The 115,902-nt window shown below is 36.8% G+C and overlaps 12 protein-coding genes, 1 long non-coding RNA gene, 1 other non-coding gene and 2 pseudogenes across 20 annotated transcripts; 10 read left to right on the top strand and 6 right to left on the bottom strand.

Moving 5' to 3' along the window:
* Positions 1–22,438: 22,438 nt before the first annotated feature.
* Positions 22,439–25,053, bottom strand: TBL33 (TRICHOME BIREFRINGENCE-LIKE 33). The gene is made up of 6 exons (XM_086654953.1): positions 24,744–25,053; positions 24,375–24,585; positions 23,920–24,091; positions 23,357–23,556; positions 23,114–23,272; positions 22,439–22,979 (listed from the first exon to the last, which is right to left on the bottom strand). The coding sequence occupies exons 1-6, from the start codon at positions 24,982–24,984 to the stop codon at positions 22,640–22,642; spliced, it is 1,323 nt and encodes a 440-aa protein (XP_086511079.1). The 5' UTR covers positions 24,985–25,053; the 3' UTR covers positions 22,439–22,639.
* Positions 25,054–29,499: 4,446 nt separating this feature from the next.
* LOC147568534 (uncharacterized) lies at positions 29,500–31,059 on the top strand. The gene is made up of 2 exons (XR_015238295.1): positions 29,500–29,686; positions 30,483–31,059. It is a non-coding gene; the product is annotated as an uncharacterized LOC147568534 (long non-coding RNA).
* A 216-nt stretch (positions 31,060–31,275) lies between these two features.
* On the top strand, positions 31,276–34,897 carry LOC147568533 (uncharacterized; annotated as a pseudogene). The gene is made up of 7 exons (XR_015234373.1): positions 31,276–31,715; positions 31,759–31,808; positions 31,857–32,095; positions 32,126–32,316; positions 32,410–32,535; positions 32,683–33,161; positions 33,803–34,897. The product of XR_015234373.1 is annotated as an uncharacterized LOC147568533 (transcript).
* A 122-nt stretch (positions 34,898–35,019) lies between these two features.
* LOC147568532 (glucan endo-1,3-beta-glucosidase 9 pseudogene) lies at positions 35,020–36,498 on the top strand (annotated as a pseudogene).
* A 1,366-nt stretch (positions 36,499–37,864) lies between these two features.
* On the top strand, positions 37,865–40,104 carry LOC147568531 (protein DOUBLE-STRAND BREAK FORMATION). Its single transcript, XM_086654950.1, has 5 exons — positions 37,865–37,966; positions 38,075–38,282; positions 38,478–38,621; positions 39,081–39,219; positions 39,900–40,104. Exons 1-5 carry the CDS (start codon positions 37,908–37,910, stop codon positions 40,079–40,081), a joined length of 732 nt encoding a protein of 243 aa, XP_086511076.1. The 5' UTR covers positions 37,865–37,907; the 3' UTR covers positions 40,082–40,104.
* LOC147568530 (LOB domain-containing protein 12-like) lies at positions 39,900–44,725 on the top strand. Of its 2 annotated transcripts, XM_086654952.1 has the most exons (3): positions 39,900–40,104; positions 43,636–43,798; positions 44,146–44,725. In XM_086654952.1, the coding sequence occupies exons 2-3, from the start codon at positions 43,643–43,645 to the stop codon at positions 44,506–44,508; spliced, it is 519 nt and encodes a 172-aa protein (XP_086511078.1). In that variant the 5' UTR covers positions 39,900–40,104; positions 43,636–43,642; the 3' UTR covers positions 44,509–44,725. The 2 variants fall into 2 exon arrangements, with proteins under 2 accessions (XP_086511078.1, XP_086511077.1); XM_086654951.1 differs by lacking the exon at positions 39,900–40,104 and having other exon boundaries at positions 42,306–43,798.
* A 2,581-nt stretch (positions 44,726–47,306) lies between these two features.
* Positions 47,307–48,969, top strand: LOC147568529 (CCT motif family protein). The gene is made up of 3 exons (XM_086671078.1): positions 47,307–47,930; positions 48,284–48,430; positions 48,580–48,969. The coding sequence occupies exons 1-3, from the start codon at positions 47,454–47,456 to the stop codon at positions 48,598–48,600; spliced, it is 645 nt and encodes a 214-aa protein (XP_086527204.1). The 5' UTR covers positions 47,307–47,453; the 3' UTR covers positions 48,601–48,969.
* Positions 48,970–52,978: 4,009 nt separating this feature from the next.
* Positions 52,979–59,915, bottom strand: LOC147568528 (DEAD-box ATP-dependent RNA helicase 18-like). Of its 3 annotated transcripts, none has more exons than XR_015231053.1 (13): positions 59,512–59,899; positions 58,644–58,880; positions 57,947–58,207; positions 57,319–57,398; positions 57,130–57,235; positions 56,923–57,036; positions 55,743–55,841; positions 55,530–55,619; positions 55,158–55,264; positions 54,945–55,088; positions 54,026–54,589; positions 53,748–53,920; positions 52,979–53,066 (listed from the first exon to the last, which is right to left on the bottom strand). XR_015231053.1 is itself a non-coding variant. In XM_086654949.1 (11 exons), the coding sequence occupies exons 1-11, from the start codon at positions 59,791–59,793 to the stop codon at positions 54,325–54,327; spliced, it is 1,785 nt and encodes a 594-aa protein (XP_086511075.1). In that variant the 5' UTR covers positions 59,794–59,915; the 3' UTR covers positions 53,904–54,324. The 3 variants fall into 3 exon arrangements, 1 of the variants encoding a protein (XP_086511075.1); XR_015231054.1 differs by having other exon boundaries at positions 53,748–53,902; XM_086654949.1 differs by lacking the exon at positions 52,979–53,066 and having other exon boundaries at positions 53,904–54,589; positions 59,512–59,915.
* Positions 59,916–60,642: 727 nt separating this feature from the next.
* On the top strand, positions 60,643–65,722 carry LOC147568527 (autophagy-like protein). Of its 2 annotated transcripts, none has more exons than XM_086654948.1 (11): positions 60,643–60,921; positions 61,361–61,403; positions 61,816–61,869; positions 62,559–62,622; positions 63,424–63,480; positions 64,160–64,266; positions 64,369–64,407; positions 64,556–64,644; positions 64,762–64,840; positions 65,088–65,135; positions 65,261–65,722. In XM_086654948.1, exons 1-11 carry the CDS (start codon positions 60,743–60,745, stop codon positions 65,339–65,341), a joined length of 840 nt encoding a protein of 279 aa, XP_086511074.1. In that variant the 5' UTR covers positions 60,643–60,742; the 3' UTR covers positions 65,342–65,722. The 2 variants fall into 2 exon arrangements, with proteins under 2 accessions (XP_086511074.1, XP_086511073.1); XM_086654947.1 differs by having other exon boundaries at positions 65,249–65,722.
* Positions 65,723–67,856: 2,134 nt separating this feature from the next.
* LOC147568526 (uncharacterized) lies at positions 67,857–71,172 on the top strand. The gene is made up of 2 exons (XM_086654946.1): positions 67,857–69,158; positions 70,688–71,172. Exons 1-2 carry the CDS (start codon positions 68,367–68,369, stop codon positions 70,880–70,882), a joined length of 987 nt encoding a protein of 328 aa, XP_086511072.1. The 5' UTR covers positions 67,857–68,366; the 3' UTR covers positions 70,883–71,172.
* A 1,113-nt stretch (positions 71,173–72,285) lies between these two features.
* LOC147568525 (B3 domain-containing protein Os01g0234100-like) lies at positions 72,286–75,817 on the bottom strand. 2 transcript variants are annotated; one of them, XM_086671066.1, is made up of 6 exons: positions 75,652–75,817; positions 74,168–74,199; positions 73,923–74,073; positions 73,614–73,820; positions 73,386–73,470; positions 72,286–73,260 (listed from the first exon to the last, which is right to left on the bottom strand). In XM_086671066.1, the coding sequence occupies exons 1-6, from the start codon at positions 75,685–75,687 to the stop codon at positions 72,671–72,673; spliced, it is 1,101 nt and encodes a 366-aa protein (XP_086527192.1). In that variant the 5' UTR covers positions 75,688–75,817; the 3' UTR covers positions 72,286–72,670. The 2 variants fall into 2 exon arrangements, with proteins under 2 accessions (XP_086527192.1, XP_086527186.1); XM_086671060.1 differs by having other exon boundaries at positions 72,286–73,269; positions 75,652–75,727.
* Positions 75,818–75,825: 8 nt separating this feature from the next.
* On the top strand, positions 75,826–75,896 carry TRNAG-GCC (transfer RNA glycine (anticodon GCC)). Its single transcript has one exon. It is a non-coding gene; the product is annotated as a tRNA-Gly (tRNA).
* Positions 75,897–81,007: 5,111 nt separating this feature from the next.
* Positions 81,008–84,547, top strand: LOC147568523 (uncharacterized). The gene is made up of 4 exons (XM_086654943.1): positions 81,008–81,555; positions 82,112–82,860; positions 83,087–83,489; positions 83,660–84,547. Exons 2-4 carry the CDS (start codon positions 82,113–82,115, stop codon positions 84,294–84,296), a joined length of 1,788 nt encoding a protein of 595 aa, XP_086511069.1. The 5' UTR covers positions 81,008–81,555; position 82,112; the 3' UTR covers positions 84,297–84,547.
* A 1,617-nt stretch (positions 84,548–86,164) lies between these two features.
* Positions 86,165–91,113, bottom strand: LOC147568522 (uncharacterized). Its single transcript, XM_086671054.1, has 5 exons — positions 90,558–91,113; positions 89,475–89,647; positions 88,313–89,074; positions 87,947–88,087; positions 86,165–87,762 (listed from the first exon to the last, which is right to left on the bottom strand). The coding sequence occupies exons 2-5, from the start codon at positions 89,625–89,627 to the stop codon at positions 87,148–87,150; spliced, it is 1,671 nt and encodes a 556-aa protein (XP_086527180.1). The 5' UTR covers positions 89,628–89,647; positions 90,558–91,113; the 3' UTR covers positions 86,165–87,147.
* Positions 91,114–91,888: 775 nt separating this feature from the next.
* On the bottom strand, positions 91,889–94,928 carry LOC147568521 (uncharacterized protein At5g01610-like). Its single transcript, XM_086654945.1, has 3 exons — positions 94,187–94,928; positions 93,238–93,292; positions 91,889–92,393 (listed from the first exon to the last, which is right to left on the bottom strand). The coding sequence occupies exons 1-3, from the start codon at positions 94,271–94,273 to the stop codon at positions 92,023–92,025; spliced, it is 513 nt and encodes a 170-aa protein (XP_086511071.1). The 5' UTR covers positions 94,274–94,928; the 3' UTR covers positions 91,889–92,022.
* A 582-nt stretch (positions 94,929–95,510) lies between these two features.
* On the bottom strand, positions 95,511–99,250 carry EMB3147 (Acyl-carrier-protein S-malonyltransferase). The gene is made up of 11 exons (XM_086654944.1): positions 98,778–99,250; positions 98,099–98,184; positions 97,867–97,933; positions 97,390–97,532; positions 97,027–97,075; positions 96,790–96,927; positions 96,596–96,676; positions 96,309–96,485; positions 96,133–96,219; positions 95,839–95,928; positions 95,511–95,752 (listed from the first exon to the last, which is right to left on the bottom strand). The coding sequence occupies exons 1-10, from the start codon at positions 99,138–99,140 to the stop codon at positions 95,866–95,868; spliced, it is 1,254 nt and encodes a 417-aa protein (XP_086511070.1). The 5' UTR covers positions 99,141–99,250; the 3' UTR covers positions 95,511–95,752; positions 95,839–95,865.
* Positions 99,251–115,902: the final 16,652 nt, after the last annotated feature.

Raw genomic sequence — 115,902 nt, 5'->3', positions numbered from 1 at the left:
TTCTGGTGACTTGTACCGAGTCCACCAAAGAAGAGGAGAACCACTACGTGACTACGTGGGAAGATTTAACAGGGAGAAAGTATCTATCCCTTATTGTAACCAGGAAACTGCTGTAGACGCCTTCAGAAAAGGTCTTCTACCAGATGGAGAGCTTTACAAAGAACTCACAAAGTTCAACTGCACTACGATGGAAGACGTGTTGGCAAGGGCGTGGGTAGAAATTCGTTGGGAAGAAGACGAAGCCCACCGGAACAGGTCATACTCGTATGAAGGAAGAAACAGTGATCGACGTTCTAGACAGTCCGACAGAAGGACCGATCGTCGACATGCAGAACCATATCCAACATCCAGAGGACCCCTGTCCCGAGAGAACAGGAAACCATTCAACACCCCCTCTGGACGTCCAAGTGATAAGAATCAAGCGCCTGTTCGCTCCAAACTTCCGGAATACAATCTCAACATTGAACCTGTCGAAGTAGTCGCTGTAATGAAAGGAATGGGCAATGTAGTAAGATGGCCCGCCAAGACAAAAACTCCTAGTGATAAGAGAGACAATACCAAGTGGTGTGAGTTCCACGCTGACCACGGGCACATGACCGCTGATTGCATAGCCCTTCGACTAGAAGTAGCTGAACTCTTGAAGAGAGGTCACCTCACTGACCTATTGACAGATAAAGGGAAAAATACTATAGCCCAAAGAGATGTTCATCCAAAGGAACCAGAGGAACCAACTCCAACAAAAACATGTTTGGTTATCACAGGATGATCAGAAGTAAGCGGAGTCAGTCATTCAGCCGCCAAAAGAAGTGCACGTGTAGCAGCCAACCCAGACGCTCACTCATCTAAAATATCTTCACCTGTCTTCACAGACCAAGTTCTCAGCTTCCCAGACAATGAAGCATCAGGGCTCGTCAACCCTCATCATGACGCTCTCGTTATCTCACTTACTATTTCTAATGTTCTTGTTAAAAGAATACTTGTCGATAATGGTTCGTCTACTAACGTGTTGTTTTTACATGCATTGCGAGGAATAGGACTGGAAGAAACGAGTATATGTCGCCGACCCACCATTCTCATCGGTTTCAGCGGCGAGCAAAAGTACACGCTCGGCGAAATTTCTTTACCTGTTTTTGCAGGTGGAATCAACATGAGTACAACTTTCGTAGTACTCGACAGTCCCTCTGCCTACAACATCATACTTGGACGTCCTTGGATCCACAACATGAGGGCAGTCCCATCAACCTTCCACCAAGTTATAAGGTTCCCTACTCCGTGGGGGGTGCGTGAAGTTAAAGGCGAACAGAGCACGTCTCGAAACTGCTACAAAAACACCTTGAAGACGCCAAAGCTCCTTTATAGCAATTACAGACAGAACAACTACTCCATAGTGACCCAGACAAGCCAACTATGGAGGAGTTGGACGAAGTACAGATTCACCCAGAGCTACCGGATCATAAAATACAGATCGGTTCAAGACTAAATCCTACGCTCAGAGAAAAGCTAGTAGAATTCCTCACGCTTCACCATGACTGCTTCGCATGGTCACACGCTGACATGACAGGTATTGATCCTCAAATCATAGTTCACAAATTGCAGGTCGACCCAAGTTTTTCTCCTGTCAGGCAAAAAAGGAGGAAGTTTGCTCCAGAGAGAAATAGAGTTATCAATGAAGAAGTTCAGAAATTGATCGATATCGGATCAGTACGCGAAGTCAACTATCCTGACTGGCTCGCTAATGTAGTAGTGGTAAGAAAGAAGAATGGTAAGTGGAGAGTCTGCATCGATTTCACCGACCTCAACAAAGCATGTCCGAAAGATTCTTTTCCATTGCCACATATTGACATGCTGGTCGACGCTACCTCTGGCCATGAACTTTTGAGTTTTATGGACGCCTTCTCCGGATACAACCAAATCTTGATGCATCCTGAAGATCAAGAGAAGACGGCTTTTGTGACGGAACGAGGTATCTTCTGTTATAAGGTGATGCCCTTTGGGTTAAAGAATGCAGGAGCCACTTATCAAAGACTCGTCAACAGAATGTTTGCCGAAATGCTAGGTGATACCATGGAAGTATATATTGACGACATGTTAGTCAAGTCTTTGGAGGCCGAACAACATTTGGATCATCTCCGCCAGGCCTTCGACGTCCTTAAAAGGTATAACATGAAACTAAACCCTGCTAAATGTTCATTTGGTGTTTCCTCTGGAAAATTCTTAGGTTACATGGTGACACAAAGAGGAATCGAAGCCAATCCAGAACAGATACAAGCAGTCATGAACATTCCATCTCCCACTTGCATAAAGGACGTACAGAAGTTAGCAGGGAGAGTCGCCGCACTTAGTCGCTTCATATCAAAATCTTCTGAAAAGTGCTACCTTTTCTTCGCCACCTTACGCAAGTCAAAAAACTTTGAGTGGACGCCAGCATGCGAAGACGCACTTCAACAACTCAAAGCGTACCTGACCTCTCCACCTCTACTCTCAAAACCCAAAGAAGGTGAGAAACTTTATGTTTACTTGGCTGTTGCAGAAACGGCAGTAAGCGCCGTGCTAGTACGAGAGGAAGATAAAAAACAACTTCCAGTTTACTATGTGAGCAAGTCGCTTCTAGACGCAGAGACGCGTTATAGCCAGTTGGAGAAGCTTGCACTTGCACTGGTCCACGCTGCTCGTAAACTCAGACCTTACTTCTAATGTCACTCGATGGTAGTGGTTACAGAATTCCCGCTGAAGAACATTCTCCATAAACCAGAACTCTCTGGACGCCTTACCAAATGGGCAGTGGAGCTGAGTGAGTATGACATTTCATACCGACCAAGGACCGCCATCAAATCACAGGTATTAGCGGATTTCCTTGTTGATTTTTCACCTAACATACTAATGCAGGCAGAGAAAGAGTTGTTGTGTTTAACCGACAAAAGCGAACAGAAGTGGAACCTATCAGTAGATGGTTCAAGCAACATGAATGGTGTAGGGTTGGGGATAGCTCTGACTTCTCCCGAAGGAGATCTAATACAACGGGCTATCCGTTGTGCGTTCAAAGCAACAAACAATGAAGCTGAGTACGAGGCACTTATAGCTGGACTTACACTTGCAAAAGAAATGGGAGTCCAGAGAGTAGACGTTAAGTCAGACTCCCAACTCATTGTCAACCAATTACAGGGAACATATCAAGCACGTGACGCCAAAATGACCGCATACCTTGCTCATGTAAAAGAGTTACAAACTTCCTTCAAAGAAATGAACATAACACAAATACCTCGTCTAGAGAATGGACACGCTGATGCGCTCGCTAACCTCGGTTCTTCAATTCAAACAAAGGTAACTCAAAATATTCCTCTAGTTTTGCTCGAGTGGCCAGCAGTATGGAAAAATCCTACTTCAGAGGTAGCCGCTACGGATCAAACCGATAGCTGGATGAATCCCTTGATTCAATACTTGGAGAATGACGAGTTACCAGAAGACAAAGGAGAAGCGAGAAAGATTCGTGCTAAAGCTGCCCGATACACCATCCTAGATGGACAACTACTCAAGAGGTCATATTCAGGACCTTATCTCAAGTGTATCACCCCACAAGAAGCCAGGTACGTCCTCACTGAATTACATGCAGGAGAATGTGGGAATCATTCCGGAGGACGCAGTCTAACAGCTAGAGTACTCACTGCCGGGTACTATTGGCCAACTATGAGGTCAGATTGCATTGACTTCGTAAAAAAGTGTGATAGTTGTCAGCGCTTCGCACCCACATCTCATCTCCCGCCAGAACGTCTCAACTCAATACTATCTCCTTGGCCATTCATGAAATGGGGGATGGACATAGTAGGAAAACTTCCTACAGCACCTGGACAACGGGTGTACATGTTAGCTGTGACGGACTACTTCACCAAATGGATTGAAGCAGAAGCATTCCACCAAGTCCGTGATAGAGAGGTAAAAAGTTTTATTTGGAAGAATGTCATTTGCAGGTTTGGCGTTCCAAAAAAAATTGTGACCGACAACGGTTCGCAATTCATTAGTTTCGACTTTCAAGATTTTTGCAAAGAATGGGGGATCAAACTAAACTTCTCAACTCCGAGATACCCCCAAGCAAATGGACAAGCTGAATCTTCCAACAAAACAATCATGAACACAATAAAGAAACGATTGAAGAAAGCCAAAGGCGCCTGGGCAGATGAACTACCAGGAGTCTTATGGGCGTACAGAACCACTGTTCGAACTCCAACAGGAGAAACTCCTTTCTCACTCGCTTATGGCTCAGAAGCCGTCATACCAGCAGAAGCAGGACTTCCTTCTACCCGTTACCAATGGACAGAAGAAGAAAGTAACTGGCAACAACTCAATCACAATCTCGACACGCTCGATGAAATTCGTGATATGGCAGCCATTAGAAATGCGGCTTACCAACATAAAGTAGCACGTCATTACAACAGAAACATACGAGCTCGAACGTTTAAGGTAGGAGATTGGGTACTTCGAAAGGTGTTCCAGAACACCAAAGAAAGCGGCGCTGGAAAACTTGCACCTACTTGGGAGGGCCCGTATCAGATCACTAAAGTGGTAGGACAAGGCGCGTATAAAATTCAAGCACAAGATGGACGTGACATAAACAACAGTTGGAATGCCGTGCATCTCAAACTGTATCATTTCTAAACTCTATTGTTACTTCTTTGTTTTCTCTCCTACTTGTACATGTACTGACTTAGGCATCGGAGAGTCGGTGGGATTTCCACCGACTATAGCCCATCAACGGAAATTGTGCAGGTAAAAACATCTTCACACCAGTACACGTTTCACGCTCACAAGAACATGTCGAGAGGAAATGGGAAGTAGTTTTCGCACTCTAAACTCAAATATTCCATCTTTCGCTTCTCTTTTAGTACTTGACTAACTTGAGCGTCGGAGGGTCAATGGCTATGCCATTGACTACTTGTTTCTTCCCCCACAGGAAATCGAAGACACCTCTTGCCGAAGGTTAACACAGCCTAAGTCCAGCACAAAGTTCAGTACTACACTTAGGCTGGGGGGAGCACACTCATGATGTATTTTCACAGGACAAAGAGATGTAGGAAAAAACAAGCATGAACGAAGAAGCAATAAAGTGCACGTAAAGACGAATGAAGAAGCAACGTTTGAAGAAGCAATAAAATGCACATACAGACATGAGAAGAAGCAACATTGCACGTAAAGACGTATGAAGAAGCAACAGTTGAAGAAGCAATAAAATTCACATACAGACATGTGAAGAAGCAACATTGCACGTAAAGACATATGAAGAAGCAACAGATGAAGAACCAATAAAACGCATGAAAAGACGACACAAACCAGGTGTGAATGTACAACAAACTCAACTACAAGACAATCCGTTTGTCTACATTCGCAAGCATCGACAAAGTGGCAACCCGATTGCTCATTTTCTTTACATGTACTTAGCAACCCGATTGCTCATCTGTTTTACATGTACTCGGCAACCCGATTGCCACCCTTCCTATAAAAGGGTTACATACGACAACCCGATTGTCTTGTACTCGTACTAACGCACGAAATTTTCACATGTATCAATAAAGAATTTCCTGAGGTATTATTCACTTAAAATCTAAGTCTTTTACTTCTGCTTGTCTTTTTACATGCACAAAATACTTGCACAAGATTCGGCATGCTCCACATCTATAAAACATAAGTCAATATGACTCATAAAAGGCAACCCGTTTGCTCATACAAAGAACGTTCACACCTTGTGTGCACAGTATAAACGTAAACAAAATACTTCATTCATAACATAACAAGTGAGAATCAACGTCTCACCAAGTTCGAGTTGAAATACTTAAAAAGAATGGGGCAAAAACACACCCATTCACGAAGTTTATCAAACTAGTACTGAAACAAAAACAGACAAGCAAAGAAGAAAATAGAGTCCACGACTCGAAAGACATCTCTAGTCAGAGCAAGGATCCAAGCTGTAATCAAAATCCTTCAGGGCCTCACAACGCTCAATCTCTCCTTCGAGGTCCCATCCTGCATGCTCGTTTGCGACGTACTGCTTCATCATCTCGCCTCGAGCTACTGCCACAGTATTGTAAGTCATCTCTTTAAGCACTCCCGCACACTTCTTATGCGAGATCTTCAGCTTGGAATACTTGGCCTCTAACTCCTCATAGCGCCCTTGCATGGATCTCTCCGACTCTGCGTGGCGACTACTCTCCGCTTCGATCTGCGCGTTCAAAGAACTAATATGTTCCTGGGCGTAGTTCGCACTCATCATCGCCTACAACAAAGAGTATGGACGTTAACACATACAAGTCGGGAAGCCGATGATGTAACAGACGTCTGTTCTAACACTTTTTGAACTACAAACCTGGTAACCACTAAGCGCAGTCTGCTCCAACGCCTTCTGAACACCTATCTTCTTAAGATAAGCTTTATCACTCTCAGAAGTTAAGGAGCTAGAAACACGTCGGAGGGAGGATGGGTCTTCGAACACCGACATCGAGGAGGAAAAATCCGCATGCATCGCTCCAGAGTCTGCCTCATGCGTATTAACTCTCGAGGAAGAGGGCCCAATACCAGAAGAAGGGGGATGAACGAACACACACTCGGGAGACGTTTCGACTCTCGGCTTCTTCGTTGGAATTTTCTTCTTGGAGGCCACCTCCTTAGCTGATGGTACCTTAAAACTCTGTCTTGGAGCCATGTTCCCACCTGTAAGAAACAAAGGAAACAGCTGAAGAGAACATCTACGCGCACGAAGGAAACAGGTAAAAGTCAAACGCCTGGAGAAAGCTGAAAGCAGAACACGTACCCTGTGCGCGTCTAGACTCAGTCTCTCCGAAAACCAATCTTTTCCAACTCCTCCTCAATGCGGGCTCCTCCCAGAATTTCTGAAGCCTGACTATCTGATCGTCACGAGAAAATCCGTGCAAATTCCCGTCTGCTAATTCTACGTTACACAGAACAGATGTCAGAGTAAAACACGTGAAACAAAACACGTGGAACAAAACATGTGAAACAAAACATGTGAAACAAAACACGTGGAACAAAACATGTGAAACAAAACACGTGGAGCAAAACATGTGAAACAAAACACGTGGAGCAGAACATATGAAACAAATCACGTGGAACAAAACATGTGAAACAAAACACGTGGAACAAAACACGTGAAACAAAACACGTGGAGCAAAACATGTGAAACAAAACGTGTGAAACAAAACATGTGAAACAAGACATGCGAAACAAAACATGTGAAAACCAAACGCGTAAGAACAATGCGTGTGAAAGCGTAATCAACAATATGGACGACACTCACGAGCACTTCTCCATTTGAACGAGACATTCCCGCTCTCGCGCGGGGTAAACACGCCGTCCCTCTTAACAAAGAAGAACCGGCGCTGCCAATTCTTTTCAGAACGTGGCAAACCGACTATAATCTTTGCCATCTTCGGACGGACTTTGAGTTGGTATTGCCTTGATCCATGATCATTTGCTTTCATGAAATAATGGGCAGTTACATCTTGCGCTGTTAGAGGATCATTCAGATTCTCCCCAAGCTTCTCCAAGGCCATCAACAACCTCCACGCGTTCGGCATGAGTTGAGTGGGGGCTATCCCAAACCTAATCAACACATCCCTCACTAGACAAGAAATGGGGAATCGTATGCCCGCTTCCAGAAAGTTCTCATACAAGGCATAATATCCAGGCCGACGCGACTCGACTACAGTTTCACCAAGTTCAGGCGCTCTCATCTTTAGAGTTGCTGGAATTTGATAGTTCACCCTGAGGTTTTCTACGCACTCCTCAGTCAGCACCGAGAGTTGTTGTTCCACATCGATCTCGTCATCAGAAGACGAGTCGACATGAGGCCCTCCACCTAAATGCGGAGAAAGCTCAGCACTACTTTGTTCACGGTTGTATGGGAAAGTCCTGGCCATCCTACGTATCAAAGGGAAAACACACTCAGGAATGCCTCACACGAGTACAAGACAGACTAACTGAAGATCGCGTGCAAAATGGAGGCATGTACGAAATAAAGACACTTACGAATCAAGAACGCATGTAGCCGAGTCACGTTAAATTGAGGTATTTTCCGCACTACTTACAGGATTGAGTAATTTTTTCTCTTGTGAATAGATACATGTCAAAGATTTCGCACGCATCCTCCTCATGAGTACGCGTACACACCTCCACCTCACAAGTTTACATGTACAACTACGCATATCATAAAGCTTTACATGTACTCCCACACGCGCTACTAATTTACGTGTACTCCTACATGCTTCACCGGTTCACTCGTGCGCCAATACGAATTACAAGTTTACTTGTACTACAACTACTAACAGTTTGCATGCACATTTACAACTACTCCTAGTTTACACAACAGCTACAGGTTTCCATGTATCCCTGTAACTACTACGAGTGAATGCATACGCCTACTACAAGTTCACATGCATACGGGAAGTTTCATACGAGCACTAATATGGAAGAACATGCTAATCGGTAAGACAAACGGAAAATAACAAGTTCCATACGACGAGAACAGATCGAAGGATCGAAATTTCAAAAAATGAAAAAATGACTTACTTGTTGAGAATTGGTATGAAGATCACGAAGAACGCGAAGAACAGGAGAAAACCGCTTCTAGGAATCCAGAGCTCTGAAAAAGTTTTCACAACAATGAAATTCAAAGGCCTAAGGATCCCTTTTATAGGACTCCCAACCCCTGATCAAAGGGCCACATCGACTCATGGGTCACATCGCCACATGGCAAGATCCTGATGACCCATGACATAAACGCCACCTGGGCGTCCACATGGCACTACTCCGCCAAGTCACCAAACTCGGTCTCCCCGAAAAAAGAACTCCCAGCGTCGTACCTCGACAACAGTGAAGCCTCCGCGCTGCCCCGGCAACGTGGGAAGCCTCCGCGCTGCCCCGGCAGCGTGGAGCAAGAGCTCCCGCTGGCCCCACGCCGCCCAGCAGCGTGGAGCAAGAGCTCCCGCTGGCCCCACGCCGCCCAGCAGCGTGGGAAGCTCCACGCTGCCAGGCAGCGTAGGAAGCTCCACGCTGCCCAGCAGCGTGGAGATCCTGCTCCACACTGCCCAGGCAGCGTGGGGACCTTGCTTCACGCTGGAAACCTGCCCGACGAACCTTCGACGTGTTCCGCTAACACGAGGGACATCTCGAAACGTGCCCGACGACGGGGAAGGTCTCCCGGACTTCTCCTCCCAAGCAGGGCTGCAACGTTGTTATCTGGTTCACACGCCTGACACAGAAATCATCTAACCAACGGGACCGCCCTCGTTCCTTCCTTCTCATCTACTCTCCAAGGAAATAGACTATTTACTTAGAGAGTGGGGGACAAACTGTGTTGACCAAAAACTACACCTGGGCCCTCGACGATAAAATGCCCATCGGGACGTCAAGCCCAACCCAGCTCGCTTGTCCTTGTTCGGGCCCAGCCCAAAAGTCTCTTAATGGGTACTCGTCAACTAGACCCTAAAACTCGTGTCAAGGCCCAATCACGTGCAAAGAGTTCCCACGTGCACAAAGCCCCACACGCCCGAATCTCCACACGTCTGGCGCTCGACACGTCTATATCTCCACGTACCACGTGTAAGAGATTATTTAATGAAGAGATACTCCACATGTCAAATATATCCATAATGACAAAGATATCTGACTTGGTCAACGTAACTTCAGAGACAATTATCCCCCATCAATGACATGCATAACATGGTAACGTCTCACATAAATGTGAGACCATGCGCATGCACAATCAGAGTAGTTGCCAGAGAACATGCACAACCGTTGTGCATGTACAGCCAGCGTACACGTCACCATATCCCAGGTATCTTGACATGCATTTACTCCGTAACGGTCAGCCTTTACTCCTCCCAACGGATCACTCCTCAAGCCTATATAAAGAGGAGCACTTTCATTTCTCAGATCATCGAATACAGAGCAAAGCAACCCATACAACTTCTTCTTCTCCACTCGCCCTCTGTTCTTCGATTATCCTCGAGACGTTTGCATACAAGTTCACCTGGTTCTGGTCCTCGACTCTACTAGACGTCTCAAGGGTGTTAAAGCTTATCTTGCTCGACGCTTCCTGCTCGACGCTTCCGGCTCGACGCTTCCTGCTCGACGCTTCCGGCTCGACGCTTCCTGCTCGACGCTTCCGGCTCGACGCTTCCTGCTCGACGCTTCCAGACGTCTTCGAGGAGATCACAACTTTCTTCTTGCTCGACGCTACTGGTAACATCTACTCTCATACTTCTGATCATTTCACTCCTGTAGATTCGAACTCCGGTCATTCTACGAGCCTAGCCACTCTCCGATAACACATCAACGGTTATACCCTCGACTTTTCATTTATTATCCACTGTAATACTTTGCTGACTTGACCGTCGGAGGGCCCTTGGCAGGCACCATCCCGGTGTCCCCCCAAGCCTTCACGGGTTTGTTTGTGTCTGTTCACCTTCTTTTGCAGGTTTCTTTCACACGTTGCTGTTGCCCATCAATCAATAACTCGACGTTTGGAATTTCAGAAGACGTTTCAGCTACCGGCCTTCTGACTTCCGACCCGTAGACTTCTCACCGTCCACATGTCCTAATAATTTCTTTGTTCCCAAATTACGAATGATCACATACATTATAAACTTTTGATTGTTCATTTGTCTTAAGTTTTTGCTGTTTAAACTATTAATGAAATTTTCACATGAATCTTATTTAGTTTTGGAATCACTTGGTTTTTATCGAAACGAGTAATATATATATATATATATATATATATAATAGTCGAGAAAATATCGTATGCGGCAAATAATTTGCTTTTGAAATACTACTTATTAGTGCATATACATCGGAAATGAAAATTTTGCTCTCTTAGTAGTTTTAGGCTGGTTCGAGTTGACACAAAATCCTAGATCCGCCCTTGGATGGAAGTGGTGGTGGTTGCGATGTGCTTGAGGTGTGATGGTGATGGTGGTCGTGGAGGTACAGTGGTAGGGATATGGTGGTGGTAGTGGAGGTATGGTGGTGGTGGTCGAGGTAAGGGATGATGGGGTGGATGTATGGGGATGGTGTTGGTGGAGGTACGACGTGGTGGAGGTACGACAGTGATGGAGGTATGGTGGTGGTGGTGGAGGTAAGGTGGAGGTATAAGATAGTGATGGTGGATGTATAATGGTGATGGTGGAGGTTCGGTGGTGATGGTGGTGGAGGTTCGGTGGTGATGGTGGCGGAGGTTCGGTAGTGGTGGAGTGGTGGTGGTGGTTGAGATACAATGGTGGTGGTGGTGGAGGTTTGAGGTGTGGTGGTGGAGCGGAAATAAACAATGAAAAATTTTTGGTCAAGTAAAATTCGTGCATATATTGAAGAAAAGTTGCTTAACTTTAAAATCAAAAGCAAAAAATATGAACTTTAAAATAAAGTCAAATTTTAGCTTAAGTGAAGTCGAAAATTTTCACGTTACCAAATCGGGAGATGTGTTTTAAGTCCAAAATCGCATGATCAATGAGTCTAGAGACCAAAGATAATCTGAAATAGAAAATAAATCCACTCAAAGTAAATTACATGTCTATCCTCTCATTCTCTTTTACTGCCTAACCTATCCTAAGTTAAAAAAAATAACCTAAAATAATATATACCATAATATGTAGAGATTCATTAAATGATTTCCTCAAAAATAAACTTTCCTTCCGGAAAAATAGTTGCCTTTACCGTTTAGCAGAATACTTTCTTTTATATTTCTATTAGAATTGGGCAAAAGCAAACCGAAGAGAGAGAGAGAGAGAGCATCGTCACTTTCTAATATATGAGCTAGGTTTTGATTTCATTCATCATCGACGCCCAAATTAAACCGAGTGAAAAAGGTGAAAGCATCGAGTGGGAGAGAGAGAGAATCGATTGATGGTTTCATTCATCATCTACAGTAGTGAAGAGTAAGAAAAAACAAACGTTAAAATAAAATGTTAAAAATGTTGTTAGACTCGATAAGATTCTACCAGTATAAAATTTTATTAGAATCAACCTATTGTAACAAATTCATATCAGATGGTAACAGAATCAAGAAAATGCTAGTAAAATATTGAAAATGTAACAAAAACAATTTCACATAATATATTTTAATTACTAAAAAGTATTTGTTAACCTATTGTAACAAATTCATAAGATGCTAGCAAAATATTCTTGTTTTTTAAACTACTGTATTCAAATTTATTTAACCGATGCTAATAGAATGTAAAAGTTGCTATTAGAATCAATAAGATGCTAGCTAAATAATATTTGCTTTTTAAACTACTTTATCAAATTCATTCATCAGATGCTAGTAGAATCAGTAAGATGCTAGCAAAATAGTTTGCTTTTTAACCTCACAAAAGAATTTGTAGATGTTTAATTGGATCGAGGTAGAGATAAAAAACAAATCACAAATTCATACTTTCTTGAAGTTCAAAGAACATAGAGTTACAAAGAGAGAAAATCGTTTTTGGGAGAGAGCATCTCGTTTTAGGTAAATATTGGTTGAATTGGTAGGTTAATTTAGACAAATATCAGTTTTGGAAATAATATATTTTCTTGAATTCAAAGAACATATAGTTACAGAAAGAGAAACTCGTGTTTGGGAGAGAGAGAACTAGTTTTAAGTAAATATCCATTGATTTGGTAGGTTACTTTAGAAAAATATAAGTTTTGGAAATAAAGATTAACATTAAATATCCACCATAAATATTTTTTCATGAAATTACTAAAAAGTATTTGTTAACCTATTGTAACAAATTCATAAGATGCTAGCAAAATATTCTTGTTTTTTAAACTACTGTATTCAAATTTATTCAACCGATGCTAATAGCATGTAAAAATTGCTATTAGAATTAATAAGATGGTAGCTAAATAGTATTTGCTTTTTAAACTACTTGGTCCAATGCATTCATCAGATGCTAGTAGAATGTAAAATATGCTAGTAGAATCAGTAAGATGCTAGCAAAATAGTTTGCTTTTTAACCTCACAAAAGAATTTGTAGATATTTAATTGGATCGAGGTAGAGATAAAAAACAAATCACAAATTCATACTTTCTTGAAGTTCAAAGAACATAGAGTTACAGAGAGAGAAAATCGTTTTTGGGAGAGAGCATCTCGTTTTAGGTAAATATTCATTGAATTGGTAGGTTAATTTAGACAAATATCAGTTTTGAAAATAATATATTTTCTTGAATTCAAAGAACATATAGTTACAGAAAGAGAAACTCGTGTTTGGGGGAGAGAAACTAGTTTTAGGTAAATATACATTGATTTGTTAGGTTACTTTATAAAAATATAAGTTTTGGAAATAAAGAATAACATTAAATATCCACCATAAATATTCTTTCATAAAATTTATGGAAAGAATAATTGTATTAACTCAACCATTATAAACCTTTGGTTTACCAATGGTTAAAAAATATTTATGAAAGGGCAAAATTGAGAGAAAATTAAAGGATTGTTGCATGGGGCCCACCAAATAGTGAATTTTTGGACTTATTTTACATTTTCGGTTTATTTTGGTTTTATTTTATTTATTGATTTAGGAGTGGATATATGACTAATTACCCCCCCTATTTTTGGACCTTAAACTCAAAAATCCTTACCAAATTAACTTTTTTACTTTTGTTCTTAAATAAGCAAAAAAGTAACTTACTTTAATGTTGCCAAACGACACCTAAAACTAAAGTTCTTGAGAAAACTAACATGGCATCAATTTCATTTTTGATTAGATTACATGGTATCAGTTTCAGGTTAGGTCCAAACCAGGGTTTTCTTTAGAGAATTAAAATCAAAGTTCTTGAGAAAACTACCATGGTATCAGTTTCCTTTTGGATTAGATAACATGGTATCAGTTACAGTCTAGGTCGAAACTTACATAGTATCAGTTTCAATTTAGATTAGATTGATTGAAAGAAAACTAAAGGTTATTTCCTAAATAGCCCCCAACTTTATGACCAGCTTCTTGCCCAGCCCCCTACTTTATTGAAAATAACCAGATGACCCCCTTTTTCAGTTACCGTTATATGTCCATTAACTAGTCATCACCTCTCACTCCTCCATCTCATCACCTCTCTTTGCCACCTCATCCTCTCGTCATTTCATCGTATTCACCGATGAAGGTCGTTGGCCGGCTAATTTTTCGGCTGGCGACATTCAAACATAAAAAATCTTCTCTCTGCTGTTCTCTCTCTAACTAATCTCTCACTCAGGTTCAACTTTTCACCCAACCCAAATAGCAACTCCGAGAAGTTCTGAAAAACAAAACAAAAAGAGAAGGCACAAAAGAGAATTCCAGAGAGATTATCATCAATGGTTATGGCTACCCACGATTAATCAGTAGACCTAAAAGAGGTGGGTGAAACTGGTACTATCTGAAGATTCCGCGATGCTTGGGGTATTGTGTGGACGCCTTAAATCTTGAATATTTGTTGCGACTTTATCCCACTACGTTGGTGGTGTTTATCATAGAATATCTGTAAATCTGGTTTCATTGATTAGGGTTAGTACTATTTGTGATGAACGAAAAAGGGTTCGTTCAAGTTCATGTAGAACTGGTAGTATTGGAGTTGGGGCTGCTTCAATATGGCACGCAATCTTACCATCAGGTAGTGGTGTTCATCATAGAATATCTCCAATCTTTTTTTCTTCTCTCTCTCGCTCTCTCCAGTCTCTCCCTCTCTCTCTCTCTACAAACCTTGCCCTTCCTTCCACCTTGGCCGCCCTCTCTTAAAAGGGTGAGAGAAAACTCCCATTTCTTCTCTTTCTCTCTCTAAACTCTATTTTTCCTAACTACAAAGGGAGCGCAGCAAACCCTAATCCCCCAACCAGAGATACCTTTATCATTAAAACCCTAAAAAGATAAGAATCTTTTGATTCAAAAAAGTAGGATTACCCTTTTCGATTTACAACAAGTATCAAAGAATTATGACTCAAACCCAAATCCCCTTTTATCTCAAATTTCAATTCATCATCATCGTCGACCTGTTTCATGTCTGAGGAAGTTAAGGAAGGAATTCATTATCAAGTCTTCTTCAGCTTTAGCTGATGATTCCATTGCTTCATTGGAAAGTTGTTTCAGTATATCTACAGATTCTGATACTTCTTCGTCGTCATCTTCCTTTTCTTCATCTACTATGAGTGCTCTTATTTATGAAAGGTATATACTTGGTGCATTTGGAGTTGTCACACTAGAGAAGGGTAAGCTTGATATGACAAAGTCAGAAACCAAGTTTTCTCCTGAGGTTAGATCTTTTACTGGACTTTTGATCTTTCGTTAGAGAGAAGATCTTTAGTTAGAGAAGAAATGGGGGTTTGTTGCGCTCTCTTTTTAGTTAGAGAGAGGGATTGGAGAGATTAGTTAAAGAGAGAGAACATGAGAGAGAGAAGAAGAAGGAGAGAGAGAAAAAGTTTTTTTTAATTTTTGAATGTCGCCGGACGGAAAATTGGTTGGACGACGACATTCGCCGGTGAAGACGATGAGGTGGCAGAGAGAGGTGATGACTAGTTAACGGACATATAACGGTAACTGGAAAAGGGGGTCATCTCGGTATTTTCAATAAAGTTGGGGGTTAGCCTGAAGCTGGTCATAAAGTTGAGGGTTATTTGGAAAATAACCCTAAAACTAAAGTTCTTGAGAAGACTTACATGGTATCAGTTTCAGGCTAGGTCCAAACTAGGATTTTCTCTGGAGAACTTAACATTAATGACACTATTGAACATCTCGTAAAATCAAACATACAACAAGATCAAGATTAAAATCAAAGCAACAATTGATAATTTGTAACAAGAATCTTATCAAGATCAAGATAAGAAGTATTAGTTCTGAAAAACTTTATGTTTTTAATGAGTATCACCAACAGCAATCATCAACCATGGCTTCTTCATATTCGGGTAACGTTCCTCCAATTTCTGTTAGTAGCTAGTTTTATTACTGAAAAACTAGATGATTCCAATTACTTGATGTGGAGAGATCAAGTGGAAACATTACTTAGCACCTATGAACTGATAGGTGATGAGACATGAAAATATCCCATTTAGATCTCTTAACTCGGGCTAGTTAGTCAATTTCGAGCAGTTACTCTGATGAATTGTGTGTTTCTCTTGTCCAGGTGTCTTCTACGGAATTGAACTCGAAAAATATATAAAAGAGGGGCATTTTGATCATTTTTGTAGTAAGGATATTCAGCGATTTGTGGCCAATTTTGATGCTCAGATGAAAGTAGAGTCCAAGACGAATCCATCGACGAAAACGGAAGTCGAATCGGAGTCCGGATGAGAAATTTATAGGGGGTCAAAGTTTGGAATCTAAGACGTTAACCAAATCGACTAGAGACACGTGGCGCGTAAGTGGAGGAGGATCTAACGGCTATGATTAATTTCGGGCTATCTTCGGGCTCATGAGGATGTACCTCGGGTTGTCCAGTGGCGAGCGATCTCCATACATCGGAGTGCATCATATTACAGTGCACCCTAGTTTGTCTATACAATCCAACCGTTGGCAGTGATTCCGCACACATGTCTTTGTTAGAGATTTGTGTTGCAACCTTCTTCTAGAGAAAGAGAAGAGTATAGATAGAACTTTATAGAGAAACAGGGAGTGAGAAAAAGAAAGCAGAGTAGAGAGAGAGAGAGAGAGAGTATTTGTAAAGAGAACAAGAGTGAGAGTGAATTAGAAAAAGAAAGCAGAGTAGAGAGAGAGAGAGTATTTGTAAAGAGAAACAAGAGTGAGAGTGAATTAGAAAAAGAGAGAAAATTGTTTTATCATTCTCCATTTAATATAATCTTCATTCAATTGTTCAATTCTTTTCTTTGTGAGAGAGATAGAGAGTTGAGCAGCGGGAATCATCACAATTTTCATTCTCTGGATTGAAATAAAAGAAAACAGTAGAGAGAGATAAAGTGGAGAAGAAGACACTGTTTGGATCAAAATCTTTGCTGAAAATTATTTTCTCCAGGGGAGTGTTTTGGTTCACAGAAGGAAAATAATTTCGTACGAGAAAAAGTTTAGTTGTTCTTCCCTTTTCCTTTCTTATTTGTCATATTTGTCTTAATCTCGTATTATGATTAGATAAAACTCGTTGTCTAGGGTTTATGATGAAATTCTAACATATGGTATTGATATCATTTTCATGTCTATTATCTTAATGTGCTTTAATCGTAGTAATATTAAATTCTAGGTTTTGGTATACGAAGATTGCTTCATTAACTATGCTTTTGATTTGATGGTTCATGTTTAGATTGAATTCTTTAATGAATCATGCTTATAGATTGATAGTTAATAGTTGCAACTTTAATATTTCGATACTTTGAATTTAGACTTTAGGGTTATTTGGTTTCAATTCGACTATTTTCCGAGGTTTGGTATGATCGGTTACCAAAATTTGAGTGATAAGAATATATAAGCATGTTTAGTTCATCACTAATATTTGTTAAAACGGATTCTAAAATCCTAGACTTCTCCTCCCCATTTGAGTTCATCTTTTTATTCGTTCTAATATTTTATTCATTTTATTTTATCACCAAAACCACTTTCGAAAACAAAAACGTTTACTTTCAAGTCCAAGAACGAGTTTCACTTAGTCCCTGCGGATCGACCCGGTCTTACCGGAATTATCACTTGACGCCCGTATACTTGCGGGTGGTGACCTATTTAGGAAATTTTTAGGCCCATCAATAAGTTTTGTAACTAGTTCAATAGAAGAACCACAACAATGGAGAAGGAAGGAAAGCTTTGTTAGATCAAAACTTAAAAGTACTCTGTCCAAATCAATCTACTGTGACACTTATGAGATAAAATCAACAAAGGAAATTTGGGATTATCTTCATCTTACCAACAAGGAAGGTCTTGAATCAAAGAGAAACCAACTAAGAAAGAAATTACAAACTATTAAGAAAGGTAGTTCATCAATAACAGAATAGTTAAGAGAACTAAAGCATATATCAGACTCTTTGTTATCTGTTCATGATAGAATTAGCGAATCAAAATTAATTAGACTTGCTATACAAGGGAGGAACTCAGACTATGATCAGTTCACAATAGCTCTTAGAGCAAATAATGAGCATACTTCATTAGCTCAACTGAAATCTAGATTGATTCAACATGAGCAATGGCTTCTAACAAAAAAGATGGATCAAGAAGCATTCTATGTCAAAAGTTTCAATCACAGACAATATCAAAGGAACAATATTAAACCTCCCCCACTTACTACAAGAATCAGGTTTATATCAAGAAAGAAAGTTTCTCTTCAAGTAATTCAAATCAGTCTGCTTAGTTCAAGAATCAAAGGGCTAGTGATTTTGATTTCTCATCAGTCCCATGTGGAATTTGTAGAAGATGGGGGCCACTCAGCTGGTGTATGCTATTTTAAATATAAGCCAAACAAGTCACATAATGTTTATCATACAATGGCTCAAACCCAGCAACAATATCACAATATTGATGAAGAACAATAAGAACAAAGTTCTATTCATACGAAGATCAGTCTCTTCCTGAATGTAACAATAGAGTGTGATCTATGAACGTCAAAGTGATGGGGATGATATTTTTCAAGAATGTCACAGTTTTATAATTCTAGAAGAACAAAATGATGTATATCTAGATTGTTATTCAGATGCATTTGAGGGTATTATTTCACAGGAAGAATGCTTTGTTACCAGCAATAATTCTGAAAAAGTGAAAATGCAGTGGTAAACGACAAGGCTTGGCTAGCAGACAGTAGCCACAGGTGCCAACAACCATATGACACATACTAAAACAAATTTAACATGTTCACAACCATATAGTGGTACAGAGGCACTAATGGTAGGCAGTGGTAAGTTTCTGCCTATTACAAGTACAGGTAACTCAACCTTGGTAACTTCATCATGCTCTTTTGACCTTAGTAAAGTTTTTTGTGTTCCTAGTTTCAAAAGAAATTTATTGTCTATTTACAAATTTACCAAAGATAGTTCATGCTCAGTTGAATTCATGCAATGTGGTTTAGTATAAAGGATATTTGGTCTAAAAAGGTATTAGTTGAAGGGTCAGTAAAGGACGACTTATATTTTATAGAAGTAGAAAGTGATATGCTTGAACATAGACCAGTAGCAGTTCATGTAGCTCAAGTAGCTACTTCTTATGATACATGGCATGTAAGACTTGGACATTCTCATCATGAAGTTCTTGAACAACTTCAACAAGAAAGTAAATTTCTTTATCTACTGCATATGATAAGCCTTGTTGCAAATCATGTGAGATGGGAAAGAGTAAGTGTTTACCTTTTGAAGCCTCGCCAACTATAACTATTACACCACTTCATTTGGTACTATAATGTTTGGGGACCATCCCCTGTCACCACACCAAATGGAGCAAAGTATTACATCTTATTGTTAGATGATTTCAACAAATACAGTTGGATATATCCTATGAAGGCAAGGTCTGACAGTATCAGATGTTGCATTCATTTCAAAATACAAATGAGAATCTTCTCAAAGAAAAAGTCATGTATTTTCAAACTGATGGGGCACCGGAGTAGAAGCAAGGAGAATTCAGGAAGTTTTTAGATACCGATGACATTATTTTTAAATCATCTTGCCCTTATACTCCTCAGCAAAATGACAAAGCTGAGAGAAAACATAAACATATTATCGAGTTGGGTAACACTCTATCTTTTCATTCTTCTCTGCCTAAATTTCTGTGCTTTGATGCTTTTAGTACTGCAGTCTATATCATTAATAGGCTTCTCACAAAAACATTCCGAGGTTCTACACCTTTTGAGGTCTTATTTCATGTTACTCTTGAGTATACCCATTTTAAAGTTTTTGGGTGTGCTTGTTATCCTCATTTAGGAGTACTCAGATAGGATAAACTCAGTCTAAAGAGCATACAATGTGTCTTTTAAGGTTATAGTAGTGAGCACAAAGGGTGTAGATGCTATGAGCCTAACACAAAAAGAATTTGCATTTCTAGACATGTTGTTTTTTTATGAAATCCATTTTCCTTATGCCAACATCACTCAAACACAGTCCAGGTGCGACAGAATTGAACAACCAAAATTTCATTAACTCTGCCATCTTTTACCTCAAATTCAAACTTCAACCTATGAACTGGGTACATCTAGTATTAGTACTAGCACACCAACCAGATTAGGCCCGAGGTGTTTGTCATCTCATGAATTAGTTACACCTAGTTTACCAACTAATACACTAGCTAATTCCCAAGTACCCTACACAATCAACAGACTGAACAGATGGTTACTAGAGGCAGAAATGGTATAATCAAAAGTAAGCAATTGCCTACTGATTTTGTGGCTCATTATTCCTCCCCCCACACTCTAAATATAATATTTATATCTATACTTCAATTACCCACGAACCTACTACATATAAAAGAGGCAACAAAGCATGATGAATGGTGCAAGGCAATGAATAATGATTACTTAGCACTTCAACAAAATCAAACTTGGTCACTTGTTCCATTATAAAGTAATATGAATATACTAGGATGCAAGTAGGTTTTTAAATTGAAGCAAAAGAGTGATGGGTCTATTGAAAGATACAATGCTAGACTTGTGGCAAAAGGGTTTCATCAACAAGAGGGAATTGACTATGATGAAACATTCAGTACTGTCCTTAAGGCAAATATTATCAAATTAGTGCTCATTATTGCAGCCACAAGATCATGGCATATCAAGCAATTAGATGTGTCTAATGATTTCTTACATGGCACATCAGATGAGACAGTGTATATGATTCAACCACCTGGTTTTGAGCAAAAGGGAAAGGAAAACTGTGTGTGGCATCTACAAAAAGCTCTCTATGGTCTCCGACAAACTTCTAGAGCTTGGTATAACAAATTTGCCACATTTCTGTATGGTTATGGTTTTCATAAAAGTAGACAGATCATTCAATGTTTGTTCATCGCTCTGAGACAAATATGATGGCCATTTTCTAATATGTTGATGACATAATTCTGACAGGGAGCTCAGTTACTCAAATATCAAAGCTTATTTTTGATTTGAGTATTGCATGCAAAATGAAAGGTTTTGGTCCATTGTTATATTTTTTGGTATAAAAGTTCAACATGATGAAATTCATTCTGGTATATTACTTACTCAAAACAAATATACTTACAATTACTACAAAAGGCCAGTTTATTAGATTGCAAACCTTCAAAGCTTCCTGTTGTAAGTGGGCAGAGAGTTTCTCTAACAGATGATCAGGAACTTTCCAATCCCAACAGAGTACAAAAGTACAGCAAGAGCACTTCAGTACCTTACTCTTACTCGCCCAGATTTATCATTTGCAGTGAATTATACAACACATTTCATGCATAAACCAACATCAATACACATGGTTATTGTCAAGAAGATATTAAGATACTTGAAGGGGTCTATGGGTTCAGAGGTTAGACTATCTCATGGTGACATTTCTAGTCTAATGGCTTACTCAGATTCAGACTGGGTTGGCTGTCCTGATTTCAGAAAATCAACTGGTGGTTACTATATCTTTCTTGGCTCGAGTCTTATCTCATGGAGTTCAAAGAAGCAGGCCACAGTGGCCAAATCATCCACAAAAGCTGAATACAAAGCATTATCTACTATGACTACTGAGTTAGTTTGGTTGTCATACCTAATGGATGACCTTCGATGTCCTCTGAAGCGACCTTTTCTCCTCTTTTGTGACAACATCTTGCTTCAGACCCCATCATTCATGCTCAAACAAAGCATATCGAAGTTGATTTTCACTATGTTCGTGATCTAGTAACCAACGGCTCTCTTTGAGATTCAACATGTTCCCACTCAAAAGCAACTTGTTGACCTCTTCACTAATGGTTTATCTCTTGATTTATTCTCAAACATTCGGGACAAACAGCTGGTTTATCGATCATTGCCACCATCGGTTTTTAGGGGGATGCATATAAACTAGAGTTTTGAAGAAGGTAAAAGAGGAATAGGGTTCTGGTAAAAGAAGAATAGGTTTTTGAAAGAGTCTTATATATCAAAGGCTAAAGGATTAAAGTCAAGCCCAAGCCCAACAGTCTAGCTCAAGTCTCCGATTGCTACAGACAACCCCTTGAGTGTATTTGTTTCAATAACCAAAAGTTAGTTAGTAACTAACTTTTGTATTCTGTTATTTTTCAGTTGTTCTCTCTCTATAACATATCTTTCTCTCTCTCTCTAAAACTTTATATATTAGAATTTGTAAAATGAGTTTAAATTGATTGAAATAAAATTAAAGTTCTTGAGAAAACTTACACTTATGATTATATAACGATCATATATATGGTACATTTCTACAACATGAAACTTCCAAAGTTGGTATTCCTTTTGAAACTGGTTGGATTTGTGAAAATTCGTAGTGTAAGCGAAGAAAAGATAAGTATCATTGTCAAAGTTAAGAATGTCAAAACATAAAAACAATGAATACAAGCAAATTTTCTATGAATTTGAAACAACGGGGTATAAATTTCCATTCACCCATTAAAAACAATCTTATCAAGAGTAAATGACGTAACAATTTTACAGACAACCACAAACTTTCACGAAAGCCAAAAGTTGAATCTGCTCTCTGCAGTAGCGAGACAAATATATTTCCGTCCGACCAATGCATATATTTGAAGAGAAGCACATCGAAATTTGATGTTTGTTAAGGAAAGAAAAGTTTGGTATATAAGAGTTCATTCCAAGTATCTTGGAGACCAGGCAAACACCAATGAACACAATCAGAGTAACTAACTGGATTTGCTAATTGTTCTTGTGTTGGTGGACTCCAAAATTTCTTGTAAATTGATGTATGAGCATCCTTTCTGTACTCAGACAGTTGAGTAATGTTTACAAATGTAATTGGTATTTTTGATGTACTAAATACTTGTTTGATTATTTCCATTATTCCTTTGCGAGACCCACTTCCCCAAAATGTTGGATCTTCAATTGGAGATGTTTGATTATAGCAATTCCCATTTGGTTCTCCTCCCCACTCAATGCTCCTACCAAACATTCAAAGTAGTTATATAGTGGATTTTGAGTCAAGAGCAAGTCTAGTTGGTACAACAAATTTTCTAGGTATGGGGATTGGAGGCCCAAAATGCAAAAAAGTGTAGCAATTGAATTTAGTACATACTTCTCATGGTAAGGTGACATGCTAGTGAACAAAACCCTATTTTTCTTAGGATTTGTGTTTCTTTCAACCCATTTCACCATACATTCCAATGTCATTCGATAAGCCTCTTCCGTTCCCATTTCTATGATTTCTTTTTCTTCGTCATCAAATGATCCTTGTCTATCAGTCATAACTCGAATTAATAGTATTTTCAAAGTAAGATAAACAATTTGAGTAGTTAATATCTAAGAGTGGAGAAATTACAAGATTTTCATTTTCATGCCCGTCATCCACCAAAGGTAAGTATTGAACACGAAAATATCCGCTCCTTTCCAATATTGACCATGTTTTTCGATTGAATCCTTTCGCACAATTCTATCTCGAACCCTATGAACAACGGCATTATCGGAGTTTGATTCTAGAAGAAATGGAGCCCAATAGAACTCAATGGTTGCATTGTACTCCTAAAATCAAATTGTAATTGACCAACAATACAAATGTCATGTGAATGTCATTATTTGATTATATTTTGTAGCATACATCATATGCATTTAATGTGTGTACATAAATGACTTACATGATAATCCTAACTTGACACTTTTTTAACTTTATCTTATTTACATAATTTATTATCCTCCAATTTTTTGTGGCTCAGTAAACTAATCCATTCGAACATAAGATTTTTCAACCATAATAATATAAGTAGAGAATTTTACCACATTGCACGAATTACTGGTTCTAAGTATATGATTTCAAAGTAATTTGATATGTTATGCTATATGTTATGTTGTCAAACAATGTGTTAAGAAAGAATGTGGTTGAGTTACCTTAGCTCTGAATATGGTAAGTGAGCCTATGGTTTTCTTCGACTTCGCCTTCTTAGGGATGACTTTTTGAAGGAGACATATCATAGAGGTGAATTGACCCCGATTCAACGAGTCACCCACGAATAACATCCTTTTATTCCTTAGTTTTTCCAACATAAAAGTTGCATTGAAACTGAATTTTCACACCAAATAGACATCTATTAAGCTACACTTATATAAATATGTGTATAGATCAAAAAAGAGAAAAAGAAAAAGAAGATTCCACCACAAATATGATTATAATGGCACAACCCGAACACATACGCTTCTTCAACGAGAGGAAAGTTGGGTTGAACTAGTATGGCATAACCCGTCAGCTATCCTTTCGTGTGAGGTATGTCCGTAGAATACGAGGTATGGATTGCCCTTGGCCGATAAACTCTAAAATAAAACTATTTGTAAAAATGAAAATGAACCTGGGTAGAGAACATCCATGAGGTTGCCATCTCCAAAATTGATATCCTTTATCAGGTCTACCATGTTCTTGACAAGTGAGTTGAGGTTGTATATATGGACATTCTGACTCATCATAAAGGGGTCGATTCGACTCATCCCAAACCCACTTCCCACTAAAAATATCACATCCTTCCTCAGTTTTTCCAACAGCAAATGGCAACACCTTATTCTCTACCTCCACAAATAAAAACCCATTAAAAAAAACATACAAATTTCAACTCAGTCATATAAATTCAACTCAGTTTGACTCAGTCATATAAATTTCAACTCAGCAAATGGCAACAGCAAATGGCAACACCTTATTCTCTACGTATATGATTTGATCTCACCTGTTTTAGATCTGGGTAGATCTGTTTTTTGCAATTCTGAGTTTGGTTGTAGTTGAGGAAGAGATTGGTTGAATAAGGAACTGAAATTGGTGTTATTTTCATAGATAATAGAGAAGAAGAAAATGACAGCAACAAATGTGAAGAGATGGGGAGAGAGAGAAGAGGTTTTCCTAAGAGAAGACATATTGAGGATCAAAGAGGATGATGATGAAGATGAAGAGGAGGATATAGGAGATTTCATTTTTTGGCTTTTTCTAATGGGTTTCTTCTTTCATATTGAACCTCTTGCATACATGCATAATCTACCAACATATATATATATATATATATATATATATATATATATATATATATATGGTTCTTTAAGATCATCCTACCAACAAATAATCAAATTAATTACCTACACTAATCAAATGATTTATTTATACTATATCTTAAAAACAAGCCAATGAAGTTAATTTTGTGATGTAAGAGTAGTTCCACTTAATTAACATAGGACCACTTAATTAACATAGGACCAGCTTTCAACAAAAAAAATTAACATAGGACCAGAGTTAGGCCTACAAGAATACACATGATAGATCCAGTAGGAATAGATAGCCCCCATCCAGAATTATGTACTCATGTAATTTGTATTTTAAATATATTTACGTATATAAATAAGATATATTTTTTGGGTTCTCTAACTTCTTACTTTTCCATTCCATTATATAAATTACACTTGGACTACTTGTTTCATTATTTATCACCCATGAGAAGATATTTCAAAACAAACGTTTGAATTCCACATCAGCTCTTATTGAAAGTCTTAGACTCTTACTCCTATGAAGTGATTGATTGCCAACTCTAGCAATTGATCCGGAGCTTAGACCACCAATCTCATGTTATCATCCGAGTGATTGAGACACAATCCGTCAACACTAGTTGGTAACTTGATTTTATATTAACGATATGAAGTCAGATGATGCTTTCTCAAATTTAGTTAGGTTTGATGCTCTAACAAAAAATTGGTGGAAACAAAAAAAAATATTTCTTAGTTTATTTGCTTCTTAAATTTAAAATTTGCCAGTTACAACTTCCGTTAGCGAGAAAGTTTGTTCAACTATAAATTTGAACAAGACATACTTCTGAAATAAGATGGGTTATCCTAAGTGGTTGAGTGATAATTTAATCATCTCTATCGAAAGATTTTTTTTTAAGCAAATTGCCAACTAGTCTGTCATGACTACATTTCAAATCATAAAAAACTCGTACAGGTGATCAATCAAGTTTGTAATGCTTAATACACTAAAATTATGAAAGCACATTAACATTTTGTTTGTTTTCGTTTGTGATTTTTTGTTTGTTATTTTGATATATAATCTGGCCCGCCCATGAATGAAATCCTGGTTTCATTTTTGCTCATTAGCGATTACTTTGAATTGGATGTCCACATACTTTACATTTTGGACATCTTGATTGACTGAGAATAATCAATAAATTATGATCATTTTGATGTGTATTAAATATAATTAACTTGTTTGTTATGGTAGTAGTGATTTTTACATTAAAACCTCAAATAGGAATCATAGGATTACATGATAATTAAGCAAAGAATGAACAAAGATTTATAACTAATTGTTTCTTAGATTGAAAGTTAAGGAGTAGATACTTGGTCATATATTAGTTTCAACTTTCCATTGGAAAGAGATTGTAGGCTTTTATATCTTTTAAAGGGTTACAGAGAGAGGAGAGGTACTTGGTGATATTTCAATTTCAACTTTAGAGTTCTTGGCTTGATACTTGATAGGTACTGTAACAACTTTTGGTGATACTTCAACTTCAATTTGAACCTCCCAAATACCCATTATACACAAATATAAATATTATGAAAATTCACAATTGAAGCAACAATTTTGTTTAGTTAGGGTTAGCATTCATGGAGAGTCAACTCTACTTCCTTTTAAGCTAAAATGGCAATAATAAATATTCTATTTCATCTTTTGGTAAAATCCCCAACTTCTTTTTGTATTTGCTTCGTACTTAGTTTATAATCTAGCAATGATGTTTTCTCACAAAAGCTAAATACATGAAAGTAATGTAACTACTACCAATTTTAATTTGTTGATTAGGATGATAGTCCCAATTTCTTATGGAGCGTGGCCAGAGTCTTGAGCCAAAAGTGCAAGCTCAGACTTAGTAAAATCCGAGGATTTTTAAGTGGATTCCAGTGGATCAATACAAAACTTTGTTACATTAGTTTGCTTTGGTCTGAGTTGCAAAAAGAAGAGATAGATAGTTGGGGATGGACCATATTTTTGGGGTCGTGGATGTCGAGAACTAAGACTATTGGTGTGAACTCAAACCTAATATGTGTTGTAATCCTTTTTTCTTTTTTTTTTTATAGAACCTACTTCAAGAGCAAAAGGTTGTATTCTTTGAGCTTGGACTTATGACAAAAATAGGGATGATATGTGTAATTCTTGGAACTTAGGTGTTACATTTTTGTAGCATTCCATTCCGCTCTATAGGCACCACCATGTTTGCCAATCCCAACCAACTATGAGAAATGTTTATACACACCCACTTGGTCATATCAAACTGACCAAATCAGGTGAAAGTGGGTGGGTGCAACACTTTTGGGTGCATATAAAATTCCATATTTTAACAACTGGATTACACCACGAGTAACTAGACAAGAAAATCTTTCACCAACCGAAAAAAATAGACAAGAAAAATGTTATTTAGCCCAACAAAGAGTGATCTGAATGGTCTGAAGAAGGCAAATTGCTAACGTCATGTATAAAATCCGCCTTGTCCATTCGGGTCACTTCTTTTCAGACAATGTAGCATTGATAGTTACATCATAATGGCGGAATATGATCATAACGGTCATAAAATGTCATAATTAAAGACACTCATACACTCCAAAGACAATGTAAAGTGTCATACAAGTCCTTGTTTATACATTACTATCATACAGAGCCGTGTTTGAGGGGGGGGGGACAGGGCACCCGCCCTGAGCCCCCACCTCAGACGGGCCACTTCAGTCTTCAAATTAAATCCTATGCTGATAATTAAAACAACTTATTGGAATTTTTAAACAAACAGTACGTATGGCTCAATGGAGGCATTCTTCACTCGGTGGTTAAAGGGCGCGGGTTCGACCTTCATGTCCCACCCACCTTTCAGTGACCAAGTAGTTGGGGCGCCTTGGAGCAAAAATGGTGAGGCGCTTATAATCACAACCCGAACTCCTTTCCCCATTCGACCAGCAGCAGACCAGGAAGCAAAAAACGAAGGCTTCGGGGGGGGGGGGGAGGGGGGGGGGGGGGGGTAGTGGAGCGGGACTTTCACAGACTTTCATAGACAAAATGTCCCGTAGACATTTCAAGACATTTCGGATGAGTTATTATAGACAACATGTGTTCATAGACATTTTCAAGACATTGAGAGTTTGTAGACAAAATGTCTTTATAGACATTTCAAAACATTTGATCCATAGACAAAATGTCCTGGGGACATTTTAATCTTGAGTCCATTGACAAAATGTGTAATGCATATTATATTTGTGCTAATCAAAAATATATTTTTCGACTTTTGTAGACATCTGTGAATATTTGTGGACATTGATGGACATTTGGTAGACATTTATTATTTTAATATTATTATTATTATTTAATCACATGAAATAATATATTAATACTAACATTTCAAAAATATATTTTTCGACTTTCGTAAACATCTGTGAATATTTGTGGACATTGATGGACATTTGGTAGATATTTATTATTTTAATATTATTATTATTTTTTAATTACATGAAATAATATATTTATACTAACATTTCAAAAATATATTTTTCGACTTTCGTAGACATTTGTAAATATTGTGGACATTGATGGACATTTGGTAGACATTTACTATTTTAATATTATTATTATTGTTTAATCACATGAAATAATATGTTTATACTAACATTTCAAAAATATATTTTTCGACTTTCGTAAACATCTGTGAATATTTGTGGACATTGATGGACATTTGGTAGATATTTATTATTTTAATATTATTATTATTTTTTAATTACATGAAATAATATATTTATACTAACATTTCAAAAATATATTTTTCGACTTTCGTAGACATTTGTAAATATTGTGGACATTGATGGACATTTGGTAGACATTTACTATTTTAATATTATTATTATTGTTTAATCACATGAAATAATATGTTTATACTAACATTTCAAAAATATATTTTTCGACTTTCGTAGACATCTGTGAATATTTGTGGACATTGATGGACATTTGGTAGACATTTATTATTTTAATATTATTATTATTGTTTAATCACATGAAATAATATATTTATACTAACATTTCAAAAATATATTTTTCGACTTTCGTAAACATCTGTGAATATTTGTGGACATTGATGGATATTTGGTAGACATTTATTATTTTAATATTATTATTGTTGTTTGATCACATGATGGACTTCAAATGTCTCTTGTTTTTTGAAAGACATTTTCGCTTCCAAATTTGTCCCAAATCCTTCACAAATTCATCAAACTATGAAGTCCACCAAAGTCTGGGACATATTTTGTCTACAATCGAATGCCTCGGACTTTCATAGACTCTCAAATGTCTGGATTTGAATGCCTCAGACTTTCGTGGACTCTCAAATGTCTGGATTTGAATGCCTCAGACTTTCGCGGACTCTCAAGAGTCCGCGAATGAGAGTCCGCGAAAGTCTTGCTCCACTACCCCCCCTTCATCTCTCCTTTCAAATCCCACCATTACTAACGAAGGCTTCAAGCTCCACTCGTTAAGCTGCTTCAAACTCCCCAAATCCAGGGTTGCTGCAACTATCTCTCTCTCTCTCTAACGATTTGGAGAAGGATTTTCTGTCTCTCTAACGATTTCGAATTAAGAAGGTTTAGTTAGGGTTTTCTCCAGGTGCTGTCTCTCTCTCTCTCTCTCTCTCTATCTTTTATTGAGTTGTATCACTGTAGAAATGAATATTTTGAAGGAATTAAACATACCCATTTCTTAATTCAATAACATTAGCAGTATTTGACTTGGATCATCAGATTGCATTTTTCCCCCTTTCCTCCAGAACATAGCTCATTATACTATGCCTTTGTGGTGTTTGGTTTTTGAAATAAATTGTTACATGGGTATGTTTATCCATTTCAACTGAGCAATGATTAGTAAGGTTGATTAGTGGAGGAATAACACTATAATTATAGTTGCTGTTAAGTGGGTGAAGATGGGGTTTGAGCCATTATTTTGGTACTAAAGTAGTTCAGAATGGGTATGCTTATCCATTACAAAAGTAGTTCAGAATGGATTTTAATTTCAGATGAATGTATGAACTAAAAGTACCTTCTATTAGTCTGAAATTGATGTAATTACGAGCTAGGGTTAGTCTGAAATTTTAATTTTTTGAACTAGGGTTTATGCAAACTAGTTTTACATGCTTGAGAGTATTGCCAACTTTGATTTTACATGCTTGAGAGTATTGCCAACTAATTCTGTATTTCCAGTTGATTCAGGGTAGTTTTAGTTGATTCATGGTTGTTTTAATTGTTTTAATTTCAAAGTCATGGTTGATCAACCTCTTCTGGTGGTATTACCATCTTTTCTCTTTGTGGACACAAAAGGAAAGCTAGTGATTTTCTTGGTGTTTCACTCTTAACTGCTACTCTATGTGCATGTGTCTGAAATCACTTACTTGATTTTTTTTCCACAGAAAAAACAATGTCCACGAATGTGCATCTCAAAGCTCTGGACGCCATCGTTTCCACCAGCTCCATCGGCATTGGGTTGGTATTTATTGGCCTAGCTTATACTATGCTAGGCCAACACGGTCTAGCCAACGTCGCTGAATGCGACGCTGGTCCAGACACTATTAGTTTCATGTTATTTTCTGAAGTAGCTGCATTCGCTTTTTATTTTTCTTCTATCTTGCTCGGAAAGAGCATGATAATGATTATTGAATCAAAAGAAGACGAAAAAGTGAATGAAACTACTCGAGCTCGTTTCAGCTATCGGCTCGTCAGGTACGGGATGTACTTGACGGCCGTGCTAGCGATGATAGGATCCCTCATGATAATCCTATCAGTAGCTTATCTTATACAGCTGAAGCTAGGCAGCTTCATCTGTCAGAGCAGCACTTTCTCACTTAGAGTAGTGTCTGTTCTTATTATCATTACCATTCCATCTGTTTTCTTCTGCTTTCCTTTACTCGTGTATCTTTGTAGTCAGTAGTTGATTTATGTATTAAAAACTTTTATATTAGTAAAGATTAAAGAATTTAAATTACTCAAGTGTTTTTGTATTTCTTCCCTTTCTGCCCTATATTTTTAATCTAGACTTCATGGATTAATCTCTTTTCAGGTTTTGTTATTACATTGATAGAGAGTTTTGAACTAAACATGTTAGTTAAATATATGATATACTGGAAGAGTTGTAGACCTCAATATCCAATTCGTACGGTTTGAATGTCTAGAAAGTTTAAAAGTTGTACTCATGGATTTCCTTGAAGTTATATATGTATATGTAATAGCATTAAGTTTAAACTAGTACCAGAAGATTTTCATCATAAACCCAGGTTGACTAGGGACACTGCTGTTGGGGAGAGAAATGTCAGAACAGTCGGAAAATCTCATTCATTCAAATCTCCTACTTTATCGAAGCTGAAACTTGACACTCCTAATCTCTTCGGCAATAAAGACGAGCATGGATCGAAACTATCAAAAGAACGAGGTTTCTTTGAGAGGAAAAAATCTTTCGAAACAGGCCATTTAATGACTACTTCCCCAAAAGCTGGTTCTAGTTTAGCTAGTCCAAAAGCAGAGAAAATTGTTTCTCGTGGTGAAAGTATTTTATCTGGCCAAGCAACCAATAACCGTAACCCGAAGGGTGGTCAAGTGGATGGCAAATCATCGAAACCTGTCCAGATCTTATCCAACAGAGGATTGCAGTCCTAAATCTCTTGGTACATCCGTCATTCTGTTTGGATCTAGTAAATTTTCAGCATCTATATTTTTTTTAACATTCAATAATCTATCTATTTGTTTTTACTGTTCATTTCTCACTGAATTTATTAATTTATGATATATAGCTGGATATGGTGATCTAAAGAGGCAGTCCTCATCTTTATCTCGTGGCGTTGTGTCTCCATCTTCAAATGGAATATTGGAATCTCCTGGACGAAAGCTTAGTCAAATTAATCCCAAGGAGGAACTGTGAGCAAGCACCTCTCGTACCGCTTATAAAACTCGTGCAAACCCTGATGCAGTTCTTCAATCTCAGCAACCAGTCACTCATGCAAGGCAAACTATAGCAGCTGGAGATAGTATTGCTCAGTTGTCAAATATGTAAAGAAATCTAGACCTTGTTGATGGAATCCAAGCTCATTTATCGACTTGTGCATCACCCATAGGTCCTAATATGGTGAACAAATTGCCTCATAAAGTTCTGTTGGAGGAAGTACCTCGATTGACTACATGGCCTTTGCAGTTTCAGAATCATGCCACAGAAGCCAACATTGCTCTCTATTTCTTTGCAAAAGATACTGTGAGGTATTTGTTTGCGTATTAAATTCTCTAGAGTTATGTTTTTTCATTCATATCAACTCATTTGTATGAAATTTGCTTGGTTTTCGCATGAAACAGTTGTATAACTAACTACCAAAGCTTGTTGGAAAACATGATTGAGAATGATTTAGCTTTGAAAGCTAACTTTGATGGGATCGAACTTCTGATATTCCCTTCAAACCTAGCTACCTGAGGATATGCAGCGTAAGATCTTATCATCAAACTTCGTCATTACATATATTGTTATCTTAGTGTATGATTTGAAATATGCTATTTCCTGGAGTTGCATGCATATTTAGTTTTCATCAAAATTTCAGATCTTCGCTGAACTATATGATCTGTTATTGGCAGGATGGAACACTTCATTTTATTTATGGGGCGTATTTAAAGGAAAGAGGGCCTATTATTGTGAAACCAAATCTAGTTCTCAGGAAAAGTTTGGTGGATCCAATTTGGAAACAGTGCAGTTGGATAGAGAGTCCGCTTTTCCTTCTTTTACAAACAACAGGGAGTTGCCTATTCCTTCTAGCACAACAAATGCAGAGTCACCTTCTATTCCAACAAATGTGAAAGATATATCAGCATGTAGTGGACATCTGGATTCACAAGAAGTTATGTCTAGTTGCTCAATGGATCTCCCAAAGAAGTCCATGCCGTCTCGAATGTTAATAGATTTGAACTCTTATGAAGAAGAAGCATATCTTGACCACAAGGGTGTAAATATGAACCCTTTTAACCCTGTCGGAGGTGGACCTGACACCAACTTGGCTGGAATTTTGGAGAGAGGGAAACTTGTGAACGAAGAAATGAAACTGAATGACAACCCAATGGTATTACTTTATCTCTGTGCAAGCATATAGTATAGGAGATGGAACATGACATATTTCCTTGGTTGCTCCTACATTTTTTTGGTCTTTACTTAACTTGATCTGTGTGACTTGAACTGTTTTCCCTGCATGAAATATGTTGTGTTCTTGTTTTTTGCGTTGACTGGTTCAGTGCCCCATCTTGGCCTTTTCGCACTTGAATGACAACCCAATGAAACTGAATGACAACCAAACAGTATTACTTTATCTCTATGCAAGCATATAGTTTAGGAGATGGAACATGACATATTTCCTACATTTTTTTGGTTTCTTCTCCACTTGATCTGTGTGACGTGAACTGTTTTTCCTGCATGGAATATCTTGTGTTCCTGTTTTTTGCGTTGACTGGTTCAGTGCTCCATCTTGGCCTTTTCACACTTGAATTGGAGTATAAACTACGGAAATCCATAACTCAGTTTTTTAAACCAGTAATGTCACTTGAGTTGGTTATGAGTTCAATTGTTTCTAGTATGTTTTTAGCAAGATAGCGACGACAATATTTTTTAGTATTTATCACTTGGTTCAGCAATTAGGATGGCACATCTTCTCTCCAAGTTCATTACTGCACTTTTTTTTTATTCTAATGCATGATGCTTATATTGCAGCAGGAAGAAAATAGATATTTAGAGAAAAGAGTGGAGTTTGAATCATGCTCTCATGTAACTAGAATGATCAATGGTGGCCCTATTAATGGTAACGCATTGCAGGTAAACGTGGACAATCTAATCTGTGATCAAACAAGTCTTCCGTCAGCTTCATCAGATAGGTTGGAAACGTCGATTGATCCATTTAAGGTACTCCTAGTTGGTTTATCTCGTCCTTCTCTACTGTCAGCTTCTACTGGCGAAAGAGTTGAAGAGAAAGTTCAGAACATAAGTAGTGGGGATATTAAGGGTGAGGAAGTAGTAGCAAGAATTGCTTTGGCAGGTGACATATTGAAGAGAGATGATATCTTGGAGTGGAGGTCCAGCGGAAAACGCCTACATTCAAATACCTTGACTAGCTCTAGTCAAACCATGCCATGGAATGTGGGGAAGGTAGATCTTTTACCAGTGGACGAGGGAAGAGAACAGAAGAAGACGAAAATTATCGGCGGGAGTAGTAGTTTTACAGGTGAGAGTTCTACGAGTGAGAGATTTCGAATCACGGAACAAAATCTTGCGAGAGGCTCTTCTGGATTGGTCTCTGAAGATTTGAGAACAGATGAAAGCTTCTTCTTCCCTGGCAGTTTAGATCATTCGAACAACTGGACAATAGGAGGGGATCTTAAGCCGTTGAATATCATTTCATGCGATGCCGATCAACCGAAATTTAACGTCCCAAATCTCTATCTTGCTTTGGGGGCTGACAAGAAATCATCTAGACAAGGACTGCTCCCTTCCCTTGTCGGATCGGAGAAGAAAAAAGAGCAAAGTAAGCTTCCCAGTGACGTCAGATCAGATAACAAAGATGATGAGGCCTGGGCATCTTTGTCCCTCTCTCTAGCCTTTCCCTGGTCTGACGGCGAAAGAACCATGAAACCCTCAGTTTCGGAACCAGAGAAACTCTTATCTGAGAATCACCCGAAGGTTGATACTTCACCCTTCCTCTTTGTTATCTGACTTGGTTTAACAATATGGAATATAGTTTATAGAGAATGCACATACCACCTCATTTTTAGATGTTAGCTTGTTTACATACTTGACATATCAACCCGAAGGTGTGGCCCATTTGTCTCAATTTCCATCACATGTTCATAACTTGGTAATATGGAGTTGGGTCTTGCAACCTGATCGGAAAGCAGGATACAAGCATCTAGATATACTTTTTGGGATTAGAAAATATGACCCTAATAAGTAGATACTTGACAGCACCACTTGTTCGTTACCTAAACCGAGATTTTCTTAGCTTGAATCTTGCTTTTTTGTTCATCTGTCATGTTAATGTTACTTATTACCGAGTGCAAATCTGAGGGTTTTATGGGGTTTAGCTCCTGAAAACACATTGTTTTGCTAAATAGAATAGAACAATTATATGTTCTTGGATTATGTTGTAGTTTAGTAGCCTTGCAGGTGGATACTGTGAACTCTAAAGTCTATATCAAATCTAAGAAAATTAGTCATTTTGTTCATTTAGTGGTCAAAAAGATTTCTTATATATGCTGTAAGAAGATTCGACATCTCACAACAACTTCTTGATGAAACTGATTACAGGTGCATTGCTGTGGGAGATGAACCGTTCCTTCAAAGCTACGGTAAACAGTACCAGCCATTCATTATCGGTGCAGTTGCTAACATTCAACTAGCCCTGATTAAAGCAAAGCTAGCAAACAATGTGAAAATTGTCGTTCCTTGTCATTCCGATGCTTACCTCTCAGAATCAAACGTCCCATCCAAAGGGCATTTTAGACCTGATCTCAATAAAACCATGATCGAGCTCCTAACGTTTCTTACGAAACGCCACTCGCCTTTCTTTGTGAACATTTACCCGTTCTTAAACCTTCATCAAAATAAGAACACATCACTTGCATTTGCCCTGTTTGAACCGACCGCCCGGTCTCTCACAGACACCCATAAAACATACAAAAACAGCTTTGATCTTAGCTATGATACCTTAGTAACTTCTTTATCACAACTTGGGTTCCCCGATATGGAAATTGTTGTCACTAAGATTGGTTGGCCAACGGATGGTGCAATAAACGCTTCGTCATCGACTGCTCAGACATTCATGAAAGGTCTAGTCCGCCATCTCCAGAACAAAGAAGGTACTCCACATAGACCCAAGAAACCTCCAGTAGAGACATATATTTTCAGCTTGTTAGACGAAGATGAAAGGAGTATAACCACAGGAAATTTCGAAAGACATTGGGGAGTGTTCACTTTTGACGGTCAAGCTAAGTACCATTTTGATTTAGGGCAAGGCTTAAAAAATGCTCAAAATGTGGAGTATCTTCCGTTCTCGATGGTGTGTGGTGAACAGCAACAAGGACTTGATAAATGTCGCTGCCAAAGCTCTAGAGGCGTGTTCTGTTGCTGACTGTACTGCTTTATCTCAGGGAGGTTCTTGTTTTAATATTAGTTGGCCAGGAAACATATCGTATGCTTTTAATAATTACTATCAGCAGCACGATCAGAGAGCCGATAGTTGTGATTTTGGTGGTTTGGGTTTGATCACAACAGTTGATCCTACTGTTGGTACTTGCAGGTTTGTCGTCGAGATTCAAACTTCCGGATCCGATTCGCTACATTGTGGACTTCTTATGTGGTTCGGACTTCTAACTGTGACATTCTTTTCGCTATGTTTGCTTAGTTTTACATTGTAACAAGATCGTATTTTAGCCGAAGGACAACCTCGTAGTGATTTTAGAGCCGTTAGATCAGGATAGTTCATGATTGTTGTTATAAAAATTTCATCTTGTACAAGATTCAATTGTCCTTTCCTTTAGGAACTTTTTTTTTTGTTAGTTTAGGAAGAAACAGAAGAATTTTGGGTCTGAAGTTCTTTAAGTGTTTATTAACAGCTTATTTTTGGCCTATGATGTCTGATGATATATCTAATGGAATTTATTTTTTTATCTGTTTCTTAAAATAATTACACTTCCTTCACACTGGCTTGTGGAGTTTAAATGGGATTAGACTTTTACTGAAGAGCTTGTGTTATCTAGGTCATCTTCAGGACTTACTATCTAGGTCATTTTCAGACAAGTCATTGTGAAAGAAAAAAATCGACCAAAAATTTTCTATCCCATTTTTCGATAATTGTGCTTTTGAGACCTATCCGGTTATTGATGGTGAGACCAACAGTGTTTTAATGTTGTCCTGAAATTTCACCAGTTTTATAGTAACCACTGATGTCGATAGGGGTTCATGGTACAAGGACATAACCACAATGACTCACAGTCCCGACTCCGCCTGAATTTTCACCGGTTTTGTAACTAGTGATGTCGATGGGGTTTCCTGGTACAAGTACATAACAACCACAATGACTCAAAGTCCCGACTCCGCAGGGATGCCTAATGGGCTCCAATGGACGACCTGGTGGGATATCTCACCTGACTCAGATGGGTACTACTTGCAGGCAACTGGTGGGCATATTCTAGCATGCTTGGATGTCCCTCCTGACACAGACGGGTTACTAGGCATGGACAACGCTGTAGGCCCTCCGAATATTTCCACAGGCACGCCCTCTATTAGCACTCCATGTGGGCCTCGCACTAAGCAGGTCTAAGAGCACTTGGAGTCTTGGATTGACTGAGTCCGTCATTTTCAAATTCAAAAAGGAGGAGAGCACCTGGAGTGAACTTAGTCTGTGTTGTTCAAATCCAATACAAACTAGGTCCAACTCGAGGGCCTTTGGACTACCCAACCCGTGGAGGAACTAAGAGTGGGTGAGGGTGGTGGGCCTCTGGCAATTTTTCATAGCATCTATAGACCCTCCTATTGACAAGTGGAGGGCGTATTCTAATGACTGAGATGGACGACCGGATACCTTAACTGATTCCAAATGGGTACAAGCGGGCGGCAACTAGCCGCATACTTAATGGGCTGGGACTGTGAGACATTTCCCTTGACCCGAGATGGGGACTATCCGTCTGACTCTGTTCGGACTTGGGCACCCGGGTTGAGTACAGGGTTCGGGGTTTTTTCCCAGCCCTAGCATAACTATGCAGAAGTACTCAATTTCAAATCAAACGGGGGATGACACTATCACCCGCCATTTTCTCCCTCTAAAATGTCGAGTGTAATCTCAGATCGAATTTCCCTCTTCCGTTCTCAACTCGAGCATCGGAGGTCTCTTTGAAACCCTAGTTTCTTTGTTTCTCTATCCAATTTTTGTTTTTAGACTTGGATCCTGAAATCTTCAGTTCTTCTTCTTCTCAAATCTCTTGAATTTTGCAGATTCAGTGATGGAACTCTTCGTATCCTGGAGTCTATTTTAGTCACAAGAGATGTGAATTCATTGATGGAAATCCGGTGTATTCTGAAAGAGTTTATGCGATCAGAAGCAGTATTTGTTTTTAGAGAAATTTTAGGAAAAACCGTTGAAGAAAAGCTTTTCGTTCTTGAATTCTTCGTTCATGCTTTTGCTCTCGCAGGCGATGTTGAGGTATATTTTATTTCTTGTGTGTTCTCTCGTTTCCTATTCAATTTTCTAGGGTTTTATACTTAGGTAAGAGGAAAAAAAATTAGATCTGATAGTATTAAGATGCTAATTCACTGAGTTAGGTTAGTATATAGGTAACTGATAGTTGAATGATCTTCCTTCTCCTTTTGGCCTGTTTGAACATTTTATTATTCTCAGAGTTGCTTGGCATTGAAGTATGAGGGTTTGGTTTTACGGGAGCACAAATGTGTAAATCATGAACTTCTTCGAGTTTCATACCAGGAGTGGTTAACTTTTGGTGAAGATTCACTTAATAATGGATTCTACCCCATTGCAGTCAAGGTATAACTTTTTGCTTTTCATTGTCTTTTTGGTGGTGTTTATAAATTTCATACTCGATATTAAGAAATTAGACATTTGTTAGGAGTTTGTTAGGGTTAAAACAGTTCTCACACACTGAATCAACTTTGAGATTCATTTCAATTTTACTTTATGATTGAAAATAAGAATGAAGATGTTGTCAAATCTAGTGATTTCAATGCTAGTATGTTATCTTATCACCTAAGTACCAATGAAATTGAACTCTAGTATTATTCCTAATTGCTGCGTAATGGCTGAGGTTTTTGAATCTTAAGTATGTTTTCTTTACCAAATTTGTTTGTAAAGCTTACTCATGGCACTAAAAATGTCATTTTAGAGCTTAAATTTTTCTTGGTTTACTACTTTACTTGTATAGAAACCTTTTTTCTCAATTTAATTTCACAGCGAAGCAGTTATTATCATTGTTGGTCGTTCTTGTAGGGGTTTGAAAATGCACTTTTACTCGCTCAACCCAAGAACTTTATTGATCCAAGACCAAACCAATTTGTTCAAGCTGAAGTTATTGAAAAGATAAAGAAACTTAAAGATGTTGCAGTTGCATTGGTTGCTTCACATTCAGGTATGCCCAATTTGGTATTAGATTGTTGAAGCTAGTTTTCTTTAATTTGATAACCTATAAGGCTATAACTGATTTTTTTTTTCCTGTCAATGTAAGAAATATATCAAATAAGCGATCGAAGATTCTATCGATATTTAGTGAAGACTTTAGTACCTCGTCATTTATTTAAGTTTATATTTATGAAGCCTGACCAAATTAGCGCGTCTCTCCACACGTACCTTTATAGTATCCAAGGTTATCTGGGTGAAAGCAGGGGAAAAGAGAAGTCTATAAGTAGTGAGGCGGGGGGAGGCATGTGCAAGTGCGCCCAGAGTATATAGAAAGATATGGTTATAATTTTATTTTATATATTGTGCATAGTAATTTAGTCAGTTAAATCAACATACAACGATCTACTAGAATACTATAGAACATAGTTATTTGAATAACCAATGACCAAAGCCTACTATTATGACCAAAAAAATCGGTAAAGCAGATAGGTGGAGCAACTTATAATATGCAGCCTCTAAGAGATGGCTAGGGCCAATGCAGTTCCTCTAATAACAAAGCTAATAGCTGTAAGAATAATTAAAATTCATACAAGTCTTTCTTTTATGTAGTTTTGGCTGTAACAGTATTTATTACTTACCAGTACATGAAGTAGGCTAATGTTGTTATCTTACTTCTTGGTAATACATCAGTTCAAGCGCAAACAGCGGAACACTTGAAAAAGAAAGCAATTCAAAAGAATGGAAATTTAAGTTCGCCCTCAACTGGCGGAAAATGCTTAGCAAGTACGATGTTCAGAAACGGAATCAAGAAACGAAACCTGCAGAAGCTTCGTGAGCTTCAGCTCTTCCAGCAAAGTAACACTGAACTATAGGACAGAGTAATCCACATTTTCAGGTTTCTCCCAAATCTTTTCTCCTCACATAGCTTTTCTGTCATTAAGGCTAAAGCTTGAATCTTTTTGCCTGAATTTTTGCAACTTTCACAATCACAAAACTAGAACATGAAGCATGTTTCGCCAAACACAGAAAGAATTGCATTCTAGATCTTCAGGAGACAATATACCAATTTCTAATAACGTTAATTTTAGCAAATTGACGAAAACAAACAAATAAGCTGTTCATCTCAATGTAATTAAAACTTGTCATTATTTAGAACTCTACACATACATTCTCTCTTTGTTCACATCGACCAAAAGTCACCATTATTACTAAAAACAGGGCAACTTAATATAATATACTTAGTAGTTGAATCCATGAGTAGTTTTTAAAATTAGACCTAGTCACCTAGATATACTAACAAGGATAGAAAAATAAATCGCATGACTAACACTAATTGGAAAACTAAGTGGACTCTTACAAAGGAGAAAATAAATGAATTCTATTCAGTTCATGTTCACAGATTTAATCTGAGCTAAATCTAGAGTCACAGATTAGATCTCATATTTTTCTTTTCCATCCATAATATGGTTCAACTTTGATTTTTTGTTTGAACCCATGTAATATTACTCTCAAACCCCTATATCCCACTGTCTAAGTCATCAGTTTCGCAAGCACAGTGGTTAGCCTGTGATGTTCACCATCATTCTTTCCCTACCTTTTTGTTTCGTATCTCGATTCTCGAGGAGGATCGATGAATATGCTGCGTCATTAGTTTGGTGGACTCGATTGTCTTTTTTGATATAATATATGGTGGTTGGTGGGGAACTTCAACAAGGGATTGTCAAACAACTAGGTTCAAAAGAAACTGTCTGTGACAACAACTGATATGATAAATGAAAGCTGTTTTTCCTTGGAAGAGAAGCTGATTATTGTAAAGAACATAACTTATTAGAATCATGTGGAGGTCTTTAAATGCAAGAGGTTGTGGGGAAAAGACCTTGGGTTCTACAACTCACAGTTTTCAGTTTCGGTTTCACAGAAAACGGTTTTTTAATTTAATAATACAAATTATTACAATGCTGCTAATGTGTTAGGATGATCAGTTTACACATGATTTTGTTTCCAAGTTATCATATTTTCTTGAATCCCTACATGTGGACGAACCAAAGACTATTTCTTTCTGTTGATATTTTTCTCGTTATGGAGATAATTATCACGGTAAGTAATTTCGTTATAAATTCTTTTAGCTCCATCTATATGATGTTAAAATTGTATTGAGGACTTGTCTGGAACTCGTCCGTCTTATATTACCGGTGATTCTATACATAAATATATATATAGATGTATTATTTTTCAAATGTAAACCACCTATTTACAATTTTATAACAACTTGTTGTGATTAAAGAATAAAATAAAAAAATTAAACAAAGAAATAAAACATAACAACGCCTCGGCAGGGTTAATGAGACATCTAGTCTCGACACCTAGTGAGAGATCAATAACTGGATTAAGAACCTAGGTAGTTGAGTACAGCTAGTTTATAGGTCAAGATGGGGAATGGAGACTAGTCGGGGACTTTAGTTAGCATAGCTTCACACCCACTAGTTGCAAAGACTTAGAGATCAGTCTTTGATTGCCATTAGTAGGCGATAGGGTCCGACGTTTTAGCTTGCAATTATCTTTGGTAAGGATGATCTGCCGAACGAGAAAAGGGGCGAAATAACCTGTAACTAAAATGATTTTTACTCATCATAATAATTTGTTTAATGTTGGATTTCATTAATTGATTTACATTAATTGTTTGTTAATGGGGAGGAAGAATATATAATTTTTAAATGGTTAATGTTCTTGTAGGGTATAGGCAGAATAAATATAATGGGAACCTCCAGTAGGGGGCGGGGGAAATAGATTCATATTCAAGAATAGTCTAGGCAACTCTTTTGAAGTCTCTTTACATATTTTTGTTTTATAAATTATTTATACTATTTCTAATAGATTAACAACTTTTTACTCTAACTCTAATGATATATTAAATAAACTTAGTAGAAAATAAAGAATAAAAATAGGGGATCAAAATTATAAATTTTAAAATATGAATGCTCAATGTTATGCCTAGATATCGATGGAAGTGGTTGAAGATGGATTTAAGCAGCATATTATGAATCTTCCTTTCCTTGATTTATCTCTATTTGAATACCATCTCTTTGGTCTTATTAGGAAGAAGAGAAGACTCTGTTAAAGTATCAAATGTTGATATTGATGTACAAAATCTACTCACTTCTAATCATACCCAACTCATCATACCTTAGTTTCTACTCTCCTTCTCTTTCTCTCTAGAATAAGTTGTGTGGGCTGTGGAAGTACAAATGAAGGGTATGATATTTTAATGATTTGAGTACGAAAACGAGATATTTAAAATGTGAAGAAAGAAAGAGTCAAAGGGGTAGGCGAACGTGAAACCCAAAACAACTGCATGGGATTGGAACTGGAGAAATGGTTTCTGCCAGCCTTTCACGCGCCTCGACGGTGGTCAACTCTTTCTAACCCTATTTTATATTAAACACAAACTAGAAAACTCAAATTTGACCTAATCACCATTACAACCTTAAACTACAATCAACATCTCTCACATGACAACTTATTAGTTTCCTTATCTTTTATAATAGAGTTGATAGTGTTTGTTTTTTCTTCATTTATAAGTGTGAAAATTGATTTGTCGTTTGAATGGGTCTTAGATATTTCAATTCCTTGGCTCACAAAAATATGATACGTGATATGTTATATGTTTGACTCATAATTATTTTAGGCCTAATTTAATCGGACATATTTTAAACACGTTTGAGAGATAGATGTACATAACTTGATCTAAATAATTACAATATTTCAAAACAAATCAGATTTAGGTAATTGATATGAGTTAGGTTCATATTATGGAAATTAGATTAGGATTTAGATTTGAATATCTATTCTTCTTCGGATTTACGAATAAAGTGGTAATTTGATCACTTCTTTCGTCATATGAAAATCCACTAGAAACAGCAGTATGAAGCTTGTGTTTGCCTTTCCAATGGGTCTAGTCTAAAATCTGAATTCAGCTATATATAAGTTACTTGCATGATCTGGATTCTTCTAGAGCTGAAATAACATGTATTAGAGAGTACGAATTGTTTTAAAACACGTAAAACAACTAAAATTGTACATAAACATATTCCATTTCAGATTATTTAGAATAGAAAAACACAACAGAAGTTTGACAATCTAAATTTGCCATACTTCAGATCTAAAAAATAAAAAAGAAGATGCCCCCTAAGTCCTCTCTGTTGATCTCTATTATGATTATTAAATTAATGTTACTAAGATATATAATATTGATGGATTATATCTCTACTTCATCATGATCACTAAAGGTCACACGACCTTAAGTTTATTATAAATACATAAACCCCATCTCATCTTCTATAGATTCTACTTTCTGTTATTTAAAGTCTTCTTTCTTAGATTGTATAACCCAATAGAATTGTTTTCATCTTCGTATTCTTCATTGAAGTCAAAGAATGGGTGGAAGCTCACCTTGTGCCTCTTGCAAATTACTCCGACGTCGTTGTGCTGCTGACTGCATTTTTGCTCCTTACTTTCCTTCTGATGATCCACACAAGTTTGCTGTTGTTCACAAGGTTTTTGGAGCTAGCAATATCAGCAAAATGTTACAGGTATCATCTCGTCCTCTCTCTCTCTCTCTGATACTACTCGGTATATATAAAGAAAACCATATTGTGATTCCTGCTTCGGTTGTCTGGTAATATATGTCTTCTATTGTGGGGAGTAGGACTCAGAATATACAGAAATATCAAGGCACCACCTTAACCTTATTAGTACTCGTTCGATGTAAATGTCTTGCAGAAAAAGTCCGAATTAATTCATTCCTTGTGATTAAATGCCTACCCATTTACAAATTTCTTATGTAGACAGTCCCGCGAAAGTGATTTTCATATGAAATGGAGTGATTTGTAATGTTCTATTGATCCTTTTTCTTATTATAAATTTTGGTTTTATGCAGGAACTTCCAGTACAACATAGATCAGATGCAGTAAGTAGTCTAGTTTTTGAAGCGAATGCTCGATTTAGAGACCCAGTTTATGGATGTGTAGGTGCAATATCTTACTTACAAAAACAAGTAGCTCAATTACAAATGCAACTAGCAGTAGCTCAAGCTGAGATTCTTTGTCTTCAAATGCAACAAGAAACCGATAATCAGTCAGTAAATCATAATCAAAACCAGTTTGATCAAGTAGATGAGAAATCTATTTTTCTTCATAGTAGTAACCTAATTCATAGTCTTCCTCAGTATCTTAATTTTGCTTCTTCAACTAATGTCATTCATCATCAAGACCCTCTAAAGAGAGAATCTCTTTGGACTTAATTAACATATTTGGTTTATTATTTTCTCACCAAATTACTACTTTTCAGTCTTTGTAATAACTCTCTCTCTCTTAATTGTTCTCTCTCACTATTAATGGTTCTCTCTCTCTCTCTCTCTCTCTCTCTCTCTCTCTTTCTCTGTCTCTCACTATAATTGTCAATAAATGGGAGTTGCTCACTAAACCATTTTGATTAATGTTGATTGATTCATTTTGAGACATTTTGTGCGCTGTCTTGAGTAGGTACACCTTCATAGACATTTTGTGCACTGTCTTGAATAGGACAAGTGGTAATTTTGTCATTTTATACTATTTCAAAGAGTGAAGAAAAAAAATTACCTCGTCTTGTTAGCCATGTAGGATAGGCAATCTCAAACACACTACATAAGGTAAATCTTTCACATTTTCATTGTATCTTTACTACCTTTAGTATTTCAGAAATGAGAGGTTTACTGAACTTGTTTGTTTTCGTTTGACACATATTTCACCCAATAGTTCCAAAAAACTAGACCTAGACAAGATAATGGGTCGAATGTGCCACCGTTAAATAGCAGGGAAGTTTTATAGGGGTCTTCCGTAAGTGTTATAGGCGCCTCCTTCCTTCACAAACTCCCTCTGATCAAAATTTGCTTTGAGGGAGGCACCTATATTAAGTACTCCAGTATTTATCCATACATTTTTTAGCTTTTCTTGGCTGAACATAAATACTTCTTGTACTTGAGAATAGTCCACACTCCAACCTTTTAGTATATAGTACAAAAACAGGCAAATTTTTTTTTATCTTTATTGTTACGTATAATGGTTGAAATCAAAACCCTAATAACTGCATTATATGTTAAATTAAGAATGAGTAACATGTCTTCTAATCAAGTAATAATCTTAAATAATTGGAGTAGGTAAGGGCTAAACTTAGAAATCCATGTGACATAGAGTAAACTAGGGTTTCTTTATGTGTAATAAAACACTTCAATGTAACAATGTTGATTAGCTTGTGAAACGGTCGGTGCCGCCTATCATCTAGTATGACATGTTGTTAGAACTTAGAACAATCTCATTAAGAAACCATGTGAATACAAATTAATAAGTGACATTTAGAATGATATCTTCTCATTTTCTTAATTTTCTCCATGTTTATTTATGTTTTAGTTTAATATAATTATATTATGGTATATTTGTAAAGCAAAATCCGCCCACTTTTACTAGAAGACTTCGAATTTTTTTTGTTGTTGAAAGAAGACTCTGAACTTATTAATTTAGGTTTCACTTGACCATTAGTCATGGAGAGGCTAGACGTATAAGGAAAAATGAGAATGAACATTCGGTAAATCTTGGTCATTGCGGGTAAAACAGGGACTATACTGAATCTGCACAAGCTCACTGATAATATCCATAAATGACTTGTTTTTGGTAAGAGATGAACATTACCATATGTATATTCAAGTGCATGATACACATCGGTACTCCAATGCATTTCTCCCTCTAAGTCAGAATAAATATGTTTTCGAACCCTCTCTTTAAAACTCAAGGTGGATGCTCTCGCGGGAATCTAAACAATTACTTGTTCGGATTCTACATATTGATCATTTTGAACTAAAGTAAACTTTTTGGTGGAATATTCACATTACGACTTTCAACAAAAAAAAAATATCCACATTATGTATAATATCCTGACTCTCAATAGTTACATAGAGGTCTATATAATGTAAAAAAGCAAGATGTCCATGACGTGTACCTGTGAGATGAACCAAATCCTCACAATTGTCTAAACTAAAGATGTAATATATTACGCACTTTGTCCACCAGTCTTTGGTGCAACGGTTGGACACCTCCTATTAAGCCCATGTGGTCTTAGAATCGAGTCTCGGTGGAAGCAGTTTGCCATCAAGATTCATCATATGCAATTTAGGCAATATATAAAGTAAACAATATAATAAATTTGTCGGACTTTAGGTGCCTCTTTTACATAGAACGTAGTCGATTGCTCACAAAAAAAGTTACCCACTCTCATAAATGTACAAGTTGTATAACATCTATTAGCATAAACATATATGCTAGATACACAACTGGTGTATTAGACACATCAAATGGAAATATCTTAAATAGTATCAGTCACCTGTCGGATGATGAGAAAAAAGTGTGTTGGTGAGTAATTTTGTGGTAGTAAAGATATGAAGAAATGAACAAGTTTAGGTAGAATGGTTAAATAGGTCTAAATGTGTCTCATACATCTTTGGGTGTACCTTCTTAAGAAGTATTCATTTTTTTTCTTGTTAATCCATGAAAATGCAAGAAAGTGCTTAAAAAGGACAACATCTAAGATTGTTTTATTAGCATTTATGCATGGTTAAGTACAATGATGTGTTAGAATTAATTTTTTTGTTTTGGAGTCACTAAAACAAAAGAAACACCTGACTTCAAGATTCCCCTTTTAATTTCTTTATTTTTTGATGCATTTATTGATTTTCTTAAGTCAAAGTTTGTCACAAATAATATAAAATTAATTTTTTTAATATTATGTTGTCATCAATTCAACAGTATTCACAAAAATAAAATATCCATACATGAACTAATTAAAAATAAGATCTTAATTTCTTTTGGACAAAATTCTTTTTTTTTTTGATAAACATCTTACAAAACTTCACAATATCCCTCAAACAACATTTTTGCAGCCAATCACAAATATTGGATTAAATGGTTGATCAAACATCTGTTATTTAGGAGAGTAGGGGAACAATTAATTTCATCCAATCACTTGATAGTCTATCTTTTTTTTTTTGTTGAAACACTTGATAGTCTATCATTTGGTGAAAAGATAAGGTGCCACCTAGGACCAAAAAATAAAAGAGAAAAACAGGAAACACCCATTGCCTATTTTTACCTATTCTTGCACAAAATCATGCACAAACTTGGAAAGGTTTAGAGAGAGTAAGAGAGTGAAGAAAGAGAGATGGGGAGGCAAAATTGTGGTTTGAGAAGTCCAAAAGAAGAACAACAAGTGCCAGAATCAGTTGAAATCGAATCTTCGACAATGAAAAATATCGATATATTGGACGAATTAGAGAGTATTTTGGGAATTGAAGAGGGAGATAGTTTACTAGGAGGAGATGACCTCATTAAGTTGAACTTCATGGAGTGGGATGAGTTTTCCATTGGTGAAGAACAAATATACAAAAATGAAGAAGAAGAATATGATGAAGTTGATCAACAAGTTTATGAGATGAAGAACAGTATAAGTGCAAGTAGTGAATTTTATGAGCAAAATAATTCATACATTTGTGGTAAAAATGTTATTAAAAGAGAGAATTCATCCAAGAATTTGAACTTGAATTTGAATTATCAAGAAGTCATGGATGCTTGGTCGAACCGAGGATTTATTCAAGCTACAGAAGAGTACTATTCGAATTCAATGACTAATAACACCTTCGTAAGTTTTACAAACTATGAAAATTTATAAGAATTTCATAATTTTGGTGGACGAATCAGTGTAGGAATGTCGAAAGAGAATTATTACATAGTGATTAAATGTAGTGGGTCAGTACGTTAATGAGCCGTCCACAACCATATTGACATGAGTCAAATTCAAAAACTGCGAAAAATGAAACTAACACTAGTTAAGATTTGTCTGGCCCAATAACCCGAGCTCATTATTTGTTATAAGAATTTGCTTATTTTTGTTAATAATTAAGCTTACGTTGGTTATTAATTAACTACTTTACTAGTTACAAAAATGCTAATTATTTGGTTACTATTTTGTGGTATTTGGCTAAATTTGTTAAGATGGGAGAGGTGCCAGTAATGGAAGAAGAGAAAACAAGAAGAGAAAAAGTGCTTAGATACAAAGAAAAACGTCAAAGTAGGTTGTTTTCTAAGAGGATTAGATACCAAGTTCGCAAACTCAATGCTGAGAAAAGACCTAGACTCAAGGTAATTATTGTGTTTACCACTTTCTCTCCCTAGTCCTTGCTAGATTTTTTTTCATTTTAAATTGAGTTTGATAAAACTTTTAGGGCCAATGACTGGTAGCCCAGTTGGTAATGCATTCTAATTTCTTTCTCGTTTTTTTTTGTTTGCAGGGTAGATTTGTAAAGCAATAAATTGGTTGAAATCGATAGGGTTCACCTCACCTTTGCAGCATAGCATGTGATTCAAGTTGTACAAAAAAAACCCAACCTAAAACGAGAATAGTGTGATTGGGTTCTCTGTCGTTTTTGTGGGTCTCTAGAAAAGCCCAATAGTCAATTGATTTTGGCCCATGCATGCCCCACAAAAATGTGAAAAGTTATTGGTGTATAAAGGCATAAATGGTAGTATGTCTTTGTCAACCATGAGAGAGAAAGAGAATATATGTGATTTTTATAAAGTGGTGACCATACTAGTAGGACTAATGATAGTCAAAAAGTAATGTTAAGTTCCATGAACAAGTAAGACATGTATCTATCAATAAAGTTTCTTATTGTTATGCACTTTTTATTGTATTTTTTCTTAAATGAAACTGATTAAGGACTTAAAGATAGTTTTACACAAAAAGTGGGTTAAAGTTAAAGAATTATATAATCAAATGAATTACTATGTAAATACCACAATTTAATAGACCTAGACTTCCCTAAATAGTGAGCATTCCCCAATTTAATTTGATAGACAATTATTGTCACTAATTCTGTCACCCTGCCCAAACCGAAAGGCTTTGTTCCTATGGCAAAAAACACAAGCTTATCAAAAAGTTTTGAGATTTACTAAATTTCAATTTGAGCTTATAATCTATATTCTACGCACTCATTTAGAAAGTGTGATATTATCACGTTACAATTGATAACTTGGTGTCTCATGGTAATAATACAACTTATTAAAATTTCGACTTTAACTTTTTTAATCACTAAAGCTTAAGTTGATATTATTGAGATAGTTCCTAGACATAAAAATATCTAATTTTCGAACTGATTTTACCTTCGGAAAGAGATTTGAAATTTTGGTGGTTTCCATATTTCATATTTAGGTGGTCCTATCTATAGAAAGGACATTTTAACAAACACAAAACATCAAAGGCAGCAATCTTATGATGTGTGGGCATGTAGACAAATAGTAGTGGGTAGACTAATGGCTCTTTCTGCAGGTCCCAAGTTAGATTTGCCAAAATATAATAACCCCAAACATTAAAAGTTGATTTTCTCCTTAATCTCTGTCTTCACGGCCACTGATAAGAATGAAAATTGTGTTGTGTTTAGGCGTCCATAGGCGCATAAGGTCTCGAATGGATGTTCTGGTCGGACTCGGACCGAGCAAAACTGAAAATATTTTGAACAAAGCTCGCCATGAACACGTTAAAAAACGGTCTTATCAGGCAATAGAGTAACTGAGTAACGAATAATGAATTTTGTCGATAGAAAAACAATTTATTAACCATTTTAGTATATTTATATGTCACTTATAAGATTATTTATAAATAACCAACATAAAAACTACTTCATTTACCTCTAAAAGTAACTTGCAAGAATATTTTATAAGTAACCAGCTTAAATTTAACTAAAAACTAGTTATTGTATCAAACGGTTGATAATTGTCTACCACTCTTTGATCTACTGGTTGGACACTCTCTCTTAAGCCCATAAAGTCTTGGGATCCAGTCTCGGTTAAAGTAACTTATCATCAAAATTTATCCCTTCTAGTTTAGACAATAAATAAAGTGGAGTTAGAAATATATGGAGTCCAATTAGAAATGGTTGTTAATAATTTAAGACCATATCTAATCTCTCCTATCAGCTCCATTTATGGAACGGAACACGTCATATAATTGGGTTATATGCTCGGGTTAGTCTTCTTATGTAGGGCGACCGTGGTTGTTTATCTAATTTATTATATTGGGCAAACTTGACGCCTCTCGATTTTGGTTAGACCATTTCCCTTAATGTTTCACACGTTTCAGGACGGATAGCAGGCTCTAGGGATAACTTCCCACCCCTAACCACCGCCTCTTTTGGCCACCACCAATTTTGTCTCTATCTCTCTCTCAGGGAAGGATTTTCTTTGCCGAAACCCCTTTCGTCTATGTTAATTTTGGGGTGAGGGCCTCACCTAAAACTTCTTCAAGGCAGCCTCAATCCAGGAAACTCGTGGGACGCCATAAGACTTTTTCTTGCCGACCACAAACTTCTTTGATTGAAGGTTTTGAAATCTTATATGATGGGTCTTCTCTTTCTAAAAAGGGGGAACGCGCCTTCTTCGTTGGGGCAGTAAGAAGAGAGGGTGAAAGGGAGGTCGTAGAGGAGCATAGAGAGAATGAAAATGATAGAGATAGATATGATGGAGGCGGTAGTGAAAATGAAGCTTAGGAGGTAAAATATGAACATCTTAATTTTTATAGTTAAAAAAGTTGTCTCGAAGTTAATTGGGTCAAACTAGATTGATCAAAGTAGTTACGCCCTCAACATTTTGTGAATGCTTGGCCTAGCCTGGATTTACCATATCACTTACCCTGCATATGGATTACTTGGTATGGTTGGTACTGCAATCCATACCTGAAACACATTAAAAATGTTGGAATTGCTTCATCCAACAATATTTAATTCTTTAACTTTAACAATTGATAACTTGGTGTGTTGTTGTTTTAATACAACTTATTAAAGTCATGACTTGTTCAACAAAAAAAAAATTGAAGTTGTGACTTCTAACTTTTCAAATCAGTAAAGCTCAAGTAGATACTGTTGAGAACTTGAGATAGTTCCTGAACCTAAAAATATCTAATCTTCGAATTGATTCATCTTTGGGAAAGAGATTTGAATTTTGGCGGTTTATTTCATATTTAGTGGTCCTATCTACAGAGAGGGCATCCAAAGAGGCAATTTATGATGTGTGGGCATGTGGACAAATAGTAGTGGGTTGACTGGTGGCCCTTTCTGCAGGTCCCAAATATGTTAAGACTTCTTTTAATGTTTGGGTATAAATATTTGAGTAAATCTAGCTTTAACCTAATTGATTTAGAATGCAACTTTGTTTAGTCTAAAAAATGAAAATGGTTTATTATTTATTCATTAATCTTTATCTTCACTGCGACCAATAAGAATGAAAGTTATGCGGTGTTTCAAGCGCTCACAGGCACACTGAACGTTCTGGACTCTAAAATTTCAAAAGCTTTAGAACTTCCAAACGGATTCAGACTGAACAAAACTGAAAATATTTTAACAAGGCATGCGATGAATTCTTTAAAAAACGATCCTATCAGGCACTGGAGTAATCGGGTAACGAATAATTTTGAAATAATTTTTTCGATTGAAAAGCAACCTATTTACCATTTTCGTACTATTTATAATTTATGCGCCACTTAAGTTTATTTATAAATACCAACATAAGACTACTTCATTTACCTGTGAAAGTAACTTATAAGATTATTTTGTAAGTAACCACCTTGAACTTAACTAAAAACTAGTTATCGTATAAAATGGTTGATAATTGTCCACCACTCTTTGGTGCAGTGGTCGGACACTCCCTCTTAAACTCACGAAGTCTTGAGATCGAGTCTGTAAGACCAGATGTACTTTTAAGCCCCCTAAGAATCTTTACATAATGACTCTTAGAGTCCAATCTCAAAAAAAGACATGGTTAATAATTTAAGACCATATCCAATCACTCTTATCAAATGCACCTATGGAACGGAACACGTCATATGATTGGGTTGTATGCTCAGGTTAGTCTTTTTATGTGGGGCGCCCGTGGTAGTCTATCTAATTTATCAAACTGGGCAGACTTGACCGGTCTCGAGTTTCGAGTAGACCATTTCCCTTAATGTCTCAGTGCGTTTCAAGACGGATATGAGGCTCTAGGGATAACTTCCCACCCTTAACCACCAGCACCTCCTCTAGCCACCACCAATTTTTGTCTCTCTCTCTCAGGTAGGATTTTCTTTGCCCAAACCCTATTCATCTAAGGTTTGGGGGAGGGCTTCACTTAAAACTTCTTCTTCTTCTTCGAGGGAACCCTCGATCAAGGAGGCTCGTGGGACGCCACAAGACTTTTCTTGCTGACCACAAACTTCTTCCATTGAAGGTTCTAAAACCCTATATGCTCTTTCGTCCAAAAAGGGGGAGTGCCTTTTTCGCCAGGACAGTAATAGGAGAGGGTGAAAGGAAGGACGTAGAGGAGCACAGAGAGAATGAAAAGGACAGAGATAGGAGTACAAAGAGAAGAAAGGGGGTGGGATCAAAGTCTTTACGCCCTCAACATTTTGTGCATATGCCGAAGATACGGGTCCATATAAAGAAACTGTAAATGGTTCCATATGCTTGGCCTAGTCTGGATTTACCATTGCACATACCCTTCATATGGATTAATTGGTATGGTTGGGACTGCAATCCATACCTGAAACACATTAAAAATGTTGGAGTTGCTTCATCCAACAACATCTAATTTTTTTCCAACATGTTTTCGGGATTTAAATCAACAGTCGAACAAATTCATTGAAGGAATTAATAATACCAATAATTTAAAATAGAAAATGAGTATTTGGTCGTCAATTTAGTAAAACTTTGAGATTTAAAATTAATGTACAGTAAAATAAAGGGTTATTTCCCTAATGGCCCCTTACTTTGTGACCAGCTTCCTGCCTGGCCCCCTACTTTACAAGAAATACCCATATGGCCTCCTTCCGTTATAACACCGTTACTCTCTCTCCTCCAACATGTTTTCTCTCTCTGCCACCTCGTTAAACCAGCCACATCATCGTCTTCACCGGCAGGGTCGCCGGCCGGCCAAATTTCCGGTCGGCAACCTTCAAATTTTTTTTTTTTTCTCTCTCTCTCTAAAAAAAAAAAAATTCTGGTCTGTTCGTGATGAACAGACCTGGGTCTGTTCATCACGGACAGACCCAGATCTGGGTCTGTTCATCACGAACAGACCCTGATCTGGTCTGTTCATGATGAACAGACCTAGCTCCGGCGAAGGTTTCCCTTCGCCGGAGTTAGAGAGAGAGAGGTGAGAGAATTTTTATAAAAAAAAAATTTTTTTTTTTTTTTAGAGAGAGAGAGAAGAGAGGAAAAAAAAAAAGTTTGAAGATCGCCGGCCGGAAATTGACCGGCCGGCAACCCTGCCGGTGAAGACGTTGATCTGGCTAGTTTAACGAGGTGGCAGAGAGAGAAAACATGTTGGAGGAGAGAGAAAAGAAATGGAAGAGAGAGAGTAACGGTGTTATAACAGAAGGAGGCCATATGGGTATTTCTTGTAAAGTAGGGGGGCCAGGCAGGAAGCTGGTCACAAAGTAGAGGCCCATCAGGGAAATAACCCTAAAATAAAACAAGAATTGATGTCAAAAAAGATAGGGATAAATCCAGGCACCCCATAGATCAAGAAAAAAATCGATGTTTAATGTTCACCTAGAACCCGGACAAACTGTACCCAAGAGTCTTATTGCTGCAAAAGAAAAACAAGCTATATATATATTCTGTAAGCAACTTAGAATTTCAACAATCCACTACCAAAAAATAGTCAAAAAATTGGTATAGGTTCAGTCAATCAAAACTTAATCTAACTTACGATACTCATCTAGATACAGCTTTTTTCGACGGAACCTACAAAACTTTGGTTGTTGATAACTTATAAGGCCTAAACTCATTTTTCTCGGCAACACTGATTCACCTTCCATTTTGTTAATCTTGGTTTCCAAGAACTCACCATACTAGATACTTTCATTGTCTCCTCTACTTCCCTTGAAACTCCTTTTTGCATCCATGAAGTAGTAGTCTTTTATTAGTTGAGAACCTCACTTCATGCCGCTTAGAGTGACCGAGATTCCTATCATCGAATTTCCTACTTCACAATCGGAGTAATGGTGTTCAAAGTAAATCTTCTGTTCCTGTCAGCTTTGCAAACTCAGTTTCATCAATAGATCCTTTTTTAAGCTTCTTTAATGCTCGGTAATCTCTGTCCAACTCATCTGCATCTTCCACTGTTTGAGCAGATCTCCGCTGCTTAGCAGTTTTTTTCCTCGTTGCTGCAGCTTTCTGATTCGGCTTACGCTTGAGGGGTTTTGGATCTTTCTCCTCTGCTGCTTTCTTTGCTTTCAGGTTCCTCTGCCTTTGTTTCTCACGAGATTTATCTCTGAGAAAAATTTAACAAATATCAATCCGTTAACAGACCCCCATAAGATCAGACGCAAAACGTAAGTACCAAACTTAAGACCTTCACTTTAGTTATGGTACTGGACACAGTGGTGGCGGTGGTCGGTGGTTGTATAGCTAGTCAGCCGTGGCCGGTCAGCCACGGGTGGGTCCGTTCATCGGCTGTGGTGGTTCCTGTGGCAGCCCGTCACACGGCACCAATGTGCCGGTATGATGGAGGACTGGTGTGGCCAGTCCCCAGCCCGTGCAATGGTAACAGGTTGAGTGAAAGCCATCTCTTTTTTGGGCTGACCCACACGTTGTGGATCCCTATATAAACTGATAACTTTTCTTACTTGTACTTGACCCCTGTAACATCAACATCTTCAACCGCAACAAAGCCATCACTCGAAACCGAATTATTCTTCACCTCAGACATTGAAGGAAGCTGCAACAGACCGAATCCCATGGCCAGCTTCCCCATCTCCAGTTCCTTCCACCTGAAGAAAATCCAGATTTAGGACATCGAAAGATTTGCAAAATTGGAAAATAGGGATTTGAAGTAAAACCTGAATATGTAAGAGCAGTGATGCTCCTTATAAGCACGGAGGAATGAGACGAATGCCTTAAGTCCCTTTTCCATGACATCTCGATCCTTCTTTGCAGCAGTTCGTATCTGAAATAATCAGTTATAACCAGATGAGAGATTGATTGTTAAATACTTCGAAACCGACAAACTTTATGCTAGGTAACATTACCAATAAAAAAGCTTAAACACAAGTAGGGTTATTTTACAAAATCTTTCGACTGTATCAATCATTTACTTTGTCAAATTTGTATGTTGATTACATTTCCTTTAGGTTTCATTACTTTTAAATTCCACCCAAGAATTTTTCATTTATCAATCAACAATAAAAATTTGGATGTTATTTGTAACTTGCCTGAGGAACAATATCTGGAATATCATCAGAACACTTTCTTTCTTCAAGCGGTATCCTTCTTATCTGCAGGAACTGCACATACGCTTCTTCCTGTAATGAAGAAGACGATACAATTAGCTTTTCAAGCAATTGACGTATGGCATAAGTATCAGTTAGTAGGAAAAGATGACATAAAGGAAGTAAACAAGCAGAGATTACATGAAAGAAGCAAACCTTTGGTAAGAGACAGACAATGGCCCGACCTCTCCTTCCTAGACGTCCAGTTCGACCAACTCTGTGCACAAACACATTTGGATCTTGAGGGGGATCATACTGCATTGTACAAAAAAACTAACCAAGTCAAAAATCCTCCATAGTTCAATCTTTGAATTTTGTTACAAGGTGAAATGTAAGGAAGCAGAATTTAGAAGATACTTCATATATCAATATATCATACTCCCCCTATGTTGAAAAAGTCGGCAAGGGGGACTAGTTGGCGGACTCGGGACTATGCTTAGTCGCTACTAGTCGTATTTACACAGGAGTACGGGACTAGTGGTAGAATATAAATATATAGTCTATTTTGTATATATAACTATATATAGGTATGAATATAAGTATTTAGGCTTAATGAAGTATAAACACTAAAAATTTATCCCTAAGAAGTACACATCTGATTATCAACAAGTTCTACAACATTAATGAAGTATAAAACACTAAAAACTTAAATTTATTTTAGTTTTTAGAGAAAAATAGTAGAATCTGGGTTCTAGAAAGGAAGAGTAGTAAAAAAGAATTGAGAAGATAAGAGAGAAACTTGGAATCTTGTTTGGAGAGGAAGAAAACTTCAAAATTACTTCAATCTAGTTAGAATGATGTTTGGAGGGGAGAGGAAGGGTGAAGAAGCCGAATGAGCAAATCCTAAACCACCTCTGTTGATTTGAGCAAAAGAAAAAAAAGGGTCAGCTAAATAATCCCGACTGGCCCAACTAGTCGACTAGGTCCTAGTCGGGGATTTAGTCGGAATTCCACGGGACTAGGGTTTTGGTCCCTAGTCGAGTCGGCAAGATGGGGACTGAGGAGTAGTCGGGGATTAATCCCGACTTTTTCTTCATAGTATTCCCCCTCTCTCATTTACTACACATTTATGATCATCAAATCATGTATATCTACTTTTGCTACGATAAATAAAAATCAAAGCTTTCTCATCCACTCGTCCGTGACTTCAAGACAATACATTCTTACAGATTTCAATACAAGATGCTCGAAAAAGTTATTTGATAAACAACACTTCTAACCTGAATGAGTTCAGAGCGAGGAATATATATATATATAATATATTTATGCACAAAATATGGGTCCACACTTTCATCAAAATAAAAACTGCATGCCAACTAGGCGGAACCAACCATACCTGCACAACCCAATCAACGCCTGGAATGTCAAGTCCTCGTGCTGCAACATCAGTGCATAGAAGAATACCACTTGAAAGTGTCGTAAAAGATGCCAGTGCTTTTTCTCTTGCAGTCTATAAGAGGAATCTTAAAGTATTCATAACATATTAACATCATATGTACACTAAGTCATTTTTCCAATGCTTTATGATGATATTAAGATTTACCTGCTTCATTTTTCCATGAAGGGGAATAATGGAGAAACCTTTGAGAGCAGTAAGCTGTGGAAGAACAACTCCCCAATAATCAACGCATGCACATGTCATGAAATAACTGCATTAATGAATATATTAGACTGCTGAATTGTCTAACTGAAATTATATACCAAGATTTTAGATGAAGTAAAAGTAACCTACATGATCATTTTTGCGTTCTTATTCTTTGTTATAAAATCAACAAGCTGAGAAGACTTCTTCTCTGCTTCACATTTCATGTACTGCAAGATAATAGATGCACCAAGAAGTGCTTGAAAGTTGAAACAAAATGCCAGACCAAGAAAGACAGGACGACACAGGAAAAACAATTCATAGAACTAGGAAGAGAAAGTAACCAATATAATGCCAAAAGTTAAGAACCAAAAGAAGTTAACATACAAATTATCTACAAATGTTACAATGAAACAACCACGTAAAAAGTCATAAGTAGAAGCATATTATTACATCTTCAATTCGTTGTACGCTTGCTTAGCGTTGGTCATTTCTATTTCATTATCTTCGCAAACATCAAATCGCAAACACCAGACATGTCTATAAAATGCTAAATTAGTTCCATTAAAAAATCATGCAAAACTTATACCCTTCACTTCATGTAGTTCCATAAAACTTCTTTAGGCGAATACCATAATTAACTGTAATAGTTTATCGCCAAATTCTCCACAATTTGTTACCTTGTTGCAAGAGTATACCTCTAGGTATCGGAGTAGCAAGAGAGCTGCTAGAAGAGAAAGAGAGTAGAGAGAATTATCCTGCACTAATCGATATATACCTCAATATCAAGTTTCAGTGGCGTTATGGGACAAATTGGCGGCAGCTCTGAGGGTGGTAAGTCGTCCATTTTTGGTTTTGTACGAACTGCAACCCTGATAGGATTTCTTAGCCCTGCTTTGGCTAGCTCTTCAACTGCTTCAGTTTGAGTGGCTGAGAAAAGCCCAGTTCTACGGAGTTTTGGCAAGCGAGGAATAATGGAATTAATCTGCTTTTGAAATCCCAAATCCAAGAGCCGGTCAGCCTCATCTAGGATCAGAATCTGCCCCAATCAGAAATAGGACATAAGATATTTTATAATTCAAGCTCTGGTACCAAAAGCATATGCCCTACATCTAATGATCAACACAAAAGTCAACAGCAAATTCTGTGTACTCAAGATGCATTCTCTGTTGAAAGCCCCCAACGTCATTCTATTCATGTTTCAATTTTCTGGCAGTTCCAATGAATGATTTGAACATCCCAGCAAGACAAGAAAATAAACGAACAAACTTCTACTCGAGGAAAAAATCTATAAGTTAATCCCAATGTATCAATTACTTTTCTCAATCAAATACATGACATCTTTTTTATATACAAATATGCAGATGTGTTATTATAGTCATGTTTACTAATAAATCGTGAACACGAAATCCAAAGAACCCTCTGTTGTTAAGTGGTTCGGGGTAGAAGACCAAAGCTTGAGTATTGATTAATACCTCAAAGTTCCGGAAATCTAAGATATCCATGCGGTCCATTATGTCATAAACCCTCCCAGGTGTGCCAATTAGTACGTTTACTCCTTCCTCCTCTATTTTCCTCATGTCAGCTTTTACGCCCACACCACCGACAAGAAGCATAGCTTTTACATTAGATAATGTTGAAATGAAAGTTTGCGCAACATGATATATCTGTGATGCTAACTCTCTTGTTGGAGAGAGAATTATCCCCACAACCTGCAGGAATTGCAACAGTGCAACACAATTGCTTATAGAGATTAAGATACCATAACAAATGCTTCTCAAAAGAATGTTAAATTAAATTATTCAACTCAAGTTACTCAAGAACAAATAAAACATTGAATGAAGCTAGAACTGTACGCGAAAAGAATACCCCATTACAGTTACAACACGCTAATTTTGTACGCAATAACTTGTGTCAAGCACTACGCATCTTTGAATTGAAAGATGACCATTGATAAAAAAAAAATCCATAGCAACAAAAACCGCCTCACGATATACATCGAGAAAGTGAGAAACTTAGACGGTGGGCGTAGTGGTCATAGTGTGTACCCGAAGAAATAATAGGCACATGATTCAACTAGAGACTAGACACAAAATTTCACTTGAAAAGAAAATGAAGTGATTATAGCAATTAATATGAGCTTATATTATAATTCTCTTCAGATTGCAATCAAAATCCTAACTTGAGTGTTGAGGAACTTTCTACTCAACAACCCTATCTTCTTAACCATCACTAAGTTTAGTTTCAGTTAAGGCAAGAAAGTAAAACTAAAGTTACCAACAACAATTCTAACCCTAAATTCATTTTTAATAATCTGAAAACGGAAGTGGAACTCAATATTACCTGGTGAGGTTTAGGTGATTCAGAAGAACGTCGAAGAATCTCAACGAGTGGGATAACAAAAGCTAGGGTTTTTCCGGAACCAGTAGCAGCATCAACGGCAACATCTTTGAAGGTGCAAAGAAGAGGTATTGTGCTTTCTTGAACTGGTGTGCAGAAATTGAAACCAGCTTCAGTTAGGGCATCTAGAATCTGTGGAGATAGAGCAGGTTTGAGATCAGAGAATCGAGTCCTCGTCAAAGCACTGTTATTAGTTTCTTCTTTTGATTCCTCCTCCATCGTCATTATTCTTCTTTTCGTCTAGGGTTTCCTGTTTTCAGGGTTTATCAGTAGGGCAACGAAGTAGACTTTCGCTCAGGTAGGGTATTTTGACATAGCGGTTGCTACGGGCACCAACATTTCGCTTCGGGGAGATAATTTTGAGGGATAACGTCGGCAAGGGTCCGCTCGTTAGAGAAGTAGAAATTCGTTTTTTTGTTGTTTGATTTGTATCTCAAAAGTTATTTGGATGACATCTTAATGACATAACGCCGTTTTAGTACATCACCTCTACATATTTATTACCGATATTGTTTTTTTTTTTTGAATTACTGATATTGCACAGATACATCTCTTGATTTTATTACTACTATTACGACGGAGTAAAATCTTAAGACTATAATATAATGAGCTCAAAAATCTTGTCAAAGCTAAATACCATAGATTATAACTAAACAGATCTCAAACTATGTTGTACGAGCTCGAATTTAACAAACCATGACTCACAGAAACAATGTTATTGTGTTCTATTAAAGTGAATAAACAACTATTATAGTTATCGCGCCTTCACAAGAGGAAATTTCTTACCGCATTACTGGTCCAAAGAACACATTAGTAGGATTGTAAGGGGCTTCTACTAATTCTAAGTTAAAAGAGGTACTAAATTTTGATTATTGTCAAGTACTCCATGAAGAAGAACCAGTATATTCTAATTTGGTTCCAATCTGGCTCTCTCTTTCTCTCTCTACTTCAATCTCCAGGCACACATCCGTGTTGGAAAATTGATGACTATCTTGACCGAAGTACCCTTAACGAGCTAACCAGTATCACGTGACAAAAGAGCAAATATATGGGTAAAAATGGAAAATAAAAAGTTCCCGAAACTTAAGCGGTGAACTGGTTTTTCTTCTTCATCATCATCACCTCATTTCTCCCCCCCTCGAACGATCTCCGCAACCGCCGAGGTCGTTCGGACATGGCGATTCAAAACGAATTTATGAAATTACTTGTGATATTCATGATTCTAATCAGAGTTGAATCGAACCCAATCTCTGGCATTTGTGACCTTAGTGTTCTTCATGATAACAAGCTTTACAACTTCAGTTTGGATTCGCCCATTTCAAATTACCCTCATGGAGTTCTCAGCGAAGATGGGTACTTCTATTTCGCCCTAATTTCACCATTTTCTGATCTGGGTATTTGTTTGTTTTTGTTAGTTTACTTGTTTAATGTTCAATTTGATTAGTTGGAGATTCATGTTGTTATTGATTTGGAACTGGTCATCTCACACTAGGATAATAAAATCATCTCATTTCTTCTATATATTTAATGACTCATATGTGTAAAACAATTCTGATTCTGAAGTAAGCATTCTATTTCTACCCTAGGTAATTCTATGTTAAATGTGTTTTTAAGTGTTTAAACATTTCTGGATCCTCACTATGTTGTTGAAGCAAACTTTGAGATTCATTGAAATATTTTCGTTATCGGCATTTGGAAATGGATTTGTATTTTCATTTTGTTCTCAACTTTGAGAGTCTCATTATATCACATGCTTTTCTGATCCAAGAATCTTTGTTGTTGTTTTTTGCAGATTTTACAAGATAGAAGCAAATAAGACTATACTTTGGTTTCAGGTTAGCTCTACCAGGTTACACTTGTCTTTGCTTTTCGAGTTGCTTATGTGGGATATTACATAATTATGCACCTGTAGATGAATATGAATTACTTGGAATTGGGTTGACCCTAAGTTGTAACCTCATAGTAGTTATCAAATAATTTGCAAGCTACCTTGGTTAGCTAACCTCATGGGTTCACTCCGGCATGCATAATGCTGGAACTTGGGGATGACCCGAGTTTTTTGAGTAGTTTTTCATAATCTTGGTTGTGCAATTATGTTCATGGCTTCGTGCATGGAATCTCAACTCTCAAATTAACTTATCTTTTCTTCTCTTTGTATGTCTTTATACGATGCTTGTGTGCTAGAACCACTTTTTTGCTTCATGTCGTATTCTTACTGACAAGCTTTTCTTGGGTTATGTGAAACAGCTTTGTACTGGAATGCTATTTAACCACAACCCACCCAGATGTCTTGACTGCACGGTAAAGGATTTGATTCAATGTACTTATTTCTGCTGTGGAAGTTGTCCTCTTTCCCTTTTTGTTTTATTTTATTTTAGAATATACTTTTTATGGCCTTAAATGCTCCCTGGTCTTGAACATAAGAGGCATTGTCACTCCCAGCTTCTTAAGTTATCCTTTTTTGTGGGAAATTGTATATAATTTCATGTAGGAAGATAGAAAACTTACGATATAATGCAGTTACCCACTGTCACTATTAAGAAGATTATTGTGTAGATTCTTTTGTATTGGCTCCTTCGACTTAAAGATTCAACTTCGAGCCATGGACTTATGTTTAGCAATGCCACAAGTCATTGTTCATAGTTTAGCAAAATTATAGTTCTACAGAAGAATTACTAGTTCTCAAATTGTCGTGGAATCCTTTTCAGCTGTTGTGAATGGCCGACTTTTTCATTTCTCTAAACCTTCGCTTGATAGAAGCAAGTCTGAAAAATCGAACACTAGATCCATTTGACGGATTTTATGTTTGCTTTTGGGTAAACCAAGTTTACCAGTTTGTTTGTCCATCAATTGGTTTTAGTTTCTAGTTTACTCTATTCTCTTTTATTTTAACAAAGTTTCTGCCTTGGGTAGAGAAAGGAAGCAAGTTAACTTATTCTAATATTCGTACTTGTTTTCTCTTTTGCTGAATAGTCTTGGTTGGTATGTAGGACTGCGGGGGGCCGTCACGCTGCGGCATGGGATGCAGTGCACTGGTGTCCAACTATTTAGGAGGTAGTTCATTTCTTATAGCAGTACTTTTCTTGCTCATCAGTTCTTTTATTATATTGTCGGTTTATCTGGTTTGGAGAATGTGGAAATTTGCTTAGGTCCAGTCATGAGTATGTGTGACTCAACAAATGGGAAAATAAAAAATTATTCCTCTTATTTCTGGTATAGATCTCCAACGTTAAAAATAGTAACTGATAACATTTTTGTTATTAGTGAGTTAATCTTGTCTTCACATGGAAAATAAGTATATGGGTATAAATGTATGATATATTCATGAATGCCAAATTGCCAAGTGAAGAGTAAGCTATAGTTCTTTTTTAAATTCAGAAGAGACACTCAAGTAAGGAACTCTTACAATATATTTGTTTTATTTTTAAACAACATACGTATTCTGAGAGTAGAATGTGTTGTAGTTAAAATTCTGAGGAGAAGCCATTAAGTATGGAATTCCTAGACGAATCTTGATTTTGCAATCTCTCCTTTCCTTATATGCCAAAACTTTTCTTCTCGAATTGCAGTTAACGAATTCCCCACAGCCACCAACTTCTCAGAATTAGTCTTTCCAAACTCCGCCGTTAACTTATATTCCTTATTTGTTTCTTCACTACTTAATATTTGTCTCAATAAGTGAAGTCCGTTTCATTTACGAACTATAATTAGTTTTCTTGATTGCATTCTAATAAATCATTCCATGTTATAGATATCTAGATTCTAGACTAATATTTAATATCTTCAAGGTGCATAGTTTCGGTCAACTGTAACCATTATCTCGTTCGAAAATTTAAATAATTTGGTGGGATGCAGGGTATTATGTATGCACGAATGTTGGACGCGCCTCAAGCACTCAACTCAGTCTAATTGGTGAAGTTTTCTTTTCCTTCAAAGTTATAACTGGAAGTGCATTAATTTCTTGTTACTTTTATACCTTACATAGAGGGAAACGTACAAGGTTTCATGCACAAAAAATATTTTACAAGGTTTTTTTGGTCTTTTTATACATGTTGATTTTGAAATTGTATCCCTGCATTCAGCACGTTGTCTCTTGTTCTTACCTTTTGTCAATTGTTTCTTAGTGTATTCTGTAGATTCACATACATGAGGGCATGTTCCATATGTATGGACTCAGAAGTCCTGACCAGACATTTACCAATTCACTTGATCTGCCCAAATGCAAATATATTTCTCTTTGGGTACATTAAAGTGTTATTATTCCGTTTATTAAGATTGATATTATTAGAATTTGGCTATCTGGGAATAACTAATGGAAAATAACTTTTGCTCGTGTCATATACTTAAGAAAGAAGATAGAAACTAGGTGTAAAATTAGACACGGACATCCCCTTGGCATATTAAAGCCAGGTGGGAGTATATGAAGCATTCAAGCTAACACAGGAAGATGAAAAAAAATATCCATAGAATCTTTTCTTCAATTATCCATTCTTTATGGCTTATTTAATGTTGTGATGTGATGTTTACTGTCTTATATCTGCATAAAATAAGTTTATTAAAGTAAATCTTCGTTTTGAATCATATTTGACAGATAACGAGAAGCCAAATATGGGTGTTGTAGTTAAGATGTCAAGTAATGCCGCAAAGACTAATTGTTCATTGTCTGTATCTGTTCAGTGTGATGCAAATGGAGTTCAAGTGAGTGTTTTTCTTCCTAATTTATTCTCGATGTTAGAACATATAGTTCGTTAGGTTTGTGGTTACTGATATAGGATTTTTTTTCGCGTTTTTCTTTTACAGGGACCAAATTCATTAGAAAATAAGGGCATCTGTGAATATGTAAGTCGATGAAAATATTTGTCTTTCTTTCAAAGTTCAAGTGTTCAACTAAGACTACTTTATAAGATGTTTGTCGTCATTTGATTCTTTACGACTTTACCTAGTAGAAGGTGGCTGAAAACTGAACCATAGTTGTGGTATCTCATAGTCTGCAGTTTTGAAGCACCCTTCTGGTTGTGCAAAGATCATCTCTGTGCATGGAAGCGGCTGGGGTTGGGTGGCTACTTTTGCATTAGTGTAACCCTCTTATGGCCTTTTTTAATATCTTCCCTTATCGAGCTTTAATAATCTCAAATTGTATATTTTACTTGGTAAAGGGTCCTTATAAAATTGAATGTTTGCTCTTATTTTCAGTCTTTTGTGCCTATTTGGTGGGTATTTATTGGCTGGTGCAGCATATCGGTTTTTTGCTCTTGGGATCCGTGGTATAGAAGTACGCTTTCTTCCTCACTACTACTTTCTTGTTATTTTTTTCCATTCATATTGCTTTTAATTGTTGAAGCCGGAATCTCCTTAGGGCGGCACATCTTAGTTGGGAGCTCACTTGCATTCTCGAAATTCTTATTCTTGACCTTTTGCCGATAACTTATCTATTCCTAATCTTTTTCGTTCGGTTCAAACTGTGATTTGCCAGATAAGTAATACCCGTTTGACTCTTAAGTTTAATTTTGAATTTTCAGGTTATCCCGAATTTGGAGTTTTGGCTTAGTTTACCACAAAGAGCTCAGGTATTCCCCCTAACCAATTTAGACCATATAAAACTGTTAGTAGATCACCTGCCAAAATAAGATCATATGTTTTTTCTATATGACTATCCATCAAACTTGATTTAAAACTTCAGCTTCTGTTTCAGATTTTAGTTGGATCTGTAGTTAGAAGATTCAGAGGACCAACCGAAGGCTACCGAAGTTCCTATTCTCCCGTCAACTTCTGATCACCACTTTCCGACAACTTATTACGTTGCTGGCTAACATCATTTTCTTGTTCAAGAAAAAGAAGAACAAATTCGGGTCTGATTCTCTTAGATATCATCAAGTGTCTCACCCAACTCACTTAGCCGATAGCACCATTCTTGTTTCTTATATCGTCTGTTCCGGAGGAAATTATTCATTCTTTCCCGTTACAGCTTGTATTCAATTGATTCCACTTTTGTTTTCTTCTCCTTTTGTTGACATTCTACATTAATACGAACTCAACACTAATACCGATTGTATTTTATTCTTTCTTCATGGATGTTATTGTAGAAACATTAGTACGATTTAGTGCTGAATTTTGAAGGTTAAATGGTTGTTGTGAAGTTCACTACTGCTTTTTACATCTTGTCTTTTCTTGTTGAAAAATATTTAGCTACCCTAGAATTACGCTCTTGGGCTTTCCATTCAAATTCTTTAATAAACAGATGATTTTGTCATGCTTGGTCTGGCCCTGCTTTACCCTCCCCTGGGCTGGGCTGAGTCGAGGGTTTCCAAGTTCGTGGGCCAAATGAACTCTATTTTCTTCTGTTTGTATTATTTGGGATAGTGCTTTTAGTTAGATGCATTACTTTTCTGTTCTATTATACAGTTGTAACCGGATCTCTCAGTTTTGGGTTGCTAGTTGTAGGGTTGATTTTGGTTTTCGTTTTGATCTGTAACTCTGTAACGTGTGGTGAGAACGTATAACAACGAACTATTTTGATCAATTTTAGCGAAGCCATTGATTCATGTTCTCAAGTCTTACACTTAAGTTTCTATTTTATCCTGGAACAGTAATAGGGTATATGATTGTGATTTATCTGGCTTCCAGACAAGAATTGTTATGGGTTGTGGTTCATTTGTATGGAGAGGGTGTTTGATTGCTCCAATCTTATCGAGTACCCACTTAATATTTGAAAGTTACATTTATGAGAGATATTCCATGTGAAGACATAAACCCATTGTTTTCGAACGACAGAGACAAGTTCTTTAATCGATAAAGAATAATAGAAAAACGACGAATACTGAGAAGATAGAAAGAAGGTTGATATGGAGAGGATCGTGGATAACACGCGTTTTATAGCTACCTTGTGTTATTCAAGTGGTTATGCATCCTTTCCAGTTTACATGATATCTGAATTTAGAATCTAATATTGTATTTCATTAATTAAAATTACAGAAATCTTCATTAATTAAAATTACAGAAATAGATGATTTGACTAAAAAGATCACGAATCAAACGAAGAAATTGCAATTAATGGAGAGAGACGGTTATGAGAAAAAACATATTGTTGTACTTGTGTAGATTTCTCGTTAGAGAACACAATTTTAAAACTCATAAGCTACATCTAATTCAAAAAATGTATATAAAATCTGGTTGACTTGTTTGTAACTACTTTTTTCCAACATAATTGAATTTAGGAAAAATTAGGAGTGAAAGATTTAATACCGAATCTCAAATTGGCAGTCTAGAGAAAATCTAACGAAGCAACCGTTGACAATTATTTTCTATATTTTTCATTTTGTATAATTGGGGATTTCTTTTGATAAAATCATAATTCCATTCATAACAAATATATCAATCCACGACATTACATGGTTGAGAGATTAACTCTTCTCTTCAAACAATATAAGAGTTACGTAAGTGAAATACAAAACTTCCAAATGTGAAACACCTTACGAAGAGAAAGAAGTTGCAAGACATAAACTAAAAGAAAGGACCCTAAAAGTCATAAAATAAGAAGATCCTCAAGATCACGAATGAAAAGATCTTATAGATCTCCAAATATAAACGAACTAAAACATAAGAAGAAATTATAAACCAAACAGAGATGTAAAACTTTTTACACAACTTTTTACCAGCAAGTCGAAACAAAACTTGTGACTATGTTAAATGAAAAAATAATGTATCTAATCACTCGTTATTTATAGTTCACGAGAATTTACTCTTCCTATATATCAATGGCTATTTCATGATAAACGCATTAGTTCACAGAAAAATGTTATTTGACTTGCAAAAACTGATCTAATATGATAAAATCAAATAACTGACATTACGTGTTCATTTAGCCTATTAGAATATATGTATATATATGTATGAACTCAAGAGCCATTACGTCGTTAGATGTTATTGATGTATTACGAACATATTTCATCGTGGACACAATAATTACCGCTTCAAAAACATGTCTAAGACCAAATAGAAATTCTTAAATGACCATCCTACAAAATATCACACAATCCTATTTACCACAAAGATATATTTATGTAAAAACATGCCATATCTCTAGGGGAGGTGTCTCTCCTTAGTTCTTGGAATTACAAACACGTGCTTTAATTTCTGAACAATTCTGATATTTTGTCCGTTGGCCATTATCATCCGTCGGATCTAATGACCTTATACACCATCCTTTGTTTTAGATTTGATCCTCCACGCAAATCTAAGAGATTCACATCAAAATTTTGATGTATATAATTATACTTAATATTTAGGAAGGAGAAAAAAAGGTAACAAGATCTGAGGAGATTAATCTTTTATTAACGAAAAGAAGAAAAGATCTTACTGAAGGAGGTTAAACTGTCAATTCCTCTCTCTCTAAAAACCCTAGAAAAACTGTAAGTTTGATTTGATCCTGTTCTTTGTGATTTTCACTTTCAAACTTCATTTTTCACTTCTCTCTCTTGTTTACTGTTTATCTCTCTCTCTCTCTCTCTCTAACTTCAATTCTATTCCTTTCGTTAGAACTTTGAACCTCTCAATTCTCAATTGTCTTCTTCTCTCCATCAATCATCATCATCTCTGTTTCTCTCTCTCTCTCTAAAACCCTTTTCCTCTCTAGTCACCTTCTATAAAGGGTATCTCTCCAAAGTAATAGATTTGCATGGAGATAACTTAAATTAGACCAATACAAAATCAAAGTCCAGATTTTTATTAAGTACCCATTGAAGAAGCCATTAATTCAGATTCAATCTCTCTTTCTCTCTCTCTCTCTAGAATCAATCTAGATGGCTACCACCACTGAAGCATCTGCCAAATTCCAAAACCCAGATTTCCGTTCAATCCCACAACAACAACCACCATTAGATTTTCATCCTGAGATAAAAATTTCATCATCTCATGATGGACTTGAATACTGGCAATTCATGGTAGCAGGATCAATTGCTGGTTGTGTTGAACACACAGCAATGTTTCCTGTTGATACCCTAAAAACCCGAATGCAAGCCCTAGTTTCATGTCCAGTTCAACCTATTGGACTTCGTCAAGCTTTTCAATCAATTGTTAAAACAGATGGTTTTGCTGGACTTTATCGTGGAATTGGAGCAATGAGTCTTGGTGCTGGTCCTGCTCATGCTGTTTATTTCTCTGTTTATGAATTCTGTAAAGAATATTTCTCAAACGGAAACCCTAATAATTCAATTGTTCATGCTGGTTCTGGTGTTTGTGCTACTATTGCTAGTGATGCTGTTTTTACACCTATGGATATGGTGAAACAAAGATTACAATTGAGTAGTAGTCATTATAAGGGTTTATTAGATTGTACAAAAAGGGTTTTTAAAGAAGAAGGATTTAGGGCTTTTTATGCTTCTTATAGGACTACTGTTTTAATGAATGCCCCTTTTACTGCTGTTCATTTTGCTACTTATGAAGCTTCAAAAACTGGATTAATGGAAGTTTCACCTGATCATGCTAATGATGAAAGGTTAATTGTTCATGCTACTGCTGGTGCTGCTGCTGGAGCTTTGGCTGCCGCTTTTACAACCCCGCTCGATGTTGTCAAGACTCAGTTGCAGTGCCAGGTAAAATTCCATTTACTCATTAAACTCTTTTCTGATTATTTTGATCTTATCTTGGCTTATCCTGATTTTTATGGGTATTTTGCTATTATTTGGTATGTTTAAAATTGGGAAGTTCAAGTTTAGGGTGTAATCAGTTGAGATTCATATTCGCAGTAATTCGTTCCGAACGTCCGATTCTTTCGGCTTGTTAGGTTGCTGTCTCCTTTTTTATGGTTTGCATGGACTTTTCAATTGATGATCTTTTAATGTCTGACCCCTGTTTATTTTGATTCCATAACAAAGCTGAAATATCTGCTCGAATTTAGCACAATCGCGTAATTAATTAAGCATGTTGGATTGCCATAGAAACAAGGAGTGTTGTCTTACCAAATTATCTATCGATCTCTGAAAGGGTTCCATAAAAGACAAATAAATATACTTTGTACTTTGTGTCAAGCGGCAGTCCACCACATGAATTACTGATATTGCAACAAAACTGTTTCTGTTATCTCTGTGATTGTTTGGTCTACTTGGCTTTCTTTTTGGATGGTAATACTGAAAGCTTGTGAACTTGCAAAAGCTGAAGCTGTCTTAATGGATGCTGTAATACTTCTAGGATTCTGGAATCTATCCTTTTTTTGTTTCTGTCCCGAAAGTTTTTGAATAACGAACTTGTCTAGCAACTTATTTTGTTCCACGCTCATTTATTTCGATCTTCTTAACTTGTTTCCGGTTGGCAACTTAATCTCCACCCTTCACTTTCCTTTGGTCTGCTGACATACTTACTGGCAAGGTGCAATGAAAATATCTTATCAATAAAACAGATGGGTTTCTTGCTATATATATTAGATGCTTATGCAGTTGGATAAGTTGTGTTGTTCGTTTATGACGCTGACCTGGTTTATGCCGAATAGAGTTGCTTGTGTTACTGGTCTCTTGAATATCTAGTCTTGTTATCTGAAATTTTTAGGAATTTAGTTTGATTTTTATACTAATTTTGTACGTGTCCATACTTAATAACAAGCAAGGTGAGAATAACCACTGGAGGTCCTCTCCACGGGGTGGGAGAGAGAAAGCAAAGACTACTTATATGAAAACTGTTCTTTGGATCTTTGCGGAAAGATAATATTGAGAAAAATGATTTCCTTTTAGAAATGTATCTGTCAGCTCTACGAGTTAACAACAATTACCCGTGTTACAGGTTTAGAGCTTATTAAACCAAGACTCCCTTGGCATAATGACACTTGATCTTTTTCATATCTCAGCCTCATCTGTCTTTCTTAGACTTTGGGTAGTTTCTTCTTGCCTGAGATGATTCAGATTGAAATTTAGAAAAGAAGAGTGAGATATTTCATCTCTCTCATATGCTCTGTCAGGCCGTCAAGTTTCGCTGTCAGGCCTTTAAAGTCGACCAGTCCTTGGAGTGCATTTGGCTGAGTCCCCTTGCTTGGCAGCTCTCTTCTGTTTGTGATGCGCATTTCCATTTGCTTGAATCTAGACCTGTTAATTACAGTCCATTCTTTATTAATCTCTCTTAATTTGTTATACAGGGTGTATGTGGTTGCGACAGATTTACTAATAGCTCAATCAGGGACGTAATCCGGACCATAATTCGAAAAGACGGGTATGCAGGACTAATGAGGGGATGGAAGCCTAGGATGCTCTTCCACGCTCCTGCTGCCGCTATCTGCTGGTCTACCTATGAAGCTGCAAAAACTTTCTTTCACGAATTGAATAACAAGTGAGAATACAGAGTGAAGAGAAATATTTTGCAGTCTTTTTCTGTTGTAGAAACAGATAACTTATACTTCATCTCAGTTTGATTAAGCGAACTCATGGTACACACATAACTATTGAACCTGAGATTGTTTATGATAATGTTAAAAATTTGATTAAAACCGGGGGTTGGGATTTATTTGTACCGTTAAAAGTCAGATCTTTAAGTTTAATAAATGTTAAAGATGGTTGAATACATTTGTACTTCGAGATTGTATTATGATTCGGGATAGTTAACATATAAATGAAGTTTTATTTTCTTCGGCACATGTCGTAAATGTGACTTGCTCTTAAGCTTGTCTGATGCGGAAGGATATCATAAATTACTATGTATGGTATTTGAATCCATCATTCAAGTTCTTCCAAACACTAAGGTCTGGTATTAAGAGTTACCATAAAAGAACATGCATTAGGAACTGGGTTTTGTTGGAGTTTTTAGACAAACTCATAGAAGTGGGTTCACATTTAATAAGGATGAAACTTAAGTAGTCGAGTTCTCAAGAAGCAATATTGTTAAATGACTCGTGGCTTGTGCTTTCGTTGGATGGTAATATGTGTGTCTTTCTAGTAACAGAGTTCGACCGTGGTCATCAAAGCTTATGATCTCCACATAACTACTTTGGCAGGATTAAATATCTATATAATAAAACAGAAGGGAAAACGATGACTGGGACAAACATCCTTTTTTTAATAAAGGATATTGTCTAGAAACCCTTCTTAAAATTTAAAATATAGTCTAGAAGTAAAGTTACCTATTTAAAAAACAATAATCTTTTCCTTCTTAGAAATAAAATAACTAATTTAAGAAAAAAATAAACAAAATAAATTTCAAGGGTTAAAAAAAGAAATTAAAATCTCTTCTTTCAATAAAATAATAACTAATTTCAGAGAAAAGAAACAAAAAAATAATAACTAATAAAAATCTCTCTTTTTCTCAATAAAATATAACATTAAATTTCGTAACATTTGATTGATACAAGTCTCCGTGCCCTAGGGCACAGAATATACCCTAGTAGACAATAACAAAGGAAAAGATACCAGCCTTACATACATGCCCAGATTAGACACAGGCACGGCTCATCGGCTAGTTGACTACCACAGTTCCGAAGTGCACAAATCTACTAGAAGAGCAGCTATCACCTAAAGAACAAACAATAGCACCAGTGGTCTAGTGGTAGAATAGTACCCTGCCACGGTACAGACCCGTGTTCGATTCCCGGCTGGTGCACTTCTTTCTTTCTTTCTTTTTTTGTTGTTTATGATTTTACCTGTGATATTTCATGAAGCATCCACCAACTTTTCTTTGATATTCATTTATAAGAGAAAACTGAGAGTGTTTTTTTTTCGATTGTTGATAAAAAGAACTACATTATTTTGTAAACGAAAGTATTAGTATTGATAATAATCATATAAATGTGTTCATACATTATCTTCTGTTTCTTTCTTGAGAAAATAGACTCGACCTTCGTCTCTCCAGTGGAGAGACATACATACATGTTCCCCCTCAACCAAAGTGAGTTTCACAAGTTTCATACACTTCCAATGACTAACAATATAAATATACTGAGAAGGCAAAAAGAAAAAAAAATCACATATTATACTGACATTGTGTGTTTGTCGACTTTTTTAGCAGCTAGACAACAGAAAAGGGAAGCAGAGCCTTAGCCTCACCCTGGAATGTCTGAAGGTTGTTATCCTCTACTTTCACATTCACACGTTCGACCCTTTTGTCACAGTTTTTCAATTCATCTGTCCGTTCACAGAGTTCCTTTTCGAGAGTTTTTTTCTGGTTCAGTTCTTCCCGTTGTATCTTCAGTTTTCTCCTTCGAATCAACTGTTTCATCTGATTTAAGAAGAGGTTCCAGCCGAGAAATCAAGAAATCAACGTTCATACCGAGTTCCTTAAATGCTAACAAACTCTTCTTCCATATTGAGAACTCATCCTTCCTCGAGGGGTTCGGTTTGCTAGCTTTAATGGCATCAGCTATGTTTACAGTTTCAGATACGATTCCTGCTACTAACTTATAATTCAGACCTTGAAGAAGTTGTTCATGAAGAAAACCATTCTGACTGCAGCAAAGCTCATAGTATTTAATCCGGACATATTCCGATATCTCAGAATCTATAACCAAATTGTTCGCTATCAAGTTGAAACTCTCCACATTTTTGATGTCTTGAAACTCAACAATGGAGTCTGAAAGTCTTATACCATCTAAAACTTCAGAATCAACCGCTTCTTCAGATAATGGAGGACTAATATTTTGATCATCTCCTTCAAGAACAACCAGAGGAAGAAACTTTTGCCGTTTTTCTGCAGGTTCTAGTGTAGTAGTATTGCCTGCAATATCTGCTTCAACTAAAACATTCAGGGTAACACAATCAATGGTGAAGCCACTCAAAATTACACTTAAAATAGTAATAAAGTCTATTCAAACAAGGTATTGAACGGTCAGGAATGGATTAGAATAATACCCAATTGTTTTCTTTTTGCAGAAGTATCCAATTTGGGAAGGACACCGTCAACTTTGGACGAATTGCACGACCTTACGATGTAAACCTATAAAACAGAGATGGGAAATTATCGACAAGAATCCATGCTGAATGCTCATTGGCGACGAGAAAATATGAATGTTTAGCTGTAAAAATAAAATATCAACCGTTACTAAAACTTCATTGCAAGAGGACGGGCGAAAAAATCACCTTGAATTTCGTAGCATTGACTAACTGAAAAACCAATGCATCACTATCGGCTAACTTGTGTGCAAGGGAGAAACCTCTCCATCCACCACTCAGTCCCCACTTTCTAGGAAGATACTTAACTGTGGATTCTACCCCATCCTCATCCAGCAAAGTCATTTTAGCATCCTCGCTTGGTAGATACAGATCACAAAATGGTTTGGGAAGTGGCTGTTAACAAACATATTGATATAAAATTCCACTACGCAACATTATAATTTGATTCTAAATTCTAGATCTTAAATTCCATAGCAGATAGAAAGTGGACATTACCATGCAAAAGCAACCAGCTACATGTGAAGGACGCATGACTTTTACGAAGCTAGGAAACTTAGGGTCCAAACTTGATTGAATTCCATGAGCTCGTGCTTCAGCAGAGATATTAGCATTAGTGTTTTCGGACGAAGAGCTCTCTTGCTTGCAGCTTTATATCAATTGGAAAGAAAATAGTTCTCATAAGATTATACTACTAACAAACACAATCTGCAACAGAAACAAATTCTACTACAAGAGGTTACCTTATATGCTCTTCTATAGGATTCACAACTACCTGTTCAAATAGTCATGAAGTTAGCTTCTTATCCTAGAACTCATACTACAAGCATAGATTTAATGAACTAGAAAAAACAAATTTTAAAGCAACGTTCACTTTGAAATCACTCTTACCCTTGTAAAACATTCACTCCCTAACAAAGCTTGAATTCCTATAAAGTTTCATATTTTCTATTTATGCAGGTATGCGATTTTCTTCTTTAACATCTCTACAATTTAATTTGGGTTTCCTTTTATTTCCTCTTTCCTCTAAGCATAGGACTTGCACCCTTGGCCTATTTAGATCTTCTACTTTCATACCAATTCCCATATCAAGTGATCTATCTTTTAAGCACGCATAATCTCAACATCTCTCGGTAAGTTCAACTTTTCATCTTGATATTAAATTCCCATCTTACTGATTAAAACATAAGAAACAGAAAAAGAAGGAAGCTACCCAAATATGACAAAAGCAAAGCCCCATTAAAGAAGAGGGAAACAATTGTTTCGTATGCGTTACGATCCTAAAGATTTAAGTAATAAAACCCACCGCTTCAATAACCAGCTTTTTTAAGAGTACGTATGGTATTAAAGTAAGTACGAAGTAGTTCCAAAATGATTATTAAAGAACGACGCTTGGGAATCTGTAACAAAACTAAATTCACTAATGTTCGCGTATCCAGATACAATAATAAATTCACGATTATGGAATCGGTATGAAGATCACTATGGAGAAAATGGCATAAAGGCTACACATATTACCCACCGCAATAACGCAATTATTGCATCGATACCTTAAAGTGAATATCTTGTTTACTAGGATTTAGCTCGAAAAGTACATTTCATATATAACTTCAATTACTAGAATAAACACAAGGAATCCTAATTATCTTAAATAACTCAAGCAATCTACTACTAATCTTTGAGACTTGGATATACTAAATTATTAGATCTGGATCACTAACTTGTAATACCCAATGAAATTGGAATGAGGGATTTTTTTGTGAAGTCCCATAATGCTTCTTTCACTTAGGGTTTACTAGAAGATTTGGTCAGCTAAGGAGAAAAAGCAAAGACAATTGGTGGATATGATTGATATGTGTTACGTAAAGTAATTAAAGATTGGAAGAAAACCCATTGAAAAAAAGTAGATAAAACCCTAATTCCCCTTCTATAAGATTAACCCTAAATTACCCAAAGATGTTGAAATTTAAGATACACTTCATAATGGGATAAATAAAGAAAACAAAGAACAATATGTAGAAGAATAAAGAGTAGGCTTATTCAAAAAAAAAACTAAACCTAATAGGTTAGGGTTTGAAAACAGAACTCTCAGGAGATATTAAAAGTAGTAAAAGAGGTAAAGATCAACATAATACTACTATAAGAAAATCAGAAAATTGAATCCAAGACTGCAGATGGTAGAAAAAAAGAGGATGAATTCTATAGAGAGAGAGAGAGAAGTAGAAACCATGGCGAGAGAGTCAGAGGAGAATTGCGTCGCCATAGTCGATGAGAAATGAGAATGTTGATGCGTCGCTTTCTTCGACTCCGATTATTTAAAACTTTGACATTTCCTTTTATTGCCGCCAAATTTCCCATTTTAAATTTTAGGTTACCTTATGCCTAAAAGGTTCATCAACAAGCACCAGTGGTCTAGTGGTAGAATAGTACCCTGCCACGGTACAGACCCGGGTTCGATTCCCGGCTGGTGCATTTCTTTTTGTATTTTTTTTTAACAAAAATTATTACGTATTATTATTATTTTTTTTAAATCCAAAGATAACAGTTGTACCATTCTTTACATAAGCTATTAAATTCAAAACATAAAGCTCTGTTTCAGTTTACTCCTTCAATTACGGAGACATTTCCTCAAAAGGCAGTAGAACCAAAGATAAGCAAGATCTAAACCCTCTGCAACACAACTTGTCCTAGACCATTATATTCAGGATATGCAGCCTACTCTAGACAACTTGTGAATATGTTAACCCGAATGTGTTTTAAAAACCACGACAAACATAACATATCTCAGGTAAGATGAAAAAGGAAATTGAAACGAAGGCTCTGAACCCGGGTTTTGTCCCGGGCCCGGCTGGCCCTCTATTCTAGGCCCGGCCCGATAAAAGCCCTGATTGAGTCCGACACCTTTTTTTTTTTTTGCTTTTTATTTTTTTTGTTTTTTTCCTTCCTTTCTTTAAATAATTATATTCCTATTAATGTTGTATATCTTATCTAGCTAGAAAATATAAAAAACTGAAATTAGAAAAGTATTTTTTGTAAGTTGTAGAAAATCTTATGTAAAAATAAATTTAGGTAAGTTCTTAAGTTAGAGAAAAAATATTCCTCTAAAGATTTATATCTAATGCAAAATTAGGTAATCTTTTCCTTTTAAGTTAAAGAATATAAAAAAAATTAGGTAAGTTCTATAAACACTATTTTTGTGTAAGTTCAACAAAATCTTTTCTTTTTAAATTAGGGAAGAAATTTTAGGTAAATACTATAGAATCTTTTAGGTAAGTTCTATTTTGTTTTATTTTGCTTTTAGTATTAGCTAAGTAATATTTTCTTTCAAGTAAATAATCATTAATTTATTTCCTAAGATCTGATATTTTTTAAAAAGTAAAATTTCTAATGTTTTGATTTGTTATCTTATAGTTTCATATTTGTAATTTTTTCTTTCAATTTCCTTTTAAGATTAGATACTATTTTAATTTAATTTTATATCTTATAATAATATAAAAAAAACAAGATGGCCCGGTCAAACCCGAGTTTAGCCCCGCCCGGGTCAAATCCTGGTCCCGGGCTGCTGGGCCATGGGTTTAGCTAACCCGGGACTGGCGCGGTCGGGGACTATTTTAGCCCGGGTTGCTTGGCACCGCCCCGCAACTCGGCCTGGCCTGTTTTATTTCGGGCCGGTCCGGCCCGCCTTTTAAACACCACTACATTATCTTTTGGGGATTTTGGTAAAATGCCCCGATCCAAGGGTGTCTTCCTTTTTTTGCCCCACCTCAAGAAAAATTTGGTAAAATGCGCTCTTTCCACTTTTTCATATTTTTGTTTCCCACCTTACCCTCCTATATATAACATATCTAGAATTTCTAGATATGTTGATTTTATCTTCAAAAGCGGAGAAACTCCAAGTTCTTCATCTCTCTTCTCTTCAATCTCACTAAGCACTCGATTTCTTTCAACCTAAGCTCCAAATTTGTTAGCGGTGGTGGTCGTGGTGTTGGAGGAGGAAGATCAGTTGTGATTAATAATACTAACAATGACTTTTTACTAATTAGGTTTTGGGATGATGGTTAGTTGTAGAACCCATTAGAAATTTGAGATTCAATAATTAGGTTTTATGGATTGTAGCTTCAGTTGAAACAAAAAGAGAGATTGAGAAATCAAACCAGCTTGATGTGTTTGTCAATGGATTGGTAGCTTTAGGGGAAGGAAGAAGATGAAGATATGGATCTTTTAAGTTGTCAATTAAGTGTTTGATGAAATTCCGAAGAGAGATACATTATTACATGTGTTCTTTGGAGGTCCAAGAACAGTTACTAGATTAACATAGTCCCATTTTTTTGTTGTTTTCCAATCCATATGGCTACTATCAATTTTGCAATCATGTATAGACGAATGTGTTTGTACTCTTGTTGTTTTATGTAAATTTTGAATACCAAATTTGTAAAATTAGTTTTTGTTCAAGTAAGAATCTGTTAAAAGTAAGATTAGATGTACAAGGTTATCCGATTTGATGTTCAATGAATTTTTTGATTCTCTAAAAGTATTATTTGCCATAAGTTATTCAGTTGCAGTGCTTTGTGTTCTCTAACTTCTCTTTCATGTTCATGTGATTTGCTTATCAATGGCTTTAACTCTTCCCTCCAGAAAGGTGGGCCAACCACGAAGTTCAAGATAAAGAAAAAGAAACAAGTGCCGCAAAAAGACGATGATGACGTTTAACTCATGATTCACTATACCTTGATAATGCATTATCCTAGATCTCTTATCACAAGAATTAACATAACCTGTTGAGTCTTCTACAGATCCATTATCATAAACCTCTATACATATATCTTCTTTTGCCAAAAGCATACCAAGTCTTGAATATGTATTACCAAACTGTGTATATACATCATTCATCAAGCTGGATGGTAATGTATTGTCAAAAGCATACCAAACTGTGTCCACCTAAGCTTGGCCAAGAGCCAAATAAGATTCTCCTAGCAGAAGAACGAGTTTGCACAGCTTATGGTCCATTTTAGATGTTGGAAGCCATTCTCGTAAATCACATACTGCAATACTCTCGGAATCGCCACACATGCATGTAGAAAAATGAACAACGGAACTCCTATCCTGGGTCTTCTTCATATAATCAGTAGACTCTACTTCAATTTTTTGTAGTTGGCGCTTCCAGCTTAGGGACTTGATAGCTTGAGAGACATGGTGAACCGCATATGAGAATCCATTATCATGTGTAGTGCGTAGTGAGACTGTGACAGATGGTTTGGTGAACTGGTCTTAGTTGGTTTGGTGTTTGTCATTTATATGTGGTGCATAGTTGAAATCGATGAATTCAACTCGAACTCCTTCGTAGACAATCGGTGGCTTCGTGTCGATTCCAGTTTAGCGAATTCGACATGGACCGACCGATTTGAATTCCAGTAGCTTGGCAAAGCTGTTGGAGTTCAAATCGGTAGCTCAATGTCGAATCCCTATCAAATCGGTGGCTTCATGCCGATTTCCTGTTCGAAAATTCGACACGCAGCCACCGATATTTACTACTACCTAAATCATTGTATGAATTAAAATAGGTAGCTCCATGTCGATTCCCTTTTAGCAGATTCGACATGAACCCAGCGAAATTGCTCCAATCTTTATGAATTACAACGGCTGAAAAAGTTGAGCACACATTCATGGGAAAGGGTTCAAGCTGAGATATATAAAGACGAACACTCTTATTCATTGTTCATAAAAATGAATTCTTGTATAAATAATTGAAAATAAAATACAAATCAATTAAAGTAACAATAATATTCTCATATTTTGTAGAAGTTGTGTCAACACTGCCAACCACAAACCACCACAACAACAACTTCTAAGGTACAAAGAAGATAGGATTTCCATTCTTCAGTACTCTCGCTCAATTCATGCAGTCTGCTTTGCACTTCAATTTGCATCTGTAGTGTCTCACTTATCTGGAAGTTTCTGAAATTTAGAACTGACTGTTAGTTTAAATATTTGTAAGGAGAAAAGTCGTAAGCAAAGAAATATAAACAAATTTAGTTCTTTTACTAATTTGTATGAGGCCTAAGGGAATTTTTGCTCATAATTGTTGCTGTAACAACACACATCCTATCTCCTGTCATTACATCTTTTATAGATGTAAAATAAATCAGTCTCTTAAACAATTAGTATTTATATTTTTTTCAAGAAGAGAATCGATATAAACCACCGATGTGAACTCCGCTGCTTAAGCATGTTAGTGAAGATGAATTCGGTGGCTTCGTGTCGATTTCTTAAGAAGAGAATCGACATGAAACCACCGATGTGAACTCCGCTGCTTAAGCATGTCAGTGAAGATGAATTCGGTGGCTTCGTGTCTTAAACTCCAGTAACTTAGGCATACTACTATGATTGAGTTCGGTTGCTTTATGTCGATTCTATTAATGGGAGTTCGACCTGGTGCCACCGATAACAGAAACAAAATGTTGTAATCTGACAAAATCTCTCTAGTACAGATGGCTATTAAGAAAGATATAGATATAGATATAGATTATAGGGTCTCTAGGAATAAAGTAATAGCCAGGAGGTAATACTAACCGATAAAGCATGTGTAATGTGCACACAGAACTCAACAAGAATCCATATTGCCATTACAAGGTTCACAACCGAGATTGCAAAAGTTGCATTTCCAGAAATGCCATCACGCCCTGCAGAATTCAATCTTATTATGAGTCCATTTAGGAACTTGACCAGAATGATTTGAAGAACACATTATTCACAGGGTTATTGTGAAAATGGAGTTCAATAAAAGCATATAAACTACTATAACTGAAAATGGAGTCCAGTTAAAGAAATACATGGAATGCAAATCAATAGCTATAACATATTTCTTTTGGATCACCATAGTTGGTGGAGCCACAATGGCTATAAAAGAATCAAGATTACTGCTGCTAATTAACAATTTTGGCAAGAATTGGCTAATACACTAGCAAGCTTCTTCACAAAGGTTGAAAACACAATCAACTAGCTATAGTCAGATGAAGAAGATTGAACACACAATCAACTAGTAATCTCGATTTGATTTTGTTTCATATTATAAGCCCTAAGACTGACAAAAATCCAAATCACTTTGTTGTACAAAAAGCTTTAAGATCCCTAAGATTTAAGTATTTAACAAAAAGTACACATGGATCGAACAATACTAAGTTTCTACCTTGAAACTCAAGCAACCACCGAAAATTTCAAGAGGATTTAGGGTTTTTCGAAGAAGAGCGAAATCTGGAAGAGGAAAGAGACACCTAAGGGAGATGAAGATGGAGAGCTTTAAGCCTGAACAAGATAAGGGAGATATTGACGAGCAAGATAAAGAGGGAGAAGAAGAGAGACAAGTCGGCTGAGGTTTGGGGATAAAGTCAACATATCTAGAATTTCTATGTTATATATAGGAGGGTAAGGACGGAAACGAAAAAAACGGTAAGTTTGAAAGAGGACATTTTACCAAACATTCTTTGAGGTGGGGCAAAAAAAGGAAGTGTCCCTAAGATCGAGGCATTTCACCAGAAAACCCTTATCCTTTACAATAGAAAACATAACAAGCACCATATAATCATAATAAAGAATTTTTTGATGAAAGGCCCAAATTTTGGGCCCAAATACAAAAAAAAACCCAACAAGGTTTAATATCTCACCCAAAACCCAATAATCAAATAATAACTCATATCAAACCCAAATACACATCCCAATGTGCAATCCGGGCCCAACTCTTATCTCTAGGATTTCCTATTTTCTTTTAAACCCTCTTTTGCCCTCCTATATATATCCCTCAACTCTAACAACTCATATCTTTCTCTCTCCAAAATCTGATTTAGTTTCTCTCTCCAAAATCTTTTTCACTTTATCTCTCTACCTAAACCGATTTTGGAAACCCTTTTTTTCCACCTTCATCTATCTACAGTCTTCATCTCTTCCATCATCATCTTCGTTTTCACGTTTCTCTCTCTAATATTGTCATCATCTTCATTCAGTCATCACCTACATCTCCAAACCGAGTTACAAAACCCTTTATTCCTTCAGTCATCATAGAGATAAGCCATCAACTTGTTTGTTTCTAGACTCATCAACTTGTTCGAATCACCACATTCTTGTCCTATAAATCCAGGTAACTGTTGATGTTGAATCTATTTTTTATGATTTTTATGCTCTTGTTCTTCCTTCTCGTCTACTGTTCTATCTGTTGATGTTCGTTTCTGGATTGTCCGTACAGTTCTACCGCTGTCCGTACAATCTGCTTGTTTCTGTTTCAACTTTAACGTTTGTTTTAACATTTTCTAAAATGTCTAAACACATGGTACATGTTAAAAGAAGTTTTTCATGTGTTAACACATTTGTTTCATAGCTATTGAACTAGCAGTTAGACCAACATTTGATAGAATGATTAGACATTGCTTCAACATTTTATAGAATGATCAGACATTGCTTCTTGGACCACCTGATTATACCACATATTCGAAACAATCAGTATAATGTTATCTATCATTTTCACATAAACTCACACATTACGTATAATTCTACGACATTCTCCATGATAACCAAACATTCCTACGCATGTCAAAACATTATGCTCGGTGTTTAGACATTACACTAGATGTTCACACATTTGTTAACATTTTAATACAGTTTATGATACTTTCATAACATTCTATTCAATTTTGCAGTATGGAAACTGAAAGGTCACTTTCTACATCTCAAAATAATGAGAAGAAGTTAGTATGTGACTCATGGGGCGACGTATTTACGGAGATTGGGCAAATATTCCCCGGTGGTGTCAAAGCTTTTCGAGACGCTCTTGGTCGATATACCATTGCAACCAAGAACAACTACAAATATATCAAGAATGAACCAGGTCGTGTTACTGCCGTTTGTTCCAAACCCGGATGTAATTGGAGAGTGCACGGGGTTGCACCATTGGGCTGTAAATCCGTTTTTTTGTTGAAAGAGTACGAACCGAATCACGATTGTCTCGATGTTGTTCTCAAACCTGCGGATCCCAAGTTGTCTAGTAAACTTGTTGGCAGCCTAATGAATGAAGACATCAGAAGACACCCAAATTGGAGTACTGCTGAAGTTAAAGAAAAGTTTCAAGACGATTACGGTGTTGAGTTGACCTATTATTTTTCTTACGGTGGTAAGAAGGTAGCCATGGACAAAGTATTTGGGCAGGAGGGTGATTCCTACGCAAAGTTGAAGTGGTACGTAGATGCTTTGGAGAGTACTAATCCCAATAGCATAATTGATTTGCAAATCGAACCCACTACCAACCGATTTGTCCGAGTTTTTATTGCCCTTCACGCATCTATCCTTGGGTTTCAACACTGTCGCCCTGTGATCTATATTGATGGAACATTCGCCAAAACTCGTTTTAATGGCTGCATTTTGGCTGCGGTTACCAAGGATGGAAACGACGGTATGTTTTCATTTTCACATCACATGTTAACATTATAGCGTTCCTGCTAACACGTGACAAAATGTTAGATCATGATCATTATTGACGCGACATAGATAAAGATGCGGCGTAATTTACTGAAGTCATACCTCATTCCCAAATATGGGTTTACATTTCCAAAAATGCTTATACACTTTTGATTCATGCATCAACAGAACTAATTTTGTATTTCATTTTTTTTGGTTAGGTCTTTTCCCCATTGCTTACGCAGTTGTGGACATTGAGAATGATCAGAATTGGGATTGGTTTTTGCAAAATTTGAAATTAGCAGTAGATCCGATCAAACGTTACACCTTTATTTCGGACAGACATGCTGGAATTCTAAAAGGCGTGAAGAACGTTTTTCCCACCGCTCATCACTCATTCTGTGCTTGGCACTTACGATGTAATCTGAACTTGAGGATACGTAACGGGGCGCGCCAGTCACGTTATTTTCAGAGTCTTATGTTTACGGCGGCACGTGCATTACCCGAGAGCGAGTATCACGCAACCATTGAACAAATGGTTGAGATGGGTGGAACCAATGTCGAGAGGTTTTTCCAATCCCTTAATCCGGAATCATGGGCAGATTCCTTTTTCCCAGGGGATAGGTATTTTGTTTTCTCTTTTTCAGTTATTTTTTAACATTAATCATATCTTTCTGTTATGAATGGCCATTTGTTCATGTGTTCCGTCAGGCATATACATGTTTATACATTTCGCGCAATGTTTTAACACGACACGATGTTTTACAAGCATCCCATTTAATGTTTTTTCACAGGTATGGCGCCATCACTTCCCAACTGTCTGAGAGCTTCAACAACATGGTCAAGAAAGCCCGCGTGCTCCCTATTACAGCATTGTTGGATGCCATAAGACAGAAGATTATGAACAAGATGCGAAAGCATAGAGACGCTTCTATTGGATGGAATACATTTCTTTGCCCATCCATTAACTTGGAGCAACAAGCGAAATACAAAGTTGCGGAGACTTGGAGATACGTCGAGGCAGCCCCACTTGTTTATGAAGTATATTCTACTCCACGCCATTCCGTAAATCTTGGTACTCTCACATGCTCTTGTCGGCGTTGGCAAGTAGATTCGCTTCCGTGTCAACATGCAATGTTATGCATCAACAAGACTCGTGGTGATAGTACATGTTTTTTCGATCCGGTCTGGACCGTGGAGGCTTACAGGAACACATACCAACATTGTGTTTACCCCGTTCCAAATTTTGACGAACCATATACTTTTGATCCATTAACCAAGACTCTTCCTCCACTAGTTAGAAGGGCACCAGGCAGACCACGTACAACAAGGTTGCAGAGTTCCGGAGATGTTACCAGGAGGAAAAGAATATGTCGCAGGTGCAACCAACCCGCTTATCACAACAGTGCGACATGTCGAGCCCAACTGTAGTCTCATTTCCCTAAATGTTATAACATTCACCGATATGTCTCAACATGTAACAGAGTGTTGTTACATTGTGCTCAATGTTTAGTAAAATCTTTTTGTCTTTAGTATATATATTTTTTGTCTAGTGAATATGTGATAACATTCTATAAAATGTTCAGTGAATGAATCCTTACATGTCTTACTATTATTTACCATGTGTGAATATTATGGATTTTTTGAATACATTCGTATTAATGAAGGAACATTATTACATATTTCTGAAACATTTATCAATTTGTCTCAGCATTGAAAGGAATGTTCTAACATATCTGTGTATGTTCTTCCCTGAAACAAACTCTAAGGGGACAATGCATGTCACACATGTTGTTGAAGAAAAATAATAATATATTCAAATTTACTTCATATTGTTTTAACATAAACATCCCATCCAAAATCATTGTATGTTGTTAACATCCCAAAATAAGAGAATTTACAAACCATATTTGTTTGTAATCTAATCAAGAATGAAGTCGTTTCGGGTTTAGTGATATGAACATAACCCGTTAGCTGAACAACTACTTCATTTTTGATTAAAAAAGATCCTTTACAAAAAAAACATACACAGGGGAAACTACTTCAAGCTCGGGCCATCCTCCAAGATATCGTATTCTCTTTCAAAATGTTGTGGGTTAGCTTGGCCCTCTTCCTTTGTGCCAGGGATACCCAATCTGGGTTTTCTGTACGCTGTTTGGGTCCTATTGTCTTGCAGTCTGCCACGAGCTCTTCAATTTTCAAAATGACAAACAGACCGCAATCCGGGCTGTTCAAGACACAAACGAAATGTTAAAGCATAACCCATAATGTGTCTACAGTCACAGACAATTCTGAAACATAATGTTAAATGAGACTAAATTATTAATAACTACGTGTGTTTTTATCAAATTTCTAAAAACATATAAGTTTTTGTTCCAACATTTCCAGGAATGTTGGAACAATTTCAAACTAATTAAAACATGCATCATAATGTTGGATCAAATAAAGAGTGAGAACACTTACTTTTCTCCCTGAGTAGGGAATTCTGGCTCCCCAACGACATCTGCATATTTTTGTTGGGTTCCAAACATTGTGAACCCAACTTCTTCCATTACATCCTCCACATATGCCGCGTACTCCCTGGCATTTTCGTAACAGTCCTTGGCCTTCTTCTTGTCAAATGACATTGAGTCATAATGGGTCCACCTATGGAGAAATACATTGTATATCAATAGTGTCCAGTGACCCCCCCTTGCTGCGTCCCCCGTTGTTGGGTGGCAGATTGGTGCACACACAAACAAGATCTCCGGTTTCCCAGCATTATTACTCAACGTGCGATTGAGCATTCTTTCGATTGAAGCTAGGTTGACCTCCGACTTGATCATCGTCTGTAGAACAGACACAAAGTTATTAAAATGTTCACTCATATAAAAGATGATGATAGGAAAACATTCTAATCACTAAACTCACATAAATTTCTGATGGTAGACATAGGACACTCTTTTCTTTCAAATCCTCGTGATTAGTGACGAAGGAACTAGCCCAGTTAATAACTTGTGAGTCGCACTCCAGATTCATCATCAACATATCTAGCTGCTTCCCACAAATGTCGTTGATCCCATTACTGAACCAGACTTTTGTGCTGCAACATTTGAAAAAACATGTGTCACAGTTCCTAATGTCATGACATTTGTGATAATGCATGGACATTACAGTAAGCAAATAAAAATGCATAAACACAAACTGCAATGTGCAAACATAACTGTAGATGCATGAACATTACAGTAACTCTCTCGTACCTTTTGTTACTTTTCCTGATGAATTCTTCCAACAGGCCCTTTTCTTCTTCCTTCAACTTCTTCCACACCGGGCTTCTTTTCCAGTTACCTAGCTTCTGGCCTTCCTCCTCTGCTGCTGACCTTCCACCTCCCAACTCTACAATTTCATCTACATTAATTGGTTTTTTCTTCTCGAGTTGCTTTCCTTTCTCGGTCATGGTTCGGGTTCTTGGCTGTGTTTTAACCCTCTTAACCAAAGAGTTTGGTTTGTTTTTATCTTTCTTTTCCACAACTTCAGCCGTTTCAACCTTTGGCTTATCTACAAAATCGTCTTCAGAAGAACTTTCGTTCTCCACGATCTCATAGTTCTCATATACTTTTGCCACTTCGCAAACCTCTGAAAAGAAAGCTGAAGGCCAAGTCAGCTGAAAGTTTTCTTCTTCCGTCTCATTTTCACCTACATTCAAAAAACTTGGAAAATGCTTTTCACCTGTCCCACCACCACACGTTTAACTAGTCAACATTCGATAGAAAACCAAATCTTAACATAAATTATTATCCAATTCTCGATCAATATATATAAACGTTAGCACGTATGTTCAAACATTTTACGTATTTATGTGGGAGAAGAACACTTACTTGTTTGTTTCTTATTTATTACTTAGCCGACCAGTCTATTGTCGTTCGTTCGTGGTAAAAGAAAGTCTTCAATTGTCGTGGTAAAAGACATCGTGGGAGTACGATAGAACTCTTTTACTTACCGTTTATCAAAAAACTTGTAACGATGGCGGAACAATTTATGTTCATACCAATCATCTGACAAGTAAGTAAGAATTTCAGAGAAGATAGATAGATTGCACACAAGTTAATACGTTGCTTCAAAAAAATAAACTAGAAATAAAACCAACTTTAATCAAGCAAAGAAAGGAATGTCAGACAATATTCATTACTTTGTTATAACATTATCTCAAATGTTGAAGCATTCTGGTATTTGCTCCAACATTTCCAAATTCTAATCAAGCAAAGACAGGAATGTCAACAGAAGTAAAGATTTGCGTGAGCATTTACTCACTTGACCCAGCACCTTGGCTCACTTTCTGCTCCTGCTTTTGGCCCTCTCCGGAAGCTTGACCCCTTACCGACTCATCAGAAATTGCCTTCTTACCCTTATTGTCGTCTATTTTTGCTCCTTCAGTTTGGGCTTCGGCATCACTTTCTTTTTCGATGCTGGGTTCTGCGTTTACTTCTTCCGGATTTTCTGGGGCTACTTCCTGCTCCACTATCTCCTCTCCACCATCTCCACTCTCCACCTCTTGTCTAACCTCCTCTCCAACATTCACCTCATCTCTACCAACAGTCACCTCCTCTCCAACAGTCACCTCATCTCTACCAACCTCTTCTCTAACATCCACCTCCCCTCCTACACCAAAATCAAACTCCAATACATCATCTTTCTCTCCTCTCTCTCTCTTCATCCTCTCCAACTCCTCTTTTAATACTTCTCTCTCTCTCTTCACCATCTCACACTCTCTCTTAACCAACAAATTTTCTTCTCTCAACCTCTCATTTTCCTCCTTCAACTTCTCCACTTCCTCCTCATTCATCTCCTCCACCACCCTCTCCGTGAACTTTAACAACTGTTCCTCTTCCTCAGACTCTGCCACCAACTCCACCTTCACCTACAAGAAGGTATACATAATGTTATTATCTCAACATCTCTAAAAAAAACACATGCACATAATTAAATGTTCCAACATTCTTGCAAATGTTCCAACATTTTCCTCAATGTCACTCAGACATCAGTTATGTTAGAACATTTTATAAAATCACAAAGACATTTTAAGAAATGTTGAAACAAATTACCTGCTCCTCTGTGATGCTTTCCAACTCTTCTTCCAGTCCTTTAAGGAAGAATGGCTCGATCACCCATCGAGCTATTCTAGGACTGACCCCTACTTCTCCAACCAGGTCCTCATGGATCCTGGTGTGCATGCAGTACCAGTACTGCAAATAAATTAAACACAAATAGGTCAGAAGTGTTTTTCTGTATCATCACAAGAAATGGAAACACATTTCTTACATTGCCCAAACATTCTAAACAATGTATCAGCATTACAGAAGCCCCAACAGAATGATGAAACATTTTGAAGAATGTCAGAGCAAACTAACTTGATTTTTATCACTATAAGAAATTATGAAACATTTAAGTGCATTGTAATGAATACTTACGGGGAGAAGAGTCAGGCATCCTGAAGCTTTTGCCGGGTCTTCTGAGTGCTTGTTTATTCTCTCCATCATGTAGGAGTGAATAGCTCTAGCCCAGGAAACTCTTTTCATCATTCTCTCCGTTTGGAGATTGTGATAAAAACTCCCCACAACAGAGGAGCCGGCAGCTGAAGCGAACAGGAAGGTGGCTGCCATGTACATGATCCATAGTTTCAAGAACTCAATGGCCGGAGCCTTTGTTCTTGCAGCCACATGCAACGCCTTTTCTATGCTGGGACCCCCAAAAGATAAAGCCTTTCCCTCAACAACACAGTCTTTGAAATACTTGGTCAAAAACTCGTCTTTAGCCACATCTATGGTGACATTGGTTGGGAATGCTTCGTAAATTTGTCCTTCCATGGGGACTCCCAACAGCAAAGCAACATCTCCGGGAGTGAACTGAATCAACTTCCCTCCGATGTTGAAGGCTTGGCTCTGTTTGTCATAGCAGTACAGAAGATCATAGATGGCTTTGTTCGGCTTCTCCGACACATTCTCTGTTCGGAAACTAAAACTGGTCACTGCCTTAAATAAGGCCCCGAATGGTGAAGAAAGCAACATCTTCCTTTGCTCTTCAGTAATAAATGACATCAATTCCCGCGCCACCTTGAAAACTGCTTTGAAGTTACATTTGTAATTGAAAGCAGTTTTCTTCTTCTGCTCCACAGGCTCTTTTGGTTGAGGCTCCACCATGGGCTCTCTCTTCTTGGAAGTATATCCTCGGTGCTTCACACAAAAAGTAACAGATATGTCAGCACATTCTACAAAATATACAATACTACACTGAATGCTACATCACTTAAAATAAAGTCAGATCATTTTGGATAGTGTCCACACAATAAAGCAGATGCCAATGCTGGTCTACACAAGAATAAAGGATCACTAATTGAAACAACATTTTCAAAGAATGTCATCACACTAACAAATATGTCAGATCATTTTGGATAGTGTCCACACAATAGAGCATATGCCAATGCTGGTCTACACAAGAATGAAGGATCACTAATTGAAACAACATTTCAAAGAATGTCATCACACTAACAAATATGCCAAAACATTATATGAAATGTCAACCCACAAACTTTAAATACAGGACATGGTAAAAGATGTGTATACAATAAGATACCTTGGCTTGTTTTGGACTTGATACTTTTTTGCCTTTCTTGGAGGGCCCAGCAGAGGTTGCCTCTTCAGCAGCCCTCTTCCTAGGGCTAGCACGAAGGGGTGTCTGTTGTTTTTGCACAGGTGCGTCTCCTTTTTTTGTGTTTTGTTTCACCATCTTTTTGTAATCTGCAAAAGCTGTTATGTTTTGTATTAGACACCCACATGTTCAAAACAAAACACAGAATGTATATACACAGTCAAAAATGTCTAAACATATACTAATTTTTTTTACACAACTATAAATGTTAAAACAAACACCTATGTTTTGTATTAGACACCCACACGTATCAAACAAACACAGAATGTATATACACAATCAAAATGTCTAAACATATAATAATTTCTATTTCACAACCATGAATGTTTAAAAAAAATCATTCTGTTAATCAACAACCACAGACACCCATTAATCTAGATCAAATGACTAAATTTCTCCACAGAAACCTAAATGTTTAAACAACCCTAACCTAGAAACTTGATGTAGTATCATATACACCCAAATGACCTTTCTGTGTAGATGCATGCTTTCGAAATGACAAACAACTATCAAAATGTTTAAACATAATCCAAAATTTCCTCAACACAACCCAGAATGATAAACCAAATCATGCACTTCATAAACAAAGACACCCAAAAAACAAAGACAAAGTACTAAATGTCTCCACAGAACCTAACTTTCGGTTCACAACCCTAAATGTTAAAACAAAACTAACCTAGAAGCTTGATGAAGAACCATAAACACCCAAATGCTTCCGAAATCACAAAACAACAACCAAAATGTTTTATCACAAACTTTGTAGCAACTTAACCCTAAAACTTTTTCGAAAAACAACCCAAAATGATTTATCACAGACTATAGATCAGACTACTAAACTTGAAATCATAAACCCTAATTGTTTGAAAACTCCCCCAAATTTTCAAAAACCCCTAAATCTGTACCGAAAACCACAGATCTGAAACAAAAACCCCAAAAATGTTCCAACAATCCTAATAATTACCAACAACAGAGAGAGGATCAAGAGATAGATGAAGAACAGAGACATACCTGTTTTGAAAGAGAGAGAAATCGAGAAAGAAGCTTGAGATTCGTTGAAACAGAGAGAAATAGAGAGAAAGATGAGTAGATCCGAAAGCTTAAATAGGTTTGTGTGAGTGATAATCGGTGGTAACGTTTCGAATGCAAGAGGCGTTAATGGCTGGAGATTGTTTCGCTTGAAAAAGAGAAAGAGAGAGAGACGGAGAGGCAGCTTTGAATCGTTTGATCGAGGTAGAGAGGAGAGATAGAGAGGAGAGATAGAGAGGAGAGATAGAGAGAAATCGTTTGAATGAAGAGAGAGAGATGGAGTGGGTTTGTGTCTAATCAAGAAGGATGTGAATGAAGAGAGAGAGCGCGGTGACCGAGAGAGAAAGAGAGAGGCTGGTCAGTCTCGGGTCAAATCAAGTCAGTGAGGGGAAGAGGGGAGGCTGTTTGGGCGGGAAATGAGTGAGGGATAAGAGAGGGAACAATTTCTTTTGGAGGGATAGAGAGGTAATCTAACATTTTGGGTTTTTTTTGAAATATAAATCCCTATTGGGTTGGATTTCCTATTTGGGCTGTGTTTTTGGGCCTTAGATTTATCCTCTCCATAATAAAACCACCACCCTAATCAATACAACAATAACTAGAGACTAGAGAGAGAAACTAAAACCCAAACTAATACAAGTCACATTCTCACTGACACACTAAAACAAACACTAAAACCTCATTCTTCTACTCACACAAACAACTTATGATCAATCAATTTACCATGAGATTGCTTTTAAGGGATCGAGATTACTGAGAGTGATTGTCTAATTGATCGGTGGATTAGTGACTTGTCATCTCCACTTCCCAACAAGTTGAGAAATTAGCGGAGAAATCAAAGTAAAGAGATTCAACTTAGAACTATTACCATTGATCTCTTCATTTAGGGAAACATTCTTTACAAGATTATCTGGAATTTGTTATTGGGGATTCAAGTTAATCTGTTGAACCAAAATATATTTCTGATCTAAAACAATAGGTTGAGATACAAAAGCAGCTTCATGGCCATTACCAAAACAAAAGCACATCTGGTGGTTCTTCATCATAAGTGGCGTGGCTGAGAAAAACGAGCCCCGGTGCGAAGTCCTATTTGGGGCTTCCATAATATAAGACGAAAACTATTTCTTTCGAGACCACAAAGTAAAAGATAATCCAAATTCCCTTCTATATTCTCTCACCATTTCAAGAGATCAGTAACTTCCCTTTGCGGGTGTGGGCTCTTGGACCTATCTCACCTCAAAAGCTAGGTCAAGATGTGAGGTCCTCCTCCCAACACCTTTCACAATTCTATAGAAAGGACAAGAGAGATGGTATGTTCAATGGAAGTATAAATAGCATTTGAAAAGAAAGTATGGACAAAAAACATGAATAGAGAGAGCCAGTCAATCTGTCAATAAATTGAAACTAGTGAAAACTCTAATTTCAAGCCGATATCGCCAATCACTTTTCAGAATTTCTCCACACTGATACCGTCTCGGAGGACCTCATAAGCTTCTCTACTCCTGCTTTTCTTCAATCCTGTCACAAAATGAACCTTTGAACCTTGAGTTGAGATGGAATTGACTTTCTGCCAAATCATCACTTTTGTTTTCATTCCTTCAACATCAACTAGTTTCCCTTTCTCCAAGTAACCAGTAACAGTGGTGAAAAATCTTAAAACTGATGAATCCTTGTACCCGACTTCACACACCGAAGGAATAAATACAGTTAACTTCCCTGTCTCTTCATTGAACTCGTAGTTGGTTGCATCTCGAGGGAAAATACCCACTGGCATATCATACTCTTTTAACAACTCCGGCAATGGCTTCTGCAATTTTCCTGTCAATATGAAAAAGAGACCTCCATTTAGTCCGAGAACCTACAGAAGTTTATTTATATGGGAAAAATAAGAACGACAAAAAAAACTTGTGCTTCTATGGCATTTTCAGACCTGAACCTTCCATAATGGAGATTATATTTTTGTGGAGAATGAGAAGCATTACGACAAAAGAGACAACAATCCGATAGGAAATTTGGCAAACACAGAGTTTCAAGAATCAAAATTAACATTCAACAAGGTAACAACCTCCACATTAACTTTGGTAGTTCAATTGAGTATGCTATATAGTCTTTGAGCTAGGTCTATGGTTAGAAATGTATAATTACAGATAGAATCTACGATGAACCTTTAACCAGGCCAGGTTTTTTCTAACACGAGAGAATAGTACCAAACCAGTAACCTACCCTCACAGTAGAAAAAAAAAGAAAAAAACCCAATGTTATGTCTCCATCCAAGAGAAAACAAATCTGTTCAGCAAACCCAAGTTCAAAGGCTTAATTTTTAAATATGGTGTCGAGGATGTGTACTAAACCGACAAAGGAAAGCAACAGATTATTGAGGTAACATCTTAGAACATTCTGCTCATCTCAAAAAAAAAAAACTTTAGAAATTCTGACGTGAACTCGTACCCAGGATCCTTATATGGAGGTTTATATGTTTTGGTAACACCTAGTTGTGGCTCAGATAACATTAAAGCATAAAAGTTTGTGGTTTCAAGGTTCAACAACATAATCATTTTAAGCAAGAAAAAAAGAACAATTAGTGGCATTTGTTATGGTATAGCTTCAAATCAACCAAAAGGATGATATATAGAATAGACATTAGAATGGGATGAGTCTGCACCTTTGAGTTTATTAACCAACCATTTGGCTCCTCCTTCAATACTGGACGACGCCGACTAAGAAGAGGAGGGAAAATGTGACTGTCAAAATTTAGTGAAACATGCAAAAACAGAACACAAATATAAAGCAGTACATATTACATGTGTGTGCGCGCGCGCGCGCACACACATATATATATAGAAATGATAGAAGAGGTTAGAAAAATAGACCTAACCCAGAACTAAATAGGAACGCACGCACACACATATATATATATAGAAATGATAGAAGAGGTTAGAAAAATAGACCTAACCCAGAACTAAATAGGAACCGACCGTAAATCGAGAGTGAAAAAGTCCATCAAGAGAGAGATAAAGAGTTGACTCGAAAATGGATACCGTTGAGTAGGCTTTAACTTGTACCCTCTTCGACTCAACTCTCTCTGTCTCTCCCTCTTGATGGACTTTTTCACTCTCGATGGACGGTTGATTTATGTTTAGGTGTAGAATATTAGGTCTAGTTTTGTAGCCTCTTCAACCAGATCCTATCTGTTAATTTCCATCAGAAACAACTTAAACAATGATAGTAAATCATTAATTAGTTCCAACAAATTTGATAATTCTGCAGGGATTTCATGACATTATTCAAGACAATGTTGAAACCTTCTAACTACCAACACATAATTTCTTTTGCTAGCTGATCTAAAATTTGCCTAGTTTGTACTGAATCTTTATTCATCAGGAAAGAGTGATTTAACGCAAATATCACACACACACACACACGTAATTGTGAAATTGTCATTGTTAAAAACCGATCTAACACTTTTAATTTGACAATTATTTATTCTGAGAAGAGACAAATTCAATGAACAAAATGGTGGATGAGAAGATAATAAATATGAGGTGAGGATGATGATAGGAAACCCTAGATTTGAGGTGGGGGTGGTGGTGGTGGAAAAGTAAAGTACTCACAGTGATATCATCTCCAACGGAATCGATCCCCTTGTTAGCTTTCTTGCCTAACCAGTAGCTACCAACCTTGTTCAATATCTGATCCATTTTCAACCCAGATCTAAAACACGGCTTGACTCTTGATTGATTACTCTCTCTCTCTCTCTATCTTGATCTCTCTCTCTTTTTCCCTTCCTCAATTGTACCTACGAAACTCAACTAGAGAGAGAAAGAGACCCTATAGATTAGAGAGAGATAGAAGTGTGGAATTAATTCTTTCTTTTGGTATAAATACGAACGACACTCTTTTCACTTGGCCTTAATCACTAAGTAAAGTTCCCGCTCTTTTTTACTTCTTTCTTACTTACTATGTGTCAGGTGATAAAAGTAATCATTAATATAATAGTTGTTGATGAGTCCATTTGCTTTATGCCCACTATACATTTTTGTCCCATAACTTGTCCAGTCTATTATTTGATCCTATTTTTGACGATTTCATCCTAAATCTCCTATTAGTCTCTAAAAATACTTTCTACCTTTCAAATATATCATTATGTTCAATTTTTTTCTCCCATTCTATTTAATCTCTCTTTGCCCTCCAACAGACTTTAATGGTCCTCTTTATCGATGAAGGTGAAATTTTTCGAATATAATTTCTTGTTCCTCACATTTGGTATCTAACCTTGAATTGGAGAAGGCGATGGTTCCACCCTTCAAATGATGAGAGCCTAAAGAAAATGTTCTTTTTGTAATTGTCAGCATGCTTTAAAGGGGTATAATTTCGTGTCTTTAACCCAGGTCCTCAAAGATGGAAACCGACTTGGTAGCCACTCCAACTCCGCATTGATGACCGAAAATGAATTCTTCCCTCTCCACATCAGCTTAAAAAGTAAATCATTAAGTTGAGGGGTTAGGGGTGATGGGAGTCTAAATCTTCCATTAATGTTGACTTGAAGGGAGAGAACAGTATGAGACAAGACACAATTAATGATCAACTGGCCAGAAAAATGTTCAGTAATGAATTTTCTGTTTGTTTAATAAAGTTGGATGAACACGTCATAATTAATTGATGATAAACAAACAGTAAGATAATGTCACGAGGTGAAGTAAGACAGCGAGAAAGGAGTAGATCTTGTGCTTAATCTGTTCAGGCAACAATTTTAAGCAACGCTAGGGTTTTAAACTCCGAAATCCGAATTACATGCATCTCCATACAATGAAATATTTCGAGATTTTCTTATCATATTGAGTTTCTTAAACCTATAAAGAACACTATATCCCAATTCAAGACCAACTTAAAAGTTTTGCTTGTGTTCTTAGAAAAAGAAATGTTACAGTTCTACAGAACTCATCAATTTTTATTGAATAATTTAATGAAATTTAACAGACAATAAGTTAGTACCCATAACAACATTAGACCATAAACTGCAGTATCAAAAAGATAATATAACATCCCTACCTTCAAAACTAAGTTTGCTAACTCGACGATGCTTCATTCCAGATTAGGTTTTGAAAAGTGAGCCAACTACTAAAAGCTTCACGGCCCAACTTGCCATGTCTTCTACATACACATTGTATTTCTATCATCTGTTGAGAAAAAAACATGCTTCGGTTTTAGGGCTAATATGAGTGTGGGCCTAGTACAAAAATGTGCTTGAGAGGGTTTCACTTGCCTTATTGAAATGCTACTTGTGGTTTGTTTAGGCACCTATGTTCTCAATTTCAGCACTTTTGTCCATTCTTTTCACAATCCCAGCTATAACCTGATACATGATCAAGAAAACTGACCTTAGATGCTGAAGCCTCAAGAATTACAGATTTCATATCTAGGATTGAGGCCTTTTCATATGGACGAGATTGACTTCCCTCGAAAGCCAATGCAGGTACTAGATGGAGGTGTTTCTACACCAGAGCAAAGACGAGAAATTGTAGGGTTGTTCAGACAGAATTTGCAGAAGTAAGTTTACCTTTCCAGGGCCCAATTCGTAGCTCTTCTTGAGCCCCTTTGTTAAGAGGGTTTTTATGGTCATCTCCCATTGAACAGGGGAAGTCACCTGAAATGTCAAATTAAATAAGAGGAATAAATAGCAAATAAATCTCCATGAGAAGAACAAGAGAACTTTTGAACTTTTAATAAGCTTACTTGTCGTGCTAATATATTCTTAATTGTAGAGGGATCTGCGTGTGGCTGGGCATCAACGTTAGATATGACTGGTATTCTAGGAGTTCTAATTTCTGTTCCTGCTAGAGCAGCTTCCAATCTTGAAACAGCTGGGTCCATGAAGCTAGTATGGAACGCACCAGCAACAGCAAGACGTACCTAAGTGGAGAGAGAAACTAGATTAAACTGTAAAGAAGCTTATGAAGTCTTAAATTTACAGGAAGTGCCAAACTGAAAGCAGAAAATAATAGACAGAGTTTACAACATACAGTCATTCGAGCCTTGAATGATTTTGCTTTAGCTTCTAATGCTTCAATTCCCTTCAGACCTCCAGAAACGGCATAGTTTCCCTACCGTCACAAAATTCATTTCATGTCAGACTTCATTTAATATTCAAGAAAAAGAAAGGGAAATAAGCTAATGTTACTAAAATGAGAGGTTAATATTCGATGGGTGATCTTACAGTACAAAGAAAGTTTGCAATCTGAACTCTCTCTTTCTCGTCGACATCTTCATTTGCTGCATCACACAACAACTGGACCTTTTCTGAATCCAGTCCAATGACACTGACCATCGCACTTTTAGCAGCATCAGCAGCTTCCTGGAAAAAAAAATAATAGAATGTCCATCGAGAGAGCATTAGACTACACAATACAGAAACAAAAATGAATGATCAGTTGAAGTCATAATCTCAATTTACCTGCATGGCTTCTCCTCTTAGCTTGACCAGCTTGAGCCCATCCTCGAAGCTATGAAAGATTAACTAACTTCATTAGGGGATTTATGACGTAAACTTGCACAACTCATCTCAACCGTCATTAGATAATACAATCTTAAGTGTATTGAATCCAGAAAGAAAACCATAGAATGCACCAATCTATGGCTCGTTCTCTAGTCTAGGCCAACAAGAACAAATTGATATTTCACACGTTCAATGGGGAAAACTAACATGTTTCCTTAAATTCTATGTCTACAGGAGTTAAAGGGTGGTGGCACCCTGAACAATTATCAACTGAAGAGGAAATTGTGAAACTACTGGCAGTACTTGAGAAGAAGTATTTACCTAAAAGCTCCAGCAAACGCAAGAGCGGTATATTCCCCAAGGCTTAAACCACAAGTAACATCCACTGAGTCAATTATCTGCTGTCCTCCGTCACGAGCACGTAACACCTCAACTGCAGCAAGACTTGTGACATAGATAGCTGGCTGCAAACACATATAATCAGGGATTCCCAGAGAATTTATAAAATGAGACAAACAAATGCTCAAATATGCTTCTTCAAATGTACTGACCAACCCATTCGGCAACACTTATGCAGCAGAATGTAGAAAACCATAAGTAATTTTGTGTTTTACACGAAAGAATCAGATATTATATGGGTCAGAGGCAATGGCTAACTTGGGATAATTAATTGGTCTGGTGACCATAATATTTAAATTGAATGGTCTACTCAATTACAGGAGTGATACACCGAGACACCACTATTTAGAAAGAAAAACGACATAATGAACCAGTAATATTTCTAGACAAGAGACCTACCTGGCTTATGACTGTTGAGTTCAGTTTATCTTTTGGTCCATTGGTGCAAACATCAAGAAGATCAAAGCTGCGGTCAAGAAAACCATATGAATACGTCACGTACTCGATGAAATTCAAGGTATGTAACGTGAAATTTCTAGGTTAGGAAAGACAAGTTATACTTGATTATATATGAAAAGTGAGGTAACAAATTGATACACAAATGATATTCTATATACTTATTTCAGCATACCCGAGTATGTCATTTGCCTTCTCGTATAAATTTGCAGCAGCTGGAACACTCTGAGCCTCCTTACCCATTCCTACAGCTTGGGCACCCTGAGACATGACAACAAAACCCACAGGTGTTATCCATAAATGCATTTCACATTGCTTTCCTTTTCAAGTTCACAATGAAAAACACAAATTTCAGATACAGCATATAGGTCAAAGATATGAAAATACAAAAAAGGGCATCAGCAGCACTCTAGTCAGAAATTCCACATGAAAATCATCAATGTTATTTCAACTTAGGTATCGAATCATGATATATATATATATATATATATATATATATATATATATATATATATATATATATATTGGTAGGCTAGTAGTTTGGTTCTATATCAAAGGGTTCTTTTTATTTTCTTTAATTTGTGCTAAATCATGATATAAATACTAATCACTTCATACATCTCCTAATCTTTTGTTTCCCACCAACCCTAACTAGTCAAATAATATCAAGTAAGGCATAATTAGGAACTAAAATTCATCGTTCCCATTTCAAAATAACAACATTCTCATCAAACAGTAGGTCTATTTTTCAAGTATTATTGCTTCCCAAACTCAAACCAGCAGTAGATAACGAAGTCTCACAGAAAAATTAAAACCAAACCTAGAATCAAGAAAAGAAATTGGATCTCAGTTACCTGACCAGGAAATAGAAAAGCACAACCAGGTTTATAATCAGCAAACAATGCATCATCAACAGTAGTTCGAGATCCCACAGAAACGCTCATAAAAACCCTAGATTTTTCAAGATTCCTAGGGTTAATAACTCGAAGTCCATATCTAGAACTAGGGAAAACAGAAGAGTTAGAGGTCTTGAACGAGTCTGAGGAATGAGTTTTGGGGAGTGAAATTGATGGTAGAACAAGTGAGGAAGAAGAAGACATATTTGAAGATCGGAGAATTAATGAGAAATTAGAGAGAGAAAGTGAGGAAGAAGAAAATTGAGTGGGGAAGATAGAAGAGGATCGAAGAGGTTGAATGTGAGAGAGCAACACTTGCATTTGAGTTTAGAGAGAGAAAGAGAACGGAGTTTACGAAGCTGTGAGGGCCAGTTGGATCACAAAAGAGATGGAGATCGCAAGACAATTGAGTTACACGTGGATGTTAGTTTGGAATTGATACTAAAAGATTCCCGAAGTTTTACTTTTAAAGGCCGTAGGTTTTTTTTTTTTTTTTTTTGAAAAAAACTACGATCTACGGACGTCGTGATATTTGACATATGATACATCATATATGTGATAAACTCGGTAACCGCCCACTCAAACACTAACAAGACTGGATCTATAGCCAACAAGACAATGGCCTGAAACCCAACAACATTATTTAGGCCAGCGCTTTGGGGAAAGCTAAATAGTTTCCGGGGTATAAAATTTTAAAGGGAATATGCAAAATTTTGAAAATTTTCCGGGGAAACATATTTTATGGGAAATATGTTTCAAAATAAAAATAAAAAACTCTCCACCTCACCTCTCTCATCCATCTCATCTTCTATCTCTGTCACCTCATCATCTTCACCGACGAAGGTCGGGCGGTCAATTTTCCGGCCGGCGACCTTCAAACAATAAAAAAAACATTCTCTCCTCTCTCTCTCTCTAAAAAAATTATTTTTTTTATTTTTAAGACCTAGATCTGGTCTGTTCCTCACGAACAGACCTTGGTATGTTCTTCAAGAACAGATCTAGGTCTTAAAAATAAAAAATTTAGAGAGAGAGGAGAGAGAAATTTTTTTTTTTAATGTTTGAAGGTCGCTGGCCGGAAAATTGACCGCCCGGCGACCTTCGTCGGTGAAGATGATGAAGTGAGGTGGAGAGAGAGAGAGAGGTGAGGCGGGGAATTTTTATTTTCCCCCCTAACAACTTACAAAATAAAATTGTCAAACAAAATTAACCAATTTTTGACCAAGTCTTCACACCCCGGGAACTATTTAGCGTGGAGTTTATGTCAACACCTTGGAACCACTTGGGCTAACAACTGTTGACAAGGCCGTAGTCTTTTGATTTATCTTTTTTTGTAATATATTTTTGGGTCCGTCGGTATAAGGCCCAAAATAATGTTAAAAAAAGGTTTATGATCAAATCTTCCAGAAAAAAGTATTTTTAGTCCTTTTACATTATGGACAGAAAAACTCATAATTTATGAAACAACTACCGTCTATGTTCCTGCTACAAAAATCGTAGGATTTTAACTTGGGAGGACTGGATCTGGAAAGTTTATTCTTATTTGAGTGTGATTTGGGGTTTTTTAAAGCCAATAACGGTGTAAACCAAAATCAATTTTTCTCTCTCTTCTAAACCGTTTCGGAAAGCAAATCTCTTCCCCAAGGCGATTCAAAACAAAACCCTAACTTAACTTTCAGATTTGGAAATAATATATTTTCTGAGATCAATTAGCTTGATTTGGGGGTTAATATTCAAAACGTATATATCACTTTCTCTCACTTAACTTTCAGATTTGGAAAGAGTATATTTTCTGGGATCAATTTAGCGTGATTTGGGAATTTATATACAAAACGTATATATCACTTTCTCTTGATTAACTTTAAGATTTGTAAATAGTATATTTTTCAAGGAACATTACAACAACATTTGTTTTCGTTTTTACTCATACATAAATACACATCGAATACAAATTATGAAACAATTATGTAAATTATGTGTTATTTATGACGAGGAAATCATCATTTGTAATGTATACAACGTAATTTATCAAATGTATGTGTGTCATGTTCAATAAATTACACATAAGTTCTTTTACATTACACGTCGTTTACATTCTGTTATAAAAAAAACGTACAAAATCTTCTCTGGTTAAAAAATGGTGTCCATCCATGTACTCTCCATTTGTAGTCTTGAGCAGGACAAACAACAGTTACACTATATTGTCGAAGAGAATATCGAAATGCTTTTTCACCGCCAGGAAACAACTGACCAACTTCAGTAAATATATTATCCCAGCCATCAGATTTTAGTTTTGTGGTCTTACTTAGATTAGATGATTCTTTCCATAAGTAACAGCAAAACTACAAAAAGAAAACATATATATTTATCAACGAAACATATAATTTACTAGAAACGACATGTATAATGGAATAAATTATGCATACTGTTTGTTAAACTTCATAATGTGTTGGGAGAAAACAGAACTTTAGTTTGAATTAAAAGGTCATTGCTATGTGAAAAAATATGTATAATGTGCAATAAATTACATATAATTTTTGGAACATTATATTGTACTATAAATGACAACTATTTTGAGAAAAAAGTACGCGTAATGTTGAATAAATTATATATAATGTATGCACATTTATAAGATGTTTTTGATATTATTTATAAAGTATGCATAATTTGTAACAAAATACATATGTTTTACATTCTGTTATAAAAACATTGTACGGAATATGTTTGCGTAATGTACTAGAAAGTATGCAAATATATTGTAAACTACCTATATTGTATATTCTGTTATGAGAAACCGACGGATAATCACTTGGTTCAAAAATTGTACGGATAGAAAAATCTGATGTGAAGAAATATCAAAAAACACAGAAGCTTAAACATAAATCTAAAGAAATATGAAATGATCATTGGATGCAAACATAACATACTCGATTTGAAGGAATCATTGAATAAGGAGTAAATATCAAGATCTTAAATAGTTATGAAAATTTTAGAGAGAAAAAATAAACATCACACATTCGAAGTTAATAAATTAATAAACAGATCTTATAGAATCAGATCAAAATCTGTTATGTTTAATAATAGAGCGAGATAATATGATTCTTTAACCTGAGAAGCAATATTAGATCTTAACAATGGTACGAACAAAGACTTTTCACAGTGTAAAACCTGATAAAGGATGAAGGTTTTGCACAACTGCTCTGATGAAGATGAAACAAGATTTCTGAGTTTAATGGAGGTTTATTAGGTGAATCGGTTTTAGAGAGAGAAAACAAAGAGGTTTCCGTTACTGAAGATAATGAATCTAACCTTACTTTGAATAGAAACGTGATTGGAGAGAGAATGTGGGAGATAAAAATGGAAAAAGATATTTGTGGATTTTGAAGGTAAATCAGTTATAATATATGAGGAAGGTTAGATTAGGTATTATGATTTGATATGTATTCTAGGGATTTGTGTTTTCTCTCTAGATGTATACAAATGGACTAGATATCCATTTACATTAATATTTTCGTATTGAAACCCTTTATAGGATTAGAGAGGACTAAATGTCATATTAGGGCCCGTTTTTTGGGCTATAAGCTCAAAATTTTTATATTTTTTCCTTTCCCGATGACCTGATTTGTGATTTACCAAAACGACGTTAGCCAAAAGGGATCTACCTCGCCCGAGGACGGGACGGGAACCTAGTTAATAAAATTTGGCTTCGAATAACCGAGAATCAGTCATAAAGACCTTGGAGAAACTCCATTGCTCTGTCTTGATTTGTCCGTTCAAGCAAAGAACGACCATGCCCACATATACATGGTTCCGTGGTCATTAAGGAGTTCGATTCATCCTGAAGAGCTCTGAGATTAGTAAAGTAGGTTGAAACGTCAGAACCTTCTTGTTTAAGACACGAAATAACTCTTTAGCTGAAACACTTTAGGAGCATTCGTTTAATGAAAACGATTATAATGATTTTTCCAAATATCAAAAGCGTTATCATCATATAGAATCGAAGAACGCAATAAAGGATCAACTGAATTGATAAGCCAGCTGGAAACCAAATCGTTACATTGTCCCCAAAGATGTAACTCATTAGGATTGGTGGGTTTAGAAATTGTCCCATCGACAAATCCTAGTTTATCTTTAGCTTGTAGAGCTTTAATCATTCCTCGATACCAAGAGGAGTAGTTGTCACTTGTTAAAAGAGGTGTAATCAAGATGGTAGTGGGAGAATCTGAATGATGAACATCGAGCGGTCCACTAGAATTAGTAGTAGCATGAATAGCTTCGGATGAACCATCAACGGAAGTCATTGTTCTTAAAAAAAAAGCTCTTATACCATGTGAAGAGGTATAAACCTCTTTAAATAGTTGAGAGAAGTTGATCTCGGATGAAGCCGAGAGAGAGATAGCCGAACTCGATGAAACCGAGTGAGAGAGAGATATGCTCGATGAAGCGGGGAAGGAGAAGAGAGATTGATCGAGTGGGAGAGATCGAGTAAGAGAGATGTGGTAAATACAATTACTTTATTGATTCTTTTTTACAATGTGTTGTTTACATTATGCATGGGTTCCTATTTATAGGTTTATAATGCTTACAGTTTGGAGGAGAAAATATCTCTATGATACATATCTAAATACATGTTTTTGGTGAAATAGTATCTCTCTCCAAAAAAACATGTTTTTTTTACCGACGCACAAAGAAAATATTTTGTTGTGAATGATCAAGATATTGAGGAATTGTCCATACGTAAGATCATAATTATTGATACGAGCAATATCTCTATGATACTTATCTAAATAAATGTTTATCTAAATACAATAATCTTGGAATAGGAGGAATCCTTCTTGTAGTTGGATTCCTAGATTGACCCAAGTCCACTCGGTTTGGCCGAGTGAAGTGGACCTTCCAACATAAGGCTAGTTAGGAAAACCCTTTGAGCTTTAATTAAAATTTGCAACAAAAACCATTAATTTCTCATTCAAACATGAAAGAAAGAAATTAAAAAGAAAAACAGAGGAAGAAAGTGAAATCAGAAATAAACCTGGGTTTTCTCAATTGTAAGCTATTTCTTGATGACTCAAGAACTCCAGCAGAACCTGTAGTAACTAAAACGAGGTAATATTGTTAGTAGTTTGTTTTTCACATGAAAATCGAGAGAGAGAGTAGTAATGCTATAAAAAATGGGGGACCTTGGGAAGGAAACAATGATGATGTTAGCAGAAAAGATGTAGCTGTTCTGTGCATTTTTAGAGACAGATTAGAGAGAGATAGAGAGAGAAAACAAAGACGACACAGCAGTAATCTTAAATATATATATATATATATATATATATATATATATATATATGGATAGAGAGAGAGAGAAAGAAAACAAAGCGAGGCTCCGAGCGTAGAAGTGAGGGAGTAATATGAGTGATTCAAAATCTATGGTCGGTGCTATTTACAGAGCTACTAAGAGCTATTTACAGATCTGGCTATTTACAGGTCCACTTTTTACTATTTAGAAATCTTTTGACTTTATCACAACTTATGAGTTATTTAGAATAAACCCCCTATTTTGGAGATAGGTCCTTCCCTCCATCTAAAACTCTTGATCTCTTCCCTCCAAAAATTCTTAAAGCAATTCTTACAACTTTTATCTTGATGTATTAGGTTTCACGGCTTCTTAGGTAGTTTTTAAAGCATACTTGTTATAGATTTATCTTTAATCATATATATTCATGGAAGCAGATTTCTCTTTAGTTATTTAGATAGTTTTCAAAGAAATCTTGTCATTAAAGAATACATTTTGTTGTCTTATTTTTGTTGGTTTTTGCCGAAAAATTTCGGTTTAAATTCGGTGGTTCTTGTCGAAAATCCATCTTCTTTTTTGTTTCCATATTTTTCTTATAGTTTTTGTTGTTTTTCACCGAAAATTGTTTGATAAAAAATGTCTTTCCTGCCTAAAATCCATCTTTTTTTTGTTGTCATATTTTGCTTTTAGTGTTTGTTGTTTTTCACAAAAAATTGTTCGATAAAAAACATCTCCGAAAATGTTCATCGTTCTAAGCATGATTTGACCGAAAATTTGTGTTGTTCATAAAAGTGAGGAAAAAATGTTGACCTAAAAATCTAAGTTCTTTTTTGAATAATCACCACAAATTAGTTTATCTTACTTCTAAAGTTATGTATTCTCGCAATGTTGTTATGTAAGTCTAATGAAGAGTTGTAGTTGGGTTCTTCACTATCAAACATCTTCTATTAATGAAGCTTCTTGACCACCAAACTCCTCTATTAATGTACCTTCCTCATTGTTAGTTTCTTCAATTGCTAATGTTTCTAGTAGGTGACTGTGAGTTGATTGTTTATAGTTATGGTGGTGATTGTTGGGGTGGTGGAAGGTGTTCGTGGTGGGGTTTAGGAATGAAGGAGATAAAATATCTTCTACTCTATAATCAATATATATTTTCTTTTTTCAGTTTGATCCTTATCAAAATTTGATTTTAGTCCCTATGTGCTTTGTAAATAGAAAACCCTTATTTACAGAGAAAGTGAAAAGATTCCAATTTTTGGGCTCTCTAAATTGCCAAAGTAGCCCTGTAAATAGTTTTGACCAAAACTATTCCCCCTTTTCTTTTGGAAAGAGATTACAAACGCCTAGATAAACCGATACGATGTGATAAGGGTGAGTCCAACGTTAGGGGGTCAGGACTCCCAGCCCCAAATATGACCGTTGGGTTGTCCGAACGACCATATTTAGGGTGGATCCCCTTTCGGCAATATTTGGGGTGGATCCCCTAAAAAGGGGATCCACCCCACTTCATTTTATTTATTTTTTTAATTTTTTTAAACTATTTTTTTAAATCTTTTTATTGTTTTAAATACTTCTTTTTTAAATACTTTTCTCTAATTTTTTTTTGTTTATCATTTTAAAATTCTCTCTGAACGAAATAAGATCAAATTTTATATTTGAAACTAATAATTTGTAGTCGAAAATTGAAACACAACCACCACACGTGTATACCACGCATGTACATAATTTGGATTTGAGAGCCCCTGCTGAGAGCCCGACGTTGGAATTGAGAAAAGCCCCGGTGCTCCCAAAATTGGGAGCCCGAGCCCCACGTTGGACTTGCCCTAAGCGTTGTAACTGTTGAGTTACTACTAGGCTAAAGCACGACGAAATTAGTGCCCTAAAGCACGACAAATTTTTTTTTTAAGAAATCGACTATGATCTAGGTTAGTCGTTACAAGACATTGATACATCGAGACGATGTGATAAGCACGATAACTGCCGAAATACTACTGAACCTAAAGCCCGGCGAATTAAATGACCTATAGCCTGATGAATGAAATTGCGTAAAGTCTACATAAACTACTTTATTGATACCCACGTTCAATTCCAAGATTTGCACTTCCATGGGACCGAACCTGGGAGCTCTGCATTATAGAGTATATGCAGTACCGACTGGGCTACCAATGGTTGGCAAATCACGACGAGGTTAAAGGGCATAAAGAAATTACTTCATATATACCCAAGTTCAATATTCCTGGATATGCACTTCCATAGGATCGAATCTAGGATCTCCACATTGCAGAGTAAATGCACTTACCGACTGGGCTACCAATATGGATTTATTTAGTCTTCGCCACCCATTTTTTACCATATTATGAAAACATCTACAAATTGATATATGTTCAGCCACTCATCTAGTCTTTGCCCCCCCCCCCCCCCCCATTTTTAGCATATTTCGAAAACATCACCAAAATAGTATAGTTTCAGTCATTCACCTCTGATTTCTGTTTTCCTGTCTTTTTTAAACTGACAATTGTACCCAAGACAATTTGGTCGATTTTCCTGAGGCCATTGGAAACTCTACTATAAGTTTCATGGTGCCGAAGGGAACTCTATTAAACAGTTGCCAACACCCATTAGTTGAAGTGGTAAAAGGTATAGTCTTCCACCTTAGAGGTCAAGGTTCGAGGCACGCTGAACAATAAAAAAAACTCGATGAAAAAGTTTATCCACTAATGTGTGACACAAGTTTGGTTGATGGTCACAACTTTTTCCCAAAAGTTTCATGAATAAAAAACAACAGTAGATAATAAGTACTCTATATACACTTATTCATTGAAAAACAAATATTCCCCCATTATATACATATTTTCTTATAAGTTGTAAAATAAAGGCCAACGCTTTGGGGAAAGCTAGATAGTTTCCGGGGTGTGAAGACTTGGTCAAAATTTGGTCAATTTTGTTTGACAATTTTATTTAGTAAATTGTTAGGGGGAAAAATAAAAATCTCTACCTCACCTCACCTCATCATCTTCACCGGCGAAGGTCGCCGGCCGGCGACCTTCAAACATTAAAAAAAAAAAAATTCTCTCTCCTCTCTCTCTCTCCCTCAATTTTTTTTTTTTTTAAGACCTAGATCTGGTCTGAACAGACCAGATCTAGGTTCGTTCTGTTCGTGAGGAACAGATCTGTTCCTCACGAACAAACCTAGATCTAGTCGTTCTTCACGAACATACCAGGTCTGTTCGTGAAGAAAAAACCTAGATCTGGTCTGTTCTTCAAGAACAGACCAGATCTAGGTCTTAAAACAATTTTTTTTTTTTAATGTTTGAAGGTAGCCGACCGGAAAATTGACCGGTCGGCGACCTTCGTCGGTGAAGATGATGAGGTGGCAGAGATAGAAGATGAGATGGAGGAGAGAGGTGAGGTGGAGAGTTTGTTATTTTTATTTTGAAACATATTCCCCGTAAAATATGTTTCCCTGAAAAATTTTCAAAATTTTGCATATTCCCTTTAAAATTTCACACCCCGGAAACTATTTAGCTTTCCCCAAAGCGCTGGCCAAAATAAACCCATTGAAAATTGGTAGTCCTAAGAGCAACTCCAATGTATATGTCATATGGGGTTGGGTTCCCAAATACGAATATGGGAGTCCAACCCCAGCATACCACTTCTCCAACGAGCTCCACCCTCCCGGACTGAGGGGCGCCCGACCTCAAAATCTGACCGTTGGGGGTCCTCAATGGTCAAATTTGGGATGAATGCCCTCTTTATGGGATCCACCCCATTTTCTATATTTTTTTATTTAAATTGTTTCTTTATAATTTTTTTTGTTTTATTTATTGTCTTTCATCTTTTTTTGTATCCTTGCTCTATTTCTTTTTGTTGCTTCTTTTAATCTTTCTAAAAATCTCTCTAGAGTAATATCAAATTTAAATGTTATATTTGGAAATTATAGTTAAAAACTGAAATCAAAATTCCCGTACGTGCACATCACACACATACATAATTTTGATTAGGAGCCCAACATTGAAATTGAAAAAATTTAGGGAAATTGGGAGCCCAAGCCCCTACACTAGAGCAAAATCCAGTGAGAAGCAACTGCAGACACCTTAACCAAAGAACTCGTGAAGGAGTTGAAGGAGATGTCCTTCGACCAAGGTGACAATGCGAATAATTTGTCGGATAGGACAATTGATGTGGAAGATCATCAAGTCCAATTGATTTAGGGATCGTAGAGTTGTAGCTAGAGACCAACTACGATCGTCGAATTACGAAGTAATTGGCGGCTAACTTCGATCGGATCCTACAACGGGTTACACATAAGAGTGTCAAATTAATTTAGGATATGAATAGTGGGAGTGAGATATAACAATGGGAATGTATCATAAACATATCTCATAGGCCTAAAAAAGAATTAGGCAAAGATAGTACAAAATGGCCAAAAAACAGGGTTTTTGGGCCTTAGCCGATTCAGGACTTCTAGGGATCGGATTGGGCTGAAATTTTGGGGGGAGATTTCTGACATATCCAGTAGTATGCATGCAAAATTTTGTGGTGTTTTGACACTTTCTCATTAGGTAATTGAGAAAATATCATTAGATGCTATTTCGACTATTTCCTTAAATCTTATTCTAAAGGGTGTTTTAGGAAACCTTTGAGGAGGTGTATTCGCATTAGGGTTCTATATAAACACTTTTATGGCAGATAATAAGGTGTGGAATTTCTGTCTAAGCTTTCTTACTATACCATATCAAGTCGCCTGAGTCATACTCGAAAGACCCAAGTCAAACTTGGTCAACATGCTCTTTGACTAGCCCGGGTTGCCCCGTGACAAGTCTCAGACAATGGCCTAGCACTGGCCGGACCGGGACGACACGTTCCAAACGTGTCGGGTCCATAGGTCCGGACGCGTCCTGGGCCTAGGCCAGACGCGTCCCTTAGCCTTAGACGCGTCCAGGACTCAAACATCTCGGCCTAGGGTCGAAACGACATCAACTCGGTTAGACGCGTCAGGACACGCTCCGTCCTGGTCTCGGCCTTAGCCGAGACCTACTGGGATTCCAGACGCATCTGGGATGTCTGAGACTTCCATGTCTCAGACTCCCAGTTTGGTTCGGACAGGGATTACCCCAGTCCGCTATTCCCGCATCCCGAGATGCTCGGACCGGCCAGACATCTAATGTTTATAGAGGACATAAGACATCTAATGTCTACACTAGTATTCCGAGGATCACATGCATAATCCCATAATAATACCAAGTAAAACTAGAAAGATAAATACCTTATTCGCTAGTTTTCCCTCGAACCTTTCCAATTGCTTATGAGAAGACCAAGAGCTTCAAGCGTAGCTCCTCTACTTGGGACACCGAGCAATCAACTTGATCTCCCACCTTGTTGTTTAGCTAGCACACCAATGGTGGTTGGAAAGAAGAACACCTTTCTTCTTGACTAGATAGATAGTTAATGGGAATTAGCTCACTTTTGATGGGCCTAAAAGGTTACCCTAAAAGGTCTCCACCCGCAAGTATACGGGCGTCAGGTAATAATTCCGGTAAGACCGGTTCGTTCCTCAGAGACTAAGTTAAACTAAATTCTAACCTTAAAACTATTGAGATTTAAAATTGGTTTGATGGTGGTAAAAGAAAATAAAATAAAAATAAAATAAATAAAGAAATAAGTCGGTATTCAGAAAAAGGGAACCTAGGGTTTTCGAATCCGTCTTCCTAACAATTCTAAGGACAAATTAATTTTGGTCTAATTGGATAGTTCTTTATATAACTCAGGTTTTCAGTCCATGAACGGTCTAAAAACCCGGAAGATATTATCGTTAAAATAGTAAAAACTGTAATAAATTTATCGTTAGAATAATTATTATAACTTCATCTAAAACCCTAGATATAAAAGACTTAGCTACTCATGCCAAAAACGATAAATATTTAAAGTAATAGAAGAAAAAGAAGAAAGAAACTTACTTTTCTGCGCTTTTCCCACCAAACAGACCCTTAAGGAATTGATTTCCTTCTGTTTTTCCCGGAAATCTGCCAAACGCACCCTCTGGGAAAACGATTTTCTCGTCTTCCCGGAAACGGATTCCTTCTGGGAAAATTATTTTCTCATCTTCTCCAACTCTCTTTCTTTCTGTTTCTCTCTCTAATCTTTACTATCACTTGCTGTAATCTCTCTCTTCTTATGTATTCTATCTCTCTCTCACCAAGAAAACAGAAAACAATAAAAGATTAAGGAAAACAGATTGGATTAAAATAAACTGATTCTTTCTCTCTCTACAATCTCTCTCTCTTTCTCTGTTATCTCTCTCTCTCTCACTAAGAAAAAGAAACAGGAAGGTTCTCTTTCTCTGAATATCTCCCTCCCTCTCGGTTTCTCTCTCTACTGTATTTCTTTTTAATCAAAAACCGAGAGCCCCCAGCCGAGAGATTCAACTCTCTATCTCTCTCCACTTTTCTGTTCTAAAAACGATCCCCTCTCTGTTCTCCTCTCTCTCTTTCTCTTATAATTTCTGTTAGGGTTGAGCTCCGGGAAGATGAACCCCCCAGCCGAGATATATCTCTACCTCCTGTTCAACCTCTCTTTTTATAGAATTCAAGATCAATCGAATCTCTCCTCTATCTCTCTCTCTATCTCCCGGGTCTATCTCTCTTTCTGTTTTGATTGCCACCAAATATCTTCCTCAATCTCTCGATTTGAATTCGTATCCTTCTCATTCCCTCTCGGTCTTATGAAATCTTTGCCTTCCAAATCTCTTTTTCCCTTCTCTTCTTTAGTTTGAATTTGAGAATCAGGGAAAGAGGGAGAATCAGTTTTACGTACGTATGGAAAGGTTGGGATAATCCGGTGCTTCGCGGCCAGAGTATTGAGAGTTACCGCACCGGGTCTTGTGAAGCCACGTGTTGCCTAGATTCAAATAGATGCTGATCCTTGCGGGGCCACCAGAATAGGTTGTAACGAAATACACGGAATCAGCACTCAAGATATCCCGTGACATTGTCGACAGCTGTTAGGGGTGAAATTCGCTGTTGCTGGGACCATCGAGATTACGTACGTCTCACTGAGCACGGCCGTCTGATGGATCTGACCAAACCACACGTACTTTCATCCGTTGGATTACAGCGACCCACCTTCTTATCTTGTGTCGCGCTACGTGTCAGCGAAAACCAAAACAATGTGGGAGTGACCCCATTTGTAACCGACTGTATACCTCAATCGTCCAGATTGCTCCACGTACTCCGGCTAGATCTGTGCCACGTGCTCTCTGTTTGATCTGTTCAACTATCTTTGACCCAAACTTTGACCTTGAATATTTTACACAACCAGACTCCGATTCGACTTCCGTCTTCACCCACGGACTCGTCATGGACCCCTCTTGTCATCCGAACACTAATCTTGACCAAGAAGTCAGAATCAACAAATGACCAAAATGCCCCTAGTCTGTATTCTTTCCGACTTTATCCGTTTTGCACGCGTAACTCTGTAAAAAGGTACCTGAACATAAAAGAGAGTAATTCGTGAGAGTAACTGCTCTAGAGAGACTAACTCGTCTAAATTAAGAGACTCAGATGGGACATTTTCATGTCTCATCAACTTTCTCCTCTCTACTTGATGTGGTAGAGTAAGAAAGCTTAGAGAGAAATTCCACACCTTATTCTCTGACCTAAGAGTGTTTATATAGAATCCTAATAAGAATCCACCTCCTTTTAGGTTTCCTAAAACACCCTTTAGAATAAGATTTAGAGAAATAGTCGAAAATAGCAACTATTGGTATTTTCTCAATTTCCTAAGAAGGGAGCGTCCAAACACCACGAAAATTGGCAGATATAATGTTTATTATATCAGAAACTAACCCTCCAAAATTCAGCCCAATCCGAGTCCTAGAAGTACCCGAACCGGTCTAGCCCAAAAACCCTGTTTTTGGCCTTTTTGTACTATCTTTGCCTAAATCCTTTTTAGGCCTCTGAGATATGTTTATGGGACACTCCCATGATTATATCTCACTCCCACTAGTCATATCCTAGATCAATTTTTCACTCTTATGTGTAACCCATTGTAGGATCCGATCGAAGTTAGCCGCGAATTACTTCGTAATTCGACGATCGTAGTTGGTCTCTAGCTACAACTCTACGATCCCTAAATCAACCAGACTTGATGATCTTCAACATAAATTTCCTATCCGACAAATTGTTCGCATTGTCACCTTGGTCGAAGGACATCTCCTTCAACTCTTTCAGACTCCCACTTGGACTTAGAACAAGTGCAATGCTCGAATCCCATGTCAATTTAGTATCCCATCTGATACGTCACGTCATTCAGACTTTCTTGATCTCCGAGTACAACTGTAAAAGACAAACGATTAACTTTTAACCCGTTTGAGCGCGACCACGCATTTTCAGTTGCTACTCATCAAGTGGCCTTGAGACACTTTGTACCTAATGTGATTAGGATGACACAATCCATTCTTGCGCTCCCACTTAACTTCATGTCTATCCTGTCCTTCCCAGTATCTGTCTTTATAACCTCCTTTTACGGCGCGGTGTTTGACGGAACCAAAGTCGGACATTCCTTACATAAGATGAGTGGAGCACTCATGTTTTGAGGAATCTCTCCAATCTTGTCTTTTGAGAAGTATTTGGCGTTCATCAAGAGTGATGTACTTCTCATTAGAGGGTTATCCAGTGTATAAACCTTTTACACACCCACGTAGTCGAATCGAATACACTATTCCTATAGCCCATGAAACTGCGCTATCCCATCGACTCCCGTGCTAGTCTTCGTGAGTCATTGTTGTCCATGCAATGACCTGGACTAGGGATTTGACAATAAATATTCCAAGTTCTCTTAATAGGGTTTCATTCATCAGATCATGTATCTGACAAACCTATTCGGAATGTTTTATTATCAATGGCCTGTCGTTTAAACACTAAACCAAATTTAGACGACTTGTGAAATAACTCTATTATTTCTGATAACGAGAGTTGTAAATCTGAGCTTCTTCCGTAAAACTCCTTTTACACACTCAGTTTTACTTGTCGAGGTTTATTCCAAATTTACCTCATGCCTTAGACTATGTATGAGTCTCATACTATGTCTTAGGTGACAGTTTAGTTTGACTACGTATGTAGTCCGTTTTAAACTTTGCTAATTATCAATTAATTGGAAGATTGCTTTCTTCAACCTTGATAATTTCTAGTAACTTTTACTAGAGTTTAGGCTATTAATTCTTTGTGTAGTATTTGCAACAGTTTCCGGCTTACACACTTTTAGCCTACTTTCCTTACATGTCTGGTGATGAGACATGAAAATGTCTCATTTGAATCTCTTAACTCGGGTTAGTTAGTCCAGTTCGAGCGGTTACTCTGATGAATTGTGTGTTTCTCTTGCTCAGGTGTATTTTACGGAGTTCAATGCGAAAAACAGATAAAATCGAGATAAAGACGTACGAGGGGCATTTTGGTCATTTGTGATTCTGGAAAATTTGGCCAACGTTGATGCTCGGATGAAAGTAGAGTCAGAGACGAATCCAGTGGCGAAAACGAGAGTCGAATCGGATTCCGGACGAAGAAACTAGAGTGGGTCAAAGTTTGCGTCAATTCAATTGACTAAAGTCACATATACCGATCAATGATACGTGTACAGAGCTGATGGTGTTCGGGATATATTCTGGCCCAGTGGGACGGCGCTTGGGATTTTTGTTGGGTCCCAGCTATGGTGTAACACAAGCCATGATGTCACCGTGTACTAGCAGGAATCTAACGGCTGGTATGATTTTCACTCACGTGGCTATATCTTGGCTTGCGTTTCAACTTATTAGGATAAACCGAGAAGCACCCTATCAAGCCTTATTACCAGCACAAAAAATGGTAACCCGTGATTAGTAATCTTTCTGTTTAAAGAAAGAGATATCTCCCTCCCATTTTTTCTCTTTCTTTCTTTCTAACATTTGAAAAATAAAGAAACCGAGTATAGAAAAGAGATTTTTAGAGAGGGAAAGTCTCTTCAATTCCGAAGTCTAATGAGGAAGATTCATGGAGAAATATAATCTCTTTATCACCCTTGGCTGTTCGAATTTGAGAGAGAAAGCTCTCGGCTTAAAGACAGTAGAGAGAGAAATAGACTGTTCTTCATTTTGGAAGGAGATACAAATGGATATGGAGATAAAACTGAGAAGGAAAGAAGGATTTCGGATGCCTGAATATTGAGAGTTCTTTATCTTGTTACTGGTTAGAGAAAAGATTGGAGAAGTGATTGATGGAGATTCGGCCAAGAGGTCATATTGAAGATCAAAGATATTCTCGAGAGAGATATATCTTCTTTACATAATATAAATCGACTGAAAGAGAACAGCAAGATTCGATCATCTTCTATAATAGAGGAATATATTTCTTCTTGATTTTCTCGGTTGGAAGATGGAAAGCACATAATAGAGAAAGCTGGGAACCGGTTGGCATTTGAGAAGAAGAAGAAATGAGCCAGCTATTCAGTTTTCTCTCTCTGATCAAAATATATTTTAGTGAGAGAGAGCTGGATTGAGATTTTTTTGGACAGAGATAGAAAGAGGATTTTACTAAGAAATTTGATGGGGAGTCAGTATTCGGCTGGAGTTGGATATAAATTGAAGAACAGAGAAAAGGAAGATCATCTCATCTTTGGGGGGATCACCATTGTCCATTGTTGGCTCTTAATCAATATTTTCTACATCTTCTCTGGAGCTTTAATGGTGTGATTTTTAGATGAGAGAGAGAGAGAGAACATTTCAATTTGGATAGGAATAAAAGAAAGAAAAGCAGAGAGTTCCCATCATCTTTATCTCCTTCTTCTTCTGTATTTTCTTTTTGTGAGAGAGAGAAACAAAACAGAATAGAGAGAGAGAGAGTAGAAACAGAGAGAGAGATTTGTAGATTAAGAGAGAATTATTTTCTAATTCTTCTTCTAATATAATCTTTTCTTTGAGTTGTTAATGTTAACTTGTTATTATTCGTCTTTTGGATTGAAATTAACCAAAACAGTAAAGAGATTAGAAGAAGAACAAAACAGTAGAGGGAGAGAGAGAGAGGAATTTTCTCTGTTGGAGAAGAAGACCCTGTTTGGCTCAAATTTCTCACTGGAAAATAATTTTCCATCGTTGCTGGAAAATCATTTTCTCCAGGGAAGTGTTTGGTTGCAACAAGGAAAATTCAGCGAGAAAAGTTTAGTTCTTTCTTTTCTCTCTTATTACTTTATACTTGTTAGTTTTATCTCGTTCATCATGAGTAACTAATCTCCCAATCTAGGAATTTCGATGAAGTTTTGACATATGATTGTGATAATTTTTTTTATGGCTTAATATCTTAAATGCTTTAATCGTTATAATATTGATTTCGTAGACTTGGTGTAGGAAGATTTCTTCATTAGCTATGTTTTTGATTTGATGGTTCATGTTTAGGTTAAGTCCTTTAATGAGTCATGCTTATAGATTGATAGTTAATAGTTGGACTTTGGTATTTCAAAACTTCGAGTTTAGACTTTAGTTTTATTCGGCTTTAACTAGAATATTTTCCGAGGTTTGGTACATTCGGTTACCAAAACTTGAGTGATAAAAAGATATGCATGATTAGATTATCATTGATAAATGTTAAGATGGATTCTAAAATCCTAGGTTTCTTCCCCCCATTTGAGTTCATTTTTATTTCCGTTATTTTATTTCAATATTTTATCACCAAAACAAATTTTCAAAAACAAAAACCGTCTTACTTCCAAGTCTTAGAATAGGTTTCACTTAGTCTCTGAGGAACGAACCGGTCTTACCGGAATTATCACTTGACGCCC

This window comes from Eschscholzia californica, unplaced genomic scaffold, assembly GCF_041429995.1.
Source record: "Eschscholzia californica isolate CP2 unplaced genomic scaffold, dmEscCali1.0.p SCAF_1, whole genome shotgun sequence".
NCBI lineage: Eukaryota > Viridiplantae > Streptophyta > Magnoliopsida > Ranunculales > Papaveraceae > Eschscholzia > Eschscholzia californica.
This window is presented reverse-complemented; position numbering and strand designations above follow the sequence as displayed.

Excerpts from the sequence above, each read along its gene's own strand:
- TBL33 (XM_086654953.1), bottom strand. The coding sequence starts at position 24,984 with ATGAAATCTCCTATATCCTCCTCTTCATCTTCATCATCATCCTCTTTG. Across the intron at positions 24,586-24,743 it reads TCTACCCAGATCTAAAACAG|AGAATAAGGTGTTGCCATTT; the intron begins GTGAGATCAAAT and ends TTGTGGAGGTAG. Across the intron at positions 24,092-24,374 it reads CATGGATGTTCTCTACCCAG|TTTCAATGCAACTTTTATGT; the intron begins GTTCATTTTCAT and ends GTGAAAATTCAG.
- LOC147568531 (XM_086654950.1), top strand. The coding sequence starts at position 37,908 with ATGTCGAGTGTAATCTCAGATCGAATTTCCCTCTTCCGTTCTCAACTC. Across the intron at positions 37,967-38,074 it reads TCTCAACTCGAGCATCGGAG|ATTCAGTGATGGAACTCTTC; the intron begins GTCTCTTTGAAA and ends TGAATTTTGCAG. Across the intron at positions 38,622-39,080 it reads TCTACCCCATTGCAGTCAAG|GGGTTTGAAAATGCACTTTT; the intron begins GTATAACTTTTT and ends TCGTTCTTGTAG.
- LOC147568530 (XM_086654952.1), top strand. The coding sequence starts at position 43,643 with ATGGGTGGAAGCTCACCTTGTGCCTCTTGCAAATTACTCCGACGTCGT. Across the intron at positions 43,799-44,145 it reads ATATCAGCAAAATGTTACAG|GAACTTCCAGTACAACATAG; the intron begins GTATCATCTCGT and ends GGTTTTATGCAG.
- LOC147568529 (XM_086671078.1), top strand. The coding sequence starts at position 47,454 with ATGGGGAGGCAAAATTGTGGTTTGAGAAGTCCAAAAGAAGAACAACAA. Across the intron at positions 47,931-48,283 it reads CAATGACTAATAACACCTTC|ATGGGAGAGGTGCCAGTAAT; the intron begins GTAAGTTTTACA and ends AAATTTGTTAAG. Across the intron at positions 48,431-48,579 it reads AGAAAAGACCTAGACTCAAG|GGTAGATTTGTAAAGCAATA; the intron begins GTAATTATTGTG and ends TTTTGTTTGCAG.
- LOC147568528 (XM_086654949.1), bottom strand. The coding sequence starts at position 59,793 with ATGACGATGGAGGAGGAATCAAAAGAAGAAACTAATAACAGTGCTTTG. Across the intron at positions 58,208-58,643 it reads TAGATTTCCGGAACTTTGAG|ATTCTGATCCTAGATGAGGC; the intron begins GTATTAATCAAT and ends TGATTGGGGCAG. Across the intron at positions 54,590-54,944 it reads GTTACAGGGGTCAAGTACAA|AGATAAATCTCGTGAGAAAC; the intron begins GTAAGAAAAGTT and ends AATTTTTCTCAG.
- LOC147568527 (XM_086654947.1), top strand. The coding sequence starts at position 60,743 with ATGGCGATTCAAAACGAATTTATGAAATTACTTGTGATATTCATGATT. Across the intron at positions 61,870-62,558 it reads CCAGATGTCTTGACTGCACG|GACTGCGGGGGGCCGTCACG; the intron begins GTAAAGGATTTG and ends GTTGGTATGTAG. Across the intron at positions 64,408-64,555 it reads ATAAGGGCATCTGTGAATAT|TCTGCAGTTTTGAAGCACCC; the intron begins GTAAGTCGATGA and ends GGTATCTCATAG.
- LOC147568526 (XM_086654946.1), top strand. The coding sequence starts at position 68,367 with ATGGCTACCACCACTGAAGCATCTGCCAAATTCCAAAACCCAGATTTC. Across the intron at positions 69,159-70,687 it reads AGACTCAGTTGCAGTGCCAG|GGTGTATGTGGTTGCGACAG; the intron begins GTAAAATTCCAT and ends TTTGTTATACAG.
- LOC147568525 (XM_086671060.1), bottom strand. The coding sequence starts at position 75,687 with ATGGCGACGCAATTCTCCTCTGACTCTCTCGCCATG. Across the intron at positions 74,074-74,167 it reads CCTATAGAAGAGCATATAAG|CTGCAAGCAAGAGAGCTCTT; the intron begins GTAACCTCTTGT and ends ATTGATATAAAG. Across the intron at positions 73,471-73,613 it reads TCAATGCTACGAAATTCAAG|GTTTACATCGTAAGGTCGTG; the intron begins GTGATTTTTTCG and ends TCTGTTTTATAG.
- LOC147568523 (XM_086654943.1), top strand. The coding sequence starts at position 82,113 with ATGGAAACTGAAAGGTCACTTTCTACATCTCAAAATAATGAGAAGAAG. Across the intron at positions 82,861-83,086 it reads TACCAAGGATGGAAACGACG|GTCTTTTCCCCATTGCTTAC; the intron begins GTATGTTTTCAT and ends TTTTTTGGTTAG. Across the intron at positions 83,490-83,659 it reads TCCTTTTTCCCAGGGGATAG|GTATGGCGCCATCACTTCCC; the intron begins GTATTTTGTTTT and ends GTTTTTTCACAG.
- LOC147568522 (XM_086671054.1), bottom strand. The coding sequence starts at position 89,627 with ATGGTGAAACAAAACACAAAAAAAGGAGACGCACCTGTGCAAAAACAA. Across the intron at positions 88,088-88,312 it reads GATGCCTGACTCTTCTCCCC|TACTGGTACTGCATGCACAC; the intron begins GTAAGTATTCAT and ends ATTTATTTGCAG. Across the intron at positions 87,763-87,946 it reads AAAGCATCACAGAGGAGCAG|GTGAAGGTGGAGTTGGTGGC; the intron begins GTAATTTGTTTC and ends ACCTTCTTGTAG.
- LOC147568521 (XM_086654945.1), bottom strand. The coding sequence starts at position 94,273 with ATGGATCAGATATTGAACAAGGTTGGTAGCTACTGGTTAGGCAAGAAA. Across the intron at positions 93,293-94,186 it reads CCGTTGGAGATGATATCACT|TCGGCGTCGTCCAGTATTGA; the intron begins GTGAGTACTTTA and ends TCCTCTTCTTAG. Across the intron at positions 92,394-93,237 it reads GTTGGTTAATAAACTCAAAG|GAAAATTGCAGAAGCCATTG; the intron begins GTGCAGACTCAT and ends TCATATTGACAG.
- EMB3147 (XM_086654944.1), bottom strand. The coding sequence starts at position 99,140 with ATGCAAGTGTTGCTCTCTCACATTCAACCTCTTCGATCCTCTTCTATC. Across the intron at positions 96,220-96,308 it reads AGAATATATTAGCACGACAA|GTGACTTCCCCTGTTCAATG; the intron begins GTAAGCTTATTA and ends TTGACATTTCAG. Across the intron at positions 95,929-96,132 it reads ACGAATTGGGCCCTGGAAAG|GTTATAGCTGGGATTGTGAA; the intron begins GTAAACTTACTT and ends ATCATGTATCAG.